This window comes from Mustela erminea, chromosome 2 (assembly GCF_009829155.1).
Source record: "Mustela erminea isolate mMusErm1 chromosome 2, mMusErm1.Pri, whole genome shotgun sequence".
NCBI lineage: Eukaryota > Metazoa > Chordata > Mammalia > Carnivora > Mustelidae > Mustela > Mustela erminea.
The window spans coordinates 155,566,945-155,711,123 of NC_045615.1; the positions used below are offsets into that span (position 1 = coordinate 155,566,945).

Consider the following 144,179-nt stretch of genomic DNA (forward strand, 5'->3'; position numbering starts at 1 on the left):
CCACAGTGTCGTCCCCACCGCTGGGACAGGTAGCTGTGAAACAATCAACCCCTGGGACTCTGACCCCGATCAACAAATACGATCACAATTCTAGTACCCAGAATGAGAAGACAAAAATATAATATATTCTACAATATAATAGAGAGAGAAATGATATTTATCTCTAAGTCTCGGGGTCTTACACAGTATTTAAACAGTTTTGTTTGCTTACTTTTTTGGGTAGATTAAGCTGGAAGCAGTATGCAGGATGGATGGGAAAGTGAAGAGCCAAAAGAGCTCTTTAGAGATTTAGAAAGAGAAATGTATTCTGGCAAGCACATTTAACGTATGTTTAGGTTGTGTGATGACATACTCTTTGGAATCAGGAGAACAAACATAGAAAAAGCCATTACTTGGTATACTAAGATTAAGTTTTCCCGTAGAAGAGATTTTAGGCTATATAACAGTCTTGTTGATGGCTAATATTTGGGCTCCCCTCTCAGTAAGTAGTTTTAAGGCACCCATTCTGCTTTCCTTCCCAGAGCTCTGACTGAGATCATACACAACCTCTGTAACTGTGCATATCCTTCCCCCCTGCTCTTATCTATATGCGGTTGGTCCTTGCGTCCTGGACATGATAGTGGAGTTCATTTATTTTCTCTTAGTTTGGGTGAAACCACAGCCATTCTGATTAAATCATGTTGTTAAGCTTCCCGTAGCATATTACAAAGTAATGATGACATTCCTAGTGATGCTGGAATGAGTTCTGAGAGTAAAATTAGCATCTTGTCCTCATTGCCAAAATTATAGCCTCCTGAGAAAGAAAACATACCTTGAATTTTGTGTTTAAGTTCTTGGACACCTAACACAAAAATCTCTGAATTAAATATATAATAGTGCCATTTGACTCCCTGTTGGTTAAAAGGCTGTATTCCTCGTTTTGTGTACTTAAATCTCTAATTTGGCATTGGTGTTGATTTATTTTTAACTGTGGTTCCCTAGGATTAACTTTATCTTTCATTTTGGGGGATATAAGGAATTCCTTCTGTTGAAAAAAACTCCAAGATTTTCCAACAAGAATTCTGGGAAGATAATGACATCAAACACAGCATGAAAGAAGTTCTTTCTCCAAGTGCCTTGTCCTGATTTGTACATGGTGGGTCACAACCTAACCCACTCAGTTTCTCAACTGAAAGCCTGAGCTAGAAATTCATGGAGGATATAATATTTCTTCAATCTTAAACTTAATACTTTGGCAAAACTAGAACATCTTCTAACTTTAGCTTACACATATCAAATAAATTGTTTATATCCTACTTTTCCTGAGGTGCTCTACCCTTCAAAACCACTCACACACTTTCTCCCTTTCAAAATGCTGCCTAATCCCAGACATTAAATATGTTTGGCCATACTGAAAATTCATAATGTTCAGCTGGGTTCCCTGATCATTGAGTTCCTGTGCTTTTCCCTATTTCAAAGAAATAGCAGAAGAGCAAAGTTTTTTTTTAAACTTTTGTTTCAAGATGTTTATATTAAGCTAGCTATATTTGCTTTCCACAATGAGGTGACTGAGCTCTTTTGAGGAAACATAATTCAAGAAAGTTTCACGGTTGATTAAAGAACATAAAGTAAATGAAGTAAAACTGCTTACGAAGAGAAATGTTAATCCTGAATAAAGGATTGGGAAATCACATTAGAAAATGAGAGTAAGAAGTGAGTGAAACGTTCTCTATCCAAAATTACTATATGTCCCAGATTTCATTCCCCCATTGGCTTCTAGGTGGGTTGGCTAATGGGAGGCACTGGCCAAGGACTATAAAGTAGCAAGGGAGAAGTAGCCAGAATATTTATCTTTTCTTTCTGTACCAACTGACTGTTTTTCTTGGTTTCAATCCAGTTTCCCACCAGATTTTCCTTCCTTCTGTGGTCCCAGCTCCCTCTGGACAGGCCCTCTATTTCTTCCAGCTTCTTCTGGGGGCTCTCATACTGTCTCCCACTCCTTGACCCTCCGGCCCTCAGAGTGATGGCAGCTTCCACCCCTTTTCTCTCTGGTTTCTTAGCTCTTCCATCTCTTGTGTGCAATTGTTGACATTAAATTCTTTTTGATTGCAGTATCTCAACTCATTTCAGTTATCATGATGTATATAGTGAGTGATTTCTCTCTACCGGCTTTTTAAATAAATTTTGTATATTAGAACAACTATGGATTTAGAGAAAATTTATGAATATAGAGAGTCCTTGTATATACCCTGCACCTAATATCTCCCATTATTAACATCTTACATTAGTATGGTACATTTGTAATGATTAATGAATCACTATTAATGTATAATTATTTATTAAAGTCTATATTCATATTTCCTTTGTTTTTTTACCAGATATCCTTTTTCTAGTCTAGGATCTTATCTAGGATACCACATTACATTCAATTGTTTTCTAGAATCCTCTTGGCTATGATATCTTCTTAAACTTTGCTTGTTTTAAACAATCCTTACAGTTTTGGGAAGTACTAGTCAGGTAGAATTTTGTAGAATGCACTGTATTTGGATTGATCCGATGTTTTTCTCATGGTAAAACTGTGTTCTGAGGAGGAAGATTAGAAAAGTAAAATGCCATTTTTATTTTCTCATATCAAGGATACTACTATCAACATGATTGACCACTATCAAAGTTGTCCCTACTCATTTGGCTATGGCAATGTTTGCCAATTTTCTCCGTTGGAAAGTTGTTCTCTCCCCTCCTGTTTTCACACTGTACGCTTTGGAAGAAGATTCCTAGGTGCAGCTGAGGAGTATGGTGCTGCATCAGTTTCAAAGCCTTTATCTTGTAATTCTCCAGGGTTAGTAATGTCACTTAATTGTACAGGAGGTTGGCTGGCCTCAATCTGCTCTAGAGAGTTATCTATGTCCATCTTCGCTGTGAGCTATTTCTCTCATTTAATATGTCAACAGCAGTATGTCTGTGGGTTATACTGCAATACCTTTATACTAAAAGGAGGTGCTGCCTTCTCTACTTCAAGTTAAAAAATCTTAAATCAGCCAAAGCTCTCTTATTCAATTATTAAAAATTAAAATATTTGGATTACACAGCTTAAAGTAGGATACCAGAGCTCTACAAAGTTTAAAGCCTCAAAGATTCCTCCTGGAAGGACACTAGAAGGACAATTAGGTTTTTGTATGATAGAGTTGTCTTATTATCTTCACAAGCATAGATAATAGAAAACATCCCAATGGCACATGTGTAAGAGACTCAGATGACTGTAAGTCACTGATCAGGCAAATAGCAATAAGGACTGAGTGGGCTAATACTTAGCTTCTTTGCTTTTAATAGCAATCATGGCACAATTCTGCCACAGTGAACAGTTCATAAGTTTTGGAAATAAGTAGCTTGAATCAGAGGAATTAGTCATAATATTTTTAATGCAACATTCCTTTTGAGGGTATTTAAAAATTGTTCCTCTTAAAGGATTTTAACAATCTTACTTGCCAGACGCATTAGGTAGTGGTATAGTATTGATGTAAAAATCCCTCCTGTTAAATTTTGCACATTACAACACTGGACACTGAGTGAAAGATCTTGTTCAGCAAAAACCTACTGACCATGTACAATGTGCTAAGCATATCTAAGTTCTGCGGAATCCAGGGCAGTGCTACTGAAGGTGCTCGTCCTCAGTGAGACAAGTAAGGGGCTATGCCAGAATGGAAACAAAGACACAGTTATCTTCATCAAGTATCTTGTTATAATTTTTCTTAATCTCTTATAATCCTTTGAAATTTCGTGATGTCAGTTGTTGTTTGTCCTCCTTGCTCCCGAGGTTTAGTTCTTCCTTTTTTTTATAATCTAGTCTAGCTACAAGTTTGTCAATTTTATTTATCTTGTCAAAGAACCAGTTCCTGGTTTCATTGATCTGTTCCGTTTCTTAGTTTCTATTTCATTTATTTTTATTCTAATCTTTAATTCCTTTTTTCTACCACTTTGGGGTTTTGTTCTCCTTTTTCTACCTCCTTTATGTGTAAGGGTAGGTACAGATTTCTCTTGCTTCTTGAGGTAGGCCTGTATTGCTATAATTTTCCCCTCTTAGAATAGCTTTTTCTGCATCCCAAATATTTTAGACCATTGTGTTTTCATTTTCATTTTTCTCTGTGTTTTTGTATTTCCTTTTTGATTTTTTGGTTGACTCATTCATCGTTTAGTGGCATATTGTTTACCGTCATGTATTTGCATTCTTTCCAGATTTTTTCTTATGATTGATTTCTAGTTTCATACCGTTGTGGTCAGAAAAGATGCAAGATATACTTTCAGAGTTGTTTTGTAGCCAAAATTGGACCACCTAGAAGAAAAGGGTAAATTTCTGGAAATATAAAACCTTCAAAACCTGAATTAGGAAGAAACAGAAAATTTGATCAGACTGACTACAAGTGCAAATTGGTATAGCCACTGTAGAAAACATGGAGGTTCCTCAAAAAATTAAAAATTGAATTACCATATGATCCAGTAATTCCACTATTGGGTATTCAACCAAAGAAAACAAAAACACTAGTTTGGAAAGATATATGCATCCTATGTTTACTGCAGCATTATTTACAATAGCCAAGGTATGGAAACAACCCAACTGTCTATCCATAGATCAATGAATGAAGAAGATGTGTATTAAAAAACATGGTGTGTGTGTATATATATATATATGTACATGCATACATATATATATATATATATACACCACATTTTTTATATACATACATATATATGTATGTATATATACATTTTGGGCATACTTTTTTAAAATGGATTGCAATTATTATTTTTTTTAATTGTGGTAAAATACACATAACATAAAATTTATCTTAACCATTTTAGGTGTACAGTTCAATATTATTAAGTACGTTTACATTATTGTGTATCCAATCTCAAAAACCCTTTTCGTCTATCAAAACTGAAACTCTATGCCCATTAAGAATATCTTCCCATTCCTTCCCCCCAACCCTGGCGACCACTCTTCTACTTTCTGTCTCTAACTTTGACTACTCTAGGGACCTCATATGAGTGGAATCATATAGTGCTTGTCTTTTTGCAAAAGGCTTAATTCACTCAGCATGTCTTCAAGTTTCATCCACGTTGTGCCCTGTTCAGAGCTTCCTTCTTTTTTCAGTCTGAAATCAGGAAGGGTAGATCTCAGAGATGAGAATAAGACAGAATCATTCAGGAAGCATGCAAAGGATTAGATTCGGAAGTCAGGACGATCACATCTACCTACTCACAGAGTCCAGAGTAATGGAAGAATTTCATTGAGAATGCAGAGTATTTTTTATAAGACATAAAAGTCACATTAATACCTCTGTTTCCCTCATTAAGTTCAGTCCCCTAAAATACCTGTTAATTTCCCCTTTCCCACTGTCTCTGCTACATGTAAGACTCTTATTTCTCCCATACAACCATTCATAATATCTTATTTTTTTAAGCTTTTTTTTTTAGTCACTTATTTGACAGAGAGACAGAGAGATCACAAGTAAGCAGAGAGGCAGGCAGAGAGAGAAGAGGAAGCAGGCTCCCTGCTGAGCAAAGAGCCTGATGAAGGCTCCATCCCAGGACCCCAAGATCACGACCAGAGCCAAAGGCAGAGGCTTTAACCCACTGAGCCACCCAGGTGCCCCCCATCTTATATTTTTTGCTCATGTTTTGTACACTCTATTTTGTAAACATTTCTAACACATATGTTTTATATTAGGTTTCCAATAATTCAGAAATATTACAAGTACTTTCAGGATGTCTGAAAGTTGTTTCTTCCAAGACTCATTGATGACTTCAATAATTTTAGACTGTGAACTTTCATTTAGCCAGTCCTAATCTAAGGGACTGCAAGGCCTAGTTCTATAGAGATGTAGGTTTTCACTTCCATGAACTCAAGAGTTCTATTAATCTATCAGTTAACTCATTATCTTATGTACGAACCAGAGAGTCAAAGAACCAACCAGAGAGCAAAAGTTCAAACTCCAAACCTATCCAAAGGTAGAATTATGGTTTTAATTTATTAAGAGAACCACTTTTCTCTACAGAACGCAGACTGAGATAGGTACATTTCCCTGTCTCCCACCACTTTTTCTTGGACTCTTTCCTCACCCTTTATACTAAAAAGTAATTTTTCAAGGATCCTGGTTTTGGTGGTGACTCAGTTCCAACTTACATGCATTATTGCACATCTTTTTCTTTTGTTTTCTTTGCAATCATTAAAATACAAGGACTGGTATTGACAAAGGCTCTATATTTTTCCAGCATCTTCATTTTTGATCCTAGGGATTTCCCTATTATCTTGTACTTCCAAATAGGTATTTAAAAACACTGTTATTATATTGTTCTCATTATTAATAATTTTTTAAGTGGAAATGTGTTTTAGAATATCCAACTCACAAGCTCACCAAAATGGAAATTCACAGGACTTCTCTTCTGATTTTCCTTTTATTTTTTAAATATCATGAAGAAAAGATATATGTTGCTGCTTTAAATCATATTATTTTCTAATTTTATAGGGTATTGACTTACTAATTTTCTAATGCTTACTTAATAATGAACAGATACTTACACAGAATATGTTAAGACTTTAAAGCATTAGTCAGTGTTTGAAGTCCCTAGTGTATCCTTTAAGAAACTGGGTCATATAGGTTTTTGCTAATCTTTTCTCTAGCTCTCAAATTTTAATTTTCTCTGTCATTATGTCTAAATTTATATATTTTTAGAAACAGCCTTCAGGGTCGAGGTTTTGTTCTTTATGCCAATTCTATTTTTTCCTTAAGTGATAACTTCACTTTGTGTCCATTTGATACCTTGACTGTTGAATAGTAATTAAATGTACATTAAAAAATCCCCATTAAAAAACTTAAGCCATTAAGTTATTTCATGGATATTCTTTCTTGGGGGTGGGAGGAAAACACATATATCTGAGCAAAGTCTCTTTTGAAATAGTTCTCCAAAAGGGGAGCCCTCTTACACTCCTGGTGAGAATGCAAGCTGGTGCAGCCACTCTGGAAAACAGTATGGAGTTTCCTCAGAAAGTTAAAAATAGAGCTACCCTATGGCCCAGAAATTGCACTACTTGGTATTTATCCAAAGGATACAAACATAGTGATTCAAAGGAACACCTGCACCCCAGTGTTTATAGTAGCAATGTCCACAATAACCAAATTATGCTAAGAACAGAGATGTCCTTTGACAGATGAATGGGTAAAGAAGATGTGGTATATATACATACGTACAATGGAATACTACTCAGTCATCAAAAAAAGAAATCTTAACCATTGGGGCGCCTGGGTGGCTCAGTAGGTTAAAGCCTCTGCCTTTAGCTCAGGTCATGATCCCAGGGTCCTGGGATCGAGCCCCACATCAGGCTCTCTGTTCAGCAGGGAGCCTGCTTCCCTTTCTCTCTCTCTGCCTGCCTCTCTACCTACTTGTGATCTCTGTCAAATAAATTAAAAAAAAAATCTTTAAAAAAAAAAGGAATCTTAACTATTTGCAATGATCTGGATAGAACTACAGGGTATTATGCTAAGTGAAGTAAGTCAGAGAAAGCTACTTATCATTTCACTCATATGTGGAATTTAAGAAACAAAACAGATGATCATAGGGGAAGAGAGGTTAAAGTAAAATAAGATGAAATCAGAGAGGAAGACCAACCATAAGAAACTCTTAATTGTAGGAAACAAACTGAGGGTTGCTGGAGGGGAAGTGGGTGGGAGATGGTATAACTGGAGCTGAGCATTAAGGGAGGTACTTGATATAACGAGCACTGAGTGTTGTATGTAAATGATGAATCAGAACCCTACCTCTGAAACTAATAATACACTATACGTTCATTAATTCAATTTAAGTCAAATTTAAAAAAAAGAAAGAGTTCTCCAAATGTTAAAATAATAACAAATTAATTAAGATAAATGGTCTAGTGATAACAATTTCATAATGACATAAATCTATGTGTATATAGATTGATAGGTTTAAGTGAACACTACTGTATTACTCCATTGAAATTCAATGTTAAAATGTTTACTGTCTGGTCTGGCAGACTCTTGCTGTCCCCCAAAAAGTATTTGTACATTTTTTCATAAAAAACAGACCTGAAAGGTTATACAACTGCCTGGGTTTTTCTTTCTTTTTGTAATGGTAATATAATCATCTAATATCAGAAACATCCTTCTGAGAAGTTTAATACTTTGGGACGTGTTCAATGGATCTCTTTGTAGACAAAAGTATTTCAACTAAATTTTAAACTAAATTTAGTTTCTCCTCCAAATTGAAAATATTTACGTTTATCTGATTCTTTAGAACTTTTGAGGACTGATTTGTTATTCAGAGTAAAACACTGAGAATATAAATAAATAGACCAACTATTTTCCTGTTCTATGTAGTCAAAATGGACCAATCAGATATTTTTCAGAAATTTTAGTGTCTATATTTCATCAAAAATGTCAAAATAATGAATACCTCCAATAAGTGGTCAATTTTTCTAGTTTAGATACAGAGTACAATATTTTTATTTAAATTGCATTAATAATTGGGCATAGAGCTAGTATTTTAATAGGACATCTTGATCTGTTACTGGGTCAAGCCAAATGACATTATTAAATGAATTTGTTGTCAAGAGGTACCTTCCACAGATTTAATGTAAATTATGAATAAATCACTAATCTAAAGAACATGTTAAAGCCTTAATCTAATTATAATTGCATTGAAATTTCTCAACTTTATCTTCTTATAGCCCACATCCTTTGTTATAAACATATAAAAAGAGAAATATTAGCTAATTGTTTTTTTACATCCTTTAAAGTGTCCAGATTTCTTCATTTGCATAAATTGGGAACTCTTCATGGGTATGAAAAGTGACACTAAACAGAATTCCTCATATCTTCTTTAATTATAAAAAATAAACTATAATATGACACATGTAATTCATATCTTTTAAAAATGGTATAAACCTTATTCAAGTCTGCTGAGAAATTTGATCTTTGGTGACTAGTAAGAAAATACTTTAAGAAGGCAAGAGTTCAGAAATAAAACATTTATTCTGAAAGAAGCAAAGATGTTACCTGTCTCATACTGATTTTTTTAAATTATGTAATTGACTCCCTATCTTTTAAAAGAGGGAAATGGGGATATATTTATCATCCAGCCCTCTGAGAGACTGCTGTGGAGATTAATAGGATACTGCTTACACTATAATGGCAACCATTAAGTAGCATAAATTCTACTTCCCTCAGAGCTGGGTGCTGAAGAGCATTTTTCGTTATTAAGTGTATAACTTTTTTTTTCCTCTTAGATCCTAAGAAAGGGGAAACAATCATCTTGGAAGAGAGAGAGAAAGTCAATTAATAGGAATTGGGAAATTAGGAAATTAATAGCTAATCATTGAGGTCTCTAATGTATCAGATATTGTTATACATTATATCAGCTAACTTATTTAGTGGTCTCAAATACCTTACCTTATGAATAGATAATATTATTATCCCCATTTTAGAGATAAGAAAAGCTAATAACAGGTTAAGTAACATGTTCAAAATTCACAAAGCTGATAGCTATGGAACTAAGATTCAGTTCTAGGTAGTCTTGTCCCAAAGTCATGCCCTCAACTATGATGCTTAGTTGCTTTTACAACAAATATTACTAGTAACTATGTATTAATGACTTCTTATCTGTCTTTCTAGTTCTGACTTCCTAAAGCAATTACTTCAACCAACATGCTTTCATGTTACATACCAATAACAATTTTTTAATCAAGTGATTAAATCAGGACCCCCTTACTTGAGGCTAATATATTATAAAGGAGGTAGACAGGCAAATATAACCATAAAATGTGATGAATTTTAATAGATGTATGCATGAAGTACTGAGAGGGCACCCTTTTTAGGGGAAGACAGAGATAATCAAGCATCCTATGCAAAAAGTCGGTATTGAGGGGCGCCTGGGTGGCTCAGTGGGTTAAGCCGCTGCCTTCGGCTCGGGTCATGATCTCAGGGTCCTGGGATCGAGTCCTGCATCGGGCTCTCTGCTCAGCAGGGAGCCTGCTTCCTTCTCTCTCTCTCTCTGCCTGCCTCTCAGTGTACTTGTGATTTCTCTCTGTCAAATAAATAAATAAGATCTTTAAAAAAAAAAAAAAAGTCGGTATTGAAAGAGCAGGGCTTCATTTAGCCAAGCCCAAGCTCAGAAGGGATAGACTTTGAAAAGCAACGGCATACTGATGAGAAATGAGAATGCAAAGGAGGAAGAGCACGCATCAGAGGGCATACAGTGTTCAGTCGTCTATTTGGTATTTTTCACTTTGAAAATCCCATGTTTAAAACAGAGTTCATTTTCTTCTGGTAAAATGTGGTCCTTTTGTAGTGTTCCCATTTTGGTTAATCATGCTCTAAACGACCCACCTGACCAAGGGAAAACTATTTGAGCTATCTTCATTGCTTCTTATCTTCTCATTTTATACCAACAAGCTTCCAAGCTCTATCGATTCTACACCCTAAATATCTAGTCTCCATTCCTCTCTCAATCTAGGCTGCTACCTCTTTAGTCATTACTTCTTTTGTTTTTGATATCTTCTGAGGCAATTCCTTATGCTTGCTCTCTCTCCAATGCGCTGGCTGTAGATAGGAAGCAATCATTTTTAAATACCAATCAGTCATTACTCTGCTTAAATCTTCAACAGCTCCCTATTACCCTTGGTAAAAAAAAAATCTCCAAATTCTTAGCACACTCAGCTCTTTACCTTCTGCTGCAATTTGTATTTCTAGTGGTTTCTTTACTACCTAATGCAGGCACACTGGAGTCCAGCTTTCCTGAACTATTTACAGTTATTCTAACGCAGATATAGAAGAGCTTAGTGGTTAAGTTTGTGGCCTACCTGCTCAGTCTGACTCGATTTCAAATCCTGTCAATTCACTTGTTAGTTGTGTGGTTTTAAGAAAGTTATTTAACTTCTCAGAGACTACCTATTCTCAGCTACAAAAGGAAAAAAACACAGAATTTTTGTAAGAAGCAAACAAGCTCATGTACTTTACAAATTCCTAGCATTAAATTAGCGTTTACTAACTTTTGTGTCTTTTTTCTTTCCTTTTTCTCCTTGCTCCCTGCAAATATGCTCTTCTGTCTCCTTAGAATCCCATCTTTCTACCCCAGGGCTTGTCTGAGAATCTTTTCCTCATGCTTCAATATCATTTGATGTGCTAAAGCACTCCAATCACAAACGGATGAAATGTCGCCGCTCCCAGGGAATCTTGCCTGGAGTCCTGAAGGAGGATCCAGAGAATCCTATTAAGTCTCCCCATAATGCCTCTATTACAGTAGTTATCACATGAATATAATGGTTCATTTGCCTGCTTCTGAGCCCTATAAAAGGGACAGTCTTTGCACTTACCATGCTCTGGAAATATGGTAAGGGCACAATAAATCCTTGTTGACTGAGTATTAACAACATGCTCAGGTAGATGTTTTGTTGGCATCTTATCAGTTTCTGCTATTTTCTTGAGATAATTTTAAGACTACCAAAAATCAGATCTTTGCACATTTATTCATTTATTAAATATTCATTAAGATTCTGTGCTAGGACACTTTGCTAGGTTCAGAGATAAGAGCAACAACAACATCCAAAAAATATTTGGTTCATACTGTTGATATTTGAAGTCAAGATTTGATGTGTTAATAACCCCTGAGCCTGAAATAATGCTGTAACTATTGGTTAACAAACTATCCAGTTAAGAACTGATTTATCAATCTTTGTAAAATCTATCAATCTTGCAGACCCTTCCACAACCACTGTTCTTTATTCACAGGTACATATACTTGATATACAGGTAGTATTACTAAAAGACCGAGTTTACCAAAATAACATGGTAAATAGTCTTTGCATGACTTTGTATATCAGTTGGGCCAAATTTAGCAGGTAATTTTGACACTGGAAATACTTACGAGTCTACACATGCATCCGCAGGTCAGAATAGGACATCTCAGGTATAGTGGTATAGATGCAGGTTTAAAGTGTACAGGTGAGATGTTTAGCCCTAGGTCCTAGATTTGATTTTGAGCAAAACACTTAGTTTCTTTTTCTCTTACCCTCCTCAGCTAGAAAAAAGAGAAAACTGAACTATTTGATCTCTTAGACCTCTCTACAGTTCTCCAGTCTATGGGTTCTAGACCCATGACTTCATGCACTTGCCCCCAACCCCTTGTCACTGAAATCCACCAATGAAATTCTCTCAGTGCTCTTTTTGACTTCTCTAGGCACTGGGTATTACTGTGTCCTTCTCCTTTTTTTTTTTTTTTAAAGATTTTTTTTTTTTAATTTATTTATTTGACAGACAGAGACCACAAGCAGGCAGAGAGTCAGGCAGAGAGAGAGGAGAAAGCAGACTCCCCTCAGAGCAGAGAGCCTGATGTGGGGCTCGATCCCAGGACCCTGGGATCATGACCTGAGCTAAAGGCAGAGGCTTTAACCCACTGAGCCACCCAGGTGCCCCTACTGTGTCCTTTTTGAAACTTTCCTGCTTAGATTTTATTTTACTCCATGATGCTGGACACATTCTTTTCACACGTTTCTAATTTATCCTCATCTGTTTCCCAGGACTATCCTGCTTTTTTCTATCACCCAGAGATCTCTTAAATATCTTTATTCAAGCTGTTTCTCTTTTCAGTTTTTCCCTTGCTGAGTCAACTTACTCTTACTGCTTTAACTGTCACCTCCATGTGGATGACTCCCAAAATCTATATTGGAAAACTCATCTCTCTGGTGTACTCCAGTTCTATATTTCAGGTGTTTATTTGGCATCCCCATCTGGCTCTCCTGGATTCACCTTAAATGAAGTGTCTAAAACTGAATCAGCGTTATCTCCAGGGTGGACATCTTTCTCTGGACTTTGTTTACATTAATTGTATTAGCATCCTCTGGTTCCTGAAATTCCAAATCGAGTTACAGAGCAAGTTCCCGCAGCGTGTGCCTACATCCAGAATCCTCCCCCATCCCCTCTTTTCCATTTCCCTGACTTTAGTGCAGTTCTCTCACCAAGACTACAGAAAAATCCCCGCCCACGTACTCTCCCTGCCCACTGCTGCTCTCAACTTAGTTCTCTCCCTAGGATTTGGTGTACTCAAAGTTTAGGTTAAGGCCCCTTCTCCTCAGCTAGCCATGGCCATGGGGACCACACATGCCCAGCTAGCCACTCTCCCATCCCAGGTCCCTAGCCATAGTCCTCAAACCATGGGAGTAAAGACAACACAAATCATCCTACATAATACATAACCTAATGCATAGAACATACAGTACAGATGCTGAAAGTAATTATTAAGATATTTTAAGATATGGTCCTTTTATAGAAAAATTTTTTCCTGTTCATTCTAAGGATTCAAGAAATATATCTGAAATCAATTGTAATCAAATCAAATGCATGCAAATCACAATATGTGGATCACGGACAGCACCATTGATTATATTCCCTTTTCCACTTCCCTAGTCCCTCAGGTTTCTACTTCGGGGCATTTCTCAAAAGAATTCCAAGTTTCTAGTTTGGGGCATTTCTCTAGCAGCTTAAAATGTTAGGAGGAATGGGTGGTGCAGTTAGTTGCGTGAGTGTCCAACTCTTGATTTCGGCTGGGGTCATGATCTCAGTGTTGTAGGATTGAGCCCCACATGGGGCTCTGTGCTCAGTGCAGACTGTCTTAGATTCTCTCTCCCTCTGCCTCTTCTGCTCATGCTCTCTCTCTGTCTCTCAAATAAATAAATAAATCTTTTAAAAAAAATGTTAAGAGAAAGAAAAACATTAGGTCTGTAACCAGAAGATGCTTCTGTTTTCAACACCACGGTCAGTTCTGTGAACTCGGGTGAACTTTCTGAGTGTGTCTGTTGTTGCTTTCTTTCAGACCCGTATAATATGGAAATAATGCTTGTCCTGATTACGTCTCAGAGTTATCTGGAGGCTCTGAAAAGATCTTCAGAGACTCCCAAACCTCTGGGAATTTGGCTAATTATCTAAATCAACTGGGAGATTTTTCTGAGGTCCTGTCCCCAGAAATCTCATCTTTAAAGGCTATCCTGTTGATCTGCCATTTGAAAACCTTATTATACAAAATTTTAACAGTGAGTAATATAACTTCTGGAGTCTAACATTTGTCTTTCTACATCTTTCGCCATCATCATTTCTGAGTTCAATAGCATGGAGATCATCTTTGGACTGCTTTTAGTTCTGAACTTTATATGTGTAATTCTGAGTTAAAGCTCAAAAATTTTTGATAATGACAAGTTTTGGTCTTTACCAGAAAGGAAATTCTTCCTTCTGGCAGAGGGCTGATAAATGGATTTAGTCATTTCAGATGATTAGAGCACTTTACAGTCTAAGTTGACAACATAAACTGACTCTTATATACAATGGATTAAGCAAAATTCTCTAAAGTTATGGGTACTTCAGAAAACCCAGAAACATAGATATTTCAGAGTTAATAAAATGTCTTAAATGAAAAAAGGCTTCTCACTCTAATACTTCTTTATGGTTTTGAATATCATCTCTCCAAGAACTATAAGGTTTTTATTTCCTAAGCATTCACCATAACATGATACATTTTCCCAGTAACAGTACATAATATTATCTGTCAAATAATTGTTACTGGAACTTTGATAAACCATAATTTTTAAGGCAGTAGCTTAAATGTAAGAATGAGCTGTTAGAATAGAAATCAAGCATATAACTAGAAATTACTTTTTAATTCTTTATACAGTTCAACTGTTCAGTTAGAACACAAAAGAGAGGTTAAGCAGGAAATAAGCCCAATAATATCATTCTTTGATTTTTTAACATTATTCCATAGTATTTAGCAAAGCACTCCTCACACTATGGTGACATATAAAAATGGTCAAATATATATTGTTTAGAAATCTCAGTTGACTCTTGGACAATGCAGTGTTAAGGGTATGGATTCCCATGTAGTCAAAAATCCACATATAACTTTTGACTCTGCAAAAGCTTAACTATTAATAGCCTACTGCTGAATGGTAGCCTTATAGAAAACACAAACAGTTGATTAACACATACTTTGCATATTATATATATTACATACTGTATTCTTAAGGTAGAGAAAAGAAAATGAAAATGAAAAGAAAATGTTATTAAATAAATCATAAGGAAAAGAAAATATATTTGCAGTAATATAGTGTACTTATGGGGGGAAAATTGCATGTCATAAGTGGATCCACATAGTTCACACCCAGGTTATTCAAGGACCAACTGTATCGATTGATTCTGACTTTACATTTTCTATTGTAAAAAGAAACTAGAGTTGCTTAAACCCCAATTTGTTCCATGTGCATAACCTCCCCATTGCTTTGACATATTTCAAGTTTTAGCACACCCATGCATTCATGATCAGGCATTTATTTATTTGAGAGAGTATTAGAGGGGAGAGGATGAGAGGGAGAAGCAGACTCCCCACTGAGCAGGGGGTCCAATGCGGGATTTGATCCCGGGACTCCAGGATCATGACCTGAGCTGAAGGCAGTTGGCTAACCAACTGAGCCACCCGGGCACATTAAGTGAATGCATTTCACTTTCCTTTTGTAGAGTTAGCATAATAGACAACCACAAAGTCTTGGGGCTCGGGCAAAATTGGGGTCAAACACTGTCCCTATCACTTACTAGCTGTGTGACTTTGGTTACTAACTTCTGTAGGACTGTGCTGTTCACAGTGTGTCTCTGGATCAGCAGGACCTGCATCGTCTGGGAGTTTGTGAGAAACGCAGACTCTCATTCCCATGTAGAACTACGGAGTTAGATTCTACACTTTAAAAAAATTCTCCATTAAAATTGAGAATCATTGTTCTAAGCTGCAATTCTTCCGTCTGTAAAAATAGGGTAAAACAGAATCCTTTTTGTCAGGATTATGAGGGGTTTGGCATATTTCATGATGTAAGTCTTTAAATTAATATTTAATTTTAAAAGCACTTTTTGAGTTTTCCCATTTAAAAGGACATTATTCCATTTTAAAGGAAATGAAATTTAAAGTTTAGTAATTTCTTTGTGATCGTAAACTAGTAAATAAAGCCTCCAGGATTTAAATCTCCATAGCAGGGTCTCACAATGACATACTAAGATATACATCATAAATGTAATTTCTTTATTTTCTTAAACTGCTATGTTATTCTTAATAGTGCGAGGGGAGCGAAGGGACAAAACCATAACACGTGAATTCATAACCTCACAGTCACTTGTTTGGATAAGGTCTTACGGCAATACAGCCTTCTCTCCCCCATCTCCTACTAAGATGGTACCTGCCCATTACAGGTAAAGAGAAAGGACCCCAGGCATTGATGGGTCAGATGTGGTTCCCTGAGCTAAAGCCAGCTTCATCAGGCCTTTTAGAAAAACAGACTGTTCTCACTAGACTGTTCTCACTGCTGAGACTGATTCTTTTTCTGTCGGTTAATTTTTGCGCACAGACTTCTTATCTAGACTAGACCAAAACTCTTTAGGCACTTTGAATATCCTCAATAGAGAATGTGGTTTTTTGTTTTGGTTTGGTTTGGTTTGGTTTGGTTTTGCTGCATTCTGCGCACAATTTATGGGGAATGAGGAACAAGATTTTGGACTCATCTATTTGGTTCCCTTATTCTATCCCTCCCATGTCATGTTGGCTGTGTTGTTGAGCTTCAAACATGGAACACCTTTTAGGGTTCATGACAAGCAACCAAAAAGCCCCACCCCCATCACTTCTGTGAGCAGCTGCACAGTGTTACAATATAGGGTAGCCCTGGTCCTAAAGAGTCTTAGTACCCTCTCTCCTCTCTCCTGCAGCCTATGCTTCTCCCATATACCCAAGCAAGGAACTGTTTCCTCATAACCCTGAGTTCTCTAACACCTTAACTTTGCTCATACTGTTTGCTGTGCCTGACCTACTTCATCCACCCTGACCCCCATCTCCACATTCCCAGATGGAACTTATTCCCTGATACTTAGCTCAAATGTCAAGTCAAGTCCTTGATCCTTCCATCTACAATAACCTTTCCTCTTTGAGTCCAAACTTCTTTTCCTAATCACATATTAATCCGTTTTCCGTATTTAAGTCCCACTCATTTCCCCCTGCTCCTCCAAAGTATTAATACATGATTTTACCCAATGGTAAAGAGTCAACAAATATTATTTAAGCGAATGAAATAGACTTATTTCTAGAAAGAAAAGGTAATAGGCTAATTTGGAAAGCAAGGTAGATGGTTTGTTTTGCCAGAATAAATAGGATAACTCGTTAGATTTTAACTAGGCCTTTACAACTGAAAAACACTTTTTGTGAATCCCTTTATACTATACATGAAAAAGCTGAAATGCATGAAGCACTAAAAAAACAAAAGTGAACCAGATTCTAGGACTCCTGATTTTCCATTCTGGTGTTTTATTTAATTTAGTAACATTTTTCTTTTTTTTAATTTTACAAATGTTATTATAAAATAATCAATAAAAATTCTGGGAAAAAATATGCTCACTGTACAATCATACCACCATGACAGTATACTGTTTTGTTATTCAGGTGCTTATTCAGACATTACTTAGAAGAATTCATATTTTTGTATAGATGAGATTCTAATTTACCTAAATGTCCTATTTATTTTTTCTTTCTGTTGGTACATTGTAATAATTAAAGTTTTTCATGTTCCTATAAACTTCATTGAGTTTGTAAATCATATTGTCTCTGGTTTTCCACCTTTTAGTTAATACAAGTGAGTAATTTTCTGATTGATGCATTAATTCTTTTGACATATTTGATGTATATATTTCCAGAAATTTGCTTGTGTCTTGGGCTCCACCACATTTAAGTTAGCAGTGAAAAGAATGGGTGGAAATGCTATTAACTGAGCTGGGAAACAACGTTTTAGGAAGAAGACCATGACTTTACTTTTAGACATGCTGAATTAGGGGTTAACTTTGAAATAGCAATTGGGAAACGTCACATAGGAGTCTGGAACTGTGAGGAGTTACAAAGCTATAAATATTCAGGATTTCCTGAATATATGTGGTAATAGAGGGCACTGTGTGTATAAGAATGCCTAGAGTTTAATCCAGACTAAGGAGAGGAATGAGCCTAGCACTGAGTCTTAAGGTTGTGTATATATTAAATGACTGCGTAAGAAACAAGTAACCCATAAGATACAAAAAGTCATTAGTAGATATTCAGGGTAAACACAAAAAAAAAAAAAAAAGAGAGAGAGGGAAATATTGTCAAACAGATGTCTAGAGAAGAAACTATTTCATAAGGAAGCCAAGCACTCAACGACCAAGTAAAAATCCTGCCTGAAAAAAATCCAGTGTATTTATCAGCATGGAGGATATTGACGATCTTTGCAAGGTTATTGTAACAGAGATGGGACATTTAGAATGAGAGAGAAGCTTGGTTGGGTCAGGTTGATGAGTGAGAAAGAAGCAAGAACATGCAAACAGTAGAACTGGACTGTAGTTTACAGTATGGATGTGCCTGGGAAGTACTGACATGGGTACGTGTACTTAAAGCCTTGTGGGGACTTATTTTAATGGGAGAGATCAAGCATAGTTAAAAGCTAGTAGAAATAATTCATTTGACAAGGAGAGGAGACCTAGACAAGAGAGAGTATGTGAGAATCCTGAAAATGTGGGAGAAGGTGGGGAGTGAAGCTTACAGTTGCAGAGAAAAACATTGTCTAGCAGGAAGACTAGCTTTTCTACCAAAACTGGGTAAGGTAAAGCAGAATAAATGAAAGCGTGGTTAAGGCAGTGTGTTTGGGCTTTAGGGGAAAGTAGTAATAGAAAAGCATATTTCAGGTCCCTCTCTGTATATAATTTTCTCCTGCTTATGGACATGGTCTAATATTTCCCATGAGGTTTGGAAAGTGGAATCAGGACAGTAGTACACACTGTTATTTTATAAAAGACAGCAAGTGACTCCTAATTTAATGACTATTGCATGGCAAGTATTGTATTTCTTTTAATTTGTAACAAAATTCTCACAAACTAGACATTACCTCACTGTCTCATCAGAAAGCAGTGCTATTACTCCTATTTATTTTGATGATCTGTTTTTCCAGTAGAAGCAGGGAGACAGCAGGGAGACACCCCATTATATGGGGTGATGGGCCACATTTTTTCTTTCAAGTAAGCTTCATGTCCAGTGTGGAGCCCATTGCGGGGCTTAAACTCACAGCCCTGAGATCAAGACCTTAGCTGAGATCAAGAGTTGGTCCCTAACTGACTGAGCCACCCATTTGCCCTCCACATTCTTTTTTGCCCTTTGATAGGAGAAGCTCAGGTTAAAAACACAGAATGCTTTTCACTTCATACCTTCATTTTCCCGAATTTATTTTTCTAAGACTTGCCTCCAGTTAGTAACTGTTCAAAGTCTTCCCCCCACCCCATGACTTTCTGTGCCCAGGAATAGATAGACTTCACAGAAGTGGGAAGGCATCTCTCCCTTGAACCTGGTAAGGCTTTGGGAGAGATTCTTCTTTCTACATCCTCAACATGGTCATAATCCAGGTTTGAACAGGCATAGATCTGAATCTACAACCTTAATCCAGGACCCAGGAATCCTATTTGAAAAGGTCTCTTCAAGCAGCTTTTTCCTGTATCTCACATTTATCAGTAATTTCAGCAGAGAGATTTTAATAGTGAGAGAACTGAATTTGTCTTCCAAAGTTGGCTTTGTCATTTGAAAACCACCCCTGTGGTTTTGGACTAGCCACTGAACCTTGGTGCCTCTCTCTGTATGGACTGGGAATAATTATAACAACCAACTGTTTAACAAGCCTACTGCTGTGAGGGTCAGACCTGACAGCATACGCAAAAGCTTTACCCACCTTGACCCTACCTACGTCGCTATCTTAAAGTACCTTTAAGGTACCTTTAAATATTCCATCTCAGTAATTGTATAAACCTCTAAGTTAATGCGTTAAGTTTTAGGCATGATCTATTAGCAATTTCCAATGAAGCAGATTTTCTTGTCACAATCACTGAATACTTATGCCAGTTCTTTCCTTTCGCCTTCTAATTATGATGGGAATTCACATTTCCAGAATTTCAGAGAGGTTTTCCTGTAACCTGAAAGGCCTTCACAAGGACTCACAGATGTGATGAGAACTTTGAAACAACAGATTTTATTGAATGCTTAATATGTCCCAGGATCCATTCCAGGCATTTTGTGCATACACATTCATTTACTTCTCAGACTCCCAGTTACCATCATCGTCTCTATTTTATGAAAGAGGGAGCGGAGGCACCGAGAGGCTAAATCAATTGCCCAAGGTGCAGAGAGGCAAACAGGCAGTCATAGGGATGCTTCCTTTTCTTTGCGGCACGCCGTTCTGAATTTCCAGAGAAGGTATCCGGATGGCCCTTAATGGGCTGAGAGGAGCTTCTCTGGCATCCCAGCAGCCAGCTGGTGCCCCCTGGAGAGTGACGTTTCCTCCGAAGGGGGCGATGAGGCAGCGAGGAAGCGCAGAGCCCAGGCGCCCAGCAGGCGGGCAGGGACCTGCTGCGCTGAGCCGCTGGCCGGGCGGGGGCAGGTGGCTGGAGGAGCCCGGCCGCAGCAGCGGGGATAGGGACGGACCTGTTGCCGAACCTGGCGGGGGCTTCGTGGCGACGCTGCAGGGACTGAGTCGCCGCGGGGCGCAGGTAAGGGCGGGCCGGGCTGGTCTGTGGTCGGCGGTGCTTCCGCTGCCTGGCAGGATTCCCGTTAGCCCCTGGGGACTGTTACTTTGTATTCTGCACCTTTTGCACCTTTACTCTTTTGACTTTTCCTCAATCCCGTTCTAGTTCCTCGGGCACCCTCTGTGGGACCACAATCCAGGAAAGTGTCACTCTGGTCACCAGCCCCACTTTAGGGGGTCTTCCTTCCCCGAGCTCGCCCGCGCATGAATGCCTGTTCCCAGGCCGGCAGCGCGCGCACCAAGGGGCTCGCTCTTCTTTCTTTCTTTCTTTCTTTCTTTCTTTCTTTCTTTCTTTCTTTCTTTCTTTCTTAAGAATTTTATTTATTTATTTGAGAGAGAGATAGTGAGAGAGAGCATGAGCGAGGAGAAGGTCAGAGGGAGAAGCAGACTCCCCGTGGAGCTGGGAGCCTGATCCGGGACTCGATCCTAGGACTCCGGGATCATGGCCTGAGCCGAAGGCAGTCGTCCAACCAACTGAGCCACCCAGGCATCCGAGGGGCGCTTTCTTAACCATAAAGTTCAAAACCCCTCTTGGGGCTGTGCTGGTATAACTTGGCTAGGTCTTAAGAGAATGTGTGTGGGGCTGGCCAGACTTCTCTGGACTGTTCTCTTCATCTGTGGGGACTCCGAGGCGATGGTCTTTGCCTCCGTGGCTGCACCGTGCGCTCTTGCACTTGTCACGGAGGCTAAAAATGCAGCTTCTTGCGTTGGCACCGGACACCGCCGAGCCCTCAGCGAAGGCGCTGGGAGAGATTTTTAGCTCCTCTTCGGGCTGAGATGGGGTCTCCGGACGATAGGGGTGTAAACTCTCTTCTGCCAAGCCACCAGGCATTTTTCCAGCAACAGTGCAAGTTAGGGTCTGGTGGGGGGAGAAGAGGAAAATTATGTGCTCTGTGCTGTCGTGTTTGCTAAAAACAGAACCAGAAGGAACGAAGATGAATGTGTTTAACCCCCATTTCCCCTCAGCTAGGCTGTAGATATTTAAAAGATTTATTTATTTTGAAGACTTTTAATATACTATAAGATGCTGGGATTTTCTTTTTCTGATCAAAGTAGTCACTGTTGTTGTAACCATGCGTCTAAATTCCTCCTTCCATTATAAACCAGGTTTTTGAAACAACTAATAAGGTAGAAGATGAGCCAACTGTGATTTGTAAACTCTGAATATCCTTGTTTTCAGCTAGAATCCCAACTAAACCAAAAGGGCTTATGTAACATTATTTTAATAATGACATTTTAAGTTATGGTTGAATTTGTAAAATTGCTATGAAATGCCCAAAGATAGAATCATGATCATGAGCAGAAAATTGAGTGGCAGTTGTATACAGATTTCAATATAAAGTCTTTCATCTGTTCAAAGTAATCATTCAAGAAAACAACTTCACTATCCACTATGCTATTTCTAAAGGTGCTAAGGTATTAAAGGTATTAATATTATTGAAGAGTAGATATTGTAATCATCTAAAATATGCTTTCATTATTGCTTGATAACAACATATTATGCATATGTCATTATCCCATGCTTTTTATCAACATAGTAAGTTTTTCTAAAATCCATTTAATGCACTAAGAGTTTTCGATCAGTCCTCCCCCCTTTTTTTTTTTGACGTTTATAAGCCTTTTCAGGAGAGCTTGAATCTGTTATTTTTTCTGCATTTACTTATCAATCTCTCGTCTTGTCTGACCTTTTCATTCTTGAAGATTTTGTGAATATATTACTTATATTTATGAATATATTATATTTTTAATATATTTGTGAATATATTACTTATATTTAATTAACTATATATGAATATATATTTGTGAATATATAATTATATTTAATTAATTACTTATATGTAATTATTTAAAAGTATATATTAGAAATTTGTTGTTTCAGTTTTTATTCTTTCACCTTATAGCTCCCGTGAATCACCAACATTCTCTTTCACAGATGGCAAAGGCTATGGAATATATAGACATAAGTTCACTAGTATCAGTGGAAAATCAGCTCATTTATTGTTCTTGGCTGTTATGTGTGTGCTTTTATTAATGAGAATCCCATGTAATTGCCTCTGGGGTAAGTATTCATGAACTTTTTCACTGTATTGTATTCAAATTAATTTCTAACTGCAAGTGGACACACAGGAGAATTTTGTTCCTCAAACCTTCTTACATTTAAAAATAGCATTTTGTAAGATACTACCCTCTTATTATGAAAAGGGGGAATTGATTGTAGGTGAACACTTTAAAGCTGGCATATATATTCAGAGAAAGTAAGATTAATAGAACCTCACATTTCTAAAGCATATCTATATGCACTTTTAATAATCTTAGTAAGTTTTTTTCTTAACCACGTGAATTCTATGCTTACCACTAACCCAGTGTTGACAGCTGATAGTTTTTCTTTGCCTTTAGTTTCAAGTTCTAACTCTGTGGGGCAGACTCACTCTTAAGAGAATTTTTCAGTTGCCTTGCAGCTGGACATTAAGGGTCCAGAGGGTCCCTCAGTCTACTGAACCAAAGGCAATATGCTGTAAGTAGACTGCCCCAGCAATGAGTTGGAATGGTCGCTGCAGCAGACAGCTGTTTAGGATGGGTCTTGTGTCCTTCATGTGCCTTGTGGGATTTTCAGATGTAAGACTTCTAAAAATGAAGTGATCTGTTGTTCTTCCCAGAAAGGCTTCTGACTGGCTCTCTGCCTGCGGCAAATCATTTAACCCTGAGTCAGATTTCTCAAAGTAAATGGATGAGATAGAATAAGTTTTCCAAAATTTCTTCACCACCCCCCCTTCGTTTCCCTCTTTCTATAGTAAGTGGGCAAACGATCCAGGGTGAGGAAGCTCAGATATCCTTATTTTGCCACTTGAGAGCAGCTACCTGAAAATTCTATGACCTCCATGCCTCCTGTATAAAATGGGCTATTTGAAGAAGTGAGTAGGATAGTATCTATGGCTGCTGAATGTACCTGTTGACACATAGGAGAGGCACAGTGTTTTGTTTTGTTTTGTTTGGTTTGGTTTGGTTGTTTGTTTTAAAGGCAACCATCTCTGATAAATTTAAAGATTTTTCTGGCTCTGGCAAGGGAGGAGATAAGCAAAGGGCAGAGAAGTCCCTCCTACATGGTCAGGTGCCGTTACCAGTAGAGCTCCTGTGGTAGCAGCAGAGAGCAGGGGGTGGGAGGTGAGAAGCTCAAGCGTGTTATGAATGCTTCTTTGATGTCCCGCCCCTAAACACACACAAAAAAGTCAGAGTGAATCAGGAAAACACAAAAATTAACTTGTTGCAATGCCAGACCAGAGGGAGAAGACAGTTCTAGTTCTCTTGTCAAACTAGGTTCAATTCTCTGTTACAAGTAAGCACACCTGATATGTTACATCAGGGCATCAGAATAACAGTACAACCCAAATCACACCATGCCAATAATATGAAGAAAACAAAAGCCCACAGAAACAAAATAACACTTATAGTGTCAAGAAGTTGGTTCTTTCTTAATTTTGTTGCCACTGAAAATTTAATGTATTTCATCAAAGTACCTTCCTTATTTTCTTCTTGGCTCTTAAAAGGGTCTCATTTAAATGTCGGCATGGAGTCTGGGTCCTACTGTAGCAATAGCCGACTGAAACATCCTCTACAAGAACTGGCTGCTCCTTTTCCAGTTCCTCACAGAAATCTCAGTTGGCCTACGTTTCCAAGCCTCCAGAGGTCTACCTAGCACTTTAGAATATTAAAGTTAATATTAAATTAATAATATTAAATTAATATTTAATAATATTAAACACTCTGGTTGCATGCCTACCAAATTTAAAAGATAACAGTTTTCCACAGCCAAATGAGATAGTATTAGCTAACCTTGAGTGAGCTGTAACTATAATATGAGATAACCTGCATTACCTCATTTAACTTTTTTAAAATTTATTTTCAGCGTAACAGTATTCATTGTTTTTGCACCACACCTAGTGCTCCATGCAATCCATGCCCTCTCTAATACCCACCACCTGGTACCCCGACCTCCAACCCCCCCACCACTTCAAACCCCTCAGATTGTTTTTCAGAGTCCATAGTCTCTCATGGTTCACCTCCCCTTCCAATTTCCCCCAACTCCCTTCTCCTCTCTAACTCCTCTTGTCCTCCATGCTATCTGCTATGCTCCACAAATAAGTGAAACCATATGACAATTGACTCTCTCTGCTTGACTTATTTCACTCAGCATAATCTCTTCCAGTCCCGTCCATGTTGCTACAGAAGTTGGGTATTCATCCTTTCTGATGAAGGCATAATACTCCATAGTGCATATGGACCACATCTTCCTTATCCATTCGTCCGTTGAAGGGCATCTTGGTTCTTTCCACAGTTTGGCGACCGTGGCCATTGCTGCTATAAACATTGGGGTACAGATGGCCCTTCTTTTCACGACATCTGTATCTTTGGGGTAAATACCCAGGAGTGCAATGGCAGGGTCATAGGGAATTTCTATTTTTAATTTCTTGAGGAATCTCCACACTGTTCTCCAAAGAGGCTGCACCAACTTGCATTCCCACCAACAGTGGAAGAGGGTTCCCCTTTCTCCACAGCCCCTCCAACACATGTTGTTTCCTGTCTTGCTAATTTTGGCCATTCTAACTGGTGTAAGGTGGTATCTCAATGTGGGTTTAATTTGAATCTCCCTGATGGCTAGTGATGATGAACATTTTTTCATGTGTCTGATAGCCATTTGTATGTCTTGATTAGAGAAGTGTCTTTTCATATCTTCTGCCCATTTTTTGATATGATTGTCTGTTTTGTGTGTGTTGAGTTTGAGGAGTTCTTTATAGATCTGGATATAATTTTTATGATTTTAGAAACTGAGTACAAGGGGCGCCTGTGTGGCTCAGTGGGTTAAAGCCTCTGCCTTCGGCTCAGGTCAGAATCCCAGTGTCCTGGGATCGAGCCCCACATCAGGCTGTCTGCTCCGCAGAAAGCCTGCTTCCTCCTCTCTCTCTCTCTGCCTGCCTCTCTACCTACTTGTGATCTCTGTCTGTCAAATAAATAAATAAAATCTTTAAAAAAAAAAAAAAGAAATTGAGTACAATTACAAGTCCCATTTTGTTGATAAGGAAACTGAAGCTCAGAAATCATTTGCCCCAAGTAAACATGCTAACTAGGCTGAGAAATCAGGATAATGAACTCGGGCAGCCTTCAGGTCCACATGCAGAAAATCTACACTGCAGGCCCCCAAAGCATATAATAATGGCAGTTTAGAGCCTAAGTACTGATTGCTGCCTATACCAAGCTTTTCCAAACAAAAGCTGCATACCTGGGAATAAATAAATATTAGAGCTTTGACAAACATTCTTATAGGTAGAAGAAGCCTCAGTCACTTGTAAAACTTTTCAAAGTTTTCATTTTTTGAGAGAGAATGCCCGAGCAGGGAGAGAGGAAGAGGGAGAAGCCGACTCCCTGGTGAGCAGAGAGCCCAATGCAGGACCCTTGATCCCAGGACCCCGGATCATGACCTGAGTCGAAGGCAGATGCTTACCTGACTGGGCCACACAGACGCCTGTGAAACTCCTTCAAATACCCATGCCTGGGTCCCACCATGGGACACCAGTGGTTCTGGGGTTGAATCTGAACGTACATGTATTTTTGTGATTCTGTGTGAAAATATTCCTCGTGATTTCTCAGAGTGAAAAAAATTGGTTTAACCCATATTGCTGTTTGCAGCCATAGTCAGAAGAAACTTCATTATCATCTAAGAAAGAATAATGAGGATACACATTTCTTCAGTCTTCCTGGAACTCGAGTTAAATCAAAGTTATCTTATTAGCATTTATCACTTATGAAACATAAAACCCCAAAAAGGAAAATTTTAAGAGCTTGTTCATGACTTTATGATTCCTATAACCTAGGAGGGAGGGGCAGGGATCTGTCATGTACACAACTGCTTCCTCTTTCAGAGACTGTCATCTCAAACACATTTGTCTTCTTGCAAAATTTAGACATTTAGAGCGGTTTCTCCTATAGTACCTAGGATTTCATAGAACTTCCCTTCTTTCTCTTAAGGTGGGGGAATCTCACTTAACTTCTTTATATAAAGGTTTTAATTTAATTTAAGTACCTATTTAAATTTCTAAATATTCCTTTCCATTTTATTTCCTGTCCCTGAATTCTTGGCACATGGGTACTGAAGTAAATGGGGGCTCTCTCTGGGAACTTAGCTTCTGACCCTTCTTATAAGCAGGATGTATCAAATTGGTTTACAGGCATCCTCTCAACAGTGGGCAGCCTTGCGTCTCCCTTGGGCCCTTCCTCATAATCTCCTGGTCTTTTCTCTGGAATTCCCCATTTCTACAGGTTTGCAAGCTTTATTTTGGTCCCCAGGTAGCCATTATATCATATATTTCACAGTGCTACTTCAGGCCTGGACGTCTTTGGCTAGAATCATGCCTCTCTGAGGAGGTTCCCTTTGTCTGTACTTAGTTCATCTGGAATAGCTCCTCAGGTGATTTCTGACCTGTAGTGCACTTGATGCTCCCTAAAGCTAATGGTCCTCGGGGCTCCCAGAACACCAATCTGAGCTTGATCAAGTACCCCATCCTGAGCTTGCCTTTCTTAATATTTTGGTTACCCAGGTTTTAGCAACTTGTTCTAATTCATGTTTTCCAACAGAAGTGGGGCCTTGGAAGTTCTACAGCAGAGCCTTCCGGTTCTTTCTGACATTGTTCTCAGGCCTGTTGTCTTCATTTGGCCCCATTGGGCCTGGAACAGATGAAACTTAGTCTTACTTACAGCTTTTGCACTCGCTGTTCTCTCCGCCTGGGAATGTTCCTTTAAGAGCTGCTTGGGGAGGGATTCCTTTTGCCCAGTCAGTCTCAGGTCAGCGTGTCTCCCCACACCATTTGTCATCACAATATCATCTGATTTGTCCTAGAGCCCGCTCTATGCACATTCAAATTATTTTTTAATAATCAACACACTTAATTCTTATTATGTAAATTCTAAGATTTCTTCTTTCTGAAGATTGCTTTGGTTATTTGGGGTTTTCTGTGGTTCCATACAAATTTTAGTATTATTTGTTCTAGTACTATGAAAAATGTTATTGGTATTTAGATAGGGATTGCATTGAATCTGTAGATTGCTTTGGGTAGTATGAACATTTTGATAGTATTAATTTTTTTTTAAAGATTTTATTTATTTATTTGACAGAGAGAGATCACAAGTAGGCAGAGAGGCAGGCAGAGAGAGAGGAGGAAGCAGGCTCCCTGCCTAGCAGAGAGCCCGATGCGGGTCTTGATCCCAGGACCCTAGGATCATGACCTGAGCTGAAGGCAGAGGCTTTAACCCACTGAGCCACCCAGGCACCCAACAGTATTAATTCTTGCAGTCCATGAGTATGGGATAACTTTGCATTGTTTGTATCATCTTCAGTTACTTTCATCAGTGTTTTATAGTTTTCAGAGTACATATCTATCATCACTTTGTTAAGTTTATTCTTAAGTATTTTTAATCTTTTTGGTGCAATTGGAAATAGTGTTGTTTATTTAATTTCCTGCAACTTTGTTGTTAATATATAGAAACCCTATGGATTTCTAGGTATTGATTTTGTATTCTGCCACTTATAAATGAGTTCATTTATTACTTCTAGTAGTTTTTTGGTAGAGTCTTCAGGATTTTCTATGTAGTATCATGTTGTCTGTAAAGAGTGAAACTTTACCTTCTTACTAATATGCCTGTTACTATAATGATTCTTCTCCTCCACCTCTTTTTTTTTTTTTTCCTTTGAGATAGAGAGAGAGAATGAACCTGGCACAAGAGGAGGTTGGGAGGTGTGTGGAGTTAGAGGGAAAGTCTTAAGCAGGTTCCATGCTGAGTGCAGAGCCTGACTCAGGTTTCAATCTCATGACCCAGAGATTATGACCTAAACCAAAATGAAGAGATGAACACTTCACCAACTAAGCCACCACGGTGCTCAGGATGCCTTGTATATCTTTTCTGACTGCTGAGACGAGGACTTCTAGTACTATGTTGAATAGCGGTGATAAGAGTAAAATAAAGAGCTGTCCTAATAAGTCTTTACAATTATACTAAATGAGTGTACAGTGAGGTTTCACTTAGAAAAACAAATATTTGTAGGTATTTGCATGGAAAATATATATATGAATTGGTTATCCCGGTGATAGAAATTTGATTCTTGTGATACAGAACACAGTTGTGTAAGGAAAGGTAAAGATGTTTGTAAAAACAAACAGCAGCTGACCAGCACATTGGCAGAGGCTCATAGAGTTCCATGTGCCACCAAGTTAAAGAGGGTATTAGAAGAAACTAAGACTCTTTCTAATGCTGTATTTCTATGATTCAATAAAATAAAACTTCATCAAATAATAAACTCAAAAAAAAGAGTAGACATCCTTGTCTTCCTAATTTTAGAGGAAAACTGTTTTCACCCTTGAGTGTGATATTAGCTGTGAGTTTTTGTATATGCACTTTATTGTGTTGGTTTAAGTCTAAACCCACATTGTTGAGATTTTTTATCATGAATACCTGTTGAATTTTGTCAAAGAGTTTTTCTGCATCTATTGAGATGATTGTGATTTTTATCGCTTGTTTTGTTTATGTGGTATATGATACTGATTTGTGTGTACTGAACCATCCTCGTACTTTTGGAATAAAGCCCACCTGATTATGGGGAATGATCTTTTTAATGTATTGTATGCCATTTGCCAATATTTTGTTGAGGATTTTTGGGTCTATGTTAATCATGTTCATCAGTGATATTAACCTGTAGTTTCTTTTTCTGTAGTGTCTTTTTCTAGTTTTGGTGTCAGGGCAATGCTGACCTCATAGAATGTACGTGGAAGCTTTCCTTACTCTTTTGTTTTTTGGCATAGTTTGAGAAGAATGGGTATTAACTCCTTAAAGGGAGAGTTCACCTATGAAGGCATCTAGCCCTGAACTTGTATTTTTGGTAGGTTTTTGATTACTCATCCAACATCATTACTTATAACTGGTCTGTTCAGATTTTCTCTTTCCTCCTGGTTGTGTTTTGGAAGACTCCATGTTTCTAGGAGGCAATCTATTTCTTTCAGATTGTCCAGTTTGTTGGCATATAATTTTTCATAGTACTCTCATAATTCTTTGTATTTCTGTGGTGTTAGTTGTTACTTCTCTCTTAATTCTCATTTTATTTGCGTCCATTTTCTTTATATATTGATCAATTTTGTTTATCTTCTCAGAGCACCAACTCTTGGTTTCATTGATTGTTTTTATTGTTTCTTAGTCTCTACATCATTTATTTCTGCTCTAGTCCTTATCATTTCCTTTCTTCTATTCACCTGGAACTTTGTTCTTTTTTCAGTTCCTTTAGGTGTAAGATTAGACTATTTGAGTTTTTTCTTGTTTCTTGAGGTAGACCTGTGTTGCTATCTACTTCACTCTTAAAACTGCTTTTGCTATGTCAAAGAGATTTTGGACTATTGTGTTTTCATTTTCACTTGTCTCTGTGTATTTTTTGTCTTCATTGATTGCTTTATTGACCTATTTTTTTTGTTGTTGTTGAGTATCATGTTGTTTAGCCTTCACTTCTTTGCATTTTTTCCAGTTTTTTCCCCCTTTATTTCTAGATTCATAGGGTTGTGGTCAGAAAAGATGCATGGTATGCTTTTAATCTTCTTAAATTTATTGAGGCTCGTTTTATGACCCAATATGTAATCTATTTTAGAGAATGTTCTATTTGTACCTGAAAGAATGAGTCTTCTTTTTTTTTTTTTTTAAGATTTTATTCATTTATTTAACAGAGAGAGAGAGACCACAGGTAGGCAGAGAAGCAGGCAGAGGGGGAGGGGAAGCAGGCTCCCTGCTGAGCAGAGAGCCTGATTCCAGGCTTGATCCCAGAACCCTGAGCTCATGACCTGAGCCAAAGGCAGAGGCTTAACCCACCGAGCCACCCAAGTGCCCCAAGACTGTGTATTCTGTTTTTATTTGGATGGAGTTGTCTGTAATTATCTGTTGTGCCCATCTGGTGCAATGTGTCATTCAAAGACATTGTTTCCTTATTGATTTTCTGTCACTATGATCTATCCATTGTTTTAAATGGAGTATTAGAGTATCATACTATTAGTGTATCACTATCAATTTCTCTGTTTATGTCCATTAATATTTGCTTTATGAGTTTAGGTGCTCCAGTGTTGGGTGCATAGATAATTATAATTGTTATAGCCTCTTGCTGGATTAATCCCTTTATCATTATGTGATGCTCTTCTCTGTCTCTTGTTGTAGTTTTTGTTTTAAAGTCTATTTTTCTGATATAGGTATTGCTACCTTTTTTTTTTAAACTTCCATTTGCATGTGAATGTTTTTCCATCCCTTTATTTTTAGTCTGTATGTATCTTCAGGACTAAGGTGAGTCTCTTATAGGCAGTATATGGGCAGTAGATGGGTCTTGCTTTTTTAGCCATTCTGCCTCTCTGTGTCTTTTGAAAACACTTAGACATTTGCATTTAAGATTATTATTGATAGGTATATACTTGTTGCCATTTTAAAATTTTGTTTTCTGGTTGTTTTTGTAGTAGTTCTTTGCTCCTTTCTTCTTCTCTTAATCACTTTCTTTGTGATTGAGCAATATCTATAGTGTTTGACTTTCTTTCTCTTTATTTTTATATATCTGTATATATTTTTATATGTCTATATAAACAGATATATACATGGAAACATATATATAAATACATGGAAATATATATATACATGGAAATATATATCTGCATAGACAGATATATCTGTATATCTGTATTCTGTTTGGCTTTCTTTCTCTTTATTTTTAATATCTGTCATTGGTTTTGGGTTTGTGATTAGCATGAGGTTTATCTATAACATCCTAAATAAATAGTCCATATTAATGGTCATTTAAGTTTAAACACATTCTAAAACAAATAAAAACAGAAAAATAAAAAACCTTTTTTTTCTTTTCCCTTTATGTTTCGTTTTTACTCCTTTCTCCACCTTTATGTATCTTTGTCCAAGTTTACACCTTTGCACTCATGTTTTTCTTATGTATAATTATGGTCATTTCTTTTCCACTTAAAAAAGTCCCTTTAACATTTCTTATAAGACTGTTTAATGGTGATAAACACCTTTATCTTTTGCTTCTCTGGGAAGTTCTCTCTTTCAAATATGAATGTTAACTTTACTGGGTAGAGTATTCCTGATACAGGTTTTTCCTATAAGTGCTTTGAATATATCATGCTGCTCTCTTTTAGCTTGCAAAGTTTATGCTGAAAATTCAGCTGATAGCCTTACAGGGATTCATTAGAAGTAACATTTTGTGTCTCTCTTGCTGCTTTTAAGATTCTTTATCTTTAATGTGTGACATTTTAATCATTATATACTGTGGTGTGGACCTCCTTGGGTCCATCTGGTTTAGAACTCTGCAATTCTTGGGTTGGATGTCTATTTTCTTCTCTAAGATAGGGAAGTTTTCAGTTATTATTTCTTTAAGTAAGTTTCCTATACTTTTCTCTCTTCTTCTTCTGGGACCCCTATAATGTGAATGTTTATCATTTGATGTCTGAGCAATCTCTTACTATATCCTCACTAAAAAAGAAATTATTTTTTCTTTTTGCTGTTCAGCTTGTGTGCTTTCCATTACCCTGTTCTCCAGATTTCTGATATGTTCTTCTGCATCCTCTAATCTACTACTGATTCCCACTAAAATGGTTTTTATTTCTGTTATTGTATTTTTCAACTTTGTTTTTTGTGGAACAGAGTAAAGAGCTCAGATATGGACCCTCAACTCTATGATCATGTAATCTTCAACAAAACAGGAAAAAATATATAGTAGAAAAAAGACAGTCTCTTCAATAATGGTGCTGGGAAAATTGGACAGCTATGTATAGAAGAATGAAAGTTGACTATCCTCTTATACCATACACAAAGATAAACTCAAAATGGATAAAAGACCCCAATTTGAGGCAGGAATCTATCAAAATCATAGAGGAAAACATAGGCAGTAACCTATTCAACATCAGCCACAGCAACTTCTTTCAAGACATGTCCCCAAAGGCAAAGGAAACAAAAGCGAAAATAAACTTTTGGGGCTTCATCAAGATCAAAGGCTTCTGCACAGTAAAGAAAACAGTCAATAAAACAAAGAGGCAACCCACAGAATGGGAGAAGATATTTGCAAATGACACTACAGACAAAGGGCTGATATCCAAGATCAAAAAGAATTCCTCAAACTCAACATACACAAAAAAGATAATCACATCAAAAAATGGGCAGAAGACATAAACAGACACTTCCCCGAGGAAGACATCTAAGTGGCTAACAGACACATGAAAAAATATTCATCATCATTAGCCATCAGGGAGATTCAAATCAAAACCACATTGAAATACTACCTTACACCAGTTAGAATAGCCCAAATCAACAAGACAGTAAATAACAAGTGTTGGAGAGGATGTGGAAAAAGGGGAACCCTCTTACATTGTTGGTGGGAATGCAAGTTGGTGCAGCCACTTTGGAAAACAGGGTGGAGATTCCTTAAGAAATTAAAAATAGAGCTACCCTAAGACCCTGCTATTGCACTACTGAATATTTACCCCAAAGATACAGATGTAGTGAAAAGAAGGGCCATCTGTACCCCAATGTTTATAGCAGCAATGGCCACAGTTACCAATGGTGAAAACAAACAAGATGCCCTTCAATGGACAAATGGATAAAGAAGATATGGTCCATATATACAATGGAGTATTATGCCTCCATCAGAAAGGATGAATACCCAACTTTTGTATCAACATGGACGGAACTGGAAGAGATTATGCTGAGTGAGATAAGTTAAACAGAGAGAGTCAATTATCATATGGTTTCGCTTATTTATGGAGCATAAGGAATAACACGATGACATTGGGCGATGGAGAGGAGAAGTGAGTTGGGGGGAATCAGAGGAAGAGACAAACCATGAGAGACTGTGGACTCTGAGAAACAAACAGGGTTTTGGAGGAGAGGTGGTTGGGGGTTTGGGTGATCCTAGTGGTGGGTATTAAGGAAGACACATCTGCATGGAGCAGTGGGTGTGGTGCATAAACAGTGAATTTTGGAACACATGCACAATAATTAAATTTTAAAAATAAATAAGGAAAATGAGTAAGAGAATAACATGTAAACTTGTAAAAAAAAAAAAAAAGCTCAAACTCTCCAGTAATTAGAGCAGTCAAATTAAAACAAGATAGTGATGTCACAAGAAGGCTGAATAAAATGTCCCTTGCTCATATACTCCTCTCAACAACCGCAGTTTGACATCCTTGCACCAACGATAGCACCTTATTGGCAACTGTAGGATCCAGATAAGAGATTGTGAAACCTCATGCAGTCTAAGAAGGAGAGCTGTTCAGAAAAAAAGAAAACAAACAAACAAACAAACAAAACAGGCACTCACCCATGCAGGTGACTGTCAAGTATGGTCCCAGCTACAGACCCAGAAATAGTTCTGTACCCCTAAGGATTTGGCTACGGCTGTTTGAGTTTGATTCTGTTAATGAGGCCGTGATCGTATAGTGGTTAGTACTCTGCGTTGTGATTCTGTTAATGACACCTGAAAGTCACTTGGGAGTCTCACTTATGCTCCTACTAATAGAAAGACTTCAGTCCCATTTCTGGACCTTGAAGGAGCCTGTGAACTGGCTCTAGGCTCCCTCAGCCATGGTTGAGGATCCCCTGGAGAACACTGATTTAACAATCAGCCATAAATAAGAAGGCCTTTGTGGAGGTGCAGAAATCCAGGTGGAGAACTTCCTACACACCACTGAGAAAAAATATCAGAGATCTGACACATTGGAGAGAATAAGAAGAACAAGTTCACTTTACCCACACCACCTTCCCATGAAGGGGGTACAGCTCCGTCCCAAGGGAGTCCTTCTTGGCCCATGATTGCTCCTGAAGGGGAATGTGAGAGCATGAGGAGTGAGCACCCAGCTTTCCTGGGTGTGAGGGATACTGCCAGATAGGCCCATGTATCTCCTGCCCCCTTCAGAGTCCTGGGTCATGAGCTGCAAGCTGGGACCACAACAGCCAAGGCTTAAAATAGATGCGGATCCTAGTATCTGTGTCACAGACTGCATTGGGAGAACCACTTGTGAACCACTGGGGACTCCTCACCTGCATATTTCCCCAATTGGCCCACTGGCATCCCCCCAAAAACTTTGCATGCCTCACCTACATACCTACCCACCCACCTTGTGGTAGCTCCCATTGGGAGCTTCATAATGCAGAGAGAAAGCTTTTGCAGTTGGTTACTGGGCATAGTCAATAAGCTAACCTAACATGTGGGCCTGGGAGAGATCACAAACTTGAACATTTAGCACTGCTCTCAGGAAAACAAAGGAGAGGTTGTCTGCACTCAGCCTGGCTTGATTTCACGAGGAAACCCATAAGTTTAAGAATCCTGCTACCAAAGGAAAGAAGCAGTATGAAGCAAGTGTAGCCATAAGATATGCCTAAGCCGAAGAATACTTAGCAGGGCTAATGGAAGGTTTCTGTCCTGATATCTGTCAACAAACACTGGTGAAGACAGCCACACAAGATTTTAAGAAACATGAGAAATTAAAGAAACATGACACCACCAAAGGAACATAGTAATTTTCCAGTAACTGACCCCAAAGACAGAGATTTGTGATTTACCCAATTAAGAAGTCAAAATAGTGCTTTTAAGGAAGTTCAATGAGCTACAAGAAAACAGTTAATTCAAAGAAACCAGGCAAATAATACATGAATAAAACTAGAATTTTAACAAGAAGATAGAGATCAGAAAAAAAGAATCAAACACATTCTGGAGCTGAGGAATACAGTACATGAAATGAAAAATACAATAGAGTGTCAACATCAGAAAGAACTAAGCAGAAGAAACCATGATGTAAAGGACACAGGGAGATGTATATAAGTCTCGCTGTTACATAATATTAATTCCAGTATTGTCTGTAGTAAAATAATCAAAGTCATTAGAAAATGGGTAAATATTCATATTATGAATATTAGATAATAATATATAATATTCATAATAATGATATAATATATGAATAATATTCATATGATGAATATTAGACGTAGGTCAAAGGGCAGCTGTCATGTGTTGGTTACATAGAGAAACTCTGAGTGGATTTGAGACCTGCTCTGTCATAATGTTAGTTATTCCTTCTTTCTCTGTAGCAGCTCTGTAAAATGTGGATAATAATACCTACCTCAAGAATTAAGTGTAGAACGAGTTAATCCATGTAAAGCATTTAGGACAATGGCTATTACACAGAGAGAACTCATTAAATATTATTAAGAGTAAAAAGAGTAAACTAGATCTATCTATATGTACATGGGGGAACCTTGAAAACACTATCTTGAGTTCAAAGGAAAAAAGTTCCAGAGTTAAGTATGCACTATGATAACTGAAATCAATAATAAATAAAATCCCCACAAATCAATATATTTTAATGTTTGCAAGTTTTTTAGGAAGAATGTAAAAAATGGAATGTAATTATATATAAGTGCATAAAATGATTGCGTGAAACAAAAGGACAAAGTATTGGGAGGAATTTTAAACTTACATTTTGTTTCATTCATAAAAATGACAGTCTTGCAACAAGTATGACAAAAGCTAATACTTGTCAATACATAAGTCTTGCTCATAATATAAAATTATATTTAAAATTTTTCAAAAAATTTAAAAAAATAAAATTTTAAAGCTAAAAGCTAAAAATGAAGTCAACGTGGAAAAATTTTTATAAAAATATAAAAAGGAGGTGCCTGGGTGGCTCAGCTGCTGAAGCATCTGCCTTCAGGTCAAGTCATTCCAGGCAGGTCCTGGAATTGAGCCCTGCACTGGGCTCCGTGCTCTGCAGAGACCCTGCTTCTCCCTCTCCCTCTGTTGCTCCCTCTGCTTATGCATGCATGCACTCTCTCTCTGTCAAATAAATAAAAAGTCTTTAAAAAAATGTAAAAGGAACTAAAATATCATTTAATAAAGTTCTCATGAAATTAAGAAAAGCACTAAAACTTCATATATTCTTTCTTTTTTTTTCTATTTTTACATTTTAATTCCAGTGTAGTTAACATATAGTGTTAAATTATTTTCAGGTGTACAATGAAGTGATTCAACTGTTCCATATGCTCCATGCTCAAGATAAGTGTAGTTTTAATCCCCTTCATCTATTTCACTCACCACCGGCTCCACTTCCCCTGTGGTAATCATCTGATTGTTCTCTATAGTTAAGAGTTGTTTTTTGGTTAGTCTCTTTCTTTCTTCCCTTTATTCATTTGTTTCTTAAATTCCACATAGGAGTGAAATCATGTGGTAGATGTCTTTCTCTGGCTGGCTTACTTCACTTAGCATTATGTGCTTTAGATCCATCCATGTTGCTGCAAAAGGCAAGATTTCATACTTTTTGTGGCTGAATAGTATTCCAGTGTGTGTACGTGTACCACATTTTTATCCATTCATCTATTTGTGGACATGTGGGTAGCTTCCATAGTTTAGCTCTTATAAATTATGCTGCAAAAAGACATAGAGGCGCATATATCTCTTTGAATTAGTGTTTTGAGGTAAATACTCAGTAATGCTCTTACTGGATCACAGAGCAGTTCTACTTTGAATCTTTTGAGGAGCCTTCATACTGTTTTCCACAGTGGCTGCACCAGTTTACATTCCCAACAGTGCAGGAGGATTCCTTTTTCTCCACATCTTCATCAACATTTGCTGTTTCTTGAGTGTTCTATTTTAGCCATTCTGACTGGTGTGAGGTGATATCTCATTGTGGTTTTAATTTGCATTTTCTTGATAAGTGATGTTAAGCATCTTTTCATGTGTCTATTGGCCTTTTTTATGTGTTCTTTGGAAACATGTTTATTCAAGTTTATTATTTATTTATTTAATTTTAGATTATTTGAGGTTTTTCTGATGTTGAGATGTATATGTTCTTTATGTATTTTGGACACTAGCTCTTTATTGGATATGACATTTGCAAATATCTTTTCCCATTCAGTAGGTTGTCTTAATTTGGTGGGTTGTTTCCTTTGCTATGCAGAAGGTTTTATTTCAATTTAGTTCCAATAGTTTATTTTTGCTTTTATTTTCCTTGCCTGAGGACATACTAGAAAGATGTTGCTAAGTCCAGTGTTAGAGCAATTACTGCCTGTGCTGTCTTCTAGGATTTTTATGGTTTCAGGTTTCACATTTACATCCTAATCCATTTTGAGTTTTGTTTTATGTGTGGTATAAGAATTGGTCCAGGTTTATTCTTTTGCATTTAGCTGTCCAGTACTCCCAACACTGTTTGCTGGAGAGATTGTCTTTTTCCCATTGTAGATGCTTGCATCCTTTGTTAATGATTAATTAACCATATAATTGTGGATTTATTTCTATTCTGTTCTGTTGATATATGTATTTATATTTGTGTACAAGACAGTACCATACTGTCTTAATTACTACAGCTTTGTGATATCCCAGTTTTGTTTTTCTTCAAGATTGCTTTGACTATTCAGGGTCTTTGGTGGTTCCGTACAAATTTTAGGATTGTTTGTTCTAGCTCTGTGAAAAATGCTGTTGGTATTTTGATAGGGATTGCATTAAATCTCTAGATCGTTTTGAGTAGCATGGACATTTTAACACTATTTGTTTTTCTAATCTGTAAACATGGAATATCTTTCCTTTTCTTTGTGTCCTCTCTAATTTCTTTCATCAGTGCTTTATATTTATCAGAGTACGGTTCTTTTACTTCTTTAAGTTTATTCCTAGGTGCTTTATTATTTTTGGTGAAATTATAAATGGGATTTTTTAAATTTCTTTTTTCTTTAAATTCAATTAGCCAACATATAGTACATTAGTTTCAGGTGGAGAGTTCAGTAATTCATCATTTTCATATAACACCCACGGCTCATTATATCACATGCCTTCCTTAATGCCCATCATCCAGTTACTCCATCCCCCACCCATCTTTCTTCCAGCAACCCTCAGTCTGTTTCCTATAGTTAAGAGTCTCTCGTGGGTGTCTCCCTCTCTGATTTCTTCCCATTCAGTTTTTCCTCCCTTCCCCTATGATCCTCTGAACTATTTACTTTATTCCACATGTGAGTGAAACGATATAATAATTGTCTTTCTTTGATTAACTTATTTCACTCAACATAATACCCTCCATTTCCATCCACATTGATGTAAATAGTAAGTATTCATTTTTTTTTTGATGGCTGAATAATACACACACACACACACACACACACACACAGACATACATGCACATGCCACTTCTTTTTTTTTTTTTAAGATTTTATTTATTTATTTGACAGATCTCTGTCTGTCATAGAAAGAGACAGAGGCAGAGAGAGGAGGAAGCAGGCTCCCTGCTGAGCAGAGAGCCCAATGCGGGGCTAGATCCCGGGACCCTGAGATCATGACCTGAGCTGAAGGCAGAGACTTTAACCCACTGAGCCACCCAGGTGCCTCACACGTGCCACTTCTTTATCCATTCATCTGAAAGTGGACATCTGGGCTCTTTCCATAGTTTGTCTATTGTGGGCATTTCTCTTTCTGTGGGTTCATTATTAATGCATAGAAATGCAGCAGATTACTATATATTGATTTTGCAATATATGGTATAGTATATAATGATTTTACTGAATTCATTTATCAGTTGTAGTAGTTTTCTGGTGAAATTTTTAGGGTTTTCTCTATAGAGTATAATGTCACTACAAATAGTGAAAGTTTTACTTCTTCTTTACCAATTTGGATGCCTTTTATTTATTTTTGTTTTCTGATTGCTATGGCTTGGACTTCTAGTACTATGTTGAATAAAAGTGATTAAGTAGAATCCTTGTCTTGTTGCTGACCTTAAGAGAAAAGCTCTGTTTTTCCCCATTGAGTATGATGTTAGCTGTTGGTTTTTCATATAAGGCCTTTATTTTGTTGAGGTACCTTCCTGTTAAATCCATATTTTTGAGGTTTTTCATCATGAATGGATGATGAATCTTGTCAAATGTTTTTTCTGTATCTGTTGAAATGGTCCTATGGCTTTTATCTTTCCTCTTGATATTTATGATATTGATTGATTTGTAAATATTGAACCATCCTCACACCCTGGGAATAAATCCCATTTGATCATGGTTAAATGATATATGATTAATGTATTGAACTTGGTTTACTAATATTTTGTTGTAGGTTTTTGCATAAGTTTTTTAAGATTTTATTTTTAAGTAATCTCTACATCTAATGTGCCACTCAAACTTATAAACCTGAGATCAAGAGTCCCATACTCTGCTAAAGGAGCCAGTCTGGCACCCCTGCATCATTTTCTTCAGAGCTATTGGCCTATGGTTGGTTGGTTGGTTCCTTGGTTAGTTGGTTTATTTATTTATTTATTTATTTCCATAGTATCTTTATCCGTTTTTGGCAGCAGGGTAATTCTAGCTCCCTAGAATGCATTTGGAAGCATTCCTTCCTTTGCTTTTTTTTTTTGAATAAACTATTCCAAAGAGGAATAGGTATTAAATATTCTTTATTTTTTTAAAAGATTTTATTTATTTATTTATTTGAGAGAGAGAGAGAACATGAATAGGGGAGAGAGGCAGAGGGAAAGGGAGAAGGGGCTCCATCCCCAAACCTGAGATCATTACCTGAGCTGAAGGCAGATACTTAACTGACTGAGCCACCCAGGTGCCCCTTAACTCTTTTTTTTTTTTTAAGATTTTTTTAAAAGATTTTATTTATTTATTTGACAGAGAGAAATCACAAATAGATGGAGAGGCAGGCAGAGAGAGAGAGAGGGAAGCGGGCTCCCTGCAGAGAGCCCTATGCGGGACTCGATCCCAGGACCCTGAGATCATGACCTGAGCCGAAGGCAGCGGCTTAACCCACTGAGCCACCCAGGTGCCCCTTTTTTAAAGATTTTATTTATTTTATTTGACAGATAGAAATCACAAGTAGGCAGAGAGGCAGGCAGAGAGAGAGAGAGGAGAAAGCAGGCTCCCTGCCAAGCAGAGAGTCCAATGCGGGGCTCAATCCCAGGACCCTGGGATCATAACCCGAGCCGAAGGCAGAAGCTTTAACCCACTGAGCCACCCAGGTGTTCCCCCTTAACTCTTCTTTAAATCTGGCCCTCAACTTTATTGTTGTTGTTGTTGTTGTTGTTGTTGTTGGGAGTTTTTATGATTACTGATTCAATGTCATTACTGGTCATTGCTCTGTCCAAATTTTCTATTTCTTTCTGCCTCAGTTTTGACAGATTTTATGTTTCTAGGAATTTATCCATTTCTTCTATGTTGTCCAATTCCTTGGCATATAAATTTTCATAATAATCTCTTACAATAGTTTGTGGTATTGGTTGATATTTCTCCTCTCTCATTTGTGGTTTTATTTATTTCGGTCCTTTCTCTTTTCTTTTTGATAAGTACAGCCTGAGGTTTATCCATTTTATTAATTTTTCCAAATAAACAACTCCTGGTTTCATTGATCTTTTCTATTATATATTTGTTTCTGTATAATTTATTTCTGCTCTAATATTTATTATTTCCTTCATTCTGCTGGCTTTAGGCTTCATTTGTTGTCCTTTTTCTAGCTCCATTAGGTGTAAGGTTAGGTTGCTTTTTGTTTGTTTGTTTTTGTTCTTGCTTCCTGAGATAGGCTTGTATTGCTACAAACTTCTTTCTCGTTTCATAGCATGGTGATCAGAAAAGATGCCTGGTATACTGGAAGGGGGTTGGTAACTGGGTGATGGACATTAAGGAGGGATGTGATAGAATGATACTGGGTATTGTATAAGCCTGGTGAATCACTGAACGCTACCTCTGAAACTAATAATACACTATTTGTTAATTAATTGAATTTAAATTTTAAAAACAGATTTGAGCAAGAAGAGATTAATATAGATAATTAGATGCTTGCAAAATTGTTGGGAGAACTGGTGGAATGAAAGTCAGGGAAAGCTACTGCTGAATCTCAGGCTTACTCCAAAATTTTAAAGAATCAGGAAGTTTCAGGACACATGAGAAACTACCACCAGCTATCAAAGCTCCCTGTTATAGAGGGTGCGTGGCTTGCAAGAATGCTGTGAGTCCACCAAAGCACATGCTACTTCCCTCTGCTGTCAGAGGAGCAATAGTATCACTTCTCTCTTCTACCCTCCAAACTTCATTTGAGTAGCTCTTGTTGTCGGTGTCTAACATGGAGCTCTGCAGGCAAGGTTAGGTACAAAGAAATGCAGTGAAGGATATGGGGCTGCTGATGAGCTGGCAATAGCCATGTGGGATAGTCTATTCTTTTGGCTACTCAGCATTCTTACACATCTTTCTATGCATGTTGGACTTCCAAACTGCAAGATTAACAGCATCCGTCTTCTATCTGAATTGGTGAAAATCTCTCTCATGGAATTGAAGACGTGCTTACCCTCTTTTCAAATATAGGAAACCTATCACTTCATTCATTTCTTTGTGGTGCTCATTCCTCTTTCATAATCCTCCTTGCATATCCAGGATTCTGAAAACTAATTATAATTTTAACCACTACCGACATGCATTGTATGTTATACTAGTAGAAGAGAAAGAAGGTATAAAATAAAAGAGAAAGAATATTATGCACTACACAGATATTACCTAAGAAAGCAAGAAGAAAATATTCATAATTGATATAATAGAATATATTAGATTAGATATTATCTATAATATCATATTTTCTATCATTATATTAATATATATATCTACATTAATATAATAGATTAGAATCAATATTTGTGACTTCCATCACTACTTATTCATTGTAAATTTGATCACAGTAGAGATGTTTATTGATATTGTTCTTTACCAAGCTAACTGATCCAAATTTTCATTCTTGATGTCCCACCTGTACTGGATTGTTGTAGATTCCATTTAGTTTTACCATTCAATGTGGAAGTATTAAGTAAGTCTTCTAGAATCTAGACATAACTTCACTGTATGTAACAACAACCCTTCATCCCCATAATAATCTGATAAATTCCTTCAAATGGTACAGTAATCTTCTTCTTTGCCTCCTGGTTAAATGATATTATGATAGTTGAATGATTTCTCAACTACCCGTTCATTGGAGCTATTTTTATGTTCTCTGGTGATGGCACTCTTCATTAGGAACAAAAACGTTAAACTAGAAATGCTTAAAGATGTAGGGCTGGGATGGACAATTTTTTTGTTGGATTACTATGAGTACTAGGGAAAGGAACTACTGCTGTACTCTGGTATAAGGCCTGTGTATTCTGTTATGGGCAATACACAGCATAAATGGTTGTGTTTCAGAGGAAATAGAGCAATTTGTAGGATTGGCTTCAGTCTGAAAAGGGTTTCCCAAGGAGCTAGTTGGCTGTTCTATGAAGTCGTCCATTGTTCCTGAGTGACAGATTCCATTGGACCATTGGACCATATGGATTCCATTGGACCATTGGACCATAGACCATTGGACCTACTGGATACCATGTGATTGCTTTCCTTATTTTTCTGTAAAATATGTCTGGAGCAGAAGCACAATGGGCAGTGTGCTATGGAAGTGACTCATGAATTTAATAACTGTTAGATTATACTATGACAAAAGTATTGCAGGAGAAAAGATAAATTGATATTCATAGTAAGAGTCTATTTTAATAAGGAACAAAACTTATTGCAATGGTGTTAACCATTGCATCAAAAAGGGAAACTCATTGAACCCATATATAAGGGTTATTGAACCCATATATAATATTCAATGATATTCTATTGATAAACCACTTAACTAAGCACAGGGTAGCTTGGGAAAGAGACTGGTAACTACCTAGAATATGTCATATCATACACCTCAGTATAGAGAGTCTCCATTTCGTGGGGATTCACATGAACATGACTTTACAAACTTGTGTTCATTTATTTTTTAAAAAATGTATTACCTATTTATTTGAGAGAGTTATCATGAGAGAGAGAGCACACAGGCAGGAGCAGAGAGAGAGGAAGAAGCAGACTCCACTGAGCAGGGAGCCAGACACGAGGCTTGATCCCAGGACCCTGGGATCACTACCTGAGGTGAAGGCAGATGCTTCACCAACTGAGCCACCCGGGCACTCCACCTGTGTTTATTTAAATTGCCTGATCTATGTATTTCATTCCCAGGGCCCATACCACCAGTAATCCAGTATTGGTCCATTAGTCATTAAAATCTATCACTATACACTCATATCTTTGAAATCTCTCATGGCAGATAAGCTACACAACAAGATTACTAATTGATTTTCTATCCACCAGGAAGATTTCCTTTTCCTGATGTTCCTCAGAGCCACTCCTAGGCAGTCTTTTTCTGGATTGTGTCCACATCCTATGGAGCCATTCGGCTTTTCATAAGGAATTCTGCAAGATGCCTTCGGCGTAGATAGAGAGCAAAAGTAGATGTGAAAGTTGTGGGAGCTTACTTGTATAACTCATTTGCAATTTCAGGACCTATTCAAGTCTGGTCATGTATATGCCAATTCAACAAGTTTGGTAGATCAGAAAATACTCAGAGCACAAATCAGGCCACATGGTCATTTATTTTTGCATTGTCAGGAGTTCTGTCTCAACCTAAGCATGGTGACAAGATAGAAACTATTTTTGAAAATGTCATTTGCCAGTTTCAAAGGAGAATATGTACATGCCACAAAACCCTTACACCTGGCTCTGTTTTTCTCACCCTAGTTTTGCCTGACAAATTTCCATTTGTCGTCCCTTCCTGTCACAGATCTTTCAAACACAACTGGATCTCTGTTAACTTAAGGCCACTTGGCACAGCAACTTATACCACTGCCTTAATCTGCTGCAAAAACCTTCCATTGCTCTGGGCTCTGCTAGAATTTAACAACTATAAGGTTTATTTAGCAAATACATTAGTTATAGAGGTCAGATGGGCTCATCAAGTGCTATGCTTTTTAGTTGTTGAAGTATTCAGGATGAAGAAACTTCCTTTTGGATCATTATTCCCCTACAAACTTCATTAAGGTGGCAGGTTCTTGAGTTTTTGTGGAGATTATCTCCTACCCTCTGACACCTATATGTCTTATCAAGGCATCTACTCTATTAATTAATTTCTGTTCACCAGCTCAGATTAATATTATTTCATCATTTTAATAGACCGGTAACTAGAATGTGAACAAGGTCCCTGCAAGCTAGGTTATGAAACAGAACTGAAGAATTTACATAGTTCAACATAGACTTGAGATAAAGAATGAAGATGTATTATTGTCTCTGCACAGTGAAAGCAAATTAGTTTTATTGTAGTCTTTGGCCATGGCATAGATGAGATTTTTCAGACAAAGAACTGCATAGCAGGTTCCAGGGGGTTTGCTGATTCATTCCCGTACCTGTAATATGTGTACTTCTGGAATAGTAAACTCAATGAGAATCAATACTGGACTTAAATTACAATAAGACTCTGTAATTCTCTAAGATCTGTCTTCTTTTTTTTCTCCAGTTAAAAAAAATCTATTTTAGATTTTTGTATAATTGATATATAGAGAACCATACATATTCAATGCACACAATTTGCACACTGTACATCTATGCTACCATCAACACAATCAAGGTAGTAGACCTATCCAACACACCCCAGTTTCCTTGTATTTCTTTGTTTTGGTTTTGTTTTATGGTAAGAACACTTAACATAATATCTATTCCTTTAACAAATTTTGAAATGTGTGTTAAAGATATGTACTATGTTGTATAGTAGATCTCTGGAATTTATTCATCTAGCATAGCAAACGTTTTATCCATTGAATACTAACTTCCAATTTCCTTCATTCCCTATCTCCTGGCATCCACTATTATATTCTTTGCTTCTATGGGTTTGACTATTTTTGATACCTCTTATCCTATTTATCCTTCTTTTTTTTTTTTTTAAAGATTTTATTTATTTATTTGACAGAGAGAGATCACAAGTAGGCAGAGAGGCAGGCAGAGAGAGAGAGGAGGAAGCAGGCTCCCTGCTGAGCAGAGGGCCCAATGCGGGACTCGATCCCAGGACCCTGAGATCATGACCTGAGCCGAAGGCAGCGGCTTAACCCACTGAGCCACCCAGGCGCCCCCTATTTATCCTTCTGTGACTGGGTTATTTCACTTAATATAATGTCCTATAGTTCCAAGCATGTTGTCAAAAATGGCAAGAGTTAATCTTATTTTCAGGCTGAATAATATTACCTCATATGTATATACCATATTTTCTTTATCCTTTCATCTGTTGTTGGACAGTTGGGTTGTTTCTATATTTTAACTATTATGAATGATACTGCAGTAAACATGGGAGTGCAGCCATCTCTTTAAGATCTGAATTTCAATTCATTTGGATATATATCCAGATAGCTGAATCATATAGAAGTTCTATTTTTAACTTTTTGAGGAAGTCCCATGTTTTTTTATCTTCCAGTTTTTATCTAAATTCCAGTTAGTTAACATACAGTGTAATACTTGTTTCATGTGTAGGATTTAGTGATTCATCACTTAAAAGCAATACCCAGTGCTCATCACAAGTGTCCTCCTTAATAGCCATTACCCATTTAACCTATCCTCCTGCCCACCTCCCTTCCAGCAATCCTCAATGTGTTCTCTATAGTTAAGAGTCAGCTTTATGGTTTTCCTCTCTCTTTTTCCTCTATGTTCATCTGTTATGTTTCTTCAATTCCACATATGAGTGAAATCATACAGTATTTGTCTTTCTCTGACTTATTCTGCTTAGCATAATAGTCTCTATCTCCATCCATCTCATCACAAATGGCAAGATTTCATTCTTTTTGATGGCTGAGTGATATTCCTGTGTGTGTGTGTGTGTGTGTGTGTGCGCGCGCGCACGCGCGCCACTTCTTTATCCGTTCATCAGTCAATGGGCATTTGGGATCTTTCTGTAATTTGACTACTTTTGATAATGCTGCTAAAAACATTGGGGTGCATGTAACCTATCAAATTATTATTTTTATATCCTTTGGGTAAATACTTAGTAATACAATTGCTGGATAATAAGTTAGTTCTAGTTTTAACTTTTTGAGGAATGTCCATACTCTTTTCCAGAGTAGTTGCGCCAGCTTGCATTCTGACCAATAATGTAAGGGGGTTCCCCTTCTCCACATCCTTGCCAACACTTGTTGCTTCATGTCTTGTTAATTTAATCATTCTGACAAGTGTAAGCTAACATCTCATTGTAGCTTTGATTTCTATTTCTCTGATGATGAGTGATGTTGACTATCTTTTCATGTGTCTGTTAGCCATCTGGATATCTTCTTTGTGAAAATGTCTACACATGTCTTCTGCCCATTTTTCAACTGAATTATTTGTGTTTTGGGTATTAAATTTTATAAGTTCTTTATATGTTTTGGATAGTAACACCTTATCATATATGTCATTCGCAAATATCTTCTCCCATTCTGATGGATGACTTTTAATTTTGTTGATTGCCTCTTTTGCTTTGCAGAAGATTCTTATCCTGATAAGGTCCCAATAATTTATTTTTGCTTTTGTTTCCCTTGCCTCAGGAGATCTATCGGGTAAGAAGTTGCTATGGTCGATGTCAAGAAGGTTACTTACTGCTTGTGTTCTCCTCTAGAATTTTGATGGTTTCCTTTCTCATATTAGGTCTTTCATCCGTTTTGAATTTTTGTTTATGGTGCAAGCAAATGGTCCAGTTTCATTCTTTAACAAGTTGCTGTCCAGTTTTCCTAACATCCAACACCATTTGTTGAAGAGACTGTCTTTTTTTCCATTGGATAGTCTTTCCTGCTTTGTCAAAGGTTTGTTGACCATAGAGTTGAAGGTCCAATTCTGTTCCATTGATCTATATGTCCATATTTGTGTCAGTACCATACTGTTTGATCACTAGAGCTTTTTAATATACCTTGAAGTCCAAAAATTGTGATGCCTCTGTCTTTACTTTTTTTACAAGATTGCTTTTGTTATTCAGGCCACTTTATTTGATAAAAAGAGTCAACAAAATAAGAATAGAGGCAACATAACTCAGCATCATAAATACAATATACAAAAAACCCACAGCTAATATCATCTTCAGTGGAGGAAAATGAGAACCTTTCCTCTATAGTCAGGAACAAGAAAGGGATATCCACTCTCAGGACCATTATTTAACACTGTATTGGAAGTTCTAGCCTCAGCAATTAGACAACAAAAGGAAAGAAAAGGCTTTTAAATCAGCAAAGAATTCAAAACTTTCACTATATGCAGATGACATGATACTCTATATAGAAAACCTGGAAGACTCTACCAAAAGTTTCCTAGAACTGATACATGAATTCAGTAAAGTTGCAGGAAACAAAATCAATGTACAGAAATCCATTGCATTTCTTTCTATACACCACTAATGAAGCAGTGGAAAGAGAAATCAAGGAATAATTCCCCTTTACAACTGCACTCAAAACCATAAGATCCTAGAAGTCAAGTTAATCAAAGAGGTAAAAGACCTGTACCCTGAAAACTATAAAACACTTATGAAAGAAACAGAAGATGAGACAAAGAAATGGAAAAACATTCCATGTTCATGGGCTGAAAAAACAAATATTGTTAAAATGTCTATCCTAGGACACCTGAGTAGCTCAGTGGGTCCTGGGATCAAGCCCCACATCGGTCTCTCTGCTCAGCAGGGAGCCTGCTTCCCCATCCCTCTCTCTGCCTACTTGTGATCTCTCTCTCTGTGTCAAATAAATAAATAAAATATTTTTTAAAAAATGTCTATCCTACTCAAAGCAGTCTACACATTTAATGCAATCACATCAAAATATCACCAGAGTTTTTTACAGAGCTGGAACAAATAATCCCAAAATTTCTATGGTTCCTTATGTTTTCCATAGCTGCTGCACCCTTTATATTCCCACCAACAGTGTACAAGAGTTGCAATTTCTCCACAACCTCACTAACACCTATTATTATTTAAAAAATTTAACAGCCATCTGTCTTCTTTACATCACAAATAGGTAAACTTGAATGTTAGAATGAAAAACTCCGTGTCTTTGAGATCTGGGATAGTGGCACCAATCTTTACCTTGCTTCCAGGGATTTGGTAATTGGTTTTGGTTTGTTATCTTTGCTGAGAAGAGGAAGTTACAGGGTCATAAGCTTGGCTCTTCCTACCCTAATATCAGTAACTCTATGGATCGGGGAACCAATTCCAACTACTGAGCACAACTATTCCAAATTTATATGTAGTAATCGAGGGGAGAAAAGAGCCATTGTGTGTTTGCAGACCCATTATAAGAGAGACCCAGGCAGATATCCCACTATCACCTGACCTCTCCAAATCTCCACTATGACCTGTATTTACATTACCATTTTGGGAACCCACATTTTTTAAAGAGATTTTTTTTAATTTTTATTTATTTGATAGAGATCACGAGTAGGCAGAGAGGCAGGCAGAGAAAAGGGGAAGCAGGTTCCCCGCTGAGCAGAGAGCCCGATGTGGGGCTCGATCCCAGGACCATGAGATCATGACCCGAGCCAAAGGCAGAGGCTTTAACCCACTGAGTCATCCAGGTGCACCAGGGAACCCACATTTTAATAATACAAGAAGTCCCAGAAGATCTGGTTATTTTTTTGCTGAGAGAATCATCACCTTGATAATTAGAGAATCATTATCTTTACAATTAACTGCAGTTTCCCTTATTAAGATGTTTATGAAAATATTTGAGGTAGTGATACATAACACTTATTCAAGTGAATCCAACTTTCCATTTATTTGAGATACTTTGAGTCTATAATCTGGTTCTGGTCTGGAAAATGGGTGAAAGACTATGGTTTTCCATTGTAATGACTTGAGGCAGATATCCTATCTTCATTCCTAAAATATGACTTTAAAAAGTTGAACTACTTTAGCTCAAGTCAATAACCTTTTGCAGTGATCTCTGTGAGTCAACAATTCTTACTACCAAATTGAACATGCTTCCAATATTAGGAGATGAGCATTCACTTTTTGTTATGTGCTGTTCTTTGGTTTCTATGACTCCAAGATCCTGGCGGTAATACCTGGAGCTGAGAATTTAAAGCTCTGAGCTTGTCATTATTTTGGGAAAAGTCAGAAACCAGATCACCTGAGTCCTTTTAATCATAATTCCACCATAAAGCCCTAATACAGCAGCTGCTTGGACATTTTAAATCTTGTCTTCAGTAGACACTTCATTTCATTCAAACACCTGTGATAATTTAACTTGTTTGCTACTATAGGCTATAGCTTACAAGTATTCCATTTTCCAATGGTAGTGAGGTCATCATTTAATCAAACTGTGTTAAATAACCGATGTTTGATTGCCATTTTTGAACTTTTATTTTCTCAAACCACTTAGATAGTTAACATAATGGCCAGTTATGGTTCCATCAAAAGAATAGTCTCCCATAGGAAAAAAGCTTTTAATTCAGGGAATTTTATGTTCACAAAAGCATCAGATTTTGTACTGGAGAATCAGTAATCAGGGAAAGCTGCTACTGGCTCTGTTCTCTATCAGACTTCTGAAAATCAGGAACGTGTAGAACCAAAGATCTTATCTGACTGCAAAGCTGAAATCCACAATTTAGAGAACCCTCAGAGGTTAGTGAAAGACTTGTATCTGCTGCAACCCATACAGCAACCTGTTATTGGTTGAGGAACAAATTTAGGTTTCTGTCTCTCCTCCACCTTCCAAATCTCATGTAACTGCCTTTCACTACTGGACCTAACCTAGGGCCAAAGAAATTTCTTGGTTTCTAGCTCTTTTTTTTTTTTTTAAAGATTTTTATTTATTTATTTGACAGAGAGAGAGAGGAGGAAGCAGGCTCCCTGATGAGCAGAGAGCCCGATGCAGGACTCGATCCCAAGACCCTGAGATCATGACCTGAGCCGAAGACAGAGGCTTTAACCCGCTGAGCCACCCATGTGCCCCGGGTTTCTAGCTCTTGTGATAAAGGAAGAATATAGACAAGGGTAAGAATGGTGCTAATCTATTACCAGGCAAACTGACACAGTGGTTAAGGGTATAGCTATACTACCTGAGTTCAGATTCTGGTTCCATCATCTAGTTCTGTGACCTTTGGTAAGCCACCTAATATCTCTGTGCCTCCACTGTGCCAGGTGAAATGTAGATAACCATCCTACTTCAAAGAAATTTGGGGAATTAATGCACATAAAATATGTGTAACAATGCCTGGCATATAGTAAGGATTAATGCATTAAGGAATTGTTATTAAAACTTGTAAATGAAATTTTGTGCAAGTCTTTGGTAAGGCTATGGTCTTGCCAAAATCCAAACAAAATTACCAGGCATCAGATAGCCTGTTTAGAACTGTTTGGTACCTAAGTTTTTTGTTGTTGTTGTTTTTAGGTGCTCCTTCCTAGAGTTATCCCATGAATCATAATAATTTAATTTCTCCAAGTGTACTTTATGTTTAAGGCTACATATTGTAGTAGCTAGTAGGTTTAATTAGCATTGTTTTTAGGAAGAGAAGCACCACTATGTGAAGATTTGAGGTAACATTAATTAAATCAGTTTTTTTTTTTTTTACTTTTTCATGAAGACCAAGGAAAACTTTTTAAAAATATCACAATTTCTCTTCTGAGTAGGATTACAAAAATGTGTTCTTAGAAAAAAGTCTGTCTTAGGGATCTTTATATACTTAAAATACCCCCAAAGTTTTCTCCCTACCCATAAAATAATAAAACACAAACTAATGACCTTATAATTTTAATTTCTCTAAAATGTTTCTCCAGAAACATTTATTGGAATATAATTAAATATTTTACCCGCTGAGTTTATAATTCCTTAATGTTTTAAAATTCCTTAAAAAGTAGACGTATTTTAATAGATTGATTGCAAAAAATGAGTGTAGTTCTTTATTCCTCTCTGTATCGGTGCCCTTTGTATATGAACTTGGAGATTCTCTCAGAAAGAGGTAGAGACTTTCTCTAAGCATTGTGCTTGTGACTTGTTGTTTGTCAATATGAAGTGATGGCACTCCAAGACTTGAGGTCTTGTAATCTCTTACTCCTCTGCTTTTATCACCAGAACATGCCTAAGCCCCAGCTAGCCTGCTAGAGGATCAGACCTTATAGATATACATGGAGGCAGAGCTGAACCACCCCATTTTTCCAATCAAAGGTCAGACATGTAAGATAAGCCCAGTAAAGAGTAGCAAAGCCAACCTGTAGCTGACCAAAGATGACTAGGGGAGCTCCACCAAATGAAGTTCAGATTAGTAGATTTTCCAATAACCTTTAGAGGGACAAAAGGGTTTACAGCCCTCTAAGGTTATATAGTTGTTTGCTACACAACATTTTTGTTGCAATAGATATATACAATGATATAAAGATTAAAAAACAGAGCAGTGAGTATAATTAAATCAAAAAATTATTTTTTATTTAGCTAAGTCAGGAAGGCAGTGTTCTCATGTTTTTTTTTATTCTTAAGTTGTACATTGTTTTGGAAAAGTGTTAATATTTTTTTTGTTTGTTTCAAGTTTTATTTATTTATTTATTTAAATAAAACTAGAACTAATGTTCTAGTCAGTTAACACTAGTGCAACATTAATTTCAGGTACACAATATATTGATTCATCATTTACATCTAACTCCCATGTCTGTTGATTCTTTTCTAAACATGAAATGCCAAGGTTTCAGAAACATAAGGGGAAAGTTAGATCACTTTCTTTGATTATCAAAAGCATGTTTGTATTTATTATTCTTCCAAAAGTCTATAAGCAACATATGCAAGTAAGATGAATTTGTTCATTCTTCACATTTTACATTCTGCATTTATTACTTGCTTATGTTGAAATTAATAAGGGAATTTGAAGAAATGGTTTCCCTTTAATATTGCTGTGCAGGAGGGAAATCAGTCTCTAAAGAAATCTGTCTCAAAGCAACTAATGAGGAAAAGAAAACAACTTTCCGAAGTATGTTGGAGTTGTGGAGATGCTCTGACACATAAGAGAAAAATGTTGCAAGTGGAAAGCAGTGCAATTTCAAGCACGAAATATACAGGCTTTCAAAACGAAATATCAGCTGACACAAATAGAAATAAAAACACCCTAAAAATTTGGTCAAGAAAGGCAAAAGTGGTTATTTCTCAGCAACCCCACTTTTAACTCAATACCAAGTGAAGCTTTGCAGCTGGGGTGAATAGGACATGAAAAACACTTTAGGAGAGGAGGGGGCTCAACTTAATTCAAGAAAACCAAGGCTTTCAGTCTATTAGGTGCTGCGGATACAGACTGGGCCAAAGGTAGTGATTGTTAATCTGTATGAAAAGCAGAGTAAAAGCATACATAAGGTGTGGGCAATAAAATTTGCTTACATAATCAGAGAATGGGTCATAGACAAGGAAATATGTGATTAGGTCTCAATTTATGTTTATAATTTACCGGATCAAATATGTGTTGGCAGTATAAAAGGGAAATATATATATAAAACCATAGACATGTGAATAAGTGAGCCCTAAAGAGAAAATCCCATCTACCTGGAGCATAGGTGCTCTGGGGTAGAAGACGATGGAGATAAGATATGACAGTCAAGATGACATGTTAATTACCTATTGTTGCAGACAAATTATCCCAAAACTTAGTTGCTTAAAACATTTGTGTCAGAGTTTCTGTGGGTCAGGAATTGAGTGTGATTTAACTATCTTCTGGCTCATGGCCTCTTGTAAGACTTTTGTTATATTCTGTCCCTTAGAAGCAAATCACTAGGTCCTGTGCCCATTCAAGGAAGAGGGCAGAGACAGCAGGAGGAAGAAGTCACTGGGGTTGTTTTAGAAACAACCTCCACAACAGGGTAAAAGTAATTCCTTCCATCAGAAATAATGGTATTCTAGAAAAGAGGTGGGTGAGGGAAAGACGGAAAAATGAAATTGCTGAATTAGGCCAGTGGCAAACTGTGGAGAATATTTTCATGTCCCAGTGAAATGACAGGAGAGCTTGTATAAGGAGACACACTGTTCCTGTGTTGAGGCTAAGGAATGCCAATGCTTGTCACCAGAAAGATTCTGGAACAAAAGGTCTTCAAGCGCCTCAGCAAAGGCCTGACAGCTTACAGATGAACACAGCACTGGCCTGCAGTGGTGGGGACACCTGTTCCTACCCCACAGGTGTGCTGCTGCCAGAGAGATGTTTGCAGCCTCACCTGCCTGCCAGGTCTGAACAGAGACATGAGAGGCAAATGACAGAGGGCAGTGTCAATGCATCCAGGTGCCCTGTGGTCCAAGAAATGTGAAACAAAGCACCTGGCACAGGGGACTCCGTGAAAAACAGAACCGAACATGACAGAGAGTTTGCCCAAAAATGGTACTGAGAACATTACAAAATTTAAAGCATAAAAAGACTTTGTCAAACAAACAAACAAAAATCACTATAATGGCTTCAAATTATTCTGTAGGCAAGTGGAAAGAGAGAATATTAAGTTATCATGTAGGCAAGTGGAAAGAGAGAATATTAAGAATTGAGAACTAAATCAGTGACCTAGTATATCAAGTTAAAGAAATGGTTCTCTGAAAAAAAATATATGAGACACAAAATACAATGAGATGGAAATAACAGATGCTTAAATTGTAAATAATATAAATTCTAGAAGAAGAGAAAGTAATGGAGAAATAACAAGCAATTAATAAATAAAGAGTGTGAATAATGCTGCAATGCATGTAGGGATGTATATTCTTTTCGAATTAGTGTTTTCATATTCTTTGGGTAAATACCCAGTAGCAGAATTACTGGATCATATGATAATTTTATTTATTTTTAATTTCTGAGGAACCTCCATACTGTTTTCCCCTGTGGCTGCAGCAGTTTGCATCCCCACCAACAGTGCACGACGGTTCTTTTTTCCACATTCTTGCCAACACTTGTTTTTTGTGTTTCTGGTTTTAGCCATTCTGACAGATATGAGGCAATATCTCGTTGTTGTTGTTTAAGATTTTATTTATTTATTTGGCACAGAGAGAGAGAGAGTGAGAGAGAGAGAGAGTACAAGCTGGATGAGATGCAGAGCCAGAAGCAGACTCCCCTTCTGAGCAGGGAGCCCGATGTGGGCTCCATTCTGGACTCCAGGATCATGACCTGAGCTGAAGGCAAACACCCAACTGACTGAATCACCCGGATGCCCCTCACTGAGGGTTTGATTTGGTTTTCCTTGATGAAGAGTGATGTTGAGCATCTTTTCATGTGTCTGTTGGCCATCTGAATGTCTTCTTAGGAGAAATGTCTGTTTATGTCTTCTGCCCAATTTTAAATTTCAGTTCTTAATATATTTTGGATACTAACCACTTTTTGGATATGTCATTTGTAAATATCTTCTCCCATTAAGTAGGCTATCTTTGTGTTTTGAATGTTTCCTTTGTGCAAAAGCCTTTTATATTGATGTAGTCATAATTATTTTTAATTTTGTTTCCCTGGCCTCAGGAGACATCTAGAAAGATGTTGCTACACCCAGTGTCAGAGAAATTAGTGCTTGTGTTCTCTTCTAGGATTTTTTTTTATCATTTCAGGCTTCAGATTTAGGCCTTAAATCCATTTTAAGATTATTTTTTTGTATGGTGTGAGAAATAGTCCAGTTTCATTCTTTTCCATGTAGCTGTCCAGTCATTTTGTGAAGAGACAATCTTTTCCCATTGCATATTCTTCTTTCCTTTGTCATAGATTAATTGACCATACAATAATTGGTTTATTTCTGGGGTCTCTATTTTGTTCCATTGATCTTTGTGCCTATTTTTGTGCCAGTACCATACTGTTTTGATTACTATAGCTATGTAGTATATCTAGAAATTGGGGATTGTGAAAGCTCCAGTTTTTTTCCTCTTTTTCAAGATTGGTTTGGCTATTTGGGGTCTTTTGTGATTCCACACAACTTTTAGGATTGTTCTAGTTCTGTGAAAAATTCTGTTGGTATTTTGGTAGGGATTGCATTAGATGTGTAGATCACTTTGGGTTGTATAGACATTTTAACAATGTTTGTTCTTCCCACCCATGAACATTGGAATAGCTTTCCATTTGTGCCATCTTCAATTTCCTTCAGTGTTTTATAGTTTTCAGAGTAGAGTTATCCCACCTCCTTGGTTAAGTTTATTCCTATGTATTTTATTCTTTTTGGTGTAATTGTGAATGGGATTGTCGCATTGATTTTTCTTTCTATTATGTCATATTAGTGTATAAACATGCAAAAAATTTGTAAAAAATGTAAAAATCTTGTTTTTTGATTTGGTTTTTATCCTTTCTTTTGTTGATGTGGTGTATCATGCTGATTAGCAAATATTGAACTATGCTTGCATCCCAGGAATGAATTACACTTGATTGTAGTGAATGATTTTTTAATGTTTTGTTGGATTAGGTTTGTTATTATTTTGTGAGGACTTCTGCATTTATGTTCATTAGGGATGTTGATTGGTAGTACTCTCTTTTTGTAGTGTCATTATCTGGTTTTGGTACCAAGGTAATGTTGGACTTGAAGACTATTTTTGAAGCTTTCCTTCCTCTTTAATTTTTTGGAGTGATTTGAGAAGAATCGAAATGAACTCTTCTTTAAACTTTGGTAAGTTTCACCCATGAAACCATCTGATCCTGGGCTTTTGTCTGTTGGTGAGTTTTTTTGATTATGGGTTCGTTTTCATCATAGTTAATCAATGTTTTCAAATTTTCTATGTCTTCCTGGTTCTGTTTTGGGATCTTATATGTTTCTAGGAATTTATTCATTTCTTCTAGTTTATCCAATCAGTTGACATATAATTTTTCATAATATTCTCTTGTAATCCTTTGCATATCTGTGATCTCAGTTGTTGTTTCTTCTCTTTCCTTCCTGATTTTGTTTGAGTCTTCTCTTCTCTTTTTGTTTTTTGATAAGTCTGGCTAAAGATTTATCAATTTGTTGATCTTTTCAAAGAACCAGCTCCTGGTTTCATTGATCTGTTTCATTGTGGTTTTTCTTGGTTTCTGTTGTCTTTAATTTTGCTCTCATTTTTATTATTTCCTTCCTTTTACTGGTTTTGCATTTTGTTTATTCTTTTTCCCAGTTCCTTTAGGTCTAAAATTAGCTTATTTGACATTTGCTTGCTTCTCAAGGTAAGACTGTATTGCTGTAAACTTCTGTCTTAGAATACATTTTGCTATATCTCCCAAATTTTGGACCACTGTTTTTTTCATTTTCATTTATCAACAGGGATTTCTTTAAATTTCCTCTTTGATTTCTTAGTTGACCCATTTCTTATTTAGTAGCATGCCTCCATGTATTTGTTTACCTCCATGTATTTGTATTTTACCTCCAAACTTTTTCTCTTGGTTGATTTCTAGTTTCATAGCACTGTGGTCAGAAAAACCTTAATCTTTTTGTTTTTGCCAAGACTTGTTTTGTGACTTAAAATATACTCTGTTCTGGAAAATGTCCCATGTGAACTTAAAAAGAATGTGTACTCTGCTGCTTTATGATGAAATGTTGTGCATATACCTGTTAGATTCATCTGGTCCAATGTGTCATTCAAAGCCACTGTTTAGTTGTTGATTTTCTGTTTGGCAATCTATCCTTTGATGTAAGAGGGGTGTGAAAGTATCCTACTATTATAGCATTACTATCAATTTCTCCCTTTATGTTCTTAACAGTTATGTGCTCTCATGTTGGATGTATAAATATTTGCAATTAGATCTTCATTTTGGATTATTCCCTCTGTGATTATGTACTGTTCTTTGTTTCTTATTAAAAGTCTTTGTTTTAAAGTCCATTTTTTTTTTCTGACATAAGTATTGTTACCCCAGCTTTCTTTTCATTTCCATTTGCATGATAAATGTTTTCCATCCTTTCACTTTCACTCTACATGTATCTTTAGGTCTGAAATGTGCCTCTTATAGGTAGCATGTAGCTTGGTTTTGCTTTTTTATCCATTCCATCACACCTTGTCTTTTGATTAGAGCATTTAGTCCATTTACATTCAAAAACAATTACTGATAGGTATGTACTTACTGTTATTTTGTTACTTTTTTTATGATTATTTTTGTAGTTCTCTGTTCTTTTTTTTAATTCCTTTTTTTAGAAAAGAAGATTTTATTTATTTATTTGACAGAGAGAGAGATCACAAGTAGGCAGAAAGGCAGGGAGAGAGAGGGTGAAGCAGGCTCCCCACTGAGCAGAGAGCCTGATGAGGGGCTCCATCCCAGGATGCTGAGATCATGACCTGAGCTGAAGGCAGAGGCTTAACCCACTGAGTTACCCAGACACCCCTGTTATTTTTCTTCTCTCACAGTCTGCTGGCTTTCCCTAATGATATACTTGTACTCCTTTTTCTTTATTTTTTGCATATCTATTTCTGGTTTTTGATTTGTGCTTACCCTTATGGTTTTTTTGTTTTGTTTTGTTTTGTTTTTTGGGTTTTTTTTAAATTTTTTATAAACATATATTTTTATCCCCAGGGGTACAGGTCTGTGAATTGCCAGGTTTATACACTTCACAGCGCTCACCAAAGCACATACCCCTCCCCAATGTCCATAACCCCACCCCCTTCTCCCAAACCCCCTCCCCCCAGCAACCCTCAGTTTGTTTTGTGAGATTAAGAGTCACTTATGGTTTGTCTCCCTCCCAATCCCATCTTGTTTCATTGATTCTTCTCCTACCCCCTTAACCCCCCCATGTTGCATCTCCACTTCCTCATATCAGGGAGATCATATGATAGCTGTCTTTCTCCGGTTGACTTATTTCGCTAAGCGTGATACCTTCTAGTTCCATCCATGTCATCGCAAATGGCAAGATTTCATTTCTTTTGATGGCTGTATAGTATTCCATTGTGTATATATACCACATCTTCTTTATCCATTCATCTGTTGATGGACGTCTAGGTTCTTTCCATAGTTTTGCTATTGTAGACATTGCTGCTATAAACATTCAGGTGCATGTGCCCCTTCGGATCACTACGTTTGTATCTTTAGAGTAAATACCCAGTAGTGCAATTGCTAGGTCATAGGGTAGTTCTATTTTCAACATTTTGAGGAACCTCCATGCTGTTTTCCAGACTGGTTGCACCAGCTTGCATTCCCAGCAACAGTGTTGGAGGGTTCCCATTTCTCTGCATCCTCACCAGCATCTGTCATTTCCTGACTTGTTCATTTTAGCCAGTTAACAAAACCAAAAGACAACTGACAGAATGGGAGAAGATATTTGCAAATGACATATCAGATAAAGGACTAGTGTCCAAAATCTACAAAGAACTTAGCAAACTCAACACCCAAAGAACAAATAATCCAATCAAGAAATGGGCAGAAGACATGAATAGACATTTCTGCAAAGAAGACATCCAGATGGCCAACAGACACATGAAAAAGTGCTCCATATCACTCGGCATTAGGGAAATACAAATCAAAAGCACAATGAGATATCACCTCACACCAGTCAGAATGGCTAAAATTACCCTTAAGTTTATATAAAACATCTTGTTCACAGACCTGTACTCCTGGGGCTAATAATACATTATATGTTAAGAAAAAAATAAAAAAATTTAAAAAATCTTATGCATATAGAAGTCTATATTAAGTTGTCACTTAAGTTTGAACCCATTCCGAAAGCATTACATTTTTACTCCACTTCTTTTATTTTCGGTATGTGGTGTCATACTTCATATCCTTTTGTATTGTGAATCTCTTAACTGATTTTTATAGATCTATTTAATATATCTTTTCTGCGCTTCTTAATTTTCTTACTCCTGCTTATGCTCTTTCCTTTCCACTTACAGAATCCCATTTAACATTTCTTGTAAGGTTGGTTTGGTAGTTATGAATTCTTTTAACTTATGTTAAATGTGCAGGAAAGTTGTTATCTCTTCTATGCTCAGTGATAGCCTTGATGGATAGAATACTCTTGATTATAGGTTTGTTTGTTTTCTTTCACCACTTTTAATATATCACGCCCTCTCTTTGGGCCTACAAACTTTCTGCTAAAAAATCAGCTGATAGTCTTATGGCGTTTCCCTTTTATTTAACTGTTTTCTATTGCTACTTTTAGAATTCTATGTTTATTACTATTTTTTGCTATCATAATTATTGTGTGTCTTGGTGTGTGCCTCCTTGGGTTGATTTTATAACATGTAGATTTGTTTGACCATCACTACAATCTGTAGCAACAGCAATCTCCCACCTTCCTAACCACTGGCAACCACCAATCTGTTCTCCACCTCTAGAATTTTGTCATTTCAATAATATTAAATAAATAGAATCAAGTGATATGGAAAATTTTGAGATTGATCATATTTACTCAGCATAATTCTATTGAATTTGGATGTTTTGGGGTCTATTTCTGCATTGTCTACACTGTTCCACTGATCTATGTGTCTATCCCTTCACCAAAACCACATTTCCTTTATGACTGTAGCTCTATATATAGCCTTAGCATCAGGTAGAGCGAGTCCTTTCCCCTTTATCCTTCTTCTTAAAATTACTTTAGTTACTTTAGATCCAATGTTTTTCCATATAAAGTTTAGAACAAACTTCTCTATGTATGTGCACACACACACACACACACACACACACGCCCTCGTGTGGATTTTGATGAAAATTGTAATGAATTTATTGATCAATTTGGGGAATCTTCTGTTCTCTTTTAAAAGCCCCAGATATTTTGAAGCTCATGTCATAACACAAAACTCCCTCTAACTATCCTTATTATTATCAGCTGATCTCACTTATTCAGTGACCTCTTTAGCTCTACTCTCTTTTTCTCAATTATTTTTCTAGGTGTTATCAACATAGTGCAGAGGGCTTGTTACAGCTTTAGGGTTTCTTAACTGCCTTTTCCAGAATGGCATTTTTCTACATGCTGTCACATGATTTTTATGTTTTACTGCATCATCTAGAAATCTGTGTATCAGGAAACACTCTTTATCTTTATCTTTAAAGATAATTAACTTTAACACATCATCTCACCAGTCCTTCACCTATATTAAAAACTTCTTTTCAATAGTGATGAAACAATAGGACATCAACATGTAAAAAAAAAAAAAAAAGTAAAAAAATTCTTAACCCATACCACATACCTGATACAAAATTTAATTCAAAATGGATCAGACCTTAATGTAAAACTTCAGACAATGGTGATGGGCATTAAGGAGGGGACTTGAACACTCAGTGTTCAAGTGTTATATGCACTCAGTGTTATATGCAAATGATGAATCACTAAAGTCTACCTCTGAAACTATTAATATACTATGTGCTAATTATTTCATTTTAAATAAATGTTTTTGAAAATAATACATCTAGAAGAAAATATGGGGAAATACTTATGATTTTTGGCTAGGAAAAGATAAAACTCATTAACTGGACATCATAAGAATTAAGAACTTACACTCTTCAAAGGTCAGTGTTGAGAGAATGAAAAACAAATGACAGATGGGGAGAAAATATTTGCAAACCACACATCTGATAAATGACACATAGAGATAAATAAAAATCTCTTAAAGCTCAATATTAAGAAAGCAACCCAGTGAAAATTTGGTAAAAGATTTAAGTAAAAACTGAAGAAGACCCCAAACTACTAGAACTCATGCAGCAATTCAGTAATGTGGCAGGATACAAAGTCAATGTACAGAAATCAGTGGCTTTCTTATACACTAACAATGAAAATACAGAAAGGGAAATTAGGGAATCAATTCCATTTACTATAGCACGAAGAGCCATAAGATACCTGGGAATAAACCTAACCAAAGAGGTAAAGGAACTGTACTCGAGAAACTACAGAACACTCATGAAAGAAATTGAAAAAGATACAAAAAGATGGAAGACCATTCCATGCTCTTGGATCAGAAGAATAAACATTGTTAAAATGTCTATACCGCCTAGAGCAATCTATACTTTTAATGCCATTCCAATCAAAATTCCACCAGTATTTTTCAAAGAGCTGGAGCAAATAACCCCAAAATTTGTATAGAATCAGAAGAGACCCCAAATCTCTAAGGAAATGTTGAAAAACAAAAATAAAACTGGGGGCATCACGTTACCTGATTTCAAGCTTTTCTACAAACCTGTGATCACCAAGACAGCATGGTACTGGCATAAAAACAGACACATAGACCAGTGGAACAGAGTAGAGAGCCCAGATATGGACCCTCAACTCTATGGTCAAATAGTCTTCGACAAAACAGGACAAAATATACAGTGGGAAAAAGACAGTCTCTTCAATAAATGGTGCTGGGAAAACTGGGCAGCTATATGTAGAAGAATGAAACTCGACCATTCTCTTACATCGTACACAAAGATAAACTCAAAATGGATAAAAGACCTCAACGTGAGACAGGAATCCATCAGAATCCTAGAGGAGAACATAGGCAGTAACCTCTTCAATATCAGCCACAGCAACTTCTTTCAAGATATGTCTCCAAAGGCAAAGGAAACAAAAGCGAAAATAAACTTTTGGGACTTCATCAAGATCAAAAGCTTCTGCACAGCAAAGGAAACAGTCAACAAAACAAAGAGGCAACCCACTGAATGGGAGAAGATACTTGCAAATGACAGTACAGACAAAAAGTTATATCCAGGATCTATAAAGAACTCCTGAAACTCAACACACACAAAACAGACACATAAAAAAATGGGCAGAAGGTATGAACAGACACTTCTCCAATGAAGACATACAAATGGCTACCAGACACATGAAAAAATGTTCATCATCACTAGCCATCAGGGAGATTCAAATTAAAACCACATTGAGATATCACCTTATACCAGTTAGAATAGCCAAAATTAGCAAGACAGGAAACAACATGTGTTGGAGGGGATGTGGAGAAAGGGGAACCCTCTTCTACTGTTGGTGGGAATGCAAGTTGTTGCTGCCACTTTGGAAAACAGTGTGGAGATTCCTCAAGTAATTAAAAATAGAGCTTCCCTATGACCCTGCAATTGCACTACTGAATATTTACCCCAAAGATACAGATGTAGTGAAAAGAAGGGCCATCTGTACCCCAATGTTTATAGCAGCAATGGCCATGGTCACCAAACTGTGGAAAGAGCTAAGATGCCCTTCAACGGAGGAATGGAGGAAGATGTGGTCCCTATACACTATGGAGTATTATGCCTTCATCAGAAAGGATGAATACCCAACTTTTGTACCAACATGGACGGGACTGGAAGAGATTATGCTGAGTGAAATTAGTCAAGCAGAGAGAGTCAATTATCATATGGTTTCACTTATTTGTGGAGCATAACAAATAGCATGGAGGACATGGGGAGATGGAGAGGAGAAGGGAGTTGGGGGAAATTGGAAGGGGAGGTGAACCATGAGGGACTATGGACTCTGAAAAACAATCTGAGGGTTTTGAAGAGGCGGGGGTGGGAGGTTGGGGGAACCAGGTGGTGGGTATTGGAGAGGGCCTGGGTGTGGTGCAAAAACAATGAATACTGTTACACTGAAAATAAATAAATAAATAAAAACTGAAGAAGATATATACATAACAAATAAGCTTATGGAAAGAAGCTCACTACCATTATCATTAGGGAAATACAAATTAAAAGCACAGCAGTGTATCTCGACATACCTATTAATATGGCTAATTTTGAAAAAAATGATAATATCAAGTGTTAATAAAGAAACAAAGCAGCTAAAATCATATATTGTATATAAGAATACATAACAGTATAGCTACTCTAAAAACCGGTTTGGCTATTTCTTATAGCTACTTATACATTTATCCTATGACCTAATAGTCCTACAAGTAGACATTTATCTATGTGAAATGAAAAACCATTCAGATAAAAATCATAGAGAAATTTTATAGTGACTTTAATAGTAATTGCCTCAAACTAGTAAAAAACTTTAAAATGTCTCTCAGATGGAGAACAGATAATTGTGGGTTGGGCAAAATGGGTGAAGGAGAGTGGGAGATACAGACTTTCAGTTTAGAGTGAGTAAGTCATAAGAATAAAAGGCCAGCATTTGGAATATAGTCAATGATCTTATAGTAACAATGATAGTAACAATGCTTGGCGACAAATGGGAGCTATGCTTCTGAGCACAGCATAACATACAGAGAAGTTGAATCACTATGTCGTATACCTGAAACTAATATACCGTTGTGAGTCAACTACACTCGTATCAAAAACAATGCTTTAAATGTGGTACATTCACACTGGAATATTACTCAACAAAAAAATGGAATGGATTTTCAATAGATGCAACAATATGGATAAATTTCAAGTGTATTATGTTAATTGAATGAAATCAGAATCAAATGGCTACATCATATGATCCCATTTATATGACATTCTGGCAAATGGAAAACTACAGGGACAGAAAATAGATCAGTGGTTGCCAGTGGCTGTTGCTGAGGAGCAGAGATTGACTAACAAGTGGTTCATGGAGGAATTTTGGGAGGTAAGGGAATTGTTACATATCTTGATTGGGATGGTGACTCCAGGATTTTGTACCTTTGTCCAAACTCACAGAACTATACACTAAAAAGGTAAATTTTACTTTATATAAATTATTTTCAATAAACAAAAACTAAAACCCACTTTTGATCCAATGACTTTACCATTCTGGCATTACTCATGCACCCATTAGGTTCTGTTGTCTACACTTGATTCTATGTCATTCATAAGTAAATTCCTTGTAAATAAATACTCTGAACTCATTTACTGTCTCCTATTTTTTAACTTTTAATTTCAGAATCATTGTAGATTCACATGCAATTTTAAGATATCTCCACAATGAGATCTCATATACCCTTCACACAGCTTCTTGTCAGTAGTCACATCTCACAAAACTATATAGTACAATATTATAACGAGGACATTGACACTGATAGAGTAGATGCAGAACATATCCATCCAAAAAGATTCCTTATTGCACTTTTATAGCTAAATCTACGTCCCTCTCACCTGTACCGCCTCAGCTCCTGGCAACCACCCATCTGTTCTCTCATTCTATAGTCATGTCATTTCAAGAATGTTATAAAGATGCAATCATACAGTTTGTGATTTGGGGATTTTTTTTTTTTTCACTGAGCATAATACCCTGGAGATTATCCAGATTGTTGTATCTATTGATAATTGTATCTACTGATAATTTCTTTTTATTGCTAAGGAATACTCTGTGATTTATATGTATCACAGTTTGTTTCACAATTAACTCTTTTTACTTCCAGGTAGACATAAAAGTTTATATTTCCCACTCAGAGTGGGTTTAAGGGTGAATGGTGACGGTTATTGCAGGGTAGCGGGTAGGAGAACTAATTCTCCAATAGGTCTCTATTGATACCTTCCTGACTCTGAGAGTTATGTTTGTTTCATAACTGCTTCCCAGTAGCCATCACTGACATTGGATGGGGACGGCTTGTTACCACCTGCAGTGATGAACGTTCTAGCTCTCTACTTAGTTTCCTCTGATGCTACCATAGTAAGGAGTAGGTTCTGCTAGAAGTTTAGTCTAATCTCTTGGCCTTTGCTGGAGCCACAGTTTTTTGTGTGTTTTTGCCTGGCCTGGAGGAGGGTGATTACTATTTAAAAGTTTGTTGTCATTTTTCATTCTTTGCTAAGGGGAGCAGACTTTTGAGCACCCGTTGGCATTTCTAGTTTTCTTGATTCTACAATTTCAAGTCTGAAATGCATGAAGCACAAAGAAAACCCAGAGAGCTATCCATTATGTCATTCTTTGAATTCATATATTACTAGCTGGTTTGTTTTCTTCTTTCTCCTATTCAGAATCTTCTTGTATTTGCTTTATGTAACATCCAGGGTTTTCAGTTGCTTTTAGTGAGAAAAATAGGGGAGAGATGGATACTCTTCTTTTCCCAGATGCAGAAGTGTTTTCCTACTTTATTCTTTTGGGAAAAGCTCTGAATACAGTTAAAACTAAATGTCTTTCTAATCTGTGTCTATATGGAGTAACCTGATTTTTCTAGAGGAAAAAAAGATACAATTACTAACTGATAATTTAATTTCGTTAATGAAGGCTTGGTCTTTGCCTTTCATTCTAGATTTCTTCTAAGTTCTATTTTTCTCTTCATTAGATGACAATTTCCTAACTTCTCTTTTTGAATCTCAGTAAACTTTTCTCCCTATACTTTGCTCTCAACTGGTAGCTTTACTCATTAATCTTGTATTTTATCCATTCTAAGGATAAGTATAAATAACGAAGAATATCCATAAATGAGGACATGTCTTAGAATTAGTGGTGCCTAACAATCACTTTCAACAAGGTAACAGTCATTATATAGTTTTATTGGTTATATTGGACAGTTTTAGCTATTCAAACTGTGATCATTTCTCTGTCTAAATCTAAAAGCATACTATTAATAAGCTCAAAATAATATTATAAGTGGTAAAAAGTGTGGAGTGTTTAACTGTCAACACTTTTTTCTTTCTTGGCAGTATATAAAATAAAGTGGCATCTTACAATTTACCACATCTTACGTTTGATGAAACATAATGTATTATGAAATTATAAACAAGCTGAGATGTCACCTTATTTGTGCAAATACATATTTCTACATAGATAGATGGATAGACAGACAGATAGATGGATACTTCAAACACATGTGGTGGCTGGGTCAGGGAGAAGAGCTTTACTTATAGTCACAGAAAGCAGCCAGATTAACATTGTAACATAGGTCCTCTATGCCCAGCAACTCTGTAGATTGGCACAACGTGAGCCAGATGGAGAAATTACCTACACAGTTGGCAGATTTCATTTGGTAGGTGAAGGAATTAGAAAAAAAGGACAGTTTTTGGCATTTATAAACAGAAAAAAAAAAGTCCCTGCCCCATTTCCTGGGAGAGTCTGCTGAAGATGTAATGGAAAGAATCTGTACTCTAATTATTTTGTATATAAATAAATCTCTTTAGGGGCCAAATAAGTTCGGTGTATTCAGGATTCACAACCTAGAGATGTTACCAAGGGCCTGGGATTCATCTCTTCTGAAGCATAAACACCTAGGAGGATAACACTAAAGTCTTCTGGCAATCTCTGGGATATTCAGTCACTTTGGTAGTTAACATAAATGCTTATCCCATGATGTAATCATTTGGCTCTTGGGGAAATGCTAGAAGATTTATTAGCTTTTGTGAGAACAATTAACTTCATGGGGGAAACAAATGACTATGGATCTAATCTAAATGTTTCTAGAGGAAGTGAAAGCAAACATTCTGTATTGATATTATATACCTCTCTTTGTTTCATGGACCTAAGGCATTGTTATGGAAACACTGAAAAATACAGGGAAGATTTATTCTTCTGCAGTTACATAATGCTGAAATGAGACTCTTTCTGTCTCAGTTTCATCTGCAGTTCCAAGATAAAACATACCAATTTGTTCTAGTGCCAACTTTATTTGTTATACTCGGAACTGTGTTTCCTAGTATTTCCTTAACCTGTATATTCCTAACTTAGATTTGGATAAGAAGAGGAAATCTCATGAAATTAGGGAGGTTAGAGGGAATCAGTAACCATTACTCTTGGAAGGACCTAAAAGTGAGAGGAGTGACAAACAGATGAAGTGCTCAGCTTTTACTCATTCTACTCTGCTCCACATCAAACTCTCCTTCCCAACTGCTGATCTTGGGGACACACAGAGGCAGTAGTCCCACTGGGACCCCAGCTTCACACAGAGCCATTTATAATTCTCTTTATACTGCCTTGGTAAAGCAATTGAACTTGTCTGTCTTCCCAGATGTCCTCTGCACCAGTGTTTCAGGAATGACAGTTTAGTGACATTTCTGTGATCCCACAACACTCCCCTCTGGAAGTTCACTTTCCCAGCAACACCCACTCTTATGTAAAGCAGGGGTGGGCAAATTATCTACAGCCCCATTGCCTGCTTTCCTTTTTCAAAATAAAGTTCTGTTGAAACAGAATTATGCCTATTTGTTTATGTATCATCTATAGCTGTTCTGTGTTGCAGAGGAGAGCTAAATATATACTGTCTGGCTCTGTACAGAAAAAGTTTGCTGACCTGTGATGTAAAGTATAATTCCTACAATAAAGACAATATCCTACATGGTTCTTCATCTGGACGGAATCCTTACTGATATGCCACCTAACCAGGACAAATAAAGGAGGTGGGTAATCACTGACCTAGTAATTCTTTGTTGACGTCCCACTACCCACCTCTGAAAAAATTTAGAGGCCCAGAAGGCAGGAAACAGGTGGAGAAGGAATTTGGCTAGAAAAAAGTGGTGAAGGGCTGTAGCATTTTCTCTTGTCCATGTTGCCCTAAGCTACTCATAAAGGCACATACACACGTCATAAGCAGGGATATTCCTAATAACATCAAGCTTAGTTAGGGAGTGAGATGGAGGTGACAGTGAATTTAAGAAGACTACATGAGTTTGAGACTGAAGACCCGTAACTGATTCAGACTTAATGGGTGGGGAGTCTGGTTGATGCTGCCTATGGTACCAAATTGATACCTGTGTTAGGAAAGTAAATTTTCTCCCATTATAACTTCAGTAAGGGTGCATGTTTCCCATGGAACACATAGAAGAACTGTAGAGACATTAGCATGGGATTAGCTTAGAAATATCTTCTTCCAAGATGGCTTCCTTCAAGGAACAGGAGGAGCTCAGCAAAAAGATGAGAAATGTTCCATGTGATGACAGAGGAGCATATCTTCTCTCGGGATTACTCCTTGTCATTGCCATCAGGCTTTTGTCCTGCCTACTCTAGCCAAGAAAGTCTTGTATAGCTTATCCATAACATCTATTTTGTCAAATCCAATGACCATTCTTTTGTTCTCATCTTACTCAATAGCTTAGCAGCTTTTAAATATTTGACATAATTGACTATTCTGTCCTTCTTAAAATACTTTCCTCTCCTAGCTTTAGTAACATACAATTTTCTGGTTTTTGTTACCTCACTAAGTGCCCCTTGTCAATAGCCTTCACTGGTTTGACCTGCTTTGCCTAAACTCTAAATATCGGGGGACCTTGAGAGTGGCTCTGGATCCTATGTACCTACTCCTGTCTATATGTGACATCATCAGATTCCATAACCTAAAATGTCATAAATATGCTAATAATTTCCAAATTGATCTCATCAGCCCTTATCTCTTCCCTGAGCCCCAATTCATATAGCCAATACTTTCCACCTTCATTTGGGCTCCTAAAAGGTATCATATATATAATATATCTAACAGCATACACACTTCCTAATTTAAATAAATATTACCACATCCCACTCAGCTCTCAAGCCAACCCAGAGTCGTTTGCTTGTTCTGTTCTTTTCTACCCAATTCATATCCAATTCATTGGCAAACAAAATTAGTACCACCATGACCAAAGATCACCAATTCATCCCTCTGTCTATATTTGCAATGTTGTTACCTAATCAGCAACTTCCACGTGAACTGGAATCACTTATTAACTGACTTTCCTCCTTCCGTTCCTGCTCCCTACTCTCCCCAACCCATTCCACATACAACAACCAGGAAAATATTAAATTGTAGATCAGACCATTTTCTCTCTAGCTTAAAACCATTTCTTTTAGAATAAAATTCATTCTTTTTATTATGACTTCTAAGAATTTACCTGATTTTTGTCTTTTTCCTCTTAATTCCTCAAAGAAACAGGAAAGAGCATGTTGCAGCTGGGAAACTGCAAGTACTTTAATATGGTTGAGGATAAAGTATGTGGAAATTTGGAAAGTGATGACACTGGAAATATATGAGGGATCAAAGTGAGAAAGACTTGGGAACTTAAAAGTTTAGATATTCTGAAGAATTTGAGCAATACAAAAACTAGATCCAAAATTACATGAGTGTTTTTAAGACCAACTGATTGTAACTAAACCAACTTTTCTTATCTTAAATAGTGATGTTTTAAACAATGGTTCAGATTCATATTTGTAATAGATGCTTTAAGTGACCCACGCATTCCATCAGCCTTCCTCTGATTTCAGCAGCAGCTGCAGTGGACAGTTCCTGCACAATACCAGCTTTCTATTTCAGAAGTCTCTCCAGTCCAGATTCTCTGCTTTAGTGCTTCCCTGCAGGCAGTAGTTCTTTCAGTCTGGGATGTGAGGCACTTAACTGTCCTGACAGGCAACACTCAAGTAACGAGTCTGCAATCTGACTGTTATGCTTTCAACACATTTTCTCAGTGGCAACCAGCTTGAGAACTCATCTTTAGTGGTTTTTCTATTTTTACTTTCTCGTTCATCCTACTCATTCATTCTTAATTCCTGGAATTTCCTCCCAAATAAACTACCTAAGTCCCTGTCTTGGTCTCTGCTTTAAGTGGAACCCCAGAATGACATTCTTTTTTTTTTTTTTCAAGAGCTATTAATTGAGAACATTGTGCAATGTGTTAAAAAGTCACTAAAAAGACTTGTCATATAATAGTGGAAAGGGTTCTAAGAGTATAATTAGAAATCTATGGGACATAAAAAGAAAAACCAACAATGTTAACACTCATTTCCACAGTCTGTAGCCATGTCGGTTTTTTCCCCTAATTATTACAACTGACATGAGGTGGCTTTCAGCTAATCATAGAATTATTTGTTCCAAGACTTATTTCTTATATCATTTTTATGTCAAACTTCTGTGAAACTAAATAATCTTCAGCTATGAAAGAGGAGAAAAGAAAATGTATTAGGATAAAGGGTATACAGTTGGATTTGCTTTTTTTGTATGTTGCATTTCAATATTCAAGACTGGTGGTAGTATTGGTGGTGGTAGTTTTCCCAACATTTTTTTGTTCTGTTTTGTTCTTACTCTCCTTCCCTTCCCCTATATGCTTTAATCTATTTTTTTTTTCTTCTGTTCAGGTAGATATATGCCATGTTGAGATTAGCATAGCATAAAACATGTCTTTTGATTTTAGAGTTGCTGTTTCTGTCTAATTGCCTTGGCAAATGGTGTTCTACTATTACATTTTTTCCCACTTTTTATTGATATAAATTACTGATTAAGGAGAGCAACTGAATTATGACAGGTTCAATGAATTAGATCCATAAGACAATTTAGACATAAAGAAGTATTCATCATTATCTAATGAAAAACAAAAGCTTCTGAACCCTTCTACACTGACTATCCTTTCACTCTACTCTGTAATACATGATTTCTTAGTAAAGAAAATAAAATTTTGAGATGAAATTAATGGGTAAAAATCAAGTGACCTTTTGGTAATTTCTAAGACTCCCAGTTTAGATGTACCTGAATATTGCCACAGCAAGCCAAACTCTAAGATGAAAGAATGGAGTAGAAAGGTCTCTTTCCTCACCCTATAAGCTGCAGGAGAGCAGGGGCTGGTCTGGCTTATGTGATACATACTAGAATGCTTGGTACAGACATACTAGAATGCTTGGTAATGACTGCTGGTTCTCAACGTGTCCTCACAAGGACATTGTGAGCATTCTTTATATAAAGCATGCCAGATTATTGAGTACCAAGCATATATATAAGTGCAAAATATTTTTTTGTATCCCCTATTTCTTCTTGTTTGGTGATCAAAGTATCAATCACTGCTCTCTGTTGAAGGTTAAAAGTAGTTTTAGTCCATGAACTAGTTTAGATAGAACACAAAGATTGAGACATCTTTTGTTGTGAAATAAGAGAAAGTTTTTAGCTTTTGAAGCCCTCAAAGTCTTCTAAGTAAGTAGTACTTTGATGGTCCAGAACATGGATGTCATGAACAACTATGTTTCTCTGTGACTGTAGGCAGGCTACATAATTTGAAGCTATTCTTGCTACCTGTAATATTCTATTTACATATTTTAGCATGTAAATGCTTTTAGCATATCATTAATAAACTGATAATTAAAAATTAGTTCTTAATTTTAAGTAAGGGTATTCTGGAAATTCAGATACTGAGAAGTAATCTACATGTTTTTAGGATTTTCTTACTGATTGTAAGGAGATAACCCTTTGTCTATTTACTTGAATGTTTGAAGCTATATCTCAGAAAAAATTTGAACATGATTTATTACATTAATTTTGTTTAGTATTCAGAATACTTTAAAATCAGATTACTGCTCTTGTATGCCACGGTTCAAAAACGGATTCTCTTAAAGTTATTTTGGAAGACTATTAACAGCTTATTGCTAATGCAGGATAAATGGCAAAATGATTGTTGGTAGGGACTGAGTTGAATATAAACAGTATAAGATGACATGGTGCTTAAGAAAGAGGTACGCATCCTTTGGGAACACAAAAATATGACTTTTAAATAATTAAACTGTTGATAAACTTTCACATGAATATTTAAAGACCAAAAATTAATATTTTACAGGTCTCTAATTTCTTTATAACATTGTTAGAAAAATTGGAAGAAAAACTTTTTAAAATTTTATTTAGCATTAGAAGAGTGTTAGACTCCATCAGAAATGCCAACTGGAGTTTGGGCGGTTATTTCATGCTAACATTACTTCAGTGACGTGCATGAGTATTTTGACATATGGTTTGTGTCCTGAAGGTACTTGGCAGCTTGTAGGATTTCAATTTTTAACACTCACCTCTGATCACTGAAATCTTTGCTTGCCTCTGTACCTAATGCACTGGGAAGAAAATCAAAACAAAATAACATACAAAAAAAAAAATTTTCCTGACCTTTGGTGTTTTCCCTGGAAAGACAGATAATACTATTTTTTATTGCTTTCTACTCACAGAAATTGTGGCAAGGGAAAACTAGGCTAAAACATAATCTAGAAAAAGTTACATTAAAACTTTAAATTTTGCTGGTTATTTGCATTGCTAAGTGTTAGTAAATGATCAAGCATTAGTAACTGATTCTCTTGTTTATTATAAACTTTCTTCAGTTATAAGTGAAGTCCCCTCTAAAGGATCTAGAAGATATGGAGAACTAAGCTAATGAGATAACAAGAATTTGAGAACTTTCCTTAGGCTGAGGATGAAAAGGGATTTGTTTGCTTTTTGGAAGCAGGTGGCTAGGATTGATGGAAGAGAAAAGGAATCAAATACGGAATAAGAGCAGTTTCCACCAGGTGTTGCTATATGAAAGGAATTTCCTCCAAGGGCAACATCACTTTGTGGTAGACATGGCTGAGACTTAATATTTTTAAATAAAATGTATTCAGTGTAAGGGGCGCCTGGGTGGTTGAGCTTCTGACTCTTGATTTCAGCTCCCATCATGATCTCAGGGTTGTAAGTTAAAGCCCTACATCAGGCTCCGTGCTTGGCTCAGAGGCTGCTTGAGATTCTCTCTCTCCCTCTGCCTTGCCCCTGCTCACAGGTGTGGCACACTCTCTCTCCCTCTAAAATAAGTAAATAAAATATTTTAAAATGTATTCAATTAAAAATTACTTTTAAATTTTATAAGGAAAAAAATGGAAGTAAAACTAAAGGAATTAGTATACTTTACTGAGATTTTCTAATCTGGTTGGTGGGAAGAATCACTCTTCCAGATTTTATGTAAAACCCAAAAACCCTTAATCTATCCTTTTGGGAGGAGAAGGAGAGAGCGCCTCTTTAGTATTCCATCTTGAGAGCTCTAGTTCCCTTAGTCTCCATGATGACTGCCCTTCCTACCTGATGTCCACTATATTTCAAACCATTATTTCAATATATTTTGTCCAGTAGTTGCTTGTTTTAGGTAGGAGAGTGAATCCTCCCCATTATTCTATCTTGGCTAGAAGCAGGGTCTCCAACTTGATATTTATGCATGTAAAAGATTGTTTTTCAAATTGTGTTGTTGCAGTGGATGGTTTGGCATTTTTTTTAACTGCTTCACTAATTCTCTACCTTTTAAAAGACTAATTGAAGCATTAAATATTAAATGCTGAAGGGCCTCCTGTAGAGCACTCCTTAAACAGTGTCCATTCCCTTGGTGTCCACAATATCACCTTTCTTGTAGGTTTTCATATGTATGGCCAAAGGAACAACTCCATGTTTTCTAAAAGGCCTAGAAAACATACAGCAGGTGCCTCTCCTCTTTCCCTTTGTGTTTGTCATTCTAGCAAATTACTGGAAGACGGTGGTTTGGCCAAAAGGCCTTCCATTTTGTTCTTACCACTATACTATAAAGTGTTTTCTTCATATAATCATTAAATTACAAATATAAAAAACTCATTCCAAGCAAGAAAGCATATCATAACAATCACATACATGGATCTCAGCTCTGTTGAGCTCTTAGTCCATCTACTTTCTGATAATTTCTGATAATTATATGTAAATATTGTATCAATGTCTGTTGAACCCATATGATGCATCTGTTAAAATTGATTTCAATAAGATACAGAGGGTGAAGTTTATCTTTCCCTTATTTTACCTTTTAGGAAATACCAATAGAACCATTCGTTTAAAAAAAAATTCAACACTTTATTACTTTAATAGGGGTTATTGGAATAAGCCTTCATGCTACTATTCCTAGAGAATAGACATGTGTACTGTGAATATATGACACCAGTACAGAAACACACAATGGCACACATAAAGTTAGCAATCTCAGAATGAAAATACTAATTTTAAAAGATATTTGCGTCCCTGTATTTGCTGCAACATTATTTATAACTGTCAAGATATGGACGTAACCTAAGTGTCCATTAATAGGGAAATGGATAAGGAAGCATATATGCAATGGGATATGAAGTAGCCATGAAGAAGGATGAGATTGTGCCACTTGAGACGATATGGATGGACCTGGAAGCTATTATGCTAAGTGAAATGAGTGCAATTGAGAAAGACAAATATCATATGATTTCAGTCATATGGAATTTAAATAATAAATGGGAAAATAAAAACCAGTATCAGACCCATAAATGCAGAGAACAAACGAATGGTTGTCAGAGGTAAGGGATCTAGGGAAGTTGGCAAAATGGGTGAATTGGAATAGGAGATACAGGCTTCCAGTTATTCAGTAAATAAGGCACTGGAATAAAAGGCACAGCATAAGGGAATAGTCAACGATATTGTTAATAGTGTTGTATGGTGATAGATGGTACCCCCTGTGGTGAGCCCAGTATAACATATAGAGAAACTGAATCACTATATTGTACACCTGAAACTAATGCAACATATGTGTCAACTATACTCAAATATTTTTTAATTATTCATTTTAATATTTTAATTTTTTAAAGGACATGAAATATGAACACTGAACAACAAAATTAAGACTTACAAAATACACAGTATTTTAATTTTTTTAAGTTAGCAATTTTAACGCAGACCCACTATCAGAATTTGTGCCTTCAAAATATTTGTGCCTGAATTTGTGCCTGAAATATTTTGATCCCTAAAAAGAAGTTTAGGTCATTTGTACTTAAATTCTAACTTCATATTTTATGTAGAAATTTGATATAAAACTTAATATATGATAATTCTGCTCAGATAATGTATCTTCAAAATTCCACATTCTGTGCTTCAAAAAGTAAATTTTGGGGGTGCCTGGGTGACTCAGTTGGTTTAGCAAAGGACTCTTGATTTTGGCTTAGGTCATGATCTTGTGGTTGTGGGATCAAGCCCTGTGTCAGGCTCTGTGCTCAGTGCAGAGTCATCTTCAGATTCTCTCTCTCTCAAGTAAATAAAGTCTTAAAAAAAAAAGTAAATTTTCATTCTAAATATAACTGTAAGAAGTATGAGGAAAACATCACAGAATAAAAGCATGTAGGATTCGGTCTCCATAATATACAAACGAAGAAACTGCTTAATACTGGCTAAGATGAGTCTATAACTCAAGAACTGAGTTGATAACTTAAGAATTGTGAAGAGGGGTGCCTTGAGAGGGCTCAGTCGGTTGAGTATCTGACTCTTGATTTCCGTTCAGATCATGATCTCAGGGTTGTGAGATTGAGCTCCTCACTGGAGGTGGAGCCTGCCTGAGACTCTCCTTTCTGTCTGTCCCCCAACCCCCACCCCACTGGCATATTCTCTCTCTCTTGCTCTCAAATAAAAAAAAAAAATTGTGAAGAAAACTGTACTCTGGATTCAGAAAGACACTTGGATTCAAATTTTGGTTCTTTTGTTAAATTTCTATGTGTATGTTATTTAATCTTTCTAATCAGTCTTCTCATTTATAAAATAGAGATAATAATACATGAGTTTCAGAGTTGCTGAATGTTTAAATAAAATAATGACTGTAAAGCAGCTAATACATGGCTCAATAGAATTTGTTAGTACAATAAATTCCTGTGTCTGATAGGAATAATAATAATAATATCATTTTTTTCCAATTTGTAGATCATCTTCAAACTAAGATAGTATAGGAAGGTTTGCTTGGTTTTATTTTCCTTTGCATACCATTATTAGTGGATTGAATTTTGGCAAGGAGGTTTCCTATTAATATAATTTCTTGAAATTGTTTAACACATAAAATATGTTATCCAAACACAGAAGAAATTATATTGTAATTGAACATAACAAAGAACAGAGATTTGAAAGTGATGTAGTCTTCAAAAATTTCCTGTTAGAAAACTGCCATCAGGAAGATGGTTTATTTTAGGGCTGCTATCATTTTAAATCATCTAGGTAGAACTCAGAAGTCTGAGAAGTATCTTTCCATGCATCTTCTATTTTCAGAGCTTTATATTGAGAGAAATAGTTCTATTTTCTTGTCAGTGATAGTATCCAGTTGTTAAAATATAATTACTTGAAAACAGTCTTCAAGAGCTATTTTTCACTTCATAGGAAAAAGAAATATCTATTTTATGTCCCCTTACTTATACATTAAATAATAAAATTCCATTAAGAAAAATAAAAAATGCCTGGTCACAAAAATAATTCTTTGTTCTGCACATTATTTTAACAGATTTATTGAGATAATTCACATACCATGCAGTTCACTGATTTCTGCTTATTACTTCTTGAACAAGATATACTTAAGCCTGTGCAACCTCAACTTCCAAACATAAAAGCTAAATAAATATATATTGAATACTAAATCCATTTAAAAAAATTCTAGAGTAGAACAGAGATGCACAGATATTTATAACTTTTTTTTCCTTCAAGGCATTTACATTTAGAGGACATAGACATAGGTACACAGGTATTTAAAATACTAAAACATAATGTTATATCTAACAAGAGCGATCATAAGATAGTCAATGATTAATAATCAATACATAACATAAAACTGAGTTAGGAATTTGAGGGACGAATACACATTTCACCCTAGGTTAGTCGTCATTTCCTACATGAGATAAGACTTATTTTGGGAATTTAAAGAAGATAAAGGGGAAGAGAAATGTTCCTGGGTAAAGAGGAAAGAAGGCATAAAATCATGAACAGAAACAAAGCAGGGGGAAATACTAAGACACCCTCAAGGAACAATGGGAGAAAAAAAAAATCAGTTGGAGTGAATTGTTCTCTTGAGGAGAACTACAACATATTCTCCAACTAGGATAATCCTGAGTAAGGTTGTTAGCACTTCCAAAAAACCACAGGTAGGGGCTCATTCTTCTCAACCATTTGAGCCATTTTGTCGACGAACCTGAGTATGGAGACTTGAAGGAGACATGGCTGATGGGATCCACTGGGTTCAGCACGTGGAGGATTGTGAATGCCAGATAAATGAATGGCCTTCACTCAGTAGAAGTGAGAGGCCTTTGAAAAAAGCTAAACACAAGTTGGAAAAACAAAACAAAACAAAAATAATAAAGTATTTTATGAAGTTACTAAGGCAACTCAATATACAGAATGGATGAATAAGGAGAGATTATAGGCTGAGGCCAGCTTAGAAGATGCAAACACCTGTGATTTATTGAGAGTGGCTCTGTTGTGAGAGCCAGTCCTGTGACTGGATTCCTAAAAGAATTTTAGGGCTTTTTCTTACTAATTTAAAATCTAAGAATTGTTTGTAGTCAAAGAGAAATACTAGAAGGGCAGTTGCCTAGTTTTTAGGGAAACACAGTGACACTAAATTAGTGATAGTGCTATGTTGTTTCTAAATTAGACTAAGAGAATATTTTAGCCACTGATAATCTCTATTGAGTTCATCAGGAAAAAAGTGCCTTCCAAAAGTCATTCAAGAAATACATCTCAGTTTATATGAGAAATTAAATTCAATCATGAACTACCCTAAGTCACAAATGTTCATCTGATGATCTATTTTTTTTTAAATTTTTATTAACTTATAGTGTATTATTAGCTTCAGGGGCACAGGTCTGTAAATCATCAGTCTAACACAATTCATGGCACTCACCATAGCACATACCCTCTCCAATGTCCATAACCTAGCCACCTTATCCCTCCCCTTCCCACCCAGCAACCCTCAGTTTGTTTCCTGAGGTTAAGTGTCTCTTATGGTTTGTCTGCCTCCCAATCCCATCTTGATTCATGTTTTCCCTCCCTACCCCGCATAACCTCCCACACTGCCTCTCAAATTCTTCATGTCAGAGAGATCATATGATAATTGTCTTTCTCTGATTGACTTATTTCACTAAGCATAATACCTTCTAGTTCCATCCACGTCATTGCAAATGGCAAGATTTCATTTCTTTTGATGGCTGTATAGTTTTCCATTACGCGCACACACACACACACACACACACACACACCACATCTTCTTCATCCATTCATCTGTCTATGGACATATGAACTATGGGTCTTTCCATAGTTTGGCTATTATGAACATTGTTGCTATAAACATTTGGATGCATGTGCCCCTTCGGATCCCTGCATTTGTATCTTTAGGGTAAATACCCAGTAGTGCAGTTGCTGGGTCTTAGGGTAGCTCTATTTTCAACTTTTTCAGAAACTTCCATGCTGTTTTCCAGAGTGGCTGCACCAGCTTGCATTCCCACCACATCCTTGCCAGCATCTGTCATTTCCTGACTTGTTGATTTTAGCCATTCTGACTGGTGTGAGATGATATCTCATTGTGGTTTTGATTTGCATTTCCCTGATGCTGAGTGATGTGGAGCACTTTTTCATGTGTCTGTTGGCCATTTGGATGTCTTCTTTGCAGAAATGTCTGTTCATGTCCTCTGCCCATTTCTTGATTGGATTATTTGTTCTTTGGGTGTTGAGTTTGTTAAGTTCTTTATAGATTTTGGATTCTAGCCCTTTATCTGATATGTCGTTGCATATATCTTCTCCCATTCTATCAGTTGTCTTTTGGTTTCATTGATGTTTTCTTTGCTGTGCAAAAGCTTTTGATCTTGATGAAATCCCAATAGTTCACTTTGCCCTTGCTTCCCTTGCCTTTGACGATGTTTGTAGGAAGAAGTTGCTGTGGCTGAGGTCAAAGAAGTTGCTGTCTGTGTTCTCCTCAAGGATTTTGATGGATTCCTTTCTCACACTGAGGTCTTTCATCCATTTTGAGTCTATTTTTGTGTGTGGTGTAAGGAAATGGTCTAGTTTCATTCTTCTGCATGTAGCTGTCCAACTTTCCCAGCACCACTTGTTGAAGAGACTATCTTTTTTCCATTGGACATTCTTTCCTGCTTTGTTGAAGATTAGTTGATCATAGAGTTGAGGGTCCATTTCCGTTGATCTCTGTGTCTGTTTTTGTGCCAGTATTATACTGTCTTGATGATTACAGCTTTGTAAGAGAGCTTGAAGTCTGGAATTGTGATGCCACCAACTTTGGGGTGTTTTCTTTTTTTTTTTTTAAGATTTTATTTATTTATTTGACAGAAAGAGAGAATATAAGTAGGGAGCAAGACAGGCAGTGGGAGAGGGGGAAGCAGGCTCTCCGGTGGGCAGGGAGCCTGACATGGGACTCAATCCCAGGACCCTGGGATCATGACTGAACTGAAGGCAGCCATTTAACCAACTGAGCCACTCAGGTGCCCCAGTTTTCTTTTTCAACATTCCTCTGGCTATTTGGAATGATAATCTATCTTTTTTAAGAAAAATATCAATGTCTTGATCACTTACCCAAAATTAAGGATTATCCCAAGAGGTAGTAATATTTTTGAAGATTATCATTCTTGGTAGAATATTTTTAAGGAGCAGTTTAGTTGTGGTTCCTTAGCATAATGAAGAGGTCTTGGAATGATAAAAACCATGAGCAAGGAAATGGCAAAGTCATGTTTCTGGATCTCTGCTGTAGCCACATAAGCTTTCAGGCAAATTTAATTCTCTCCATTTCTGCAGATAGTAAAAGATTTGTAGGAAGAAAAGAAGCTACCATTAGAATAAAAGGTCTTAGGGTGCCTCACCAGGCCTAAGTTCCCCTTGACAATAAGTCTGTTATTTTGGGAAGATGAATAAAAGTAGGACCTCAATTTCTTGAAGCTGCTGGGACAACATATATTCTGGCTATTTGTTCTTTACAAATGCTTACTACATGATGTATGGTGAAATCCTGGTTGAAAATATGAAATTTTTTATACATTTCTGAAGAGCGGTAACTACCTAGTTTGAATGCTCCTGTGTTTATTTTCCACTCAAGTCAACCAAGATTCAAACTTCATAACCCCAAGGTGTATATAGCTTGGAGTAAAATAAAGTGGGCTAGGGATCCCTAGGACCAGTTATGTTTGCATTAGGAAAAGTTTCTCCTCTTTATTCTTCACTTGTACTTCTTCTCATACTGCATTTCTGGAAGATATTGGTATTGTTAACTCCTGGAAATCAGTTCTTCCTTCAAAATGGGTCCAAACATAAAACCAGAAATGTGCTATTAATGTCAAAGGGATATTCAAGTTAAAGAAGGTTTTACATGCAAAGTATATATATTGATAGGGCATTGTTAGGTGCTGCAGGAAACTAGGAAATTTGTTATCTTTCTGTAGTCCAAATATTTAAGGATCAACTATAGAAACATATATAAGAAAGAATTATAAACAACTGTAGTAAAATGAAAGTTTTTGGTCAGATTTTAAAGTCCTGACATGAAGTCCTGACAATTAAGTGGTATGATTTATATTTAATATTTTAAGGGATATATAATTGATAAATCTGAAAAACTTCTGCTTAATTTTCAACATAACATATATATTTTGACAAGTAAATTTAGGTGTTCAGAAAGAAAACAAATCCTAAATTTCTGTAGGATTCACAGGAGCACATGTATTTGAGTAATGCTAACTTATAACATGAAGGAAATTTAGTTAAGATTCAGATTTAAGATATTTCCATTTGAAAGGTCTTTTCAAATGAACAATATAGAAGTGATACATAATTGAAATTATAAAATATAAAACATATGTTAAATACTGTAAAATGTGAATACTTACATGCTTCCAGAAAAAAAATTTGAGAAAATACAAAGAAATAATATAATAAACTTTACTACATAAACATATAGATATTTTTTACCTAAAACACTATAAAATTTAAGTGACAAATTGCTCGATGGAAATGGCATATGAAATATATGTAACAAAGGGCAAAATGTCTAACAAAGCTTTTATGAACCATTAACAACAACCAAAAAATGAAGATTTCAATATGAAAAAAGACAAAGAGTTCACTTAAAAAAATACAAATTCCAAAAATCTGGAAGTAAAATTCAACTTTATTATGGTTTTTAATGTACATTTAAATAAGTTAATCATTTTTTTAAAAATAGTAAAGTGACAACAAATTTAAAAGGAGGTAGTGTCTAATACGGGCAAAACAGAAGGAATATTTTTTTAAAAGATTTATTTATTTTAGAGAGAGTGAACAGGAGGGAGGGGCAGAGAGAGAGAATGAAACGGACTCCCCACTCAGCATAGGACCCAATGTAGGGCTCAGTCTCAGAATCCTGAGATAATAATCTGAGCGAAAATCAAGAGTCAGGCACTTAATCAATTAAGCCACTCAGGCACCCCATTAGAAGGAACATTTTTAAGCACCACTGGGATAAATGTGAATTAAGATCAGCATTTTAACAAACAATAAGCAGTATCTGTCAAGAGCAGAAAAATGGTCATGAATTTTTACCTAGTCCCATCCTAAGAATATTCTAGAAAATTCTAACAAGTGATAAAATATCAAAATATTACTTTAATATGAAAAAACTTGGAAATTTTTAAATTGTCCAATACCAGGTGAAAGGACAAATAAATTGTACATCTTATAAAAGATCAATTTCCAATGAAAATTTATTCTTGGGAAGAGTTTTTGATATGAACAAAAACTTCCAGTATATCCTTAAGTGACAAAAATAATATAAACTTTTTTTAGTACAATTCCGATTTCAAACATGAGTGCTACTTGATAAGATAGTCCCAGATCCTCACGTCTTTAGGGTTTATTCTTCTGATAATTATATAACAGAATATTAAAATTAAAGTATTTGGGGGGCACCTGGCTGGCTCAGTCATAGAGCACACAACTTTTGGACTCATGTTTGTGAGTTTGAGCCCCACGTTGGGTGTAGAGATTGCTTAAAAATAAAATCAAGAAAGCAAAAAAGGAAGGAAAGAAGGAAAAAATTAGTTTCAGCTAAAACCCCAAGAAGTTATGTGGGACCACCATATAGACTTGTAAAAGAAGGCACCAAGGAACATTTATCCTCAAGTAGAAGAGATTAAAAGGCCAAGAATTACAGATTAGAAGACGATTGAGAGAGGTTTGCTGAGGTGTGAATCATCCACTTACAAGATGGAGAAGTAGGGGTGCTTGCCCCCAACTCATGCTTAGAAAAGGGACTGACAGAGACATGCAGAGTTTAACATATGAACCTAATATTTCAGAGGACAGAGTGAACTTGTCTCTGCTTCACATGCAAGACATTCAAAGTGCCCAGAGCTTGCTGAGTGACTTGTTTCTCTGAGAGCAGTTGGTGGCCATTGGCCAGCCTACATTCTTAGAGTCTTCTGGGCAAAAGAGATGTACGTGTTAACTGTGGGCCAGGATGACTGGCCCACCTGCGTGAGGGGTAATAGGACGCTTTATGGCAGGATTAACAACTGAATTTCTTGAGGCTGAGGGAAGAGCAACCAGCCAGAGATTAATTTCCTCACACGAAGAGAACTGTGCCTAGAAAAGTGAGGGTCAGCTTTAAAATTCTTTCTAGTCTGAGAAAACCTCAAACAATGCTGGAAAGAAAAGTAGGATTTTTCTTGCCCCTGTCCACCACCCTAACATTGTCCACCCACAATTCTGGCAAGGATGGGAACCAAGAATGACAAGATGGGGTGGAGATTCTGCAGAGCAGGTTAGGAAAGAGAAAAGTCAAGGAGCCATCCTTGGTGGAAATTCAAAATTTTGTTTGTTATACTAGACTGGACATATTACTGTACTGTTTTTATGATCAGAAAAATGAGTAGAAAACAAAATTTCTTTCAGATTTCACCTAGAGTCAAGGAAGAAATTGGCCTCAAATAAAAAAAACTAAAGGATCAACAGAATAGGAATATGGTGCTTTTACATTGCCATAGCTGTGTTGCTTCCTTTCATATTCTTAGGAGACCCTCTTTCTAGGTTTCCTGACTCTTCCAGTTATTAGCTGCAAAACCCATATCAGATTTCTTAATATTCCCTGTCTTACCTTCTTCATATACTAAATTTAGTTCTTTATATACTAAATTGTAATAATTTCTGTATTGCTATATATAAATTCTTTATATACTAAATTCTTTATATACTAAATTTAGTAGCTACTTTGTACTGGAAGATTAAAGGGGTCAACACATATAAAGCAATTCATAAAATGCTCAGCACAGACTAGATATCAAAATACTCGAAGTTAATACTCAAAGATAATAATGTGAGCAAATATCATGACCCTACTTTGAGCTACAGTTATTATGTCCACGAGAACATTAGTCTGAATCATCAGTCCTCCTTTCTTTCCCCGGAGGCATTCTCCCGACGTCTGCGGGCTTGGATTGCGGGCTCGCTGCTTTAACATCTTCCACCATTTGTTTCTGACCCATTTCTTTGCCACACATTTCTCATTGTTATTATATGTCTTACTCCATTTTCTTTAATATTTGCAACAAGGAATAGTGTCTCTAGTGCCATGATGAACACCAAGACTTGATTGGAAGGCCCAGTGAGGAGTAGGAATAAAACATGTTCATAGTGACTGTGTCTCTATCTTGATATTATTTTATAATATTTTATCTTGATATTATTTTCCATTCATCTTTGGTTGTGCAGTTACTTGAAACTTTGTGTGTGATTTGATGGAGACATTTAATTGGATGTGCGATGTTTCTAAAGGCCAATTCTCTTCCTCCCCTGGATAACCCATTTTAATGTGTTTTCTATCAGTCAGGTTCAGCTCAGCTTTCTAATGTATTACCTTATCCTAGGGATCATCATTTGCAGAAGTCTGGTTTTCATTCAACTTTACCGATGAGATTACAGACCGTCCAATACATGATTTAGCTGTGGCAGAGATTTATGCAACATTCAGCACACCATGCATTAGTAAAACTTACAGTGTCATTCAGGGCCATGTGTTCCTTCTTTTTTTCAGATTATAGATTAATGGAAACCCAGTTTTTTGTTTGTTTTTCATTTTTTTTTCCAGTGAAAAGAAGTCCACTGATTTTTCTCCCAATCTTGGCTATTAATCAGGACCAGATCCGAGAGCGTGGCACTGGCAAAGTTCCTCCTCCCCTCTCCAATGCTTCGAGACTTGTTTCTGGTTTTTGTTTGTTTTGCTCTAGGAGGGTGCTGGAATCTCTCCTCAGGAAACCTGGACTTCTACAAGACTCATTCATCCTCCCAATTCAGCCCTGTTAGGCTTTATCCCAAGGTGGTGGAAGGGACGGGGGCCAGCCCATGGTCTCCTGCTGGTTCCACAGCCATATGAGGTCGGTTTGACTGTGTCTGACTCTTACTCAGTGCACAGGTGGGTGAGACACCTTCTCTACAGTTTTGGCCTTTGGTGCTGGATCCCACAGCTCCTACAGACGCACTTTTGTTCACAAGCCAGTGCTGAATTTAGTTGTTAAAAGGGCGTGCAAAGAGGAGGGATGTCTTTTGCTTCCATGATGCTGATGTCCATGGTGATACTTTTTTCTCTTTAAAGATTTTATTTATTTGACAGAGAGATCACAAGTAGGCAGAGAGGCAGGCAGAGAGAGAGGGAAGCAGTCTCCCTGCTGAGCAGAGAGACTGATGTGGGGCTCGATCCCAGGACCCTGAGATCAAGACCTGAGTCGAAGGCAGAGGCTTAACCACTGAGCCATTCAGGTGTTCCCATGGTGATACATTTGAAAGTGCTTTGAAAATTTAAATATTAGGCATTATTATGATCTTATGATTGCCAGTGATTCACCCCCAGACTGAGCTTGTGCATTTATAACATGTCTGTCCTTCCCATTTTCCTTCTCTCTCCTTTTCAATTATTTTAGCAATTTAAGTTGTTATAAATTAGTAACTGTAATACCTTTTGGTGATAATTATCAGAGTGTAGTTTAGATCATCCAAATAGATGGAAGTAAATACTGCTAACTTCCTGTGCTTGAATCCTACATGGGGGGAAGAAAAGGAAAAAATGAAGAACTCAATAAAATTAATAATAAATAAGCTGGTAATAGAGGCAACAGGGCAAAGCCCAAGGAGAGATGGATGACCAAAATGGGGAGTGGTGGCCACAGTTCCTTTGTGTGTGTCTGGCAGTCTGGGTAGCTCATGACTGGTGACAGTTTATTAGAGTCTTGGCCATTTTTATGAGTATTTGATACAGGAATGAAGAATATAGACTCTTCTTTCAGAGGACGAATTCTTTAGATATGTATGAAACAGTGCATTTAAACTTCATAGGTTAGAGTATTTATGGACTTTTTTTTTTTTTTTTTATCAGAGAGAGAGAGGGGGAGAGAGCGAGCACAGGCAGACAGAATGGCAGGTAGAGGCAGAGGGAGAAGCAGGCTCCCCGCTGAGCAAGGAGCCCGATGTGGGACTCGATCCCAGGATGCTGGGATCATGACCTGAGCCGAAGGCAGCTGCTTAACCAACTGAGCCACCCAGGCGTCCCTTATGGACTCATTCTTAGTTGAATTTGGGAGACATATTTATTTTAGGTAAAATGATACCGTTGTTAGCCAGTGTATGACTTACTATGATTGTGAATTTATAAGAATTTAAGCTATGTTATGGAGGGCACATATCGTGTGGAGCAGTGGGTGTGGTGCATAAACAATGAATTTTGGAACACTGAAAAAATAAATTTTTAAAAAAGAATTTAAGCTATGTCATCTGGTTTTATTCTGTATAATCAAATTCAGATAATGATACGATAACACATTTTTTCCAGATTATAAAAAAAAATCTGCAAACAGGAAAGGTATTTAAATTTATTTAAAGCTTTTTAATCAACTGTATAGAACTCTTAAGTGCCCAGGGAAAAAGATGCCAGATGCAAGAATACCAAAGAGCAATCTTCCTTGGTATATTAAATTGAGATAAGGGGGTCTTCCCAGGATCAGTCAGAAGCTGGCTTTGCTCTGCCTCATTACCATGGTACTGTGAGTGATACTATCCTATCCCCCATTATAGGTTAATCTAATATCTAAAACTCCAACCTCATATACAAAATTCTTACAATTATGTGTCAGGAGGAAAGAACACTTAAATATTACATGTCCTTCTGCTACTCCTCTGTACTGCATGTTGCTATCTTGCCACATAGAGTTCTGAAGCCAATAATAAGAATAGTGAAATCTTGCTTACTCAAATTCCATTCTTTTTCTCTCTCCAAGGCCTCACCCTACCCCACACTCACTTTCTTTTCATTTTTCATTTTTATTCGGGCTTAGGGACATTAAATATTGAAAAGCAGAGATGAGCTTTAAAAATTAAAGAAAAGGGAAGAAATAAAATGGCAAAATATTGGAGAGAAAGGTTTTTATTGGCTTGTTTTGTATTTATATACTTGTCTTATAGTAACTTACTTACCCTTTACTGTTCCTAAAATAGAAGAAACTATCCAAAGTCAAGTATCTGAAATGAATACTATGAACCTTAATCTTTATGCAGTATTTATAAGAATAAACATACTCCCCTAAAATAATAAAGTATGCACTTGAAACACTGGAAAACATAGTGATAATGAGGTATGCAGAAAAGAGTTAACAAGCAGGCCTGGACCTGCTATCTTTAGAAAGGACTGCTCACAAGCTCTGCCCTCGGTTAGAGTCTGGGAACTTAAGTCAAATACAATTCCTTATATTGCTATAAAGTGTCCATAAATGGTGAGAGTGTTCATTATACCTAATCTGTACAAACAACATCATTTTTTTCTGTACACCTGCTTTCCATCAGGGAGTGTGAAATTTTGATACCGCTAGGAGGAATGTACCACGTGACTGTTCTCCAATTAAAAACCTAGGGCACTGAGTTTCTAATGAGCTTCCCTGGTAGACAACACTTCACACGTGTTGTCGAACTCATTGCTGGAGGAATTAATTCACCATGTGATTCCACTGAGAGAGAGTCTTAGAAGCTGGTTTCCTGCAGATTTTATCTTACGTGCCTTGCTATTTGCTGATCTTGCTTGGTATCCTTTTGCTATAATAAATATTAGCTGGGGATACACCAAATGCTAAATCTTCTGAAGCCTTCTAGTAAATCACCAGATCTGGGCATGTTCTTGAGGACCTCAGACATATACGGTTGACTGACATGTCTACATGAAGATATGTGGATTCCAAATAAAAATATTTATTGAATACATACTATGTGAATGGAATTATGTTAAGTGAAGCCAAGGCAAGTATGGGCTTATTTTAAGAAATTCCATGCGTATATAAAAGACATATTCAACTAACTGAGTCAAAGCAGAATAAGAAATCTACAAAAAGCTTATTTCAAAGGCAGTTTTGAAGATGGAGACACCTCATCTTGTTTAAATTGTCAGGAAAGCTAAAAATATATTAAGTTAGCCTTAAAGGAACAAGTAGGTTTTGACAGGTTATGATACCTAGAGACAGGAGAAAGGGAATTTCAAAAGGTTTCACTTACAGAGTTTCCCTTGAAACTTTGCAAATGGATAGGAGGTATAATAAAGTGAAATACAGAGCATATTGAGGACATAGAAAATATACTAACTGTTATTTATGAAACAAAGTGGAAATTTCAAGTTCTCTTGGTTAAAATCCTAATAATTTGACTGTATTATGTACAGCTCCGTTCCATGCAGAATTAATGGATGATTATAGAAGGACCATCAAAATCCCCTTGCCCTTTAAAAGTGTTCCTTTTAAACTCATGTACATAACTTACATTCTACTGGCTTCTAATTATGCTTTATCTTTTCTACCTCTCCTTTGTTCAGGTCCATCATGAGTGAGAGATGGGACTCAAACTCTTCAGAAAACTGGCAGGACATTTGGAGTGTCAATGACACAAAGTATCACCTATACTCAGATATCAATATCACCTATGTGAACTACTATCTTCACCAGCCTCCAGTGGCAGCAATCTTCATTATTTCCTACTTTCTCATCTTCGTCCTGTGCATGGTGGGAAATACAGTGGTTGGTTTTACTGTGATAAGGAAAAAACATATGCACACCGTCACTAATCTCTTTATCCTGAACCTGGCAATAAGTGATTTACTGGTTGGCATATTTTGCATGCCTATCACGCTGCTGGACAATATTATAGCAGGTATGTTGACTTGTGTATGGTGCGAGATGAAAGGAGGGAATTTCTGTCTCCTAAGCCTGCACCCATGGCGGGGCCATTCGTTCATTCGTAAATTCTTACGGAGTTCCCAGAAAGGCTCCAAGTGCATACCCTCCTAGGGTCTACATTTTAAAGGAGGAGTAAGACAATAAACAAATAGATACAGTGTTAAGTAGTCAGAGATTGATAAGAATTAGGGATAAAAATTAAGCAGGTGACAGAGATGAAGAGTAGAAACTTTTTTTTTAGAGTACTCACTGAAGGTTGTCAGAGAATGAGATCTAACATCTTTTACTAAAGACTTGGAATTTTTCTGGTGTGGTTCAGGGCGCATATAATGTAGAAATATTATTGGTAATAGTGTTCAGTGTAAAGTTCAGAAACTGATAAATCTGGTTTCAATTGACCCGATGTCTTCAATCTCACAGCAAGAATTGAGGCCCTCTTGTGGTTAGCGAGGGAGATTTCCAATAGTTTTTGAGGGAAGATGAGCAGCAATCCCAATGATTCCTCAAAAAGTGGTAGTTCATCCGTGATAAGGGACGAATGCAACACAAGTAACTCCACATTGTAGCGGTTCGGGTACTACCGTAGAGTCCCTCCGGCCTGTACGACTACTTCTCTAGCGCTACATCATGTACTCTGAAAGTGCGGTGTATCTCTAGCTCCCAGAACCATTTTGGTGCATAGTACCTGCTTACTAAGTATTTGTTGTATTAATTAATGAACGGTACTCACGATGTTCATAGTCCAGATCTGTAGAAGAAAGAAAACGATGGGAGGTAGGTGAGGGGGTGGGGTAACTGGGTGATGGGCCTTCAGGAAGGCACCCGAAGTAAGAACTGGCTGTTGTATGCACTGATGAGTCGCCGACGTCTACCTCTGAAGCTATAACACAGTATATGTTAATTAAATTGAACTTATATTTTTAAAAAAATTTAAATGATACCATAGTTGCATAACTAAAATATTTAGAGCAACATGAGCTCTGTCATAGTTCTTAGCTTTTCATAGCATTTTCAGTTTCCTGAAGAGTAAGAGGTTTCTCTTCGGATCTCTGTTTTCTTCCCTTCTCTGGAGCAGGAGCTGGGGAGAGTTGAAGAGTGCCTCTTGCAGCATCTGTGCTCATCGGTTCTGCATTGTGTGAGGTCTGGCATTAAAAATAAATTATCAAGAATGTACATTTTTAAAAATCTTTTATTAACATATAATGTATTATTAGCCTCAGGGGTACAGGTCTTTGAATCACCAGGTTTACAGGTTTACACACTTCTCAGCGCTCACCATAGCACATACAAGAATGTATATTTTTAAAACAAGGTACATTTTAAGATATTGTGTGAGGCAAAAAGTGTGAAAGAATTGATTTAAATTACTGTCATCACTCTCAAGAAACTTATTTTGCCAGTAAGACATGCTCTCAGAATCGCCCTCCTATAAGTATTTATAATGAAATTATTGTCTCAGCTTCTCCATACACATTATTACCCTTCCTTACCCCTAGTTACTCTATACTGGATAGTAGTTACTCTCCTATTTCTAAGCAACTTGTTTCCATAATGTATTCCATAATGAAACCATAATGTTCCCATAATGTATTATTACCTTCACGTTGCAGGAGAGGTACATTAGTTGTCTGAATCCTCTCTTACCACAAGAGGTAGTTTCCCTCACCAGACTCCACTGAAATGACATAGAACAAAAGAATGTAAATGCATAGAAACTGTCAGATGCTGCTGAATACGAAGTTGGGAAAGCCGGATTGGCTGGAATTGTGTACAAATGCAATCAGATGCATTTATATAGACATACAAATATGCATTCACACTCTGTCTCCTCTCATTTTCCCAGTGTAATTAGAATTTTCTAAGTCAGTATGCAGAGAGTACCTTCCTATTGTTACATGTATCTTAGCCCTGCTGAGGCATGCCGAGTGCTAGAATATCAATGTCTATCTTATAAAATGTTTTCTTGGATTTAATCATATTTTGATTTGCTTAGCTTGGGGTATGTACCTATAAGTCACATATCCTCAAATTCTCTTCCAGGAGTGTTAATATCTTGTAAACACCTTCAAATGTATCAGGCAACCTGTGAATTGCATCTTTTTTTTGGAGAGCTGCCCCCTGCTGCTCTCCACCCTTGTGTTCTATTCAGACATCTTACCCTTCGGGCATGGAGCTCAGCGGCTACTGCTCTGGGATGTCCCTTCACTGAGACCCTAATGATTCTCTTCACGTCCTCTTTTCTGGAGCCATGGCTTCTTTCTTGGTTAATTCTCTACTGCTTTCCTAAGAAAGTTTGCATTAAGAGTTAAAAAAGTGAGATCTGGTTTGTCTGCAATTATACTTATTCTGCCCTCATATTGGATTATAATTAGCTGCATAAAGTATTCAAGGATATTGTTATTGCTGAGAAACCTGACATTACTGCTAAAAAAATCTAATGACATTACACACTTGCTTCTTTTATCCTGATTTGCATTTTGTTTTTTCTCCTGAAAATTCCTAGGACTTCTCTTTATCTTTAATGTTCTGAATTTCAGGCAATTTTGCCTTGAAAAAAATCTTTTTTATTTTTCATTTATTGTGTTGGACACAAACCAGGCCCTTTCAATCAAAAATAGAATGCCTCTTAATCCTGGGGAATTTTCTTGTATAATTCCCTTCCATTTTACCTTTTTCCTATTAGATATTAGAGGTCCTGGGTTGACGTTTAAAAAATCTTTTTCATTCTCTCTTCCTAATTGTTCCATTTTCAAAGATTTTCTCAATTTTCTCTTATAGACATTATATTGAGTTCTATGTTGTCATGTTTAAATTCTTTGAGCTATTTTCATTTTCTGCATGTTTCTTATACTATCAGGCACATTTCATCGATGAAATGTGTTGTCTCTGAGGCTTATTTTTTATGTTTTTATTTTAATCCCACTTAGTTGTTTTATATGACTTTCAGGTGTACAAGATAAGGATTCAAAAATTATACACACCACCTGGTGCTCCTCCTGACAAGTACACGCCTTAATCCTCATCACCTGCTTAATCCCCAACACCTGCATCCCCATCACCTGCTGAACCCATCCCCCCACCCACCTCCTCTTTGATGACCATCAGTTTATTCTCTATAGTTCAGACCCTGTTTCTCAGTTTGTCTTTTCCCTAAGCTGGTTTATTTTGTTTCTTAAATTCTGCATAGGAGTGAAATCATATGGTATTTATCTTTCTCTGATAGGCTTATTTTGCTTAGCATTATACTCTGTAGGTCCACCCATGTAGTTGCAAACTGCAAGATTTCATTCTTTTTTGTGGCTGAATAATATTCCATTGCATGTATATATGTGTGGGGGGGTTGCACACATATATATGTGCATATATATATATATATATATAAAGCTATATATATACACACCACTTTACATATATACACACATACCACATTGCGTATGTGTATATATATATATATATATACACATACACACAACATTTTGCAGATCCATATATACCACATTGCATATATATATCACATTGCATATATATACCACATATATGTATATACCACATTGCATATATGTGTATACCTCATTGCATACACACACACACACACACACACACACACACACATCTTCTTTATCCATTCATCAATCAATGGGAAACTTGGCTGTTTCCCTGATGCTAAGTGCTGCTGAACATCTTTTCATGAGTCTATTGGCCACCTGTACATTGTCATTGGAGAAATGTCTGCTTGTGTCATCTGCCCATTTTTTAATGGGGTTATTTGATTTTGGGGTGCTGAGTTGTTTAAGTTCTTAAATACTTTGTTAAGTTCTTTATATATCTTCTTCAATCACATAGGTTGCCTTTTAGATTCGTTGACTTCCTTTGCTGTGCCAAAGCTCTTTTATTTTGATAAAGTCACAATATTTTTTGTTTGTTTGTTTCCTTTGCCTCTGGACACATATCAAGAAAAAGGTTACGATGTCAGAGAAGTTACTTTCTGTGTTCTCCTCGAGGATTTTTATGGTTTCAAGTCTTTAATCCATTAAGCTTATTTTTGTGGTATAAGAAGGTGGCCCAGTTTTTCCAACACTATTTGTTGAAGAGACAGTCTTTTTCCATTCATTATTCTTTCTTGATTTGTGGAAGATTAACTGTCAATATACTTGTGGGTTTATTTCTGGGCTTTCTATTTTGTTCCATTGATCTATGTGTCTGTTTTTTTGCTAATATAATACTGTTTTGATTACTACAGCTTTGTAATATAGCTTAAAGTCTGGGATTCTGATGCCTCCAGCTTTGCTTTTCTTTTTCAAGATTGTTTTCGTTATTTGGGGTCTTTTGTGGTTGCATATAAATTTTAGGATTGTTTGTTCTAATTCTGTGAAAAATGCTGTTTGTATTTCAATAGGCATTGGGAATATAAACATTTTACCAATATTCGTTTTTCTAATCCATAAGCATAGAATTTTTTCCATTTCTTTATGTCATCTTTCATCAGTGTTTTATGGTTTTCAGAGTACAGGTCTTTTACCTCTGATTAGGTTCCTTCCTAAGTATCTTATTTGTGGTGCAATTTTAAGTGGGATTGTTAATTTCTCTCTCTGCTGCTTCATGACTAGCATATAGAAATGCAACAGATTTCTGTACACTAATTTTGTATCCTTTACTGAATTCGTGTATCAGTTCTAGCAGTTTTTTGGCAGTCTTTTCAGATTTTCAGTATGGATTATCAGGTCATCTGCAAACAGTGAAAGTTTTACTTCTTCCTTACTGATTTTGATGCCTTTTATTTCTTTTTCTTGCCTGATTTCTGTGACTAGGACTTATGGTACTATGTTGAATAAAAGTGATGAGAGTGGACATCCTTCCTTTATTCCTGATCTTAGGAGAAAACTCTTAGTTTTTCCTCATTAAGGATGATGTTAGCTGTGGGCTTTTCATATTTAGCCTTTATTATGTTGAGGTATGTTCCCTCTAAACCTACTTTGCTGAAGGCTTTTATCATGAATGGATGTTGAATCTTGTCAAATGCTTTTTCTGCCCCTATTGAAATGATTGTATAGTTGTTATCCTTTCTCTTATTGATATATCATGTTGATTGATTTGTGAATATTTAACCACTCTTGCAAACCATGAATAAACCCCACCTGGTTGTGGTGAATGATTTTTTTAATGTATTATTGGATTCAGTTTGCTAGTATTTTGTTGACGATTTCTGCGTCTCTGTTCTTCAGAGATAATGACTTATAGTTCTCTTTTTTATGGTGTCTTTATTGGGTTTTGGTATTAGGGTAATGCTGGCCCCATATAGTAAGTTTGGAAATGTTCCTTCCTTTTCTATTTTTTTGAAATAGTTTGAAGAGAATACGTATTAACTCTACTTTAAAGGCTTGGTAGAATTCACCTTGTAGCCATCTGGTCCAGGAGCTTTTGTTGGGAGTTTTGTCATTACTGATAAAATTTCTTTGTTGGTAATTGGTCTGTTCAACTTTTCTATTGCTTCCTGTTTCAGTTTTGGTAGGTTATATGTTTCTAAGAATTTATCCATCTCTTCTAGGTTGTATATTCTCATAACTATTTTATATTTCTGTGGTGTTGGTTGTTGTTGTTTTTCTCATTTATAATTTTATTTGTGTCCTGTCTCCTTTTTTCTTGATATGTCTGGCTATTTTCCTCTATTTGATTTATATTGGTTTTCTCTTAAGTTTCTTTTTTCCTTTTTGTTATAGTCACTTTTATATTTGAGGTTTCCCTTATGTCAGTTGCTACTTAGCTGCTTGTATTTCAAAGTGAGACACAATGTGGCTGACTTGGACCTCTCTGTGCCTTAAGTTCCAGGTCAGGCCCACTCTCAACTTCATTAGTTTGGGCCATTCACTGGGAAATCCACAACTTTGTCAAAATCTGCACAACAGTCTTCTTGGAAGGATTACATTCCCCAGAAAGAAATTCTCTGATCTATTGCCATAGGAATCCTAACACTGGCTGCTACATTCCAGAGCCCAGGGGGTCTCTGGACAACAGTACTGGATGGAGAATATTTTTACTTAATCCTTGGGCATCATTGTGGTACCCAGCCCACCTGCACCTAGAGAGTCAGAGTCTAGAGACGCTTTGCTTCCACCTCCTGATACTAACTTCCATCCTTCTGCCGGCCAGGGGAAAAGCAAGGGGCATCTGGTTACATTTATGCATAACTTAGCCAATTGTGTTATTTTCCCAGCTTCACATTCTTTCTATTTGAGTTTTCTTTTCCCTAGTGCTTTAATTTTAATGGAATTTAGTGAGGGAGGTGAGATAAATCATGTGCTTATTCTTTATTTTTGACCAAAGGCTATTCACACTCTTTTTTTTAATATTATAACAGCCAAATAAATCTAGGACTGGAGAAACATGCTCTCTCTTGGTTTCTACTCATAGAGTCACTCAAGCATCTATTTTAAGATGGTCTGGATAGATGACAAGTAGTTTTTTTTAGATATACTTGGATTCGATTTTGGGAATATTTAAAATTAAGTAAAACATTTTAAAAATAAGTTATACAATCTTTTTAAAAAATGAATGTTTTATATTTCTCAGATTTTTAAAATTTATCTTTTGGGAAACTAGAACAGTTACTAGTAGAAGAATATTACTTTCCTATAATAGTAGATGGGTGGTTATATCAACCTGTTATATTTCTTTTATAAACATTCTAGTAAATGAGGTTTGATTAGAAAGTAATTCAAATAGACTTATTTTGTTCATGCAATGTGCTCTTTATTCTCAAAGTATGTCTTAGTTAGCTCAGGCGGCTATAAAAAAATACCACAGACTAGGTGGCTTAGACAATAAGACATTATCTTCTCACTATTTCAGAGATTAGAAGTTTGAGATCAGGGTGATAGCATGGTCTGGTTTTTGGTGAGGGTCCTATTTTTGGTTTGTAGACAGCTGCATTCTTGCTGTATGCTCACATGGACTTTCCTCAGTACATGTTCATGGAAAGGAAAACTCTCTTTCCTCTTCTAATGGCATCAATCCCATCATGTGGGCACCACTCCTGTGGCATTATCTCAATGTAGTTACTTTCCAGAGGCACCTCCTCTAAATACATTAGGGCTTAAGGCTTCAATATATGAATTTAAATGAGGGGGACACAAATATTTACTCTATAACAATGTAAATTGTCTCATTACATAATATATGAATAAATACTAATCTTATTTATTCTCCATGTACCTCTTGTTCCTCATAATTTATGGGGTCTATTTCCAAATTATAAAACCAATATACTTCCTGTCTTAATTCATTTAAAGGGCTTTATTGCATAAGGGTTAATGGTTTAGGCTCTAGAACCATACAGCTGGGGTTGAAATCCTAAATATGTTGCTAAGTAGCTGTGGGAAGGCATGTGATATTTGTGTATTTACCTAGTCTATATCATGAGGAGGAGAATACACCTTCGAAAGCCTGTTTTGGGAATTAGCTAAGTTAATAGATACTAAGCACTTACTACAATGCCTAGAATGTTTTAACTACTGCATTATGTTTTGACATTATTAGTAGTATACTAAAAATAGAGCTCTGGAGATATTTTTTTTTAATTTTTTATTTTTTATAAACATATATTTTTATCCCCAAGGGTACAGGTCTGTGAATCACCAGGTTTACACACCTCACAGCACTCACCAAAGCACATACCCTCCCCAATGTCCATAATCCCACCCCCTTCTCCCAATCCCCCTCCCCCCAGCAACCCTCAGTTTGTTTTGTGAGATTAAGAGTCACTTATGGTTTGTCTCCCTCCCAATCCCATCTTGTTTCATTTATTCTTCTCCTACCACTTAAGCCCCCATGTTGCATCACCACTTCCTCATATCAGGGAGATCATATTAGAGCTCTGGAGATATTAATGAAAATAATGGAAAACAATGATTGTTCCCTGGATATCATTTAGGAAATAGTTGCATAAGTCTTGATTTCATGCTTTTCTGTTCATATTTTTGGTGAGAGTAAAAAGAATATATATATATGTTCTATTCAAAGACTGTTTCTTATCCCTTTCAGGATGGCCCTTTGGAAGCACAATGTGCAAGATCAGTGGATTTATCCAAGGAATATCAGTTGCGGCTTCAGTCTTTACTTTAGTTGCCATAGCTGTGGATAGGTAAGTCAGCACCAAAATCGGAATCTGGTGAAAAACGTATAATCTACCATATTTGCCAAATATGCCCCAAATTTTATCTGTAATATCCACTCTTTTAAGAGCACAGCGTATATCTGCTAAAGGTTCAGTAATAAAATAAAACTACTAAAGTTTCCGTTTTTAAAATTAAATAATTAGGGATAACACGTGTCTTATTTGGGGCTGTTATAATAAGATACCATCAACTGCATGTCTGAAACAACAGAAATTTATTTCTCACAGTTCTGGAGGCTAGGGCCAAGGTCAGGATGCCAGTAGCTTCTGTGTCTGGTGAGAGAACTTTTCCTGCTTTGCAGAGGGGCATCTTCTCCAAGGAACCGGCAGCTCTATTCTCCTCTTTTTAAAAGGTCACTAATCCTATCATGAGGACACCACCCTCTTGATCTCACTTGAACCTAATTAGTTCCAACTACCATCCAATCAGGTTTAAAACCCTGACTCTTATTCAAGGTATGAATTTGGAGGGGACACAAAGTCTACAACATCATAGTTATACTATTTTTCACTATAATCAAATTTTCTAGTGATAGAAATGTGAAATCTAAAATTTTATCCAGATTTTAAGATAAAATTTAACCACCATTTACACACAGTGTTGAGGTGTGCCTGTACTGCACTGGTCTGTATATCATCTAAAACACATTAGACAGGGATGCCTGGGTGGCTCAGATGGTTAGGCGTCTGCCTTTGGCTCAGGTCATGATCTCCAGGTCCGGGGAATGAGCCCCACGTTGGGCTCCCAGCTCAGCAGGGAGCCTGCTCCTCCCACTGCCCCTCAAATGAATAAATAAAATCTTAAAAAAATAAAACAAGTTAGACAAAGTGCTGCCTAAAGAAGTTCACATTCTTTTAGAGGCAGAGAGATATGTTAACAAATACTTACCAATAACACTCTCTACTATAACAAACTGTACAAAGCAGAGAGTGATCAAGTCACCTCTCAGGACCAGGAGTGTCAAGTTCACAGAAGAGGGCATAACTGATTGCTCAAGATTTAGAAACTAACTTTGGGAAGAAATAGAGGAAAGAGCATCTCTTAAGACAGGGTTATATATAGATATCTATATGGACTTGAAATGGAAGATACTTATCAAGAGAAACACAGAGAGGCAGGCCAGCTAGACCATGGGAAGGTGGAATGGCACATTAGGTGTGACCACTTCTTCCACAGAAAGAGGCAAGTGGGTTTTCTATGGGCGTGTCTTCCATTTGTTCTGAAGACAACAGGGAACTACTGAAGTCTTTTATATGGGGGAGTAATTACTGGACTTTCATTTTAGGAAAACAGAAAGGGTTTGGTGTTGTATAAGACTGGAGAAAGGAAGAACAGTTAAACTTTTGTAACAACTTAGGTTGGAGAGGATGTAAGGCAGTGGCAATGGCAATTAAGAGATATTTGGGAGAAAAACTGAATAACGCCCCAAAAAACAAAATGCTCTAGAATTGTTGACATCAAAAACCAACTTGGTAGATTGTGTTTTCAATATTAATCTATTTCTAAGAACCCATATTATAGATCTAGCTTTTTGGTTTCCATTGAAAGAGAACAGAATTTGCAATATATGCTAACAAGTGCATGCCAAAGGTATCTTTTTATATTAAAATTTGGGAGCTAATTATTTCCAAATTTACTACATTCTATTGCTATTTTGCTAAATCATTTTTTGGTGTACTAATTTATACTAATTTATACTAATACTTATTTTATACTAGTAAATAATGCTACTACTAAATTATTTTGTTGTGAATATAATACTAAACCTTAATTTTACAATTATTTATGTTACCCTTACAGTGAATAAAAGAAATATCCTTTGTATTTTCTATTGTATCTTGAGCTTATCAGATTTAGTATTATATATCCCTAAGTTTCTCTTTCACTGTTTCTACAATGCCTCCTAAGCAGAGATATCATTTTAAAAAGGTTAAAACAATAAGCATATTGTGCTATGTTTATTCAAGGGATGATAGTGTATGAGGTAAAATCAATTAACTAGGTCCATGTATTTCAAAATGCATAAATTTCAGAAGCATACAATCTCAAAGCTATGCAATGATGCATGTAATATGGTGCCATAATATAGAAATTAAAATGTTATAAATGCAGGCTAATACTGTCAAAGCATAAAAACATTGACAGGAATGATATATAACAACTTTAGATTTCTGAGGAAAGTGTAATAGTAGATTAGGATTGAATAGATCTACGAAAAAAAATCATCTCTGTCATGTTTTAGGTCTTTTTTTTTTAAAGATTTTATTTATTTATTTGACAGACAGAAATCACAAGTAGGCAGAGAGGCAGGCAGAGAGAGAGGAAGGGAAGCAGGCTCCCTGCTGAGCCAAGAGCCTGATGCAGGGCTCCATCCCAGGACCCTGGGATCATGACCTGAGCTGAAGGCAGAGGCTTAACCCACTGAGCCACCCAAGCACCCCTGTTTTAGGTCTTTTAAAAAGTGGTGAAACTATGGTCACCTGCCGTGACACACCCTTTGCTCTCTGCCTTCCCAACCATGTATCATTTCTCTAGAGTTTCAGTTTTCTGTTGCAGTGTAACAAGTCAGCTCCCAAAACAAACCACTTAGTGGCTCATGATGCTCGAATCTATGACGAATCTATGACGAGGGCAACTTCACTGATTGGAAACACATACCTTGTTTCTGCTCCACTTGGCATCAGAGAGGGAGTTCTAAGACCAAGAATGAAGCCTTTTCCTAACGTTGGTGCCCAGACTGGGAAGACTTGAACATCTAGGAACGAGAACTAGGGCTTCTCAGGCACTGCATGGGCTCTGCAGCATGGCAGCTTCAAGGTAGCTGAGCTTCTCATGTCTGTCCAAGGCATGGGTATCCTAAGAGAGTGTGCCCGTGAAAGTCACATAGTGTCCCTGGTGCATCCTGTTCCTTAGAAGTGAGTCACAAAGGCCATTCAATGGATGTTGAAGGGCAAGTTCAAGAATTTAGACCTGTTTTAAAACCACCACACCTTCATCTCTATCTGAACTACTGGCACCCAAACGCATTTCTCAGGGTCAGCTCTTGGAGGAAGCCAAACTACAAAAAAAAAAAAAAAATCTCCCAAACCTATTTCTCCAGATTAACTTCATCTATACATTCGACAATCACCACCTCAAAATAAACAGACCCAGAATTGAACTTTCTTCCCTACCAGTCCTACACACACACACACACACACACACACACACACACATACAGACGCACACACACACCCTTAACAAAAAGCTCCTTTTCTCATTTTTCCAAGCCAAGGAATGGCAGGCTCACACATCCAATCTAAATGAAAATCTTGGGATTTATTCTTGAACTTTCCTTCTCTCTCCAACTTCTTTCTAGTCACTCTTCAAATCCCATCAGTTCTGAGTGCTCACTGGTCCTGAACAAGGCACCATCCCCCATTGCTTGAGAGAGAAAACTGAGATATTTTTTCTTTTCCTAAGTGGTATGGTGATTAATTTTATATGTGAACTTCACCGTGCCACGGGGTGCCCAGATATTTGGTCAAACGTTATCCTGGGTGTGTTTGGTGAGATTTGAATCCATAGGCTGAGTAAAAGATTGCCTGCGCTCATCTGGGAAATTGAAGGCCCAAATATGAACAAAAAGGCCGACCTTCCTGCAAGTGAGAAAGTATTGCTCCTGCCCGAGTTTTTGAGCTGAGACATCAGTTTTTGTTTTTTGGTTTTTTTTTTTCTGTCCTCAAACTACAACCTTAGATCTTCTGGGGTATGAGTCGGATAGCTTCTAGACTGGAACTTGTATCGGTGGCTGTTCCTGTTCTCAGGCCTTCAGATTTGAACTGGAAGCCCTGTTGGCTCTCCCGTGTCCCCATTTTGCCAACTGCAGATCTTGGGACTCTCAACTTCCAAAACTGCATGAGCCAATCCCGTAAAATAAGTATCTTTCCATATATTGATACATACTGTTGGCTCTGTATCCCTAGAGAACCCTAACTAATGCAGTGGCCAAGTCTAAATTCTAGCATGATTTTAGCATTATTTAAACAATATTTTCCTTAACTGTTTCCTGGCAGAGAGCATTTTCTATCATGTTCATCTTTGTCTCTCTGAACACACACACACACACACACACACACACACACACACACAATTTGTTGAATGAATGAAAAAAGATTGAAGCCCCAACAGTTGGTTTACAAAAAGAACAAGATACCTAGAATTGTGCCTATGAAGTTACCCATAATTTAATGATGAGTAGATGGGGAGACTCTTTAATTAGAAGATTAAAAGAGAACTTGGAAGTTAAGACAGCAGACCTTACACATGCTGCAATAAAGGACAATAGAGCAATCAATGTTCAAGTTAATTAGTACATGAAGCTATGTGAGATAAATTAATATGGAGCTGCTGCTGAGCCATTAAAAGCTTTAAGTTTTGTTACCTGCAGATCTGGAAAGTAATAATTTTAATATTTCCACTTTACAGAGTCATTACAAAACCAAAGATTAAATAGGTGATAGTACTTTGAAAAATATAATATTATATAGTTGTATGTGGTATGACTATAATTATCATAGTGAGTATGAATAATAACACCAAGACTCACAATGCCAAAATTGCAGTTAAATGCAATCAGGGTTGTGCTCTGTACTGAGACTGAATTTCCATGCTCACCAGAGGACATACAACATCTAGAAGGCATGTAATAAAACTAGTAATGGAAACTCTCAGACTATCTGTTATAGCTGTGACTCAAGCCACCAAAACACTTAGTGGCTTGAAACAAAAATGCTTAAATGAATCTATGGTTTGGTTGGGTGCCTCTGTGTCATCACTCAAGCTTCTATTTATGTCATGCTTGCTAATGTTCAATTGGCCAAGCACAGAGATGACATGGGAAGGGGCCACAGAAGGTCATGAAGGAGAGTTTAACAATGGACTCTGGAGCCAAACTACCTGTGTTAAAATTATGTGTAGCTGTGGACGAGACTTTTTTTTTTATTCTTTCTAGACCTATTTTGCTATTTTTTAAGTGGGGAAGTTTAAAGAGACAATTAATGCAAACCAGGGAGAAAGAGTCTGGAACAGAATACTAAGTATTCACGTTCAATATCTGCTAGTTAACAATGGTCACTTTTATTATTAATAGTGACTAATATAGTGTCTGATACTCAGCTTATTCATATTTTGAAATGAAATTTATATCTGTCACAAAAACACCAATGCATGCCCCTCTGTTTCTAATGGTAACTTCATTTTTTGAGGGGAACATGAATGGGAGAATTAAATTTAATTCACAACTTGGTCAGAAGTTATAAGGCAATATTCTGCTGATACTTGCTTTTAATTGCAGGTTCCAGTGTGTTGTCTACCCTTTTAAACCAAAGCTCACGATCAAGGCAGCATCTGTCATTATTGTGGTCATCTGGGTCCTGGCCATTGCCATTATGTCCCCATCTGCAATAATGTTACATGTAGAAGAAGAAAAATATTACCAAGTGAGACTCAACTCCCAGAATAAAACCAGTCCAGTCTACTGGTGCCGGGAAGACTGGCCAAATCAGGAAATGAGGAAGATCTACACCACTGTGCTATTTGCCAATATCTACCTGGTTCCCCTGTCCCTCATTGTCATCATGTATGGAAGGATTGGAATTTCACTCTTCAAGATGACAGTACCCCACACAGGCAAGCAGAAGCAGGAACAGTGGCACACGGTGTCCAAGAAGAAGCAGAAGGTCATTAAGATGCTCCTGATTGTAGCCCTGCTTTTTATTCTCTCCTGGTTGCCTCTTTGGACACTGATGATGCTCTCAGACTACGCTGACCTGTCTCCAAATGAGCTGCGAGTCATCAACATCTACATCTACCCTTTTGCACACTGGCTGGCCTTTTGCAACAGCAGTGTCAATCCCATCATTTATGGTTTCTTCAATGAGAATTTTCACCGTGCTTTCCAAGATGCTTTTCACCTCCAGCTCTGCCAAAAAAGAGCAAATCCCAAGGAAACCTACACTGTAAGAGCTAAAGACAATGTGATCATAAATACATCTCATCAGTTAGCCCAGGAACTTACCATTCAAAAGTCACATGAGGAAAATTTGCCTTGTAGGAGAAGTACTGAAAAACCCAAACAAGAATTGATGATGGAAGAATTAGGGAAAGCTACTCACAGCAATGAGATTTTAAAAGAGCTGGTATGATGATTTTAACTATACTCTGTGTTATATATAGAAATACTCTTGCTTTCTATAGCTTTGTATTTCAGTTCCTTCTGAGAATGTTCTAAAGAAAACATGTACTGAAACCCTCTCTGGACAGAAGTGGAAAAAGCAGTCTTATGTTCATATTCAATCTTACATTATACAAACTCTATAGTGACTCACATACGAATTTGCCTAGATGAATCCATTTTCTAGGAACAATTTTCAAAGCTTGACCTTTTCCATTTTAGCCATTTGTATATGAGTCAAGCATGTGCATTATGGGTGTACCACTAAAGACAACACACACCCATTTTCCCCAAATGGTGATAAATGGGCAGTTGTTTGCATAAGAGTACATTTCCTCAATTCCATCTTTGCTTTTGGAGTTGAAATTTTAGACTAGAGAATTACTTGTGTTTTTAAAATATGCTTAGGTTTCTTAGAAATAACGGCAATAGCAAATAGATGCTATTTCTTTTAAAGAGTACAGTTAAAGTTGGTGAGAGAATAACATTGTTAGCTTTTTAATATTTTCATAAATAGGGGCACCTGTGTGGCTCAGTTGGTTAAGCATCCAACCCCCTTTTGTTGTCAATAATTTTTAATTATTTTCAATTAGCCATCATAGAGTATGTCATTACTTTTTTTATTTCAGCTCAGGTCATGATCTCAGGGTCCTGTGTTGGGCTCCAGCTCAGCAGCAAGTCTGCTTCTCCCTCTCTGTCTGCCGCTCCCTCTGCCCATGCCCTCAATCTCTTTCTTTCGCAAACGAATCTTTTAAAAAAATTTTTCATGAATAAAATTCATGCCCTAGCTACAACCATGTTTCTTACAGAGGTGACTCAGGATCTCAGTTTGACCCCCTCTTTGATAGAATCTCTAACACAAAGACGCAAATCCTTTAATAATGCAGTGGTTGGCAAAAGATCGACCGCTCTCCTTTGTAGTGCTTAGTCAACGATGTTCAACAATCATTATAAGACTCCCATAAAGTCTATACAGAACAGGACCAATTATTCCAGATTTCCTGCTGGGCACAGCATTTAAATCCAGCACTCTTACTGAATTTGTAAATTAGTACCACTGTTAAAAAGCGACTTACAAACCCTTGGATTCTGCGGTATTTCAATTATGTAGTAATAACAGCTGTAAATGCTAGCTTTTATTCTAGGGTGAGATTAGTCCCTAGAAAATTTGAAAATATAATAGATAATTTGGCAAACAAAAATAAATCTCTTGGTTTAGACCTAATGTGTTTTTCCAGTCATTCATGTGGTTCAAGCTAAAGGCATTTCAACATTATGGGCCTTTGAGAAAATAACTGTTGAGTTTTCAACTGAATTGAGCTACATGAGATCTGAATATACAAGTGTTATTCCTACAACCAGGAAGGGCAACCTTTGAAGTTTATGTGCAGAATCTGACCTTATATTCCTCTGCCCTCATTTACTACAATACTGTGTCCAGTAGATGTTGAAGTTTATTTTGTTAGGGTATTTATTGTTTTCTGATGGGCATCCTCACATTCTATCAGAACCACAAACTCAAACTAAACCCCACATCCTTACCTGTCATCGATCTGCCTTTTATCAACTTCAACCCCCTTTCACATGTGTGTTTCCACCAATAGTCTGCTTATAACAAAGCAGGTGTTATCTAAAGTGATGTATTTTCTTTATCGTGCTCATTTTCTTTTTTTTTTTAAGATTTTTATTTATTTGACAGATCACAAGTAGGCAGAGAGGCAGGCAGAGAGAGAGAGGAGGAGGAGGCAGGCTCCCTGCTGAGCAGAGAGCCCGATGCGGGGCTCGATCCCAGGACTCTGGGATCATGACCTGAGCCGAAGGCAGAGGCTTTAACCACTGAGCCACCCACACGCCGCTATCATGCTCATTTTCTTGAGTCCTCATAAGCAGAGTTGTTAATATCCATATTTTTACAAACAGCCTGTTCAAGACAACCTAAGTCACAAGCCCCAGAGCATTGTTTCAAAATATTTAAACCTAGTGAGGTTTGTCTGACTGGATTTCAAAATTTCTTGGGAATGGTGAACACTTTTTTCTTCCCATTTTCTCCCTTTTTGAACAGATATGGCTATAACTGATACTTCATGCTTGTACCACCATTGTGTTTTAGGAACAAATAACCTGTTTCTTTAGTTCCATAGATGTTGCATAGATGGACAGAAATTCTGCCACTAAATCTGTGGTAATTTGTTATGGCAGAAGTACATAGTAAATACACATCATTTTCTTTTTTATAGTTAATTCTTTGGTACACTCGAAGTGTATTTTTCATAAGAGAAATATATAAATGTTTTATAGTATTTAAGCGGTTTTTCCATTCAATCATCTCTCTGCCTGGTTTCTTCTCTAGCTCAGTAAGAGATTTTAAGTAGAATGCCCTCCCTTCTAGGTGGCAGCTGCTACACCAGCTCTGCCTCATCTGTTGACTGTGCTACTCCCTTGCTTAGGGACGGTGCTGTGATACATTGTCTCCCTCTGGGTAGGAAGTTTGGCAGGGGGGGATGGCCTTTGAATTATACCATGCACAGATTAAACACAAGCTCAGTTCAGCAAATTCATAAAGAAAAATCTATCTTTGATGAACTTATACAGAAAGCTATATTCCAAAGAACAATAAAAGCTATATGAATTTCAGTGTAGATATGTTTTGTGTTTGTTTCTAATCACAACATGGAACAGGAATCAGCATGGTCAGTGGTTAAGGCCAGCATGGCACAAAGGCAGTCTGTGTGGTATTTAGGATGACAGGTATTAGAGAAGGACTGGCAGGTTCAAATCAAGGATTCTCTGCTTGTTACCAGTTGCATGATATGTGCAAATTACTTAATCCCTCCCTGTGTTGGTGTCTTCATCTGTAAAATGGGGTGATACTAGTACCTGTTCATAAGGTTGTCCTTAAATGATATCTCACATAATGCATTTGAAACAGTGCTTAGTCTCCAAATAATCATGTGTGCAATTTATGTATCAAATATTCAGGTGTAAAAAGTCAAATTTCATACTGGATTAAAAAAAATAAATAAAAGTAAAGGGAGTTTTCTTCACCTGATACATAATCCCTGAGTACTTGTGTATAAGCTATTACCTATGTCACATAGTAATTGCCTTACAGAGGCTAACATATATGTAACATATAAATACTAATTAAAGCAAAAATGGAAAAAAGTAAATTTAACTGAAAGTCTCAAGCCTGGAGGAATGAAGGTGGGTTAAAAATGGACAAGAAATAAGCATTGCTTCTCTGTACATAGCATATGTGTTTTCTCATGTATTTGTCTTCCTCTTTAAACTAAGGCCAAAGAAGCAGTTTTTTAATCTTTGTATCTCTAGAGCTCAGCATGTTGTCCTGAACACATAGATGAATAAAATAACTGAGTTTAAGTAAATTGAATATCAGAACAAGTATTCTTATGAATTTGTTACTCTACCATCTTCATTAGGATAGAACATTATGATCTGTAACTGTGAATTGTAATAAAATAAAACATTTCCCTGATAATAACTATTGTTTCTTAATTAAATATTTCTCATAAACAAATATATTACTGAAGGACTCAGAACAGTACTTTTGATTTTACTGTGAGATCCAACATATTATGATGAGTAAAATTTCAGATAAAGAAGTTTACCAAGAATTATATTACTAGTTTTTTAAATTAGTTATTTAATATAATTTCTGAAGATGTATTTTAAAAATTTTGGAGTCTGACTCCTGGTTAGATGGTGGAATAGGAGGATCCTAAGCTAACCTCATCCCATGGACAGATCTAGATAACAGCCACATCAGTTTAAATAACCCAGAAAACAACCTGTTAGAGTTAACAACACTTAACAAGACTGTCAGAACAGGATGCCTGGGTGGCTCAGTGGGTTAAGCCTCTGCCTTCAGCTCAGGTTATGATCTCAGGGTCCTGGGATCAAGTCCCACATCGGGCTCTCTGCTCAGCAGGGAGCCTGCTTCCTCCTCTCTCTCTGCCTGCCTCCCTGACTCCTTGTGATCTCTCTCCCTCTCTCTGTCAAATAAATAAGTGAAATATTAAAAAAAAAAATGTTAGAACAGACTCTCTATACCTAAATGTAGATAAATCAGCTGCATTGAAAAAGGTAGGAAGGGCTCATGTGTAGTCAGGAATCAAACTGGCAAGACTGTCCATGGGAGGAAGGAACATCACAGGCATGAGAAAGGGAAAGAAGCAGACCTCACATCAGCCACCCCAGGCCACCCCAGGCACAGAGGACTCACACAGAGAGACAAATCCCCACAACATTTGGCTTTGAAACCAAAGGGGCTTAACTTTTTAGTTCTTATAGTCAGTCGGGCTTAACAACTAGAAGTTTAAAAAATAGTGGACTCCCCTCTGGGAGAGCTGAAAGGTGATAGGAAACTGAAACAGAAAGTTTATTAAATAACTAATTTAAAAAGAGGCAGCATGACAAACAGCTCCACTGATAAACAACATAGAAGCAGAAGTTTGAAAATCACCTAGGGCATATGAGAAAAGAGATTTATTTACTAATCTCAGAGTATGTGCTAGAGAGGCAGGGATATTTAGGAGACTTTAAGAACAAAATTGCTGACAGGTGCTATTTCTCTCACTCACTTCAGCACACCCAGCTCCTGAGCTTTTCCCAGACCTGCCTCCTCCCACTGGGCCTCAGCAGTTCTCCAAAAACAACTACGGATCCCTCCCACAGCAGACCAGCACACATCTTACTAACACCACACCACTTGTCCCCACACTGTCCTGTAGACCTGACTCCCACGATCCACCATCAGCAAGTCCATCACAGCATGGCATTGTGCAAGCAACTCCTAGAGGGTCTGGCACCAGCTCAAAGTGACTTCAACACAGAGAGAAGGGAATAAAACCACACACAACACTTTGGGTCCCAGGCATCTGTTGTGACTACACCCCTTGCCAACCAACAAAAGCTTCTCAGAGCACAAAAGGGAGAGTGCCCGGCAGATCAGTGTGACCACAGTTCTGACAAAACCTGGTCTGACCCAACTCAAGCCCAGGGTGACCACCAACACCACAGGGCCCAAACTCTGCCCACAAGAGGCAAAGAGAACTATTTTAGATAATTGGACTGAAGACTAATGCAGCTTGGTCATAACAGCAGGGCATACACACAGCACACAGAGGAGACACCCCTAAAGTACCAGTTTCCAGTGATCAGGGGCACTGCACGGCCACACACTATAAGGCCTCTTTTTCATATGGCCATGACTTTCAAGAGCAGGAGACATGGCTGGCTTTACAAATGCACAGAAACAGACACAGAGAGTTAGACAAAATGAGGATACAGAGGAATAGGCCCCAAATGAAAGAAAAGGACAGAATTACAGCAAGAGAGCTAAATGAAATGAACACAATGTGCCTTATAGAAAATTTAAAGTAACAGTCGTAAATGTACAAAACAGACTTGAGAAAAGAGTAGAGGACTTCAGTGAGACCCTCAACAAAGAGAGAAACATAAAAAAGAACCAATTAGTGATGAGGAATTCAATAAGTGAAATTAAAAATACATGAGGGAGAATAGTAAGCTACAGAAAGCAGAATGGATCAACAACCTGGAGAATCGGGTAATAGAAATCAAGCTGAAAAGGAAGAAGAAAAAATAAAAGTTAAAAAATGGAAATAGACTAAGGGGACTCAGTGACACCATCAACTGTAATAACATTTGCATTTTAGGGATTCCAGAAGGAGGAGGGATAGAGTAGGGTGGCAGGGATTGGATAGAAAATTTATTTGAAGAAATAATAGCTGAAAACTTTCCAAATTTGAGGATGGAAACAGAAAACCAGATTCAGGAGGCAGAGATAGTACCCAATAAAATCAACCCAGGGAGGTGCATACCAAGACATACTATAATTAAAATAGCAAAAAAGTAGTGATAAACAAAATTCCAAAAGCAGCAAAAGAAAAGAAAACAGTTACATACAAGGGAAACCACATAAGTCTATCAGCTGATTTTTCAGCAGAAACTTTGTAGACCAGACGAGAGTGACATGATATAGTCAAAGTGGTGAAAGGAAAAAAACAAAAAAACAAAAAACCATACAAGCAAGAGTGCTCTATCTCTCACAGTTTTCATTAAGCATACAAGAAGATATATAGAGCTTTCCACAAAAACACAAGTTAAAAGAATGCATCAGCACTAAAACAGCCTTACAAGAAATGTTAAATGGGATTCTTTGAGTGGAAAGGAAAGACCATAAGCAGGAGTAAGAAAAGAAGAACACATAGGGGTAAAATAAGTATACCTATAAAAAGGGATTCACAAAATAAAATGATGCAAAGTATGACACCATATATCCAAAATATGGGGAGAAATGATAAGTAAAAATATAGTACTTTTACAATGGGTTCAAACTTAAATGATTTAAATGACTGCTATGTGCGTTAGATGTTATATATAAACATAGTAAGCACACACACACACACACACACACACACACACACAAATACAGAAATAGGTAATGCAAAAAATAAAGAGAAAGGAATACAAGTGTATCACTAAAGAAAGCCAGCAAACCATGAGACAGCAAGAAAACAAAGGAAAGAGAACTACAAAACACAATCATAAAACACGTAACAAAGTGGCAATAAGTACATATCGATGAATAATTACTTTGGATGTAAATAGACTAAACACCCCAATCAAAAGACATAAAGTGACAGAATGAATTAAAAAAAAGCAAGTGCCATCCATATGCTACCTATAAGAGACTCATTTCAGTCCTAAAGACACATGCAGATTGAAAGTGAAGGAATAAAACCATTTATCATGCAAATGGAAGTGAAAAGAAAGCTGGGGTAGCAATACATACATTAAAAAAAAATAGGCTTTAAAACAAAAACTATTACAAGAGAGAAAGAAGGACACTACATAAAGGAATAATCAAGCAAGGAGATGTAACAATTGTAAATATTCATGCATACAACATGGGAGCACTGAAATACATAAAGCAACTACTAACAAACATAAAGGAAGAAACTGATAATAATACAATAATAGTAGGGGACGTTCACACCTCACTTACATCAGTGGGTAGATTACCCAAAAAGAAAATCAATAATTAAACAGTGGCTTTGAATGATACATTGGACCAGATAGACCTAACGGGTATATTCAGAACATTCCATCATAAAACAGCAAAATACACATTCTTTTTAAGTTCACATGGGACATTTTCCAAAACAGATTATATGTGAGGCCACAAAACAAGTCTTGGCAAATTAAAAAAAAAAAAAAAATTAAAATTTTTTTGACCACAGTGCTATGAAACTAGAAATCAACCAAAAGAAAGTCTGGAAAGAACACAAATACATGGAGGTAAGTAACATGATATTAAAAAAGAAATGGGCCAACTAAGAAATCAAAGAGGAAATTAAAAAATACTGGGTGGCAAATGAAAATGAAAAATCAATGGTCTAAAATTTGGGGGATGTAGCAAAAGGTATTTAAGAAGGAAGCTTACAGCAATACAGGCTTATCTCAAGAAGCAAGCAAAATGTCAAATAAACAACCTAACCTTAGACCTAAAGGAGCTAGAAAAAAAAAACAAAACCCAAAACCAGTAAAAAGAAGGAAATAATAAAGATGAGAGCAAAATTAAGCAAAATAGAGATAAACAAACCAAAAATCCTACAGTGAAACAGATCAATGAAGCCAGGAGCTGATTCTTTGAAAAGATTGGCAAAATCAATACATTTAGCCAGGCTTATCAAAAACAAAGACATAAAAGAGACAGAGAGACACAGAGAGATAGGACTCAAATAACCAAATCAGAAATGAAAGAGGCAAAATAACCATTGGGTTATAAGAGTTATAAGAGATTATGAAAAACTATATACCAACAAACTGGATAGCCTAGAAGAAATGGATAACTATAGAAACATATAACTTTCTAAAACTGAATCAGGAAGAAACAGAAAATTTGAACAAAACAATTACCAAAAATAAGAGAATCGGTAATCAAAAAAATCCCAACAAAGAAAAACTCAGGAGTGGATGACTTCACAGGTGAATTCTATCAAACTTTTAAAGAAAAGTTAATACCTTTTTTCTCAAACGATTCCAAAAAAATAAAAGAGAAAGGAAAGCTTCCAAATTTATTCTACGGGGCCAGCATCACCCTGACACCAAAACCAGATAAATATATTGCAAAAAAATGGAACTACAGGCCGGTATCTCTCATGAACATAGAAGCAAAAATCCTCAACAAAATACAAGCAAATAAAATCCAATGATACATTTTAAAAAAATCATTCACCACAATCAAGTGGGATTTATTCCTGAGATGTGAGGCTAGTTCATTATTCACAAATCAATCAGCATGATATGTCACATCAACAAGGAAAGGATAAAAATCATATGATTATTTTGATAGAGACATAAAAAGCATCTGACAAGTACAACATCTATTCATGACCAAAAAACCCTTCACAAGATAGGTTTAGAGGAAAACCTGCCTCAACATAATAAAGGATATATGAAATATATGAAAAAACTACAGTCAACATCATACTCAATGGTGAAATCCTGAGAACCTTTCCTCTAAGACCACGTTCAGGACAAGGATGTCGACTCTCACCACTTTTATTCAATATAGTACTAGCAGCTCTAGACACCAAAAAGAAATTAAAAGCATCCAAATTGGTAAGAAAGAAGTCAAACTTTCCTTATTTGGAGGTGACATATTATATTTAGGAAACCCTAAAGACTCCATAAAAAAACTACTAGAACTGACAAATGAATTCAGTAAGATCACAGGTTACAAAATCAATAGAGAGAAATCTGTTTCATTTCTGTTGACTAAAAATGAAGTAGCAGAAAGAGAAATTAAGAGAACGCCACTACTTACAATTGCACAAAAAAATAGTAAACTCCTAGGAATACACTTTACCAAGGAGGTGAAAGACTTACACTCTAAAAACTAGAAAACAGTGATGAAAGAAATTGAGGATGAAACAACAAATAGAAAGGTATTTCATGTTCACAGATTGGAAGAACAGTGTTAAAATATCCATACAACCCAAACCAATCTACACATTTAATGCAATCCCTATCAAAATACCAATGGCATGTTTCATAAAACTAGAACAAACAATCCTAAAATTAGTATGGAAGCATAAAAGACCCTAAATAGCTAAAACAATCTTGAAAAAGAAAAAGAAAAAAAAAACTGGAGCTATTACGGTCTCAGATTTCTAGTTTTATTACAAAGCTGTAGTATTCAAAACTTTATCATACTGGCACAAAAATAGACACACAGATCAACAGAACAGAACAGAGAGCCCAGAAATAAACTCACAATTATGTGGTCAATTAATCTTTGACAAAAGAGGTAAGAATATGCAATGAGAAAAAGACCATCTCCGTAACAAATGGTGTTGGGAAAACTGGACAGCTACATGCCAAAGAATAAAAAATGAACAATTTTCTACACCATACTCAAAAATAAACTCAAAATAGATGAAAAACATAAATGTGAGACCTGAAACCATGAAATCCTAGAAAATTGGGCAATAATTTCTCTTACATGAGCTATCATCAACTATAGCAACATTTTTCTAGATATGTCTCCTGAGGTAAGGGAAGTAAAAGCAAAAATAAACTATTGGGGCTATATCAAAATAAAAAGCTTCTGCACAGCAAAGGAAGTAACTAGGAAAACTAAAAGATAACTTACTAAATAGGAGAAGATATTCACGATGACATATCCAACAAGGGATTCCTATCCAAAGTGTATAAAGAATTTATACAGCTCAATACCAAAAAAACAAATAATCCAATTTAAAAAGGGCAGAAGACATGAACATTTCTCCAAAGAAGACATACAGAGACCAACAAATACATAAAAAGATGCTCAATATCACTCATCATCAGGAAATGTAAATCAAAACTACAATGAGATTCACCTCACATCTGTCATAATGGCTAAAATCAACAAGACAAGAAACCAAGTGTTGGCAAGGATGTGGAGAAAACAGATTAGTCTGAGATTAATATACATTGTTTATCATTGTGTTCTCTCCCCTATGGGAGATGCAAATTGGTGCAGCCACCATGGAAGACAGTATGAAGGTTCTTCAAAAACTTAAAATAGAACTACCATATGATCCAGTAATTCTATTTCTGGGTATTTACCCAAAGAAAATTTTAAATATTAATTCAAAGAGACAGATGCTTCCCTATGTTTATTGCAGCATTATTTACAATAGCTAAGTTATGGAAACAACCCAAGTGTCCATCCACAGATGGATGGATAGAGAAGTGGTATATATACACAATGGAATATTCCTCAGTCATAAAAAAGAATGAAATCTTGCCTTTTGCAGCAATGTAGATGGATCTAGAAAGTATAATGCTAAGCAAAATAAATCAGCCAGAAAAAGACAAATACCATATGATTTCTTTCATGTGTTGAATTTAAGAAAAAAAAAAAAAAGGTAAAAAGAGTCAAACAAAAACATAGACTCTACTATAGAGAATGAACTGATGGTTACCAGAGGAGAGGTGAGTGGGGGGATGGGTGAAATAGGTAAAGGACATTAAAAGTACCCTTATCTTGATGAGCACGGAATAATGTGTAGAATCGTTGAATCACTATTTTATACATATAAAAGCAGTATAACACCGTATGTTAATTATATTGGAATAAAAACATTAGAATCTATGTTGGGAAATTGTCTTTAAATGCCACAATAGAATAGTTTCTCATTTAAAATTACAGTCATCAGGCATTATTCCATATTAAATATTTTCAGACAAGCCTAAGTGGATTTTATTATCCAAGTTTTTGTAAAAGGAAATGAGGCCTCACAGAATTAAAGGGAATTGACCAAGATCACCTAACAATTGAGCAATGGAACCAAATTCCTACCCACCTCAGCATTTAATGAGTGCTTAGCTTCTACTAGGCACTGTTCTCTGCTTTCTATAGTCATCATCCATTTAATCCTTACACAGTGAAGTAAATGATAGGATTATCCAACTTCCAGACAGACACAGACGCTTAGAAATATTAAATACTAACATAAGGGAGTAATTAAGAATATTTATTCAGAATTCAGATTGTCTGGGTTTCATCTACCATGAATATATGTTATCAAAACTCAATACTTCAGGGGTGCCTGGGTGGCTCAGTGGGTTTAAGTCTCTGCCTTCCTGGGATCAAGACCCCCACATCAGGCTCTCTGCTCAGTGGGGAGCCTGCTTCCCCCTCTCTCTCTCTGCCTGCCTCTCTGCCTACTTGTGATCTCTGTCAAATAAATAGATAAAAATCTTTTAAAAAAAAAACGCTCAATACTTCAGTTTCCTCATCTGTACAATGGCTACAATAATAAGATTATTAAAAAATTGCATGTAGTACCATATGTCAATAGATTAGAATTATACTTACTATTCTTCCATTTACCTAAAGGAAATACACTTATCAGTCTATAACCAATTGTTAAGAGGCTCAATATTATTTACATAAAACTAAGATTAAAGATGTCTTTTAAATGGACCACATGGAAAATAACCACAACAAACAAACAAAAATAATAAAAAATTCAATCTCTTATTGAGCCTTATGTGTCAGAAAGGTTATATAATTTTCTATTCAGCCTTGAACTATCAGTTAAGTTCTTGTTTGCCACCATTTTCACAGGTATAAAAACTAGAACTTAGAGACATCAAGTAACTTACTTGAAATTGTACAGCCAAACTCAAACTCGGAGTTAGCTCTAAATGGGACATAGGTCCATGAATTCCAAAATCTGTGCTATTTTATCAGCTCATACTTCCTGATGAAGCTTCCTTAAATGCTCCAACGTCATATATATGTCTTATAAATACCCACTAACAGCAGAGTAACCAGAAATATGTTTTATCTCCAAATTGCAGCAGGGAGAACACAATAATAAACAACGCATAATTTATCTCAGACTAACCTGACATCTTTTGTTAGACCATTTTTTTTCCATGTAACCATTTTACCTCTGACGAAGACTACTAAAAGAATAAAAAATGAAAACAATAGAAAGTGAAAACACTAATTCAAAAAGATATATACACCCCTATGTTTATTGCCTCATTCTTTACAATAGCCAAGATATGGAAGCAGCATAAGTGTCCATTGATAGACAAAAGGATAAAGCAGCAGTGTGTGTGGAGTCAACATGGCAAAGAAGTAGCAGGCTGAGACTACATCAGGTAGCAGGAGATCAGCTAGATAGCTTATTAATCCATTGCGAACACCTATGAATCCAACAGGAGATGGAAGAGAATAGCGACAATTCTGAAAACAGAAAATTGACCACTTTCTGAAAGGTAGGACCAGAGGAGAAGTGAATCCAAAGCGACGGGAAGATAGACCGCGGGGGGAGGGGCCAACTCCCAGCAAGCAGCGGAGCAACAGAGCACAAAATCAGGACTTTTAAAAGTCTGCTCCATTGAGTGACATCGCTCCAGAGGCTAAACTGGGGTGAAACCCATGCGGGGTCAGCATGGCCCCAGGTCCCGCAGGGTCACAGAAGGATTAGGGGTGTCTGAGTGTCACAGGGCTTGCAGGTATTAGAGCGGGGAAGCTGGCTACAGAGACAGAGCTGAGGAGTGAGCTCTCAGCTCGGGGTTACCTTGAACCGGTCGCAGCCTGGGTGAGCTTGGAGCGCAGCCAGAGGCCAGGGACACAGGAGTGATTGAGCTCTTGTCCCTGAGGACTCACTGAGGAGTGGGGCCCCGGACTCTCGGCTCCTCCGGCGGAGTTTGGGAGGCCGCCATCTTCATTCCCGTCCTCCGGAACTCGAAGGAAAGTGCTCAGGGAACAAAAGCTCCCAAAAGCGAACCTGAGAGGATTATTTAGTCCAGCCCCTGGTAAGGGCAGTGCAATTCCACCTGGGGCAAAGACACTTGAGAATCACTACACCAGGCCCCTCCCCCAGAAGATCAACAAGAAATCCAGCCAGAAGTTCACTTACCAAGGAGAACAGCAGAATCCCAGAGGAAGAGAAAGCAAAGCATGGAATTCATGGCTTTCTCCCCATGACTCCTTAGTCTTGTAGTTAATTTAATTTTTTTAACTTTATTTTTTTTCAACTTTTAAATTTTTTTTTAACTTTTACCCTTTCCTCCTTTAACGTTTTTAAAATACTTTAACAATACCTTTCATAAAAAAAAATCCTTTTTGAATCTTCATTATTATAGTCATATTTTATCCTTCATTCTATCTAACTTTATTTTTTACATACACATAGGGTTTTTTCTTCTAAAAAATTTGGGGTACAACTTCCTCTAATAGATCAAAATATGCCCTAAATCTAACTCTGGGCTTGTTCTAGTCTCCACCCAAGCAAAATCTCTCCACTTTCTTTTTCTTTATTCTCTCAACCAACTTAATCAACTCCTTTTTTAGAAATTAAAAAAAAATTTTTTCATCTTTATAGGCATATTCCAACCTTTCATTGTGTTTACCCTTATATATTTTTCATTCCTTAAAATTTGGGGAGGTACTTTCCTGTAAGAGACCAAAATACTCCCAAAATTAAGTGGGTGACCCTGTTCTAGTCACCATTCTAATATATATATTTTTTCTTTTTTATATTTTTTTATTTTTTGTTTTGTTTTGTTTTGTTCTGTTTTTTTCTGAACTTCTTTTTATCCCCTTTCTGCCCTGCCCATGATTTGGGGTCTCTTTTGATTTGCTAAAGCGCATTTTCCTGGGGTCTTTGCCACCCTTTTAGGATTTTATTTGCTCCTTCATATATTCTTATCTGGACAAAATGACAAAGCAGAAAAACTCACCACAAAAAAAAAGAACAAGAGGCAATACCAAAGGCTAGGGACCTAATCAATACGGACATTGGTAATATGTCAGATCTAGAGTTCAGAATGATGATTCTCAAGGTTCTAGCCGTCCTCGAAAAAGGCATGGAAGATATTAGAGAAACCCTCTCTGGAGAAATAAAAGCCCTTTCTGGAGAAATAAAAGAACTAAAATCTAACAAAGTTGAAATTTAAAAAAGCTATTAATGAGGTACAATCAAAAATGAAGGTTCTTACTGCTAGGATAAATGAGGCAGAAGAAAGAATTAGTGACATAGAAGACCAAGTGACAGAGAATAAAGAAGCTGACCAGAAGAGAGACAAACAAATACTGGACCACGAGGGGAGAATTCGAGAGATAAGTGACACCATAAGATGAAACAACATTAGAAATTGGGATTCCAGGGCGCCTGGGTGGCTCAGTGGGTTAAGCTGCTGCCTTCGGCTCAGGTCATGATCTCAGGGTCCTGGGATCGAGTCCCGTATCGGGCTCTCTGCTCAGCAGGGAGCCTGCTTCCCTCTCTCTCTCTCTCTCTGCCTGCCTCTCCATCTACTTGTGATTTCTCTCTGTCAAGTAAATAAATAAAATCTTTAAAAAAAAAAAAAGAAAGAAAAAAATTGGGATTCCAGATGAAGAAGAAAGAGGGGAGCAGAAGGTATATTGGAGAGAATTATTGGAGAGAATTTCCCTAATATGGCAAAGGGAACATGCATCAAAATGCAGGAGGTGCAGAGAACCCCCCTCAAAATCAATAAGATAGGTCCACACCCCGTCATCTAATAGTAAAATTTACAAGTCTTAGCAACAAAGAGAAAATCCTGTAAGCAGCCCAGGAAAAGAAGTCGGTAACATACAATGGTAAAAATATTAGATTGGCAGCAGACTTATCCACAGAGACCTGGCAGGTGACAAAGAACTAGCATGATATACTCAGAGCACTAAATGAGAAAAACATGCAGCCAAGAATACCATATCCAGCTAGGCTGTCATTGAAAATAGAAGGAGAGATAAACAGCTTCCAGGACAAACAAAAACTGAAAGAATTTGCAAACACCAAACCAGCCCTATAGGAAATATTGAGAAGGGTCTCCTAAGCAAAGAGAGACCCTAAAAGTAGTAGATCAAAAAGGAACAGAGACAATACACAGTAACAGTCATCTTACAAGCAATACAATGGGACTAAATTCATATCTCTCAATAGTTACCCTGAATGTAAATGGGCTAAATGCCCCAATCAAAAGACACAGGGTATCAGAATGGATAAGAAAACAAAACCCATCAATACGCTGCCTACAAGAAACCCATCTTAGACCGAAAGAAACCTCCAGATTTAAAGTGAGGGGATGGAAAGCAATTTACCATGCTAATGGGCATCAGAAGAAAGCTGGGGTGGCAATCCTTATATCAGATCAATTAGATTTTAAGCCAAAGACTATAATAAGAGATGAGGAAGGACACTATATCATACTCACAGGGTCTGTCCAATAAGAAGACCTAACAATTTTAAATATCTATGCCCCTAACATGGGAGCAGCCAACTATATAAACCAATTAATAACAAAATCAAAGAAACACGTCGACAATAATACAATCATAATAGGGGACTTTAACACTCCCCTCACTGAAATGAACAGATCATCCAAGCAAAAGATCAACAAGGAAATAAAGGCCTTAAATGACACACTGGACCAGATGGACATCACAGATATATTCAGAACATACCATCCCAAAACAACAGAATACACATTCTTCTCTAGTGCACATGGAACATTCTCCAGAATACACCACATCCTGGGTCATAAATCAGGTCTCAACAGGTATCAAAAGATTGGGATCATTCCCTGAATATTATCAGAACACAATGCTCTGAAGCTAGAACTCAATCACAAGAGGAAATTTGGAAAGAACCCAAATATATGGAGACTAAACAGCTTCCTTCTAAAAAATGAATGGGTCAACCAGGAAATTAAAGGAGAATTGAAAAAATTCATGGAAACAAATGATAATGAAAACACAATGGTTCAAAATCTGTGGGACACAGCAAAGGCAGTTCTGAGAGGAAAATATATAGTGGTACAAGCCTTTCTCAAGAAACAAGAAAGGTCTCAAATACACAACTTAACCCGACATGTAAAGGAGCTGGAGAAAGAACAACAAAGAAAGCCTACACCCAACAGGAGAAGAGAAATCATAAAGATCAGAGCAGAAATCAATGAAATAGAAACTAAAAGAACAGTAGAACAGATCAACGAAACTAGGTTCTTTGAAAGAATTAATAAGATTAATAAACCCCTGGCCAGACTTATCAAAAAGAAAAGAGAAAAGGCCCAAATAAATAAAATCATGAATGAAAGAGGAGAGATCACAACCAACACCAAAAAAATACAAACAATTATAAGAACATATATGATCAATTCTATGCCAACAAATTCGACAATCTGGAAGAAATGGATACATTCCTAGAGACATATAAACTACCACAACTGAACCAGGAAGAAATAGAAAGCCTGAACAGACCCATAACCAGTAAGGAGATTGAAACAGTCATCAAAAATCTCCAAACAAACAAAAGCCCAGGGCCAGACGGCTTCCCAGGGGAATTCTACCAAACATTTAAAGAAGAACTAGTTCCTATTCTCCTGAAACTGTTCCAAAAAATAGAAATGGAAGGAAAACTTCCAAACTCATTTTATGAGGCCAGCATCACCTTGATCCCAAAACCAGACAAGGATCTCATCAAAAAAGAGAACTACAGACCAATATCCTTGACGAACACAGATACAAAAATTATCACCAAAAAACTAGCCAATAGGATTCAACAGTACGTTAAAAGGATTATTCACCACGACCAAGTGGGATTCATTCCAGGACTGCAAAGTTGGTTCAACATCCACAAATCAATCAATGTGATACAACACATTAATAAAAGAAATAACAAGAACCATATGATACTCTCAATAGATGCTGAAAAAGCATTTGACAAAGTACAGCATTCTTTCCTGATCAAAACTCTTCTAAGTGTAGGGATAGAGGGCACATACCTCAATATTATCAAAGCCATCTATGAAAAACCCACTGCAAATATCATTCTCAATGGAGAAAAACTGAAAGCTTTTCCGCTAAGGTCAGGAACACGGCATTATCACCACTGCTATTCAACATAGTACTAGAAGTTCTAGTCTCAGCAATCAGACAACAAAAAGAAATTAAAGGCATCCAAATTGGCAAATAAGAAGTTCAAACTATCACTTTTTGCAGATGATATGATACTATATGTGGAAAATCCAAAAGGCTCCACTCCAAAACTGCTAGACCTTGTACAGGAATTCAGTAGTGTCAGGATATAAAATCAATGCACAGAAATCAGTTGCATTTCTCTACACCAAAAACAAGACAGAAGAAAGAGAAATTAAGGAGTCAATCCCATTTACAGTTGAACCCAAAACCATTAGATACCTAGGAATAAACCTAACCAAAGAGGCAAAGAATCTATACTCAGAAAATGATAAAGTACTCATGAAAGAAATTGAGGAAGACACAAGGAAATGGAAAAATGTTCCATGCTCCTGGATTGGAAGAATAAATATTGTGAAAATGTCTATGCTACCTAAAGCAATCTACACATTTAATGCAATCCCTATCAATATGCTATCCATTTTTTTCAAATAAATGGAACAAATAATCCTAAAATTTATATGGAACCAGAAGGAATATTGAAATAGCCAAAGGAATATTGAAAAAGAAAGCCAAAGTTGGTGGCATCACAATTCTGGACTTCAAGCTCTATTACAAAGCTGTCATCATCAAGACAGCATGGTACTGGCACAAAAACAGACACATAGATCAATGGAACACAATAGAGAGCCCAGAAATAGACCCTCAACTCTATGGTCAACTAATCTCCAACAACGCAGCAAAGAATGTCCAGTGGAAAAAAGACAGTCTGTTCAACAAATGGTGCTGGGAAAATTGGACAGCCACATGCAGAAAAATGAAACTGGACCATTTCCTTACACCACAAACAAAAATAGACTCAAAATGGATGAAGGACCTCAATATGAGAAAGGAATCCATCAGAATCCTTGAGGGCAACACAGGCAGAAACCTCTTTGACCTCAGCCACAATAACTTCTTCCTGCAAACATCGCCAAAGGCAAGGGAAGCAAAGGCAAAAATGAACTATTGGGATTTCATCAAGATCAAAAGCTTTTGCGCAGCAAAGGAAACAGTGAACAAAACCAAAAGACAACTGAAGAATGGGAGAAGATATTTGCAAACGACATATCAGAAAATGGGCTAGTATCCAAAATCTGTAAAGAGCTTAGCAAACTCAACACCCAAAGAACAATGAATCCAATCAAGAAATGGGCAGAGTTCAGCTCGGGTCGTGATCTCAGGATCCTGAGATCGAGCCCCAAGTCGGGCTCTCTGCTCAGTGGGGAGCCTGCTTCCCCTCTCTCTCTGACTGCTTCTCTGCCTACTTCTGATCTCTCTCTCTGTCAAATAAGTAAATAAAAATTCTTTAAAAATGAGCAGAGGACATGAACAGACATTTCTGCAAAGAAGAGATCCAGATGGCCAGCAGACACATTAAAAAGTGCTCCACATCACTCGGCATCAGGGAAATACAAATCAAATCCACAATAAGATACCACCTTACACTAGTCAGAATGGCTAAAATTAACAAGTCAAGAAATGACAGATGCTGGTGAGGATGTGGAGAAAGGGGAATCCTACACTGTTGGTGGGAATGCAAGCTGGTGCAACCACTCTGGAAAACAGCATGGAGGTTCCTCAAAAAGTTGAGAATAGAGCTACCCTACAACCCAGCAATTGCACTACTGGGTATTTACCCTAAAGATACAAACATGGTGATCCAAAGGGCACGCACACCCAAATGTTTATAGCAGCAATGTCTACAATAGCCAAACTATGGAAAGAACCTAGGTGTCCATCAACAGATGAATGGGTAAAGAAGATGTGGTATATATATATACAATGGAATACTATGCAGCCATCAAAGGAAATGAAATCTTGCCATTTGCAATGACGTGGATGGAACTATAGGGTATTATGCTTAGTGAAATAAGTCAACTGAAGAAAGACAACTATCATATAATCTCCCTGATATGAGGAAGTGGAGATGCAACATGGGGGGATTAAGGGGGTAGGAGAAGAATAAATGAAACAAGATGGGATCGAGAGGGAGACAAACCATAAGTTACTCTTAATCTCACAAAACATACTGAGGGTTGCTGGGGGGAGGGGGGCTGGGAAAGGGAGGTGGGGTTATAGACACTGGAGAAGGTATGTGCTATGGTGAGTGCTGTAAAGTGTATAAACCTGGTGATTCACAGACCTGTCCCCCTGGGGATAAAAATACATTCTATGTTTATAAAAAGATTAAAAAATTTAATAAAATCTTAAAAAAAGCAGTGTGTGTGTGCATGTGTACACATACCCATGTATGGACTATTATTGAACCATAAAAATCTTGCCATTTACAACATGGATGGATCTAGAGTATATAACGCTAAGTCAGATAGAGAAAGACAAATACCATGTGCTTTCACTCATATATGGAATTTAAGAAACAAAACAAAAAGAGATAAACAAAAGAAGAGACTCTTCACTATAGAGAAAAACCGGTGGTTACCAGAAGGGAGATGGAGGGGATGAGTGAAATAGGTGAAGGGGAGTAAGAGTAGTACCCTTCTGATGAGCACTAAGTTACGCACAGAATTTTTCAATCACTGTACTGTACTCATATAGCTGATATAACACTGTATACTACGCTGGAACTTAAGAAATTAATTAAAAAAATTAATTTTATACCAAAAGTAAGCTGATGCAAAACTGAAATTTGTGTCTTCTGTTAAAATGAAAATGTTTGAGGACTCTTAGTCTTTTTTAAGATTTTATTTGTTTGAGAGAGAGAGAAAACAGCAGGAGAGTAAGAGGAAGAAGCAGGCTCCCTGCTGAGCAAGGAGCCCAACGCGGAACTCAATCCCAGGACCCTGAGATCATGACCTGAGTCAAAGGCAGATGCTGAATGGACTGAGCCACTCAGGCACCCCCTAGAATTATTGGGATTTTTAAATTAGAAATTATAAACGAACATTTTTCTTTACCTTTTATGTACTCTACCTGGAAAAACAAAGATTCTCTTTTGTCTATCAGGCCTTTGATTATTCAGTGGAAAAAGAAACAGAGTCTATTCAATGTTAGAAGAACTAAGTCTTTCTAACAGCTAGTTAACTTTCTGAATTTGCCTGTGATGTCTTTAAATGCCTCTGTGGTTAAATGGATAACTACGTATTGTTTCCTAATGACCAGTGGTTCTATTTAATCAAATATCCAGATCTTTGGTATTTGTTGATATACTCCTCAAAATCAAATTCTAAAATACAGTCTTATAACCTCAAACAGGGTCCCTGGAATAAGTCAAAGGATTTATTCTCCTCATAAAAAAGAAATACCAAATAGATTTATTTGATATGTTAAATTACATGGGAAGCATTGTCCAATAATTGGTGCTCAACCTTCTTAGATTATATTTGTAGAAATGAATATTATTAAAATAAAGGTTCTAGAAATTATAGGGAAAACCTAAAAATCAGATCTTTCCTGGCATGTTATCCTTTATAATTCTAGTTATTGTCCTGAAGTATTATATATCACAGAAGTAACCAAACTCCTTCCTTGCCAATTGAATATTTAAACACTGCAAAAAAATAGATAAATAAATAAATAAAAATTAAAAACTCTTTTCTGAATTCTTGTTTGCTGGTTAATCTTCTAAAATAAAAATAATTTTATTACTCATATTGGTGTAAAGGGCACAGACAGGATTTATAGGCCCTGGGATTTTAACTCTGCAACGTGCCACCTGTATAATTATAGGAAATTAGCTAAGCTGTTCTACAACTTATTTTCCTTATTGATGAAGAAGAAAAAACACATTTATCACATTATTTATAGCAATTAACACAGGATTTCATGCATACAGAAAACTGTAGCTATTACCAGTAAAAACAATTAATTTCCAGATATCTGAGTTTGTATGTGCCTAAGTAGCAACTTATTTTTTAAGCCCAAGGTCCAGAGACATTAGTGCAAGGATAATCTATTAATATTTAAAAGCCTTAAGTGGGCTTACTGGAACATAATAAATGTTTTCCACTCTTGAGGACTTAAAAATCGATCATGTTCCGATTATAGCATATCTCATCTTATAATGTTCAAAACAAATTTATCTTTCTTTTTATGAAATTTCAGTTTTTCAGGGGTGCCTGGGTGGCCCAGATGGTTAAGTGTCTGCCTCTGGCTCAAGTCATGATCTCCAGGTCCTGGGATCGAGGCCCGTCTCGGGCTCCTACTTCTCCCTTCCCCTCTGCCTATCCCCGCCTTGTGCTCTTTCTGCCTCTCTCTCTCTCTTTCAAATGAATAAGTAAAATTAAAGGAAAAAAAAGAAATTTCAGTTATTCTAAAGGAAATGATGCTTTGGATGTTCAGATTTTTTTTTGGACTGATTGTATTGCACTCTGTTATTACTCATGAGTAATAGGAATGTACGTGCCGTTAAATAAATATTCCAAAACACTCTATATGAAGACTATTTTGAGGGACGCTGGTCAATTACAAGACATTTCCAAGTTTCATTACTCTAGTAAATGTAATACTGTGTAAGTATTTTAGTATAAATTTTAAGTTATGGAAGTAAAACTCACATCAAACTATCAGAAATAAAGTCACATGGATTACTCTAATTTTGTGATTTAAAAATTCTAAAACCAAATACTCAGGTGAGAAAAAAACTGCAGTTTCTAAGAAAATATTCTCTAATTGTAAAGGATATGCAATTTTTTCCCTCAAAGAGTCACGGAATATAGAAACGTGAAGGAAGCTTAGATACCAAGTGTGTCCTTATAACTCCAAAAAATTTCATTCAATCTGAAAAACATCCAAGCTGGCATAAAATAGTTCACTAGCCTGAATCTCGGAGCTAAAACACCTGTATCCTTTGGGAAAAAAAGGTTTTATTTTGAAGAAGAGTAAAGCGAGAAGAAAAGATAATTCTATAAATGAGGGAAGATAAAAAGAGGGAGAGAATAATGTAGAAACACTGCCCTAAAGAGAAATTTAGAAAGCTAATGACTTCCTTGGCTATTATTGAGGCTTTACATACGAAGCACCTATTCCTGCCACGGCAGAGTAACGTGCAGAACAGACAGTCCTCAGTTAGGCAGTGCGAGGCCCCTTCCTCAGCACTGGATCTGTAATTTCTGCACATTTAGGCTGCTAGTCGCCCCTGTTTAGGGCTAGAGCCTTACTCAGCTGTTGACTAGCCTGTCATGTCCTTTCTCAGGTACTGCTCTATCTCTAGCTGGGCTGCATGGAAGAAGTCTCTGCTACCAGGGAGGACAGTGGGAGAAAAGTTCAGGGCCATTGTCTAATTCTGGGTTCGAAATCCCATTCATTTCTTTATCCCTGGTGTTGGGAGTCCTTGAAATCAACGAATAAATGGAGGTTGGTCCTTAGCAAAGACCTATCCTATCTGTCTGATTTCTTCCTTCTCCTGCCATCAGTCAGATGCCTGATGAGCATTGTCAGTTAAGTAAATACACACTCTGATCACCTAAAATGCGTGAGGAAATATACCAGATTCTAGAGATTTAAAAATGCAGAAGAGAGGCGCCTGGGTGGCTCAGTAGATTAAAGCCTCTGCCTTTGACTCCGTTCATGATCCCAGGGTCCTGGGATCGAGCCCCGCATGGAGCTCTCTGCTCCGCATGGAGCCTGTTTCCCACCCCCCACCCCACCCCACCCCCGCCTGCCTCTCTGCCTACTTGTGATCTCTGTCTGTCAAATGTAAATAAAATCTTTAAAAAATAAAATAAAAAATAAATAAAATAAATATAAAATAAATTAAAAACGCAGAAGACACAGAGCTGTCTCTGGGCAGGCTCGGAGTTTAGTGGATCCCAGAAGATACACAGGCTGTATGCTGAGCAATTGAGGAAATGCATCCACCGTGAACTCGGCAAAGAATAACAACCCAGAGGAAGCAGAGCCCAGAATGGCCAATTCAGCCTGAAGGCGACAAAGGCATTTGCGCTGAAGGAGTGACACTAAATCCAGATGCTGAAGGCGAAAGTGGCAGAGGCATAAAAGGGCACAGACAGCACTGAGTTGGACATAGGACAGCTGGGAAGGAACCTGGTGGGGTCAGGCAAGAAGGAAACTGTGGCAGGAACATGACAGAAGATGGGGCAATTCGTGTGAGAGAGGAGGCTGGAACCACGTTCAAATGGTCTTCCATACCCAGGTCGATATAATAGATTTTCCTAGCAGCATCTCCTCTCCTTCCTCTTGTTTTTGTTTTTTAAGATTTTATTTATTTATTTGACAGACAGAGATCACAAGTACACAGAGGCAGGCAGAGAGAGAGAGGAGGAAGCAGGTTCCCTGCTGAGCAGAGAGCCCGATGCGGGGCTCGATCCCAGGACCCTGGGATCATTACCTGAGCTGAAGGCAGAGGCTTTAACCCACTGAGCCACCCAGGTGCCCCTTTCCTCTGAGTTTCTTCTTCTCCTTTGCATACATTGCGTTTTTGGTTCTCCTCCAACCTTCATGCCCTATCTTCCTCCTGACACCTTCTCAGAGGAAAGCATGGCTACATGTCATCACAGTATTCTGTTGGCTTTCGGCCTTCTCGCAGAATGGATTTGATTACGTAAAAATACACTTGCCAGATGAATGGATCAAGAAGATGTGGTATATATACACAATGGAATACTATGCAGCCATCAAAAGAAATGAAATCTTGCCATTTGCGACAACATGGATGGAACTAGAGCGTATCATGCTTAGCGAAATAAGTCAAGCAGAGAAAGACAACTGTCATATGATCTCCCTGATATGAGGAAGTGGTGATGCAACATGGCGGCTTAAGTGGGTAGGAGAAGAATAAATGAAACAAGATGGGATTGGGAGGGAGACAAACCATAAGTGACTCTTAATCTCACAAAACAAACTGAGGGTTGCTGGGGGGAGGGGGTTTGGGAGAAGGGGGGTGGGATTATGGACATTGGGGAGGGTATGTGCTTTGGTGAGTGCTGTGAAGTGTGTAAACCTGGTGATTCACAGACCTGTACCCCTGGGGATAAAAATATATGTTTATAAAAAAGAAAAAATTTATAAAAAAAAAAAAAATACACTTGCCACCTTTGCGCAGCCATCGGCAATAGGTAGCATGTGATATATTTAGCCAGGCAGCAGCTGGTCACCGTGCTCAGAACCAACTGAGGACAGTGAAACAAAAACAACACATATTTCGTCAATGAGCTGAGCTCAAATAAAAGAAACCATACTGGTTTTCCTGATGCTCTCCAGAGTCTGCGGACGCTGTCTACGGGCTCCTCCTCCCCTGTGCTCCCAGAGTGTGTCTAGCAGGTCCCACAGCCTTTCTGGTCCTTCTCAGCAGGTAACCTATTTTTCTGGGCACCAAAATTTCAATCCAATCAAGTACAACTTTAAAACCCTGGTAAATGAAACTGCCCTGCGTGTAACTCCTGTGCACTCAAGGCAGAGAAACACATACTGAGCCGCGGATGCCTCCTCGTTTCTCCTTCCCTCTCCTGCCAGTGGCTGTCTGCGACTCCCCCAGGATCACTGAGCCTGGAGAAATGACACGTCATTGGTGGAGAAGAGGTAGGGAAACAGGAAAATGTCCTAGTTGATGGGCGACAATTTCTTACTGCCATCTGGTTTTATGCGCCTTGTGTGCGACAGCCCTAGAGTTAGCAAGTGGCTAATTCATTCTCACACAGAATAGACATGACCATTTCCTGGCCGCAGGGGGGCTTCGTCCCCCTGGGGGCTTCTATACTCAGTTTCCTCCTTTGGTCCTGCGTATCTAGCCTCCCGCATACTGGGGTCACCTGGTAGGACTGCTCCAGGGCGGGAGGAGTCCCCTTCAGCATGAAGCTACTCAGGAGAGATGTGTCCAGTCCAATCGAAACAGATAGTTTTCCTACAAAACTTGCCATGACAAACCTATCTTTATGGACCGAAAAGGACATTTCGCGAAGAAAAAATATCCGTGCTCCTGCCTTTAGGACTTTACACTTGCTGTTCTCTTTACCTCTAGTCTCTTCTTTAGAACAGCATGCCTTGCTCCCTTACTTTTAAGAAACGTTCCCAATTGCAGCAGATTTTCTGTAGAAGACATCAAAGCTGAATTCTGTGTTCCATTATGTCTATCCTAACCAGCTAATGTTACTCAAGCACTGGGAGCTTGGAGGGATCCTGGTACGCCAGAATCTGACCCTAATTGAGGACCCTTTCTAACCAACCGCCACCTGGGACACATTCCGTCCTCTCCGATGTAGTTTACAATCCCCTATTAGCATACACATCACCACGCTCCTGCGGCAGAGCCAGAAGAAGAGCACTTAACACATTCTTATTGAACATATAACTGAAACAATGTAAATCAAGGTTTTCTCCTACCCACCAATGTCAGGTGTTTTCATGACAGGTTTTTATTCAAAGAGTAAATTGGGAAGGAAAATAATTGTGTGGCTTTTAAATTAGTTTGTGAAAAGTGTTTACAATTTTTTGAGAGATTTTGTGATGATGTAGATATAGCCTCTTTGATAATGTTATCATATAAGAAACAAAATAGAGCTTTCCAAAGAATCATGCAAGTAACCCAATTTACTGACTACCACTACAATTTGATGAAATGAAAAGGTACAAATTTGTACTTAAACACTAAAAGGGATCTTGGTTTTAAAATATTGTACTTAGAGAACATGTAACAGAACAAGCTGAGCTAATTTAAATTGGCAATTACGATGAATCTAGCTCATTCAAAATTATACAGAGTGCTGGGTGTATATTTGCACACATGTGTTTTTCTCTAAAATTCCCAAACATCTACTGGCGTCTTAGCTTGAGGAAGACATTTCCAACAAAGACACCAAAACTTCCCAGATTAAAAAAAAATCGATTGGTTTTAGGCTTTAATGCGAGTTTACCACTTTTGTTTTCTGACTTCCTTCCAAACATCTACAACCCCTTTTTGAAAACACATTTCTGGTCAGCCCATTCTCCTTGTTAATGATTCATGATAATTCCCCAGCATCTAAATAATAAAGCCCAAGGTGGGAACACATTGAAATGTACAAGGTAACTCTCAATTCATCAGTGACCTACTTGGCTCACTTCACCTCTTGCTATTTCTTGCCATGTACCAGATGAGCGCAGCCCCCAAACCTATGAATATCAGGACAATCTCGAGCTTTTTCACATGCCTGCATTTTTGCTCATGATGTGGTCTTTGTTAATAAATAAATAAGCAAAAAATGATTTTAAAAAAGTTTTTTTAAAAAATATTGGAACGCATGAAAGCTGGTAATTCTGTTGATCATCTCGCAATTTTACAGATGAAATTAAGAAGGACAGAAAAGACCTTCCATGTACAATTTCCACAGAAATTGTTCATTTCACTGCCTTTGACTGTTCTTGTCCAATTATCTAGGAGCAAACTTTCCACGTGTGCCCTGCCCGGCATGCCTCTCACCGATTCAAGGACTGAGTCTCCTGTGATCATCTGCTTCTCTCTTAACGTCCTAAATTCCCCACCTCATTCTTTGCCGGATTGGCTTCAGAATCAAACATACTATATAATCTGCCATCCATAAAATACTACACACAAAACTCCTGATTTCTCATCTCTTTCTAGGTCTCTCTGCTTCTCTTTACAGCAAAATCCTCCAGAGGCTTGTTAAAGTGAGTGTCCACTCTCTCTGGTCATTCTCTGTAGGGAAGACGTCGATCTTTGACTTCTAGCACTCCATCAAAGGTGCTCCAGTCAAGGCCACCACTCAATACCACGTTGCTGCCCAGTGGTCCACGATCAGGCCTTATTTTATTCAGTATCATTATTGCCACTGATCATTCCTTCCTCCTGGAAACACTTTCTCTACCTAGCTTTTAATTATTACTCCCAAGGAGTTTATTTCCTCCCTAATTTACAACACACTCCCCTTGTCCTTTCTGGTACTCTTCATGCCTTAGAGACCAGGAATTCAATTTTTTTTTTCTTCTTTCTTTCTTTCTTTCTTTCTTTTCTTTTCTTTTCTTTTTATTTTTTTTCCTTCTGGAACTTCAATTTCATAAGCCAGACAATAGAAAATTTACATGGTAATTAACAGCATTGTACGGTAAACCTATGGAGATGAAGTGATTAGAAGACACAGATTATTTCCATTTATATGGAAGTTAACAGACAAAAACCCAATCCAGGCAAAAGCAAGAACATTTTACTTGTTTTGCAATGGATTTAACTGACATGGAGAGAGAAACACTTGAAAGCTTAACAGAGAAAAATCCTTAACAATTAGAGGTTGAAAGGCAGTGAGAAGAGAAAACAGAATAATTTAAAATCGTTCATTTGATAAACTAATCCAGTAGGGTTTGAAATATTTTTTTTGCTTTACATCTTTACATACATAAAACAACAATAGGGGCCAATGATTTGTAGGGGAAAATCCCACAGTCAAGTAGAATCATTGTAACAAATTAAACACGCCTTGGCTTACTGGGGTTTGTGGAAGAAAATGGTTGAAATGTTTTTTGCAGATGACGCTGCTGCAACTCAGGTTGAAAGAGAAAGAAACATACTTTCACAGAAGCCCACGTTGCCTTTTATTTAAAGAAAAAATAAGTGCACATGGGTTACTAGTGCTGCCATTTTCGGCCTCTAGTGAGACCTGCCGGGGGTAGATCTCTTCACTGTGTTCTCTGGGTTATCTTCAATGAACACCTGCCAGAGCTCCAGGACAAGACATTGAAAGGTCTTAGCTCTTCTTTTCTAGGTTTTCTGGGGTGGATTAATTAGAAGGTGTCCTGCACCCGTTCTCAGTTTTGGGTGGAGAGTGGAAAAGGTCAGCCTGACATGAAGGGCTGTGTTACTGACAAAGGAGAAAGTGAAGAAGACAGAAGAGGCTTGGGGAAGTAGTGGGGTCACCTTCCAGTGCAGAGCGCAAGTCAGGTATGAGTTTGAGATACAGTCTAATGGGAAGATCGGGCAGGTCTACAATTGCTATCCATCTGTTTTATCGCATTTGCAAAGCACATTAAATCTGATATCTATCGATAGCTCTGTCTCCAAGGTAGAGAAGGGAGAAACAGACCTGCCTTTTTACTGCTCCCCATTGCTTCCACAGACGGCAGGCTTCACAGACGCCCCCTCTTCTGTGAATCTGCACTTGTTGCATCCTGTTAGATTTTCGGTTCAGCCCTTGGCTCAGTGTCCCTTTGCCTCCCTTCCCACCTGGATGCCAGTCCTCATCCAGCAGCACAGAAAATGACTTCTTTTAGTTATTAGTGAATATACTCTGGGCACACGTGCTTTGGATTTGTGCCAACGCTTCTCACGGCCGCCTAAGAATATCCTCCTCCTCGGAATTCCAGATCATTCTGAAGTCCTTGCTGAGAAATCCCTAAATAATAATTAGATATATGATCATTTGCTCCTTCCATGTTGTGGGTGACGAGAGCATGTACTCTGAGCAGCAGATACCCTGGAATCCGTCATCTGCTGTCCCCCACGGTTTCCGGTTTCCTCCTGGTCCCGTGAGCTTCTCTTACTTCCCTAGTGAGAACGGTAAGTTTGTTGATGTAATGCTTTTGTTTTAAATGCTTTTGGCTCTACCCCATGCTGAACAGACAAGCAGGGACACAACAGGTGCAGAGTTGAATTATGCATTCGGACTGATTTCAGAACAGAATCTGGGAAAATCACAGAAAGGCAACCTTCTCTGTGTATATCCTCTTTGCAATGTTCGCTTCAGAGTGTCTTTGTATCTACTATTGGGAAAGAGGCGAAATAAGAATTAGGGTTTCTGTGGCACAAAATTTTGAATGGGGGGGGTGAGGTTAAATAAGTGTCAATAAGCACAAGAGAGTATAAGAACCCTGATTGCACATAGAGAACACCGTATGGGTATGAAGAACCTTGAAAGGATGAGCTCAAAGTGGCCAAGTCAAAGCCTGCTCAGACTGGCAGGCCTGAGCCAAGGGCCACCAGCAGAATTCAGTACAGGGGATAAGCAAGCCAACTGGGGACAAAGAGAGAGGGAGTTTCATTTGGGGCTCTCCGATCAAGGTTACTGCTTTATAACCTGTGTGCCAAGAAAGATTATAGATGAAGGGAGGAGTGAGAAATTTGGGCCGCCTCTTGATCATCCAGACTTACCCCAATGCTCAAAACAAAGTGGACTGATGCATGTGAACTGCTAGCTGCTGCACTACTGTTCCCGCCAACTCCAGAACTTTATCTTTGGCCCTTGAGAATCTTATAAACCCCAAAGAACATTAATGTCAAATAGATTCATGGTCTTGTGATTTATATGGGCACATAAATACAAGTCTTTACGACTACGGCGTTTCCCCTTTCATTTCAAGGGAGGGAACACCTGAATTTGATCTCTGAATAATTTTGTGATTAATTTGCTGTTATTTAATATGCTTGGGAAGTCGATGTAACATGTAGCATGAAATAAGGATGCATAATCTATTTTTCAAAAACTGAACAGATTTTAAATATTTAAAGTTTTTAGAGAAACAGTTCTGAGTATCTTCCTTGTGTCTCATAATGACATTAAAATTTTAATACAGAAAAAGCAATAAATGTATAAAATTGTGGGGGACAGGAGATTGTAATCAGCATATCAAGTACGTTTTGCAAATATATGGAAGATGGGAAGTGGATAGAATCACAGTGATGGATAACTACAAAAGAGCACAGAACACACAGAGGGCAGACTGCAGAGAACCGAGAAACCTTTCTCCTGAACAAGCAAGGTGTTCCCGTCCTGACAGCCCTACTTGTCACCTTTCATGTCCTGTCCTCCAACCACCAAATACAGAAGCATTTGCCTAGAGGCTGAATTATAATTGTAGTATTTATATGCTGCTGACAAAAACAGAAACAGACTAGTGTAGTTGTTAGTTTTGAGTGTGTTGAAATATAGGTCCTCTAAGATCAGTGCCCTAAAAATTCAACATAAAATCAGATTTTTAAAAAAGATTTTATTTATTTATTTGACAGACAGGGATCACAAGTAGGCAGAGAGAGAGGGAGAGGCAGGCTCCCCGCCGAGCAGAGAGCAGGCTATGGGTCTCCATCCCAAGACCCTGAGATCATGACCTGAGCTGAAGGCAGAGGCTTTAACCCACTGAGCCACCCAGGTGCCCCCATAAAATCAGACTTTTAAAAGAAACATAAAATTGATGGAATTGAGGTTTCCTAGCACATGCAATGACAACACGTCAAGGATCACAGAAGACAGACATTCCTGTTTCCACTCCATTCTGGATTCACTCCTACCAGAAAGTCACTCACATATCTTCGGAAACTATATTTCCGAATGAATGATTCTGTGCATCAGCCGAAAACCCTTGTTTTCTCTTTTCTCCAAACATAAACATAAGGAGGACCACACAGGCTAAATCTTCCCTTGCTAATACCCTGTTCAGTTCTTTGGTTTATGGTAAAGTATGGCTTTGCCGTGTATGCCCAATGGCGATACTGCATGATGTTCTCAAACACCGCAGGGGATAATTTTAGAAAGACCACAAGGCCATCTTTCTGCTCCTAGTGTGCAGATCAGGGTCTTCTTTTCTCTTCCCTGAGAGAATCAGGATAATTACAAGTAATAGGAAAATTACTGTATACCGTAATTTCTGATTCGTATACAAGTCTACAGCGCTTAGAACAGCCGGGACAAAGAGAAAGGCATGGCAGTGTCTGCTTCGCTTTGTGCTCATTTGCTGAGCTGTCAGGTATCTGCAGACAATGTCTTTTCATTCCCCGGTTTACTGCACTATTGGCTATATGCTTGGAGTCTTAGGAGTAGTTCGGTGAATTACTTCCTTTTTGTCTTTGATGACTCATCTATAAACAAACACCAATGTGACAGGCATCTTAAGGACACTAATAGCAAAATATGCATGAGATCGTTTTAGTCCATTTGATATTGTAAACTTGGCATGTGCTATAACTTAGTATTGTCGGTGATTTTCTTTTATTATCAGAAACTGTGAATTTGTTATTGAAGATTTAATAAACTTAAGTATGTAACATTTAATAAACTTAGGTGTCTCAAGTTTTCATCTTTGAATGACAAAAGGAGTGTTTTTCTATTATTTTTTCAGCTGAAAAACTTATCAACTGAAATACCACATTGAAGGACAAAATAACAGAAGTAGAATGTCCCCACTGGGATGGAGATGAAGCTTCCTGCCTTCCTGCACCTTCTCACACCTCCCTCGAGTCCCTCTCCGGACTCTGGGAAACACATCTGAAACCACCTGCCAGGTCATCTCTAAGTTTATTTTCAACTCTTGATATCTAGATGGTATAAAAACAAGACACCCGGGCACCTGGGTGGCTCAGTGGGTTAAAGCCTCTGCTTTCGGCTCAGGTCATGATCCCAGAGTCCTAGGATCGAGCCCCGCATCAAGCTCTCTGCTCAGCAGGAGTCCTGCTTCTCTTCCTCTCTCTCTACCTGCCTCTCTGCCCACTTGTGATCTCTGTCTGTCAAATAAATAAATAAAATCTTAAAAACAAACAAACAAACAAACCAGGAAACCCAATGCCACAACTCAAAAGGATTATGCTATTTAACAGGAAAGAGATACATCATGTCCATAAAATTTGCACTTCATGAATATTCATACACAAAGGTGACATATTAGGAAAACCATGTTTCAGTGTGAGATTAAAACCATTAAGAAGGAACTAAGAACTTCAAAAGCCTTTCTACTCAAAGTGTGGTCCACGGAGCTATGTCACCTGTTAGATAGGTAGGCTCCCAGGCACTGCCCCACACGTACTGATCAGGATCTGAGCTTTAACAAGATGTGTTAGTGATTCATTTTATCTTAAAAATTTGAGGTTAAGCACACCAAGTAGTGGCTCTCAATACTGACTGCCCATTGGAATCACCTGGAGAATTTTGAAGAAACACTGATTCTTGCTCACCACCTCCAGATACTCTTAGTTGGTCTGTAGTGGGACAGTGATTGTTTTACATAATTTCCAAGTGAAAACACCATTGAGTGAAAAACACCATTCGAAATAAACAGTAGGATCCCCAACTTGAGAAAAGTAAGAAAATCTCCCAGGCAAAACCAAACAGGAGGCATGTTTCCATCTGGCCCCCAGAGGAGAGAGCTACGTATTGTCATTAGTGACAGAGACACTATTAAAAAAGCACCCGTATCACCTAATAGTGATCTGACCAGCATCAGTGGGATGCGTGCTGGCTTTCTGAAGCATGTATATGAAGATGTCAAGACTCATCTGACAAAATAATGGTTGAGTCTTGTGGAGACAGAGATATAAAAACATTAACTATGAAAAATGAAGAGATAGATGGCTAATTAAGATAGTTTCAAGGGGGCGCCTGGGTGGCTCCGTGGGTTAAGCCACTGCCTTTGGCTCAGGTCATGATCTCAGGGTCCTGGGATCGAGTCCCACATGGGGCTCTCTGCTCAGCAGGGAGCCTGCTTCCTCCTCTCTCTCTCTCTGCCTGCCTCTCTGCCTACTTGTCAAATAAATAAATAAATAAAATCTCTCTCTGTCAAATAAATAAATAAAATCTTTAAAAAAAAAAAAGATAGTTTCAAGGAATTTTGAGTTTCAGATCATAAACTATGAAAGCAATTTGAGGCGTGTGTGGCTAACCATCTCATGAAGGATGAAAGAAACTTTTTTTTTTTCAGTTAAATAAGAGTTAATTTGTCCATGACTGATTCCTTCCAGGTTCTTTGTTCAGAGAAGATGCTGACCTCCAACAGAGCTTTATGGAAAGCAACTAGAGTCAAAACCTTAAGGTAATTAATTCAAGGATATCAAGGAGGCAGATTGGGCCACTGGCCCATCATGATATATAGTTAAAAAGGCAAGACTTAAAGCCTAGACCACTCATTACATCAGAGGAGGGGTTCATGATTTTCCAAACAATGAATGTGAAGTGGCAAAATTGGGATGGATCTTAACCCATGGTTATGATACAGCAGCTCTTGCTCCGCTTATCATGTAGTTGAAGTACCACATTGTGGCAGAGTCTCCTTCCTAGCATCTGATGTCTGCTATGACCAGGTCCCCGTGTCCTCTTCCAGAACTGTAGGCAGCACGATAGCAACACACACTTCATACTGTACTCTGTGACTTTGTCCTCACAAGTACTATTCCATAGGACCAGATATGTGTGACTTCCAGTGTTTTCCCAACAAATATGTTTGCCGGAGAATTGTAAAAATTATCAATAAAGATACAAAATGAAATTGGCAGGAAAGAGATGAAAATATCCAAAGAAAACTGGAAGATGGGTACTATGGAAACTGTGATACTTAATGTTATGTATCATTTCGGCTGGGCCACGTGTCCAGATAAAGGATTAATCATTATTGTGGTAGTCTCTGTGAGGGTGTTTTTGGATGAAGTTATCAGTGGATGTTGAGTGAAGCAGATTGCTGTCCATATTGTGGGTGGGATTCACCCAATCAGTTGAAGGCCTGAAGAGAACAAAAGACTGACTTCCTCCAAGCTAGAGAGAATTCTTCCTAACAGATGGGTTGCATGGTCACCAGCCTGCCAGCCTGCCCTGCAGACTTTAGATTGGCCTCTTTCTACAATCACATAGTCATGTGAGCCAACTCCTTAAAACACACACACACACACACACACACACACACACACACACACACCCTATTGGTTCTGCTTCTCTGGAGAACTCTGAGTAATGCAGAGAGCAGATACAACATAGGGGGAAAGATTGTCAAGTAATCCTAGTAGGAAACAAAGGAGCTAAGTATCAGAAGCAATAATTTGGAATTTAAAGGTCTCCATGCCAATTCATAGATGTGGTGAAAAACAAACCTGAATTTGAAGTGTTCATTCCTGGTGACAAGTAGGTCTTCGGCATCACTAAGATGATGACTCTGAATTTAAAATGATAATATGATGTAGATCAAATGTAGGTGATTTATAAGAAATCAATTAAATTATTCATATTTAGCAATAATGAATGATTAAGAAGCAAAAATTCTAAAGAAGCAAAAAAATGTTTTTTCTGTTTCTTCATCTATAACACCATGAATTTGAGTCAGATATTTTTCTTTTTTCTTTTTTTTTTTTTTAGCCAAATAATTTCTAAACATGCTCTGAGAAGACAACATAAAGGATTAGATGGTCAAACCAGATGCCTACACATCAGAAAGTCCTCCCGAGTATCAGGCTTTCCTGATAGTTTCAAGGATACAAGCATTTGTGAGGCCGATGTGAAGCAGGAAAAGTCTGGACCCTCCAATGCAACACGTAGTATGCTGTGGCCCCACACCATATGACGTGCGTGATCCCTTTGCTATATATTTCTCAGATGTATTTTCGTTGTCTTACAACTTCTGTCATACTCTATTACAGTTGGACTCCCTCTATAAAGTGTATTAATCATGACTATGTCCCTTTACAAATCTTTTCATCATCTCTCAATAGCTCAATTATTTCTTTTCCCTTCATCACCCAGGGTAATTAGAAAATTTTTTACAAGTATTATTGGAGACATTTTATCAACTGTAATTTTTTTTAAAAGATTTTGTTTATTTTCAGAGAGAGAGAGAGGGAGGGAGAGCAGAAGCAGGGGGAGTGGCAGGGGGAGTGGCAGGGGAGGGAGAAGCAGGCTCCCCGCTGAGCGAGGAGCCTGAGGTGCGGGGAGCCTGCGGTGGGGCTCAACCCAGGCCCAGAAATGACTTGAGCAGAAGCGGATGCTTAACTGACTGAGCCACCCAGGCATCCCTCCACTGTAATTTTTTTAATTCTAAATTTAACTTCTGTTTCTGACTGTAGAGAGCAAGATGGGGTCCCTTATGTCAAGCAGTGACGCAAGCAGCCAAGGGTATTGAGCTAAGACCGGGTATGGTGGAAACCAGCACAGCTAACCCACGCAGAACTGACAACCAGCAGAACCAGAGGAAGTCTGCAAATGGCCAAGACTGATGAACTCCTATAAAAAGGGAGGATTTTTGAGCAAACTGTCAGACTTTCTAGATGCTGACCCTCTCGTGTCTGACCACATCAAAAGGTTGTGGAAGGTTCACCCTGAGTGATCTCTGAGCAGAGCAGATCCTTCCCCGCTTGAACGTGGGAAGCAGCAAGTTCAAGTTGGATCTGAGTCAGACCCAACCAAGACCTCATCTTGACTGCACGCTCACATTTGGTTCGTTAACTTTCTAGCCCGTGTTTGTCTTACTGTTGGATGACTTGTCGCGTACTTTGCTTTGTGTGATCTGTGAGAAGCCAAGTTAAACGCGCCATGAAATGTCATTGAGTTTGGAATTCTGACCCTGTTTTACAATTGTGTTAAACTTGCTTAATGACTGAGTAAAGCTGACATTGTGGAAAGACACAACTTGTGTGTGCGCCTTCACTGATTTGAAGACCCAATTCGTGTAATACTCAAGGCAGCTAATTGGTTGGTCTCAGCTTTCTTAAATTATGTCTCTTCCCAGAAGAGAACTGTCTACACATGAATTTATCAAGCCCTTGTCATACTATAGAGCGGTGGCAAAGAGACAGAAATACTTCATGTACCATACATCAGTTAAAAGTATCCATTCCTTCCCTAAAGAAACATTTTCCTTATATGCACATCCTTGATGATTAGAGCAGTGACCAGAGGTCAATGTTTGGTAATTTCTGTATTACGTATCGTTTGTAGACATAACCATACCGATGAAGTTCTAGAATCTAGGTGGAGTTCGGTGGGGTGAGGTCCGGAGCCGATGACCAAGAAAGAATTCTTGAGACATCTTTGGTGCAAAATGGTGGTTTATTAAAGCACGGGGACAGGACCCGTGGGCAGGAAGAGCTGCTGCCTGGCTTGTGAGTGATGGCAGGTTATGCACCCTGGAGTTGGGGGGAGGTAGGGAAAAGGGAGGTTGCAACAGAACTTTCATATGCTAAAGAGGGTCTACAAAGATACCAGATACGGATACTGGAGGCCTTGCCATGGCCAAGGTCATTTCTCCCTCTAGCAAGGTATTAACATTAAGATGGGTGGGAGATTCCTAAAGAAGGTCACAGATGTCCCACCCAGGAGTGGGGGTGGGGGAAAGTTGGAGGGTGTCAGCTTTTGCTTTGTCCTTTGGGCTTCTGTTCCCTCATCAATACAATTGATATCATTGCATAGTTCTCTACTGATACCAGCTTCCAGATGTTATTATGTAACATTGCTTAATTTCCCTTATAGACAAGTTTGTCCCTTTATCTGTCTTAACCACAAAGAAGGCAAATCTGTAGTACGTGGGCCATTCATTAAAAATCATAAATTCACAACTGCCCCCTGGTAACTGAACTAACATGAGTTTGCTCCTTCGTGAGCTACAGACCCAGAGGATAACTGACACCAGGAGGAGCTGTCGCACAAAGGAAACTTGGCTGGCTGCAAACAAGGAAGTCACGGGGAATGATTTCCACAGCTGTGACTCCCTGTGCAGGGGTGAAAGGGTTCTTTTTATTTAGGATTTAGGACAAATATTCAGAAAAGGGACCTTCGTCCTGGCATGTAACGGTGGGCATAAGGTTACCCAGATGAATGTGGAAAACGTATCACATGGTAACCCTAGGTTATGTTAATGGGGGGTGTGCTCCTCCTAGTGTGGAGACTTTGACACTCTCATGAAACAGGCAGCTGGGGCAAGCGGAAGGGGCTCCAGGCGTGCTTCACGAGCAGGTATAAACCAGGCGGGGTCTTGGGCTCCTTATCTCGGGTAAGGAATGCAGGGTCTTATTCCCCTCCGAAACAGCCCTGGAAGTTTTTACCCTGGATTTGTTCTCTTTGATACGCTTGGGCTCTTTCCTGGTCTGGTAGAGGCTTTTACAGTTTTTGCAACCCCCGGATTCCTTTGAAATCCTTAACTATTGAGGTTTTTGCATTTCTCTGTCATTCTGACAGCTTCTAAGAAGTTCTGCAAGCATTGCTTCTGGGGCATGTAGGGCAAAGTTCCGGAAAGGGATGGGGCAGGGGCACGGCTAGCTGGGGACTAAAATGACTTGTGTCCCAAAGCCGTGTCTGTCTTTGGGGACCCCTGATGGTTTGCACAGAGATACACAACGGGGACTTGGGCTTACCATAGCATCCTCATCAACGCACCCACTAGCCTGGCTTTAATCGAAAATCTGTTTTTCCTCCTATGTAGGGAAAACCCAGATCTTCTCTGGGTGGTTCTCCCCTGTGAGTCTCCTTTGCTCTCATTCTGCCGACTCAATTCTGACACCAACCGCGCAGAGACGGCATCAGATCCCAGGTTAAGCCTCAGTCCCACAGGACTGCTCTTCATACTGTTCCCTCCCCTTCGGACTGGAGCGGAAAGCCTGACTTATCACCTGAGCTTAAGTCCAACCAGCTACAGACTGGAGGTTCCAACAACCCTCTCCGTAGGTTTGTTCGAGCAGCTCATAGAACACAGGGAAAGAGTTACTTAAATTTCCAGTCTGTTATGGGGCACCTGGGTGGCTCAGTGGGTTAAGCTCTGCCTTTGGCTCAGATCATGATCCCAGGGTGCTGGGATCGAGCCCCACATCAGGCTCTCTGCTCAGTGGGGAGCCTGTTTCCCTTCCTCTCTCTCTCTGCCTGCTTCTCTGCCTACTTGTGATCTCTGTCTTTCAAATAAATAAATTAAAATCTTAAAAAAAGAACTTCCAGTCTGTTAAAGTGGTGTGGGAAACAAAGGCAGAAGGAAATGTAGATCGAATTAAATGTCCTTATAACCTGAAGCCCATCAACAAATTATTGCGGCAGGCAGAGCATAACATTCCTGCAAGAAGCTCCCAACCCTTTTCATTTTAATGCCTTGCTGGAGGTAAAAACTACCTTGGTTGGACAAACAGCAAACAGTACCCCCATGAGTCTTCTTTCACATGTAAAAATCCTTTCGGAAGTCCCCATATCTTTACTTCCCCTCCCCCCAAAGTATATAATCCGTTGCCCCTCACAATCTTGACTATCGGGTTCGTACCCCACCAAACACACCAACATCCCAAAACTACACCAAAAGGACACGATAAAGGATACAGATGAATAGCAGGATGAAGAGGTAAATGAGTAAGGTCAGGAAGGACCCTAGGAACGGGAGCTTCTGTCACCCTGGAGTTGGCTGTGTCCTCCGCCTGGCAGTTCTCCAAACCCTGTCCTTTCAGATTTTTAAGCAGGAGGCTTCATTAGATAGGCATGGTTGATGACATCATTGGCCATTAGCTATTGATTCAACTTCTAGCTCCACCCCCCCTCCCCAGAGGTCCTGCTGGTGGAGTACTGAAAGTTCCAACCCTCTAATCAGGGGGTGGGTGCCCTGGCAACCGACCTCAGCCTTAGGTTACCTAAGGGCTTTGCAAGTCGCTCCATTAATGTAACAAAAAATACCTTGAGTACTCTTAGCACAGGACATTCCAAGTGTTTCAGGAGTTGGTACCAGGGACAGGGTCAAACACCAAATATATGTGTGTGTCTGTGTGTGTGTGTGTATATATATATATATAAAATATATATCTTATTATAAATCACAATATCACACACTCCTAGACTGACCTTTATTTTAAGATTTTATTTATTTATTTATTTATTTATTTATTTATTTGAGAGAGAGATCACAAGCAGGAGAGCAGCAGACAGAGGGAGAGGGAGAAGCAGGCTCTCCATTGAACAAGGAGCCAGATGAGGAACTCTATTCCAGGACCCCAGAATCATGACCTGCGCAGTAGGCAGACCAACTGAGCCACCCAGGAGCCCCTAGGCTGGTCTTTAAAGACATAAGATTGCATAGTGCTCAGAAAAGCCAATAGTCTGTCCCTGGGTGAGGGCATAAGCTATCTCCTAGCATTAAACTCATTTTATTAGTCCATTCACTTACAGGCTTGATCCTCAGAACTATGAACCAGCAGGCAGCACTGTGTCACTACATTTATCCAGAAAATTTTAATGGAATCTTTAGATAAAGCTTTGAAGTTCTTCTCTGGAAAATACAGTTCTGCCATTTCCCCAGCATCAGCCATTAGTCACAGTTGTTTGTTACTAATAAATAAACTTAATGTGAACTCTATTTATTAGTGCATAGCCATAATGCTAACTAAATATAGTACTGTTTATGACAATCAATAAGTAAATTACCCATCAATAACTAAATAAGGAGGGGTGCCTGGATGGCTCGGTGGGTTAAGCCTCTGCCTTCTCTTCAGGTCATGGTCTCAGGGTCCTGAAATCAAGCCCCGTATCAGGTTCTCTGCTCAGTGGGGAGCCTGCTTCCTCCTCTCTGTCTCTCTCTGCCTGCCTCTCTGCCTACTTGTGATCTCTCTCTCTATGTCAAATAAACAAATAAAATATTGAAAAGGAAAGAAAGAAAGAAAAAAGCAGGTGGAGAGAAATCTGTCCTACTGGAAGGATTTATAATTATGTGAAACGTAAATGACTTGCCGGTAGCCTCAGAGAAGAGGCAACAATGCTAAATTGATTCTTTGGCTTTGTTACAATCCTATGCTTTACACGGCCACAAAACCTCACCAGACAATTCGTAATGTTGCTCAGCTGAAGTAAAGTCTTACGACGTATGCTGTCAGCGGTGCCCCACAGAGCCTTAAATCTAGGAGTTGGCTCATTTTGCAGATAAAATCACTCGCTACTGCACAAAACAAAAACAAAACCGGACAATTTCAAGCTGAGAACAGAACAGCAGACAGAGGAGTCCAGCGTTTGCAGAGCGAACAAAACCTCGGACTGAGCAATTAACTGCAGGATTCTCCGGAGTCTCTGCTTTTGTCCCTAGAATCTCAAGACGCTTTTACAAGATGAAATTGACTATAGCCCCTCGCTGGCTTTAATAATTCCAATTTAAAACAAAGGAACAAATACCTGCCTAACGTATCAACAGGACAGTGAGAGCCCGAACCCAAAGGTTGGTCAAAAAGATTAGAAGTTTATTTTTTCCTTTGGGTAAGGCTAACTAGCTAACACAAATGGCTACCGTAAATACCATGTAAATTTAGGATAAACCCCACGTGTCATATGGTGCTGTCAAGTCCTTGTACTTGAGGACTCGTTACTGTTCACCTGCGAGCAGGTCTGTCATGGGTTCTATCTGTTTGGTGGCATAAGAGCATGAGATTTCTCTGTCTTTACAGTCTCTGTGATGAATTGCCTGTGATGTGTATCAAATCCCGATTTAATGCTTATTCAGTAATAAAACTATCTTCTTTCTCTCTTATGGCTTTAGAGAGGTTTTCTGGTTTGACAGGAGATTTTATTTTTAATTATGTTTCCCCAATACGTACAGACTACTCCTACTGTTTCAGAACAAGCATTCAGTGTGTGGGGAGGTGTGTCCCTTTTCGTTCTCAGAGTGGGTCCGTCAATGCCCTGACTTAGTCAAATGGAGGAGGTCAGCTGTCACACCGACTGCAGACAACTGCTCAAGGAAGTTCTCAGCCACTTGGACATCAGGCAGCAAACACAGTCCATTCTGCAGTATCTGTCATACTAATGTACCAATAACGATGCACCAGCCTTCTGCTATGTTCTCTGTAAAGAGGCTGAGTTCTGAACACACACCCTTGGGATTCTGCAGTCAGTCGCTGTGGCTTCCTCCTAACTATTTAGATTATCATCAATTGAATTACTTCATGAATGAACATAACATCTTTGCGGGTCGCCAAAAGAGCATTGGAAGGCTTACAATACCAGGGGAAAAACAGTCTTACTGAGTTTGTGTTTTTTTTTTTTCCCCCCTCTAATTCCCTTTTAGAGGGCCATTAAGAAAATGCTCACTAATTTTCTCTCTACCTGCTTTTTTCCTACCTACTAAGGTGTTTCACGCAGCTCTAAGTCTATTTCCACCATATCTCATGGTTAAGTTTCCTCCCTCCCCCTGTAATCTACCCGGGATTTTTCCCACTTCAGTCCAATGCTGGGTAGGCAGCCATCCTGACATGCGGGTCCCATCGTGTTTTTACATCTCAGTCTGTCTGAACAGCTGTAACAAAATACCACAGACCGGGTGGCTTAAACAACATTCATGTCTCCCAGGTCTGGAGGCTGGGAAGTCCACAATTGAAGTGCTGGGGGTTTCAGTTCTTGGTAAGGACACTCTTCCTGGCTTGCAGACTTTTGCTGTAGCCTTTCAGGACAGAGACAGCACTCTAGGCTCTTCCTCTTCTGACCCCATCACGGGAACACTACCCTTGCAAGTTCATCTAAACCTAAATATCCCCTAAAGGCCCACCTCCTAATACTATCCCATTGAGGGTCAGGGATTAAAATAAGAATTCTGAGGAGGACACAAACTTTCATTTCATAACACATTCCATCCTTTTTTCTTACCAAATATTGTATTAGCCATCGTGATTCACGGGTCTAAAACCCCCATGCCAACAGTCTGATAAATGAAAGAATTGGATTGTTCAGATACCCACAGATCAGAAACCTTGCTCAGAATTAAGAATTACTAATTATTTCAAGGGTATAAAAATTAAGAAGTATGGATAGAGCCTGGAGAAATCCAGAATCTCTACTTAGCTCTCCAAGTCCTGTCTTGCTACACCAAGATGGGAGTGGTTGATGCTGAAAACATAAATTACATGAGTACAAGTTGGTTGAGACTAGGTTTTCTTTGGTGACATAATAATATGTACTATGTTTAAGCACCCTGATGGTTGGCCTCCCTCTCTCCTTTTATCTTGTTCTGTTTTCCCTCCCTTCCTCTATGATCCTGTTTCGTTTCTTAAATCCCACATACAATAATGATCTCTCACTGACTGACTTATCTCACTCAGCAGAATACCCTCCTGCTCCACCCATGTCATCGCAAAGATTTTTTTTTGATGATGGCTGAGTGGTATTGCATTGTGTATATGTGTGTGTACACACACACACACACAC

The 144,179-nt window shown here is 37.6% G+C and overlaps 1 protein-coding gene across 2 annotated transcripts; it reads left to right on the forward strand.

Annotated features, from left to right (window-relative positions):
- The first annotated feature begins 20,447 nt into the window (after positions 1 to 20,447).
- On the forward strand, positions 20,448 to 102,684 carry NPFFR2 (neuropeptide FF receptor 2). 2 transcript variants are annotated; one of them, XM_032334542.1, is made up of 4 exons: positions 20,448 to 20,618; positions 87,611 to 87,945; positions 96,009 to 96,108; positions 101,478 to 102,684. In XM_032334542.1, the coding sequence occupies exons 2-4, from the start codon at positions 87,618 to 87,620 to the stop codon at positions 102,325 to 102,327; spliced, it is 1,278 nt and encodes a 425-aa protein (XP_032190433.1). In that variant the 5' UTR covers positions 20,448 to 20,618; positions 87,611 to 87,617; the 3' UTR covers positions 102,328 to 102,684. The 2 variants fall into 2 exon arrangements, with proteins under 2 accessions (XP_032190433.1, XP_032190432.1); XM_032334541.1 differs by lacking the exon at positions 20,448 to 20,618 and adding an exon at positions 55,945 to 56,126.
- Positions 102,685 to 144,179: the final 41,495 nt, after the last annotated feature.

Bases quoted from the DNA above. Each gene is read 5' to 3' on its own strand.
- NPFFR2 (XM_032334542.1), top strand. From the start codon at position 87,618: ATGAGTGAGAGATGGGACTCAAACTCTTCAGAAAACTGGCAGGACATT. The intron at 87,946-96,008 runs GTATGTTGACTT...TATCCCTTTCAG, and splicing joins GCTGGACAATATTATAGCAG to GATGGCCCTTTGGAAGCACA. The intron at 96,109-101,477 runs GTAAGTCAGCAC...TTTTAATTGCAG, and splicing joins GTTGCCATAGCTGTGGATAG to GTTCCAGTGTGTTGTCTACC.